This window comes from Macrotis lagotis, chromosome 4 (genome assembly GCF_037893015.1).
Source record: "Macrotis lagotis isolate mMagLag1 chromosome 4, bilby.v1.9.chrom.fasta, whole genome shotgun sequence".
Lineage (NCBI taxonomy): Eukaryota > Metazoa > Chordata > Mammalia > Peramelemorphia > Peramelidae > Macrotis > Macrotis lagotis.
The window spans coordinates 64,316,661-64,460,839 of NC_133661.1; the positions used below are offsets into that span (position 1 = coordinate 64,316,661).

Below are 144,179 nucleotides of genomic sequence, written 5' to 3' on the forward strand. Positions count from 1 at the left end.
GTGATGGATTGGTTGTTTGTTGCCCAGCTGTGACTGGAGGTTTGAGATCATTACCTGCAGGTGGAGAGATGATGGATTTGTTGGCCATACTGACCCACAAAGCAATCAATACAATGGGAAGCTGGTTTTGAGGTGAAATCCTTATCCTAGGTTATATATACACAGGACCCTGACTCTAATGCAGAAAATGGATTGAGACACTATAGGGATTAGGTGAAGCTAGGAATTTGTAGGGTCATTGGTTTGCTTCGTCCTGAAACATTGCTGCAAGTCACCTTATGCAAGGTGTTGGTGCCAGATATTCAGAGGTGTATATACTAAAACAAGTAAGAATCTACATCCTCAAAAGAAGGTGACAATGCCCTGAATATGTATCTCTGGTTCTTTTCCTTATTCTACTTCTCTAGAAAATTTTTACAGTGTTACATTTGGAGTCAGTAAGTTGAGTTGTTTTGGTCAGGTCCTATTATTCTTCATGACCCCACTTGGAATTTATTTTGTCAAAGATTCTGGAGTGATTTTCCATTTCCTTCTCTACCATATTGGTAGATGAGGAAACTGAGGCAAATAGGGTCACACAGCTAGAAAGTGTTTCAGTTCAGATTTGAATGTCCTTTATTCCACAGCACTGAAATTGGAATAGATTTTAGAGTTGTTTAGTCCAATTCTGCATTAGACAGATGGGTAAATTTGAAACAAATTGTACAAACTGTGATTTCTCCAATAAACCATAAGTTCCTTGAATTTAGGGGAGTTTTATTTTATTTTGTATTGTTTTATTTATTACTGTCATTGACTCCCCAACCTTAAGGAATGCCTTATACCTATGAGGTGATTGACAAATGTTTGTTGAATTAAAGTGAGGTCAAACTTTCCTACAGCTATAGGAGATAGAGTTAATATTCAAATCCAGGACTCTGTAGATAGAACCTGAAGTTAAAACAAACAAACAAAAACAAAAGCAAACCCTAAAAAAAACAAAGTTAGGGGAGGCTAGGTGGCACAGCAGATAGAGCTCCAGCCCTGGAGTCAGGAGTACCTGATTTCAAATCCGGTCTCAGACACTTAATAATTACCTAGCTGTGTGGCCTTGGGCAAGCCACTTAACCCTATAGCCTTGCAAAAAAAAATCTAAAAAAAAAGCCCCCCCCAAAAAAACCAAAGTTAAAACTTGTCTCAGATACTAGCTCTATGATCCTGGGCAAGTGACATAGCTCTTCTGTGCCTCAGTTTCCTTATCTGTAAATCTGGAGATTAGACTCTTTTGGCAAGCTCTAAATCAATGATCCAGTGACTCCTAACTAAGCTACCACACCTCAGCTACCTCTGTATTTTGCATTAGAAATGGGATTCTAGATTACAGTTCCAAGTTTGGTCCAGAGAGGTGTACTTTTACCTATTTATATTGCATCATCTGCTACTGACTTCCTAATAGTAATCATTTGCTATTAAGTAGTTGCTAAGAGTGAATCAATAAATTATATAGGTTGCATTCTCATGAAGCTGTGTTTCAGTTTCATTCATGAAACCATCTGTTGTTATCTGGAAAGAGCAAGCATCCTTTTCCTACCTCTTCCTCTTTCTTCTTTTATTAAAATAATTTATATAAAAATTATATAAAGTGCAGAGATATTACCTTATTTTTCAAAAGGGGATTTAAAATGTTATGTTCCTACTTCAGATCACTGCTCACTCTATTTGTCACTGAGTTTTCCATTCTCTACACTGTTGTTCTCTGCTTTCTTTTCCAACAGCCCTGTCCAAAGGCAATTATAAGAATTAGTAAGACCACAGTGAATAGATAGAGTACTGGGCCTGGAAACAGGAAGCCTCATGTTTCTGAATTCAAACATGGCCCCAGATACTAAGCAGTTGTATGATTTTGGACAAGTCTTTTAACCTCTCCTATAAAATGAGCTGGAGAAGGAAATGGCCATCCACTCCAATAAGACAAGATTATCCATAACTCATAAAAATCATAGAATGTTTTAACTGTAATGAATTTTTAGAGATCATCTATTTCCATGCCTTCATTTTATAAATGAAAGAATTGAGACTCATCCATGGAAAGTGAGATTTCCACAGTCTTAGTTAGTGGTGAATTGCTATGGAAGAAAGTGAAATTGGACCTGAATTCAGATCTATTAACTATCCAGTATTCTTATATAGATACACACACACACACACACACACACACACACACATACACACACACAACCCTATTGAATTCAATGGAAATGGACTCCATGGGAGGTTGTGGGAGGATTGGGACATTGCTACATTGCTGGTGGAGTTGTGACTGGACCATTCTGGAGAGCAATATGGGACTATGCTCAAAGAGTAATAAAAATGTTCATTCCCTTTGACTCAGTAATTCCTATTCTTGGTCTATATCCAGAAGAAATCATAAAAATGGGGAAAGTCCCACATGTTCCAAAATATCCATAGTAGCTCTTTTTGTAGTGGCAAAGAATTGGAAATTGAGGGGATGGATGCCCATCAACTGGGGAATGGTTAAAAAAGTTATAGTACATGAATACTACAGAATATTATGGTTCTATAAGAAAACATAAATGGTCTGACTCTAGAGAAGCATGGAATGAATTACAGGATCTGATGCTGAGTGAAGGGAGTGCAACCAAGCGAACAATGTACACATCAATGACATTATGAGATGATCAACCTTGATGGAAGAAGCTCCTCTCAGAAGTTCAGAGAGCTAGGGCAATTTTATTGGACTGACCATAGACAATGTTGTTCCCATCCAGAGGATGTAAAACAGAGCAAAACAAAAAAAACAACCCTTTAGAATCTGATAAACACTTTATAAAAAATCATCTCTTATGTATCTTTTCCCTTAATATTAATTCCGCATACAGAAAATGACTAATCTGTAAATACGTTTATCAAAACTATGTATGTACTTGGGACAGCTAGGTGGCACAGTGGATAAAGCACCACCCTGGAGCCAGGAGTACCTGGGTTCAAATCCAGTCTCTGACATTTAATAATTACCTAGCTGTGTGGCCTTGGGCAAGCCACTTAGCCCCATCTGCCTTGCAAAAACTAAAAACTAAAAAAAATTTGTATGTACAATGCCACTGAAAGGAGGGGGGTGGGAAAGGAGGGTGGAAGTAAATTTTGCATATACATGTGCATATGGAGGAAAAATAAATTTTAAAAAAAGGAAATGGACTCCATCGCTTAAACTATCAAAATCACATTGATTTTTATTTATTCAACCCAAACTTCAAAACCTCTATTTGGTTTTCTGGTTTGCAACAATGATAGGAGTAATGGTGGAAAGCCAGAAAAATAAATGCTCTTAAAATAATTTTCCATCTTCCCTCTTAGTGGTCTTTCAAGTCATCTTGAATCTCTGGCTTCCAACCTCTAACTCCTTACCTCAGGTGCATCACCTGGGCAACCCATGGAATGTTCCTCTTAGTGTCAACTAATTCTCTCTAAAGCAACAGTTCTTAATCTCCTTTGTGTCATAGAACATTTGGGGGCCTGGTGAAGCCTGTGTACTCTTTCTCAGAATGATACCTTAAAATGCATTAAATTAAATATGTAGGCTTACAAAGGAAACCAGCTATACTGAAATATTTTTTTAAAAGTATGGACCTCAGGATAAGAATCTCTGTTCTAAAATCTTAAAGGATAACAAAGTCCTGTGTCACTTAGAAAGCTAAAAAGAGGTCAAATCCTTATCTAAAAATATATTTTAGACACTTGTCATTCCCTCAAAGCAATATTTCCACTTTAAAAAGGGGTTTAAAATGAAAACCAGGAAAAAAACTTCAAAAACTCTGGAAATTGTGGAAAAGAAAATTGCAGATATCTTTTGGAGCAGGTAACCAGGTTCTTCTATGTAGGAAGCCACTTACTTTTGCCTAAATATATGATTTTCCCAGAGATTAGAGCTTCCCTTTCATGAATTTCATTTTCTTCCATAGCAATTTCTATCTGAAGACTTTAATTCTCCCCAATAATCATGCACACACATACATAGACCCTTCCATAACAAAGAAATAAAAAAAAAACCTAACAAACAAAGCTAACATCAAATAATTTAGAACTGAGGTAGGTAAACAGATAGCCAGGACTTCTACTGAGAATTTGGCTAAGAGCTATTGGTTACTGGTTGGGAGCAGGTTCCTCCAGAACTTTGCACAGTCAGAGAATATAAAGACACTCCAGTATCAACACTCTTAACTGCCTAGGGCCCCATCATGTGTACTAGGCCTTGAAATTAAGGTTTGTAATAAAAGTGATGCCTGGCTTCATTGGGCTCACCTGGTGTGTAGGTGAGAGTCAGGAGAACAGAGTGTGGGAGGGTGGCCGCTACAACTCCACAGTAGAAACCATAAACAGCATATACGTAAAGGAAAGCTAATGAAATCTTCTCTCAGTTTGTAGGATAGAAAATGTTGCTGTTGATATTTATAATATCAGCCAAGGCTTCCAAAGAGAAAAACCAGAGAACACTATCTTATTCTTCTAAAAATAAACAAAACAAAACTATGGTATATTAGTCCCTCAAATATTTTGGGTGGTTCTGGTCTTTTGAATGATAACAATAACTGGCTTTTATACAGTGTTTTAAAGTTTGTGAGATGTAATACATAGATGATCCCCTTCAAATACCACAAAAACCCTTTGAGGTGAATCTTGCAGGTAGTCTTGTTGACACGAAAGCTTAGAGAGCTCAAATGATTTGCCTGGAGTCATATTGCTGGTTAATAGGATCGGAACCCATATTTCCCTGATTCGGAGTCTTACACTCAATCATCATTTTGCCTTGCAAAAAAAAAAAAAAACTAAAAAAAATTCAGAAACAAGTCCTTCCAGCTTGTGTGAAATAGGGAGATCTAGTCTCAAACTTTTTCAAATGCTTAAAAATTATTAAGGATTTCTCTCTATCCCCAAAGAGGTTTTGCTTATATGGTTCATATTCATTAATATTTGCTGTTATTAGAAAATAAAAACTTAGTATTATTGTGAATTAGTATTACTATTACTATGAAAACAATTTTAACCTCACAGATTTCACAGGTGCCTCAAGGTTCCTGGATCATCTCTTAAGAGCTTCTACATTATACCATGCTACCTGTAGGTAGGATATAATGAAATGAAAGAAAGACTAATTTATGGGAAGAATGATTGACAATACTGAGTATACTTAGCACCGAGCAGGCATTTTTAACTTCTTTGATGTGAACTGGACCCTTTGCTTGAGTGGTGAAGCCCATGCCCCCCCCCCCCCCCCCCCCCCCGGCCCCGCGTCAGAATAACGTTTTTAAAACCATTAAGTAAAACACATCCGGTTACAAAGGAAACCAGTCTGTTTGAAATAGTTTTCAAAACATTTTTTTTAAAGCTCATGAATCTTAAGAAAGAACTTTTGGTTTAGATTCTAGAAGGAAGGAGTTAATGGGGAAATTTAAGTATGTCTTTTTTAAATTATAAAGTAGAAAAAATAGGTATATTCTGCTTTGCTCTAAGGGGCAGAGCTAGTGCCAAAGGGTAAAAGTTACACGTAAGAAAATTTGGATTTAATATGACTATAAAGTTAGAACCATCTGGGAATGAATCCTAGTCAGAAGAGAACTTTTTGGCTCTAAAAGTTTTAGGAGTAGCTAGATGACCAATAATTTGCCTTGGGTGGAGGTTAGACTAGATCATCTCCAAGTAACTGGTAAGGTTGTATTAGAATCCTGCACTTGGTACAGAGTTTCACATGCCTCATACTGGGGAGACTGTGGCTTCCATGTCACTTGATTTTCAGAGTTCTGTGGGACAAAACCTGATTAAGATGTCTGTATTGAGTCCTGCACAAATATGACGATCCCTGCTTCAACAAGGGACTACCAGCCTTTGCAAAGGATGATGAAGTAATCTAGATCGTAAATAGAGATTCTATGATGATCAGCAATGAAATCAGATAAAAGAGAGGAAGCTAGGTGGTACAGTGGATAGAGTACTGTCCTTGGAGACAGAAGTACCTGAGTTCAAATCTCACCTCAGCACTTAATAATTATCTAGCCATGTGGCCTTGGGCAAGTCACTTAACCCCCATTGCCTTGCAAAAAAAAAAACTAAAAAAAAAATTAAGATACAAATCCTTCCAGCTTGTGTGAAATAGGGAGACCTAGTCTCAAAAAAAGTATTTTTAAATAATCCTGACTACTAAAATAACCATTCATTTTATTCAATCTTTATTCACATTTTATTCATTATTATAAATAATATTTAATTATGCCATTAATCACATTTAAAGCATAGCACTAAAGGCCTGGAGGAATAAAAAGAAAATTAAGAATGCTCTCTGTTTTCATAGAACTTATAGTCTAATATTTGAGACACAAACATGAAAAAGTGCAATATTATTTGAAAAAATGAATTAAATCTAGAGCAGAATAGATTACAATAAAATAAGAGAAATACAGTATTCACAGAGAAAGGGAAAATAATTTATGACAGGAGGAGATTTCTTGGAGAAGGGAGGTCTTAAGAATGGCAAAGACAAGATAAACTTTAATGATGATGATGATGATGATGATGATGATAACGATAATTATTTGGAAGTAAGGAAGACCTAGATATAGAGATTGTGGGAGCACAAATAAAGGTCTGAACATAAGAAAGCACATATTTAATCTCTCTCTCTCTCTCTCTCTCTCTCTCTATATATATATATATATATATATATATATATATATATATATGGAATGTAAGATTTTTGAAAGAAAGGATTGTTTCATTCTTTGTATACATCCCTAGTTCTGCATAGGGACAGTTACATAGTAAGTCTTAATAATACCTTGTTGATTAATTAAAGTACTGGACATAGATTGATAGGATTTTGAGCTTGAGGGATCTTAGGCACATATAATTGGAAAAAGACCTTCATTTTATAGCTGAGGGAACTGAATCTTAGAGAAGTTAAGAAAATTTTCTTGAGGGGAAGCTGGATAGTACACTGGCCCTCTAGTCAATAGGATCTGAGTTCAAGTCCAACCTCAGACACTTAATATTTACTTAACTGTGTGACCTTGAGCAAGTCACTTAACCCTATTGCCTTGCAAAAATTAAAAAAAAAATGAAAATTGCTTGAGGTTATACAACTAATAGAAGAAATAAGGATTTGAATTGTTTTTCTCACCCCAAATATAGTACTTTTTCTATTTGCCTATGCTGCTATTCCTAATGTATAAAGGATTGTAATCATTCAGTTTTACGGGAGTGGAATAAAAAGATTTAAGGGAAGCTTCCTTAGGATTAACCTCTTCGGGTAATATCATTAGGGGACATATCTGAGATCTGTAAAAATTTTGAATTACATGAATTGAGTGAACAAGGATATTTATTTACTAATGAAATACTAGCAAGAGCAAGATAATTCTAGGGGAAATACAAAAAAGATATATTCATGGACCCAATGGACTTTAGAATTCATCTCAAATGAGGAATATTTGTAGTAAATTTAAATATATTTTAAAAAAAGGTTTTTGATACATCAATGGTTAATAAGAGAAGCTCAGAGACAAACAGTCTTCCCATTGGCATCTTGCTTATAGGCATAAGGATCCCTCATTTATTTTGCCTCCATTTCCTCCATTCTCCCATTATTTCTCTCCCAAGGCTGCTGTTGGCAAAAGAATCCTGAGCTAGCTGAGCCATGGTTGGACCTAGTGTGGGACTCCTGATAGAAATTTTATTTCTATAGCAAACAACTACCTTCTTTATTGCTAGATATAGGGATGGTCTCTCAACTATTAAAACTGAACAGCTTGATATTTTCCCAGTGGCTGTAGTGCAAGGAGGAACAATGGGAGTTCTGTCATTTTGACATTCTCTTGCCATATTATTAAATAAAGCTGACAGATCGAGAATATTTCAAAGAAATAAACCCAGCTAGGACTGGGTATAGGAACTTCTTGGTTCTTCCTCTGTGGAAATCACTTAGCTTCTCTGAGACGCTGCGTCCTTGTTTGTCAGGGAAAATGACCCTAACCCCAATCTCAAAAAAATATTTCTTTCATGGGCTTGGTGATAGTTTGAATTCAACTAGAAACTCACCAGTATTACATGTAGGTGATCACCTAGGGAACAGAATTTGAGAGGCATCACAGTGTAATGGAAAGGGTGTGGTGTAGGAGATCAAGAATTGGATTTGATTCTTGGTCCTGTCATTAACTTATTCTTAGAATGTGGACAAATCACTCCACTTCTCCGGGGCTCAGTTTCCTTTCCTATAAAATGAAGAGACAGACCATGCCGTGGAAAGAATACTGGATTCTTGGTTCAAATCTTTGCCAAGTTGTCTCAGTTTCCTTCTCTGTTTACAGAGATGATTGGAATAGATGACTTTTAAGGGCTCTAGTAGATCTAAATCTATGTTCCTGTGTTTCTTAAGGTGCTCCATTCAACAATATTAATACAAACCTCTCAACACCTTCTGTTCCCTCTTCCACAAATCCAAATACCATAGGAAAAAAATCCATGGACACTAGAAATGCTCCTATTAGGAAATTTTTGCTTTCAGTTGTTATCTCTCTAAAATCCTCCTGAATGAAAATGCTTCTGAGGAGAGTGATATGTGATTCTCTAAATTTAAACTGGAAGAATTTATCAGATGCTTCCCTCTTCTTGATAGGAAAGATAGGGTAACAGGAGAACCCTGGATACCTAGAGAAAAAGATTAAGAATAGGGATAAGAGGGAGAATGAATATTCAGTGGCTGAATGGAAAAAGAAAATAATCCAGTTAGAGTGGCCCCTGAGAAGGAATGTGCCCTCTCATCTTCAAGTCATCCCTAGGTTTCTTTAAGACTCTGTTCAACACCACCTCCTACATGGGACTTTTCCTGGCTCTTTCCACTCTTTGTGACCCCTCTCTAAATTATTTTGCAATAATTTTATATTGATTATATATATATATATGTATATATATATATATATATATACATATATATATATATACATACACATAATTCTATAGTTGCAATTCTTCTGCACTGGAATGTAAGATTCTTATGAGTAGAAATCTCTTTATATGTGTCTTTGTATCTAATGCTTAAAGCAGTGCCCTAGCTCATAGTAGACATTTAAATTGTACTGATTGATTGAAGCTTATATCTGTTGGGCTATTTTGTGACTCTCTGACTTTGGATGACCATTCATATAGGAATTTCTTGTTTGGAAAGGCCACTAAATCTTTAAAGTAAGGAAAGAAAATGACAATAAGATTTTCCCCTACCCTCTTTCCTCTAGCCTTGCTCGTTTTTACCCAATCATTTCTTTAATGAATCAGGTTGAAGATTTTAGGGGTTAAACATCTAATCTCTCAGCAATTTAGCTCTGGGGGAATTGTGCTGACATTTTTCTTCCTCATGGTTAGTGGCTCAGGAGAAAAATGATTCAATTTCTCAAATAAACTGGCTCTTGAAGACCTTGAGGGGGAGCATCTGATTGAGGGAGCCATTGATTTTGCCCCCCTGCAGCTTCCCTGAGAGGGTTGTTGGCTATCCTTGGATCTACAACCTGTCTTTCCCAGTATGGCCTTCACTTGTTTTCTGACAGAAAGGGGAGAATCTCCACATCTAGAGGCTTCAGAAGTGAGCAAAATGGTCTATAATCTATGTGCAAAAATCCTAGGTTGAAGATTATTTATGACCTATTAAGAATTCAGAATACCTGGCAGAGCAGATAGAATGTCAGTTCTGGGGATCAGGAAAACCTAGACCCAGGTCCTGCCCTCTGAAACAGTATTTCAGAGGGGCAAACTGGAGGCAGTAAATTGAAGAGCTGTTGTCCAATCCATGTTAGGAGAGGGAGCTTCCTCTTGAAAAGGTGATGTAAACCAGTGAAAGCATGGGACTGAATTTCCCCCTTCAATGACATATTCATGCCCCAGTCCTTAGCGTAACTCCAATGTAATAAAAAAAATTTTGTCAAAAAGTAAATGCAAGGTGAAAGATCGTGTGGAATGATGAATAGGGAGAACATTTCTTTGAGTCATTAAGAACTAGGTTCAAATCTTTCTAGCTATGTGGTAATGGGTGGCTCAGTTAATTTTCTGGTGCCCCAGGTGAGTTTTTAACTCTCTGAGATAGAGTGACTCTTGTAGGGAGCTCTAGTTACCAAGACCAATTGAGTGACATTTCCAGATCAAAGCAATATATAAAAGTACTATGCTAAATTTTGCTGTGAATGCAAAGTTAGGAAGCAGTGGTGAAGTAGGTGGTGGACAGGGGCTTAGAAATCCACAATCTGGGCTGCTGGGCAAGGGACATGTGCTCTGTTCCTTCCTAAAGGATAAGAGCAATCAAAATGGCTTGATTGATCTCACATTCCTTGTAACTCTTCATTCTCTTTAGCACTTTTTCCCCATCACAGAGATAAATTAAGGTCCAATTAAGATTTTCCAATCATGTACATTCATTAGCAAAGGGCTGAATCACATATTCCTGCATATGGACTGAAAGCACACATGTCCAAAACCATGAAAAGCACTTCAATTCATCCTCGCTAACTTTTCTTCCCACGACCATTGCAGTTGAAAAATGGATGCCTATCTCCTCAAAGAACTTTCAACTTGGCAATATATTATTATATTATAAATTATACAAGTAATAATAATTCAAGATCTCTAATAATTACTCACATAAGAAAGGTTGAAATATTTGAGTTGGGAGAAATCCTTTCTTACTGGAAACACCAGAGAAGATTTGTCCCTGAACTAGGCCTTGAATTTCTTTTTTTTATTTTTCATCCATAAGCATGTTTATTTTTACATTACAAAATTTCCTTCCACACTCCCTTCCCATCCTCCTCCTCAGAGACAGTCAGATTAACATTGTACATACATATTTTGATAAACGTGTTTGCATATTAGTAATTTTCAATATGAGGAATTAGGATTAAAGGAAGCAATACATAAGATAACATTTTTATAAAGTATTCAACAGATTTGAAAGGGTTGTTGTTGTTGGTGGTGGTGGTGGTGGTGTGTGTGTGTGTGTGTGTGTGTGTGTGTGTGTGTGTGTGTGGTTGTGTGTGTGTGTATGTTATTTTTCTTCCTCTAGATGGGGATAACATTGTCTGTAACCAGTCTAATACATCTTTCCTAGTTCTCTGGACTGCTGAGAGGAGCTGCTTCCATCAAGGTTGTTCAACTTGCAATATTGTTGTTTAGGCCTTGTATTTCAACAAACAGAAACATAAGGGAAACAGGGGATAGGGTACAATATAATCAAATTCATTCAGGTGAAAAGTGGCAGGATGAGAATGAACAGTGAGAAGTATGATTGGACAGGAATAAGCCTAGTAAAGTGAAATAAGGCAGTACAGATAGATTAGAATCTGTTTATGAAGGACCTTGAATGATAAGCTAATTTGCCTTATGGTATTTCTTTCACCAAGTTGCTGACTTAATTTTCATGATTTGTGTGCATCACTCTCATTTCTCCTCCCATTTTTCTCCACCTCCCTTAATTGCTTTTCAAAGTCTTTTTTGAGCTCATCCATGGCCTGAGTCCATTTTCCTCTTTCTCTGGGAGGCTTTGGATAGAGAAGCTTCAATTCTGTCATGATTTCAGTGTGCATTTTGATCCTCAAGTAACCAAAGTAATTTTCTGTGGTCTGATTCTTCTTTTGCTGTTGTTTGTTCATTTCCTCAGTCTATGACTGATTTACCACAATTCCAAGGGTTTATGGGAGGGGTTTGGGGGACATCCCACAGGGACCTTCATTCCTCCAAGGTCCTTTGAGAGACTCTAATAGTTCTCTTGACTGTGTTAAGGCCCTCCCCCTGCCCTGGAGCTGTGAGGATGGTCCCTGCTCAGCTATGGTGGTGTGGGAACCCAAACTGCAACCTGGATCTGAGTGTGGGCTAACAGCTGAGTCCTGCCCCAGGTAGAGAGGAGAGACCTTTTCAGTCTCCCCATGATCTTTACTATTTTATGGGCTGAGAGCTCTGGATGTGCTGGGTGGCTCTGCTGACTACCACTGCAGTTTCTCATTGCAGGGCTACTCTGAGGCCAGAGCTCTGCTCCACACTCATTCTGGAGTGGCGGAGTTCTCTCACCACCCCTTCCAGCTGTTCCCCCTAATTAAACTGTCCCTTCTGCCATGGATTCGGGCACCTGGCCCAGATGAGTTGTGGCTTATTCCAACCCCTGGTCCTGATAGAACAGACCTGTCCCAGAGATCTTTTACGTCGTCTTGGACTGGAAAATTGTATCACTCAGTCTTTCTGTGGGTTCTGCCCCTCTAGATTTTTCCTAGAGTAATAATTGAACAGCTTTTGGACTTTTTGGGGGAATGAGTTTCCAGGAATTCCTGCCTTTGCTCCCCCATCTTGGCTCTGCCCCTCCATGCTTAGATTTGTGCATTATGAAGACTATTTTGGCAGCTATGAAGCTGTAGACAATTTGTCCCACCTATGGCTTCTGTGTACATAGTTTGAGGTACTGTCTTCCCCATTAGATTTTGAGGTCCTTAAGAGCTGGAATTGCTTTAGACCTTTCTTTATATTCCCAGAGCTTAGCACAATGTCTGAAACATTATAGGTGCTTAATAAATTTTCTTTGACTACATTACTGTGGATAAAGAAGAGAAATTGAACATAGAAAAATCATATCTTCCTTTCCCTTCTCTTCCCTTTCTTTCCTTTCCTCCATCTCTCCCTCCCTCCTTCACTTCCTTCCTTCCTTTCTTCCTTCCTTTCTTCTTTCTCATCTTTAACTGAAACTAAACTAGTGTTTTGATACAGGTATTCCCAAACAGTGACTTTCTCCTATATGATTAACCTATTTCTGTACTACTATTTTTTCTCTTTTGAGTCTAGCCATATGATTTCATTTGTATATATATATATATATATATATATATATATATATATACATAATCTCAATAATCTAAACTAATATAGATTTTATCTGTCACTTAGGGTTCATGCAAGTTGCTTGGGTCTACCAAGAAACTATGTGATTTGTCTAAGATCAGGGAGCCAGGGCCTGAATCCAGGTTGCCTTTCATCTTTATGAAAAAGAGAGTTATAAATTATGATTTTTATCAACATAATTATAGTGAGTAACTCATTTGTCCAAAACTGTATTTGAAAATTACATACCTAGTTAACTGGCATTAATTGCAAAAGGAGCTGGATTAATATGGGGCCCACTAAAGATTCAGTTTTATCTTCAATAGTCTCTTTTTTCAGTCAATGAAGGAAAAGACCTGAAAAAATGCAGCAAAAGATCCTTAAACTTTTGGCTTCTAGCATCTTCTCTACTTTCATTCTTTTCAATGCATTTTTTTCTGGTAAATTTCAGTTTTTGAAACTTTGCATAGGACAACCTCACAAGCATTGGCAGCATAATAACTTTTCTTGTGACACCAGCTCCCAGTTTGCTCTTTCTATTCTTTGTTCCTCTCCCAAATAAACTGATCTTTCTTTTGACCATATCTAACCTCATTTGAAATTTAAATTCCTTCTAGGATTCAAGGATCATAAAACATATCATGGTATAGTGGGGAAAAGGGTCCCTCTTCTATTCTGGTTAGAGCTTCACTGGTAAATAGAACTCTCAGATTGTTAGAATTTAGTTCAGGTAGACTCAATGGGTGTTTGCATTCATCTTTGATTATATGAAGGGGTAGAAGGTGGATCAAATTTAAGTATCATTCAAATAGATATTCTTTGGTTTCTTTTTGTAATGGCAAAGAATTGGAAATTGGGAAATGGCTAAACAAGTTATAGTACATGAATACTATGGAATCTATAAGAAACCATATATGGTCAGACTCTAGAGAAGCATGGAATGACCTATAGGATCTGATGCTGAGTGAAGGGAGCAGAACCAAGAGAACAATGTACACATTAACACCAACATTGTGAGATGATCAACCTTGATTGAAGCAGTTCCTCTCAGCAGTTCAGAGAGCTAGGACAATCCTATTAGAATTGCTATGGACAATGTTATCCCCATCCGGAGGAAGAAAATCAAAAACCAAAAAAATAGCCTTTCAGAATCAGATGAACTCTTTATAAAAATTATCTCTCATGTATCTCTTTCCCTTAATTTTAATTCCTCAAACTAAACATGACTAATCTATAAATATGTTTATCAAATATAAATATGTACAATGTTAACCTGACTGTTGCTGGGGGTGGGGGGTGGGAAGGGAAGGTGGAAGGAAATTTTATAACTTAAAAATAGACATATGCATATGGAGGAATGTTCAAAAAACTTTCATTACATATATTTGGAAAAATAAAAAAGTCAATTAATAAAGATATTCTTTATTTCATTCAGACAAAGATGCTTTCCTTCCTGAGCTTAGTGTCCAACATTTAACTTGCTGATTGATTGGTTTTTAATTCTCTCTCTCTCTCGCTCTCTCTCTCTGTATATATATATATATATATATATATATATATATATATATATATATATATATATATGAAGCTTATAAAAATAAAAACAGTGGATGAGAAATTTTCTTCATATTTCATTTCTTGGAAGGGGAAAAGGTCATTTAATTTGTGGTTATATTTGCATTTGTATAGAAAATCCTTTAATGAATACATACATATTGAAAATTTCATCTATAAATTACAGCTTTAGAAAGTTATCTAAGACCTTGGAAAGTTTGATCTTTATATATATTTCTTAGGTAGGACTTAATGAACCCAGTTCTTTTTTTCTTCAGAACTAGCCAGTTCTCTATTTATTTCCTCTTGTACTAATCATAGTATCGTAGATCCAGGGGGCACCTTTGAAGTCATTTAGTTCAACCCCTTAGATGAGGAAATTGAGAAGTTAAACACTCAGTTAAAACCCAAAGAGATTAAGTCCCTTGCCTGACACCAAGCAGATAGATAATTTGTTTCAAGGAGGGAATTTGAACAAAGATTCTCATGAATATCACAATTATGAATGTCTTTTTTCCCCCAGTGTTCCATTAGAATTTTAAAATGCCTTCAAATTCCGTGCAATGGTCATTCATTAGGTTTCCATTATGTGTTAGACATTGTGCTTGGAAAAGACAAAAACCAAAGAAAAGAAATAGTACCTGTCCTCAAGGAGCTTATAAACTTTTGAGAGTGTAAGGTAAAATGTGGCTATAGAAAAGTAAATATAAAATAAGCATGAAATAATTTATAGGAAAAGGACTCTAGTAATTGGAAGAGGAAGGCGAATGATCATGGGTTTTCTGGGACACAATAACACTTGAGCTGAATTTAGATATTTGATAGGACCTAGATGAAGTCCTGGATGAGGAGAAAATATATTCCAGGCATGATGGATCACCTCTGCCATAGGAGATGGAGCATGGTAATGTCTGGTAATCTTGGAAACTTAGGCTGGATGAGGGTTATGAAGAATTTTTAAGAGTCAAACAAGTTTATATGTAAACCTAAGAGCATGAAAGACCTAGAATTTGATGATTAGAAGAGATACAGGTGACATGGTTAGACCTGTTTTTATGGGGATGATAATGATCTATTTCATCTTTCCCTTCCTTTACATGCCCAGTACTCCACCTTAGTTTATTGTTAATATTTCTGTGCCAGAATTCCCAAAGCCTCTTAACCCTGGTCTCCTTGGCTCTAGTTTTTCTGTCTCTGTCTCTCTCTGACTCTGTCTCTCTCTCTTTCTCTCCTCTGTCTGTCTGTCTGTCTGTCTGTGTCTCTTTCTTCAATTTCATTCTAAATCCCACTAAATATGATTTGGGAATTTTTCCTTAGAGGATTATTCTACTCTTTCTCAAAATCTTTACTTTCCATATAAAGTCTATACCATAGTTTGGCATTCAATATCCTTCAAGATCTGGCCTCAATTTACCATTCCAGCTTTATCTCCTGCTATTCTTACTATAAATTATGATTCAACCAATTTAAACCACTCTTGAATTTTCTCACCTAACTTCCTTTGTTTCTGCAATTCATTCTTCCTAGGACAATCTTCTTCCTGGCCTCCAACCCCTCTTCCTTCATGTTTGCCTGCCCTTTAGGTCCAGTTTTAAATGCCTTCCTAGGTCATCCTAGAGAGAAGGGAAAGCTTTCTGCTTTGTGATCTGAAACCACCTGGGTTGTGCCAAGTTTCCTCTTGTTTGCTTAGTCTGGGAAGGCAATACTTGAACTCTTGGTGGGCTATGACATAAAAGCATCCTATGAGGAAATACAGAGGAGCTCTCATTGGGCCAATTGTCTTTCAGGCCCACCAGTTTGACTGTATTTCCTAAGCAGCTGTATTTCTAAATGAGAATCTTGGCAACCTCTATGGAAGTACAGACCCTTTGGCCCTGGGATCTGTTTATGTTGCAAAAACATCTCACACGGAGCTGATCGGCCTGTTTGCCTTGGCATCGTCTTCCCACCACTCAATCATTCCCAGCTCAAATTGCTGACACATCCTGCTGCCTCAGATTCAGTTGCACTTCACTGATCAAAATGGTATTTCATAGGAGCCATTTGATGCTCAAGAAGCCTTTGAATAAGCCATTTGAAGCCTTTATTCCTCTCCCCAAAGTGTTTTGCCAGAAGTTAAGTGAACCTGAATACTAAAAAAGTTGGAGTTTGGCTTAGAGTTCTCTGGCTGAATATAACCTCCCTTTTCTTCTTCCCCAAGAGAGTTGATTTCCTTGCGTGACATTTTTTCCTCTAGTGAAGCAACTGCTCACCTTCTCATACTCACCTTCTGAACACTCTATGCTCTCACCAGAGTTGATGACCTTTGAACATATCTGTTTCTGCCTCCTTGATTTTTCTTGGATTATTCCTCCCTTTTAGAACTCCCTTTCTCTGTTGGTTAAAGATTTCCTCGTCCTCTAATATAAATTTGAAATACTAGGGCCTTCATGAAGGCTTTCCAGATTTCCCAAGTTGGGGATGACCTTTCTTGCTCAATATCACATAATTGTTAATAATTGTAACAATATAAAATTCAGTTCAGTCATTTCTATTGATCCTTTTTTAACCCAATTTAGTTCTCTTGTCAAAGATATAGAACATGTTCGTCATTTCTTTCTCCAGTGGAGAGGCAATCAGAAGTTAAATGACTTGCCCAGGGTCACACTGTCAGGACGTTTCTGAGGTTAGATTTGAATTCAGATCTTTCTGACTCTAGACCCAGTGCTCTCTGCACTGAACCACTGTCTATCTCTTATATTGTCTAAAGTACTCAAAATGTAATATTAGATATCGTCACCTGTGAGACTCTATTGTCTAGCTTTGAGACTAAAGGTATTGTGGAGGAGGAGACTAACTAAACTTTATCACTTTTTCCTCAAGTTTAGCAAATATTCTTCACAGCAATCCACTTAATAAATGTTTGCCCAATGAAAGAGTGAATCAATAAATAAACAAAGAAACATTGACTTTATTTAGTGCTCATGGTCATGATCTACCTGCTACCTTCATATAAGGGCAGGTAGATCCTCCTTTTGTTTCCTTCTCTCTCCCAATTGCTAATGCTTTCCCACAATTTGCTTTGTATTTATTCTATATATTTTTTGTATTTGTTCATATTGTTTACCCCAACACAATTTTATCGCCTTGAGTGCAGGGGATAATCTATTTTTTTTACATTCACAATGTTTCCTGTCACATGGTAGGGAACTGAGAAACATTCATTGATTCATTAATTGGTTAGTTGTATGGCTTGGAGAAAGTCACTTAGGAGAACTTGAGAGCTCTCATTCCTCCTTTATCAATGAAGAGAGTTCCTACATTTCTTCTAAATCCAAATATATGATTATATAATCCCAGATCTGGGAGTTCTTTCACATCATGTATTTATGGACTCACTAAAACTGAATTTAAGATAGAAAAATTGAGCTTTGTTTCATGGTTCACTGAGGATGGAGAGGGGGAATGGTATGCTTCCTGCTCACCACAGTCTTTTGTCTGTCTATTGTGATCCCAGATTCTATCTTGAATTAACTGCTACTTCACCAACAAGGGTTATTGAGAGCCAGGATACAATGATTTAGTATAGTTTGCTCACCATTGCATTGATCTCATACTGTTGTTTTTTTTGTTTGTGTGTGTGTGTGTGTGTGTGTGTGTGTTTGTGTGTGTGCATTGTTTGTATCTGAGGGCTATTGAGTTTATTTTTAGTAAATTAATTGATTCTCTGAACTGGAACAGACTCTCAGGATTCCATAGCACCGGTTATATAAACTTCTCCAGGATACTCTTGTCCTCAACTCAAAGCAGTTCCTTTTGGCATCAGATTTCCTTGCCTTGCCTCAGGATGCTTCCTTCAGGGTCCTATTCCTCTGATACTTCTTTTAGGTCACATATTCCCCAGTACCATCACAATTTAATACCCATCTCCCTCTCTATCCTTCTTATGCTCTCCTGGAGGGGTTAGGAAGTCATAGAAAATAGGAAGAGCTATGAGAAATGGGCTAAACTTTCTAGAGGATGGAATCCCTTTCTCCCTGTCAGGAACAATGTGTACTCAGAATAATTAGAATTATACTTCTATAACTTCTTTTGATGTCAGGCCTAGGGAACTATGTTATTTCTTTCATAGGAGATACTCTTGCCATCTTCCTTTTTTGCAGAGAGAATTCTGGGAACTGTCTCCTCCATTCTTATCCCACTCCTTCAAACATTTTCCTGGGCTCTCTTCACTCTCTAGGACTTTGTACCCTAAAGTTTTCTCCTCCCAACTTAATTCAACCCCAACGTTTCTGATTTGGTTATACTCCCTACTCTATATCTAGCTGACATTTGGGTTGAGGTTCCAGATACAAAGGTGTTCTGGTTAAAAAGATTCATTGGTTAAAATGGTTATCTCATTGAAAAGACTAATAATACCTAACCTTAGTTCTATGGTAAACATTGTGAAGGATACAGAGAGAGATAGGGCATACTTCTCCCTCCTGGAATCCTCAGCAATTTCTTCCTTTATGTTTTAAGACTTAGAGACTTTTGCCTCACTTCTAGCCTCACATATGCTCGCTGAATCCTTGTAAAAAAAGATTTTTCTAATTGGTCTATCAAGATTTCCTTTCCAGATCTTCAGAGTGTTAACCTTCTGCATTGGCCCTGGAAGATACAGTGGTTTTTCTACCCTTGTTGAATTGCCTGGAATAAATTCACCTGCATGGAATGACCATTTCTTTTCTTTATAGTGAAATGTTTCCTTCTCTATCTATTTTTGCAACCAGGTCAAACCCTGGATCTGTAGGTTCAGGTTATCTCTGTGATAAATGGGAAGGTTGTCCTAGATGATCCCTAAATTCTTTTCCAGATCTGAATTTTGGACCTTTTTCCAATAGGGTTCTGAGTCATATGACTTACTGTACAAGATCTAGAACTGTGTGGTTATTGATGTGATAGGCCTCTTTTCCTCTCCCTGCATGGATCCTCTCAAACTAACTTTTCTTTTTTTTCCAAACTTATGATTCTTTGTAGATAACCCTTGCCTCCTAGCTCATTGCAAAGCTGACATTACAAATGAGGTCAATGAATAATTGTCACCTTTTCTAGACCCAGCTGGTGCTTTCATCCATTTCCCTGCTGTCAAACTGATGAGGACATTCTCAGATCTCCTTATCAATTATCACCTCTATGTAGATGATTATCAAATCTTTATCTTTACTTGAACTTCCATTCAGAGATTCACTTCCATGTTTCCACTGGATATTTCCATCTGGATGCTTGTCTCTCAGAACTTCAAACTCAATAGGTCTAAAATGACACTAATCATCTGTTCCTCTAAACTGACCCATCCCCACTAAATTTTTTTTCATATTTAATCACAGTCCTACAACTCTCTAAGATTTGAAACCTTGGACCAAGTTTTTAGGCTCTTCTCTTTCTCTTCACTCATGTTAGCTCCTTCTCTCTATTCCTACTTCAAATACCTCTAGTTCAGGGTCTCATCTCATCTCACCTAGAATATCATATTAGTTTTCTAAATTACCTGCTTGATTCTCCTCATATCTACTCAAGTGATCACTAAGGGATTTGTCTGACTATGTCACTCCCCTATTCAATAAGTTCTAGTGAGTTCCTATTGACTATAAGATTAAATATTATTTGATCTTTATCTCATCTTTCAAAAAATTTATTTTTGCGTAAATTGTATAATGGACATAATTATTAGTATAGTTCTACATATATATTTAGCAGCTAGATGGTTCTGTGGGTAGAGCATCAGACCTGAAGTTAGGAAGATCTGAGTTTAAATTCAGCCTCAGACGTTAAGTAGCTTCATGAACCTCTACAAGCCACTGAACCCTTTTTCCCTTAGTTTCCACATTTGTACAATGAACTGGAGAAGGAAAAGGCAAACAACTCCAGCATCTCTGAGAAGAAAACTCCAGATAGGATCATGAAGAACAGGACACATTGGAAACAACCAAACAATTGCAACAAAAAATTTTATACTAATAAACACAATATAAAATATTATATATGACATTTAATAAAGTATATGATATTATTTTAACACAAGCAATATTAATTTGTGATATAATAATTATATATCTCAAGGTTATATACTGAAAATTATTTTTCTGATAGAATGAATGACCAAAAAAGGTGAAGATCACTTCCTAAGCAAGCTCATTAGGGCAAGGCCTATGCAAATTTATCTTTGGTTGGCATTGAACTCAGTCCTGAGAATTTAAATACTAGCAAAAAGACAATTTCCCTGTCCTCAAGAAGTTTCCATTCTAATAGCAGAATGTACATAAATGCTGCATTGCTATAACATACACACACACACACACCATATATATATATATATATATATATATATGAAGGTGGGGGTGGGATGGGATGGTTGTGGTGGAGAAATTCTAGAGAGGAATGAGATACCTTTGTCTTCCATAGTGTCTGCCTTAAATGTAGGTTCTGGGAGGAGCTATCTAATCAGAGGGAGAGATTTCCAAGGTGTGAAGTCTAGGGCTAGACTCAAGAGGTTTTTAAACTCAAGAGGTTTCTGGGGAATAATAGATAAAGTCCAGAGTGCAACCTGGAGACGAATGATTGTAAGGGCAGAAATTGTCCTTTGCCTATTTTTTGTAACCCCAGGGGTTGTTGGCACAATCATAATTGAACTAAATTGAAAATTGCCAGTATATATCCCAGTACCTCATAGTTTCTGCTTAATAAATGTCTGTTGAATTAGTTATTATTAATGATTGGCAAAAATGTTCTGCTAATACAGGATTAGGGATATGGACTCCAACTGTGATTTCTGTACCTTCTTTGCAAATGTAATCTAAAGAGACTTGTGTACAGCTACTGAGAAACTAAATGATTGATACATGGTCGACAGCAAGTATGTGTCTGAAGAGAAACTTGGACCCGAATGATCCTGGCTTTGAGTCAACTCTCTTTTTTGATATTGCCATCCTACCTTTCCTTATAAGATCACAACTGACAACTAAATGTCTTAGCCTTTGTAAAATGTGCCTTCATCATATCTTCTTGGTTCTAATTCACAAACAGAAGATGCCCCAACGTATGAAATATTGAACAAAGCCAGTAACTCCTTTGCTCGATTGAACCTGTTCTTCAGAAGCTGGTCAAATACTTAAGAGTTCTCTGCCCCCCCACCCCAGGGCAGAGCTACTTTGTAAATAACTATTTGAATATTCTATGCCTGAGATGATTTTTAGAAATACTTATATCAGAATAGTAAATGGATACACACAATTTAATTATCCTTTTTGTTCAATGCTTCACTTTACTTTTTACTATCTTGTATTCCCAAGCCCTAAAAACATTTTGTTCTTACTTTCAAAGAGTTAAAGCTATACAAATATGTAACTATATCTCATCTGAGTATAGCATTTTACTTGCTCTTAGCTTTGGACTTGCAAAAATAAGGGATCAATCCACAGCAAGTAGGAAGTCATTTAAAATATACATTCAATCTGCCTAGCTCTATGACCCTGGGTTTGCCTCAGTTTCTTCAAATACAAAATTGCACCTATCTTATAGGGTTGTTTTCAATCTCAGATATTATTTGGAAAGTGCTTCTCCTAGTGTCTGCCACATGCTGCTGTTTAGTCATTTAATTTATATTTTACACTTTGTGACCTTATATGAGATTTTCTTTTTTTAATTGATATTTTATTTTTCCAAATACATGTTATAAAAGGCTTTTTTCAACATTAATACATATACATATGTATATTTTTAAGTTACAAAATTTCCTTTCACCCTCCCTTACCACCTTCCTTCCCTCAGTGGCATTAACATTGTACATACTTATTTTTGATAAACATATTTACAGATTAGTCATTTTCACTATGAGGAATTAGGATTAAGGGAAAGAGATATACAAAAAATAATTTTTATAAAGTAATCATCAGATTCAGAAGGGTTGTTTTATTTTTGTTTTGTTTTTCTTCCTCTGGGGATAACCTTATCCATAGTCAATCTAATACAGTTGCCCTAACTGTCTGAACTGCTGAGAAGAGCTGCTTTCATTAAGGTTGATCATCTCATATTGTTGTTATTAATGTGTACATTGTTCTCTTGGTTTATATGAAGTTTTCTTGACAAAGATACTGGAGTGACTTGCCATTTCTATCTCCAGTGAATTAAGTTAGTTACATGCCCAGGGCATATCCACTTACCATTCTAATACAAGATTTTTTTTTCCTTAAAAAATCATCTCAGAAATAGGATATACTAATTCCTATATATAAAATAACTTTTTTTGGGGGCATTGCTTTAACTATTCAAGCAGTTTTAGGGAGTATCTGCAACTGAATTTGAACTCATATCCAAGCTCAGTGTTCTATACACTTGAATCATCAAATTCGTCTACTACATATAATAGAAACAAAATAAACATTTAATCCTTTCCCTTTCTACTAGGACTCTTTACAAATCCTATGGAATTTGGAAATCAGGTCCAAATTCTATTGGATTATGTATAAAAATATCTCTTAGGGGGGGAAAATGGAATTTGAGTAGCCAAAGGGTTTTTTCTTAATATTTCATGTATCTCCCCTCCTCGCCTTCTTCTCTCCAAATCCAGACTGATGTGTTAGGGTAGAAGTCAGTTATTATATCACAAATAATAATCTGTCATGTCTCATCACAATGAGTGACTTCTATTAAACTATCATTTTCAGGAAAGATTAAAAAATACAAAATTCCTTTTTATGTTGACTGATGATTTCCAAAAGTAACAGACAGTGAAATAATTCAACTCCATTTAATTCAATAAACATTTATTAAGCACCTACTATATGAGAAGCACTATGCTAAACTCTGGAATCAATGACCTTGCTCAACACTCATCATTGTTTCTTGGGTTCTTTTACAGTATGTAACTTAATATCAATAATCATTTAAAGTTCAGTGTAGATTGAATACTATTTCCTGTCTCATCAAACTTGTGACCTTGGAGATAAGGTATTTCTTCTGAGTTTCAAAACGATGTAGAAGTAGAAGGAAAAAAAAATCTGTGTTTTCTAAGAAAAATTACAGTCCTCGTTCCCCTGTAGAAGATGGAGTCAACAGCAACCATTGCCCCAACTTTGACCCGGGTAGACCCTTCTTTCATTGCATCACACCTTTAGTAAGATCCCTCTTTCAAGGTCTTTGATAATGCCCTCTCAGAATGAAAGAGATAATCCATCTTTTAAAAAGTCTCATCAGAAGCCCAGCTCCAGTGCTTCTGATATAGGGAAGGTATTTATATCTTTCTCTTTAGAGAAGAAATTGGTTTGGGTGCTATTTTCTAAGGCAGAGGAAATAGGATCCAGGGATTCAATGGAAATAGAGCACCAAGAACCAGAATCTTAAGTTGTTAATTTCTTAAGAGTTAGAGAGTGTATGACAGCATGAGATCATTCTACAGACTGTTTTGGAATGATGAGATTCCAGTTGCCAAATAGTATAAATTTGATCAACCAAAGGTTTGTCTTTTGAGACTGAATTGCTTTTGGTTTACTGTACCTTGGTAATTATGCCCCCATACCTTATTTTGGCTCAACCTGGACTTAGAATAGAAATAGTAAAATATTGGATTTGAGGGTGTGCTTGTGCATGTTTGCATGTTTATGTTTATGTGTAAGTTATAAGGATCTATGTTTTGTCTGGGCAAATTTGGAAATTTGCTAACCCTGAGTAACAAAAGATCCTATTTCTCTACAGACAGAAACAATTTTTGTTTCAACTAAACCTTCAACTTTCCTCCTAACAGAAAACAGAAAACCCCTTGGAGGATGAAGATCACAACCCCAAAATGAACTTTTTTTGAAATTCATAAACTTAGGTATACTATGAACTTTGTCATAATTTTTATTACTCTTATTTTCAGTTGAAGAGATTTAGGCCTAGAGAGTGAAGCAATGTGTCTAAGGCTAAACAGTTAGTGACAGAACAGGAACCTTCTTGGGAATACTTTTCTTCTTTTTTTAATTTATTGACATTTTATTTGTTTTCAGATTATATATAATAGTAACATGTACCCATCATTATTTGTAAGACTCTGAATTCTACAATTTCCCCCCCCCCTTCCCTCCTCCCACAGAAGGCTGTCTGATGGTCTCTACATTGTTTCCATGCCATACATTGATCTAAATTGAATGTTATAAGAGTAAATATAAACCCCCTCTCCCCCAAGAAGATGAGAAACCTCAAGAATAGAGAGGGAGAAAAACATTATACTTCAATCTGTGTTCAGATTTCAATGGCTCTGTCTCTGGGGTGAGTTGCTTTCTTTAGCATAAGTCCACCAGAGAAGTTGCTTCAATATTTTCCCCACAGTTGCTATTACTAGCTGTACCTCTACTCTATTCCTCCCCACTCATTTATTTTATTCTCTTTCTCCCTTCAGCCTGTCCAAAAGTATGTTGAATCTGAATACCCTCTCTCCCTCAATCTTACCTCTCTTCTATCACCTATTCCCCCCTTCCCTCCCCCCATTCATCTTCATCCCATCCCTTTCCTCCCATCCTTCTCCAGGGGAAAGACAGATTTCTTCACCCTAAGTGTGCATGTCATTTCCTCCCTGAGCCATTTCCAATGAGAATGAAGGCTCACTCATTCCACCGTGCCTTGCCCCCTCTCCTCCATTGAAAAAGCTTTTTTGTTGACTCTTAATGTGAAATCTCTTAGCTTCTTCTTCATCTCCTTTTCCTTCCTCCCAGTACTTTCCCCCATCACCCATTGACTTCATCCCTTTACCACACCATACCATTATATTCTGCTGTTTCCTATGTCCTGTCTATATTTGCTCTTTCTAACAGCTCTTATAAATGAGAAAGTTCATACGAGTTATCAATATCTTCTTCCTGTGCAGGAATGCAAACACTTCAACATCATCAAGTTCCTCATAGTTAGATCCTCTCTTCTACTACCTCTATGGTTCACCAGAGTCCTGTACTCAGTGATAAAACTTTCTGTTCAGCTCTGGTCATCTCAATAGGAAAGTTTGAAAGTCGCCTGTTTCATTGAAAATCCATCTTTTCCCCTGAAAGAGGATGTTTTGTTTTGCTGGGTAGTTAATTCCTGCTTGTAAACCAAGATCATTTGCCTTCCAGAATATCATATTCCAATCCCTATGAGCATTTAATGTAGATGCTGTCAAATCCTGTGTAATCCTGACAATGGAGCCTCGGTAGCTGAATTGTCTGTTTCTGGCAGCTTTTAGGATTTTCTCTTTGATTTGTGAGTTTTGGAATTTGGCTATAATATTCCTGGAAGTTTTTCTTTTGGGATCTCTTTCAGGGGGTGACTGGTGAATTCTCTCGATTTCTATTTTACCCTCAGCTTCTAGGATCTCAGGACAATTTTGCTGTATTATTTCTTTTAAAATGAAGTCTAGGCTTTTCTGGTTGTGGCTTTCAGATAGTCCAATAATTTTCAAATTATTTCTTCTGGATTTATTTTCAAGGTCAGTTTTCCAAATGAGATATTTCACATTTTCTTCTAATTTTTACTTTTTTTAGAAGAGTTTTATTTCTTCCGGCTTTCTTGCAAAGTCATCAGCTTCCTTTACTTCCATTTTGCATTTGAAGGAGTTATTTTCTTCAGAGAGCTTTTTTATCTCCTTTTCCAGCTGGCCAATTCTGATTTTAAAGGCATTCTTCTCCTCATTTGCCTTTTGTTTTGCTTTTTCCATTAGGCCTAAACTGTTTTTTTACATATTATTTTCTTCAGTATTTTTTTTTGCATATCTTTCACCAAGCTTTTGATTTGGTTTTCATAATTTTTTCTGCATTGCTCTCATTTCTCCTCCCAATTTTTCCTCCACCTCCCTTAATTGCTTTTCAAAGTCTTTTTTGAGCTCATCCATAGTCTGAGCCCATTTTCTATTTCTCTTGGAGGTTTTGGATAAAGAAGCTTCAATTTTGTCATCATCTGAGTATGTGTTTTGATCTTTCCTGGGACTGAAGTAATTCTCTATGATCAGATTCTTCTTCTGTTGTTTACTCATTTCCTCAGTCCAAGGCTAATTTACAGCACTCCCAAGGCTTTGGGGTTATTTTTTGGGGGGGTAACACCCCACTTGGACCTTTATTCCTCCAAGGTCTTATGCTCTCTAGAGTAATTTTCTAGGCATGAAAACTTAATGAAGGAGATGAAAATAAATTCATAGCATTACTTTTCTGAGACATTTACTAGATTTTGGTTGATGAGCATGGATTTTCTAATTATCCTTACCTGATTCATAAATTCCTTCTACTTATTCTTGCAAGTGGTCATTGAGTTTTGTTTGAAGCTTTTTAATGAACTCAGTTCATGAAACAACTCATTCTATTTTTCAGGAAGCTAATTGTTAGCTTAGAATTGAGCTGATCTACTTTTCCCTGCCAATGGACCCAGTTTTGTCCTCAGGATCATCACAGAAGAATTGTAATTCCCCTTCCACAAAAAAATCTCTTCAAACATTTTGAGGCATTTCTCATAGCCCTCATAAGTCTTCTCTTTTTCTAGTGAAACACCTGTAATTTTTTCAGCCATTTCTCATTTGGCATGGTTTTGAATGACCTTTCATCCTCTTCTGAATTTGCTGTTTTTTTCTTAAATAAATATGTGGCATCTGGAAATAAATTGGTGGAAGTTAAAGTCTTTTTTAAAATGAGCATTAATCCATGTCTACTAATGTCTTATTTATTCTTTTTTTAATTGACATACAGGTTCACAAAGAATTGTTTGACTTATGCCTAATCCATTTTGAACCATTAAATTTAATCCCTCTTTTTCAGTCTGTAAGTGTGGGGATACTGCTTTTGTTATTCAGAATATTAGTTATATTAGTTATTATTATTATATATTATATATTATTATATTAGTTATTCAGAATATTAGTTATATTTTCCATGTCATATACCATCTTTGACTTTGATAAATATGATATTTACATCTTGATCCAAATGTCCAAATTTCATTGATTTGGTGGCTAGGTGCATAGAGTGATAACTTGGAGTCAGGAAGACTAGAATTCAAATTAAATTTCAGATAATCGGTGACCATAGACTTTAGTGTTTTCATATTTAAAACTGGGGAGCATAATGATACCTACCTCTTAGGGTTACTGTTAGGATCATATGAAATATTTGTAAAAAACTCTGCAAAGCTTAAAGCATTTTATAAATTCTGGTTATTATTAGTATTATTACCAATCATCAATCAATTATCATCATCAGTTGGTTATCACCATTAACTAATCTTATGGGTGTAGGGCCCCTATTTCTTCATCTTTTAACAAAAAATACCATCAATGACTTTTTAAAATACCTTACTGAAACAGATACATTATATCTTCAGTATTTTGAACTAAAAACTCTAGTAATAATAATAAGAAGGAATAAGAGAAAAAGAGGAAGGACAATGAGGAGGAGATAGCGGGAGAAGAGGCAAAGAAATGAAATTAATCTTTTAGGGATCTAGGTTTCACTCTATAATAGTTCCCAATCTCTAATACACTGTTATAGAATTTTGAAAGTAGTGGTCTATGGTTCACAGAATGATCCTTCTTTTTCAAAATTTGCCCATCTCTAGTGTTTTGTTTTCCATTCTCTATGATTCTTATTTTTATTGAAAAAGCAGAATTATAAACATAAAAACTTTCAAATCAAATTAAATTTAAAAAAATGAGAAGTTTTTCATCCCCTTGTAATATCCTGGAACAGTGTATGGCTGCCTTCTACCACAAGTAGGATCTTGTACAAGTAACTTCACATGAGTTTCACTATTCTCTTTTTCTCTTTCTATTCTCATTTGTAAAATGAAGAAGGGATCAAATGGATGATCTCTAACATGACTTCTAGCTCTAAATTTATGACCTTATGTTCTTTATTTTAAACTTTCACTATTATAATCATGTCTGAACTGATGGACTTATTCATAGAACTGGAGGCATACAACTCAAGAACTTTTGACTTCCTGGTTAATTTTGAGGTTAGTCATTTGGGAAATTGTCATATTATACCATAATATTGGAAAGAAATGAGTAAGATTCAGCTTGACTAATTCATAAGCCTGGAAATTTAGCAGCTAGTTTATCTTCCCTCCCTCCCTCTCGCCCTTCCTTTCCTTCCTTCCTTCCTTCCTTCCTTCCTTCCTTCCTTCCTTCCTTCCTTCCTTCCTTCCTTCCTTCCTTCTTTCCTTCCCTTGTTTATTTCTGAAGATTGCTTTAGATATTGAGTCCTATTAAGGCTAGCTTTTTTAAAGGAAAAAAAAATTCCACATTGTGTTCTCTATGGAGGAGAGAAAGGGGCGAAAGATATAATGATTCCTTTCGAATGGTTATATATTGCTATTGTTATATCATACTAAGACCATGTAGAATATATCACAATCCTTGAAATTAATCAAGGGGGAAGTTAGGCTAGAGTAACTTAGTACAAGACCCATGTACAGCCTAAGTTAGAAGAATATTTGTGTTTGTGGTGTGTGTGTTTGTGTGTGTGTGTGTGTGTGTGTGTGTGTGTGTGTGTGTGTACATGTGTACCTTTTGGTAATCTGTTGACACCTATGGGAACCTTCATAAACTAAAATCTATAGGATTTTTGAATGAAACCAGTCCTAAAGGAAATAAAAATGTCAATTTTTTTTCTCATCTAGAGTCATGAATTCCCCTGAATCTATGTATGGATCTCAGGTTAAAAAATACTGATCTAAAATTTTAAAAGATTTATATTGCTATCATTAACAATATGCAGGAAGACCCACAATTCTTAGTACAGTTTTAAAACTTTAGTAGCGTAAAGCTACACTAAGATATTTGGAGACCCATATGTATTTAAGCATTTTTTAAAAAAAGGCACCACTTATTTAACTCCCTCTTAAACTCAAATCTTGGGAATATCATTCATGTCTCACTGACAAAAGATTAAGTACTACTGGACAAGTAGACCCCTGTTGTTCCTTCCAAACCTAAGCGTTCTTCTACTTTTCTTTTGGAAAATAGCATGATAATATTACTTTTTCTTCACCAATGCTTGTTAGAAACTCCTAGCATCAGAGTTGAAAGGAGTTTTGAATTGTTGGTCTAACCCTTTCATTTTGTGGAAAAGGAAAATAAGACGTAGAGAGATGAAATGCTATTTCAAGGTCACACAGGTAATAAAAAACAGAACTGAATTTCACCTACAAGTTCACTATCCAGGGGTTGCTGGAGTCAATTCCACCTGGCTCACAGCAGCTACTCATTAAATATTCAGTATGAGTGTTTATATCTTACAAATAGAAAACACTACCAATCAGACCTTGGCTTATTGTTTTCTTGTTTGTCTAGACTTAAGAAGGTGAAAGAAAAAAATGTCAATAATGCAGATTAAATTAAAAGTATGTTCAGAATAAATATTTCTTTTCAGAGAACTGGTTGTTGAATATTTATGAACAAAACCTCTATTTATGTTTTCAAATCTAACTCTTTATCCACTCTAGAACACAACCTCTCTATTAACATCTGGATTGATGAGCCATTACCCAGGAGAAGGAGCTTTGGGGAAGAAAGCTTCACAAATGCAAGGTGCTGTGATTTCCAGACTGCTTATATAGGTAGGTTGGGTAGATCGTCAAGCAGAGGAGGTCACCCCAGACCAATGCTTCCATCTCCAGAAATCAGGGTTTATGAACTGTTCTCTATTGAGCTAGTTAGTGCTTTGTTTAGTTACTTAGTATACCTTGGCAAGAAGGTACCCATGGCAGATTGCAGGGCAGTCAAGCAGTAGAATTTGTGTTTTGGATACAGAAAAACATCTTCGTTTTGGACACAGAAAAAAAATTCTCTTTCCATTGCACCAATGAATTAATGATGCATCAGGTAATTAGGCACAAGTATGTTAATTAGTGAACTAGAAAAATAGTCAATATTTTGGTGATTTAAATCAATGAAAAGCACAATTGCACATAAGGCCTTAATCCCAAATAACAAATTCAAGTGCCTTCAAAATATATAAATATCAGGTGTAGAATTAAGATGGTGGCTTAGAGGCAACCCAACTGAACTCTTTTAAATATCACTTCCAAACAACTTGAAAATAATACTTAAAATTAAATTTTGGAGTGATAAAGGCAATAAAAGGGCATATTTCTAGTCTGAGAAAATGTAAGATATAAGTTGGAGAAGTTTGTGACATCAAAGTAGAAACCTGGTAGAGGCCACACTTTGGGAGATCTCTGCTTAGAGATCTTGAAGAGCTTGGACAATGGGTCATCGCTGCTGCCATAATATTTTGCTAATGGTCAAATTCTTTTTGTTTTTGTTGTTTTACTCATTTTCCTGCCTGTATCTGGATCCTGAACTTTATATTAAAGTTGGGCTCTTCTCACCTCAGGTTCAGTGTGAGGACATTATCTCAAGCTTCAGGATTTTTCCTGATGTGGTTTTAAGAGGATTTGTGAGAGTGGGCAGGATTTCAAGGCTTCCAAGTTGGTATGATCTGGGGAAAGTGGGGTCACTGCTGTTCCTTCTACCCAGGATAAGTCACTGGTCTCCTGCAACCACAAGCTCTAGCAATCTCTTTGACTTGGAACTGTGACCAGGGGCCCTGCTTCCTTGTGACCAATTCCCAGTGCTTCTCTCCATCCTGGAACCATAATCCAGAATTGTGTATAGCCAATAGAGATGCTAATCAATGCCAGCTGTACCCATGCCAGCAAAAGATTTCCTGCAATTTCTTTCTGACCAAAAATCACCTACAAAGCAGAACAGAACAAAATCCTTCAGGGGATTTATCTGGATAGCATGTGACATTCTAACACAAGACTCAAGAAAAACATAAAAAGGTAAATATGGATAAGTGATCTTAAGTGTCTCAATAAAGTTAACCTGTTTACATTCTTATATGGGAAGATGATACATGTAACTTCTAAGTCCTTTGCCATTATTAGAGCAGTTAAAGTGATTTATATATATAGAGGGCATCGAAGTAAGATGATTATATTGGAATGATCTCCCAAAAAACCCTTGAAGGTAAGAAAGAGGATTGTATTAAGAGGAGGAAAGGAGAAGATTTCTCACATAAATGAGATACAAAAGGAAGAGATTTTACAGCATAAAGGAAAATGGAAGAGGTGATGGCAGTTGAATCTCACTCTCAGTAGAATTGGTAGAAAGATGGAAAGATGGAAGTAAACATATATATATATATATATATATATATATATATATATATATATACTTAATTGTGTACAGAAATGTAACTTACCCAATAAGGATTGGGTGGATGATAAGAGGAAGATAGATTAATGAAGGCAGTGGTTAGAAACAAAACAGACTTTTGAGGAGGTAGATGAGGAGTAGGTGAAGACAGAGAGACACAGGGAAAGACAGAGGGAGAGACAGGAACAACTAGAGAAAGAAACAGAGAGAGAGAGAGACAGAGAGTGACAGAGAAAATGGGAATGAGGGAAAAACACTGTAATCATTCTGGGGTGAGCTCTCCCATAAAATAGAAGTAGATAGCTTAAACCAGAATTCAGTGTGGTGTTTATAAGAGACACACTTGAAATAGAAAGACACAACATAATTAAAATAAAGGGCAAGTGGAGAATCTAATATGCTGTAGTTGAACTTAATAAAGGTAGGGATAGGGGAAGCTAGGTAGAGCAGTGGACAGAGCCTACAGTCAGGAAGACCTGAGTTCAAATCTGATCTCAAACACTTAATAATTACTTAGCTGTGTGGCCTTGGGCAAGTAACTTAACCCCATTGCCTTACCAAAAAAAAAGAAAGTGGGGGTAGCAGTCTTGATATCAGCAAAGAAAAAGCAAAAGCAAATTCTGACTTAATTTCAAAAGAAAATCAGGGAAACTACATTTTGTTAAAAAGGTAACAGATGAAGGATTATAAAAACATAAGGCAAGTTCCAAATTTATAAAAATTTATAAAATTAAGAGTTATTTTCCAATTGATAAATGGGTAAAGCACATAAACAGGAAGTTTTCAGAAGGAAAAATAAAAATTCTCCAGTCATATAAAAAAATTCTTTAAGTCATTATTGGTTTGAGAAACAAATTAAACAATTCTGACATACCACCTGACACCTATCAGAAATCACAAATATCAGAGGGAATGAGGGTAAAAAGAGATATACTAATGAATTATTAGTAAAATAATGAAATGGTCTAACCATTCTGGAGCACAGTTTGAACTATGTCCAAAGGGCTATAAAACTGTGCATACTGGGGATGGAGCCAAGATGGCAACTGAAGAAGAGCCTCTCCTAGGTGCTCTCTCCAAAGTACTTCAAGAATCTTAAAATTATGACTGTAACTCAAATTTTGAGAGATAGAACCCACAGAAAGATGAAGTGAGGCAATTCTCCAACCCAAGGTAACCTGGAAAATAGTGGAAAAACTCCATTCCATGGGGTTAGAGGGCTGGCCTGCCAGAGTAAAGAAACTTCAACCTCCCAGGAACAGCCCCAGAGCACCTGGGAGCCATGGCTCTTAGCAGCGGAAGCAGTTTCCTAACCTGCAACCCGGGAAGCACTGGTCACAACTTGGAAGATCATTGGGGAGACCTCTGTCAGAGGAAGCCACAAACCCAGGCCCTCAGGGTGATCACAGCAGTCAGTATGGTCGGTGTGGTCATAGCAGTCAGCCAGGAATCCAGATCCAGGAAACAGAAGGAGGAGCCAGCAAGCAGGAGCATCCAGGTAACTACACCCTGAGTGCTCAGCTCACCAAAGGTATGGGAGTAGAGAGAGACTTCTGAGGTCTGTCCTGTCTTCCTGGATCAGAACTCTGGGGCCCTGACCACATTCAGATCCAGGTTGCAGTCTAGGTGTCCCCATAGAACAGGGACCCCCCAAGCCCTGTGGGTGCACTTTTGGTCATTCACAGACAAGGAGAGCAGTCAAAGCCTCATACCCTGTGGTCCTTGTGGGGGGAGGTATCCCAATAATACTCAAAAGCTCAGGAAGCACCCCCAAACCAGGCACACACAAACAGGCTGGGGAAATGAGTAAACAGAGAAAAAAGAGGAACTGGACCATTGACAAATACTTTGTCTGTGATCCCAAGAAGGATCAAAAATACTCAATCTGAAGATGCGGAATTACAAGCTTCTACATCAAAAGACTCCAAGAAAAATGGAAATTGGGCTTAGGCTATGAAAGAGCTCAGAAAAGATTTTGAAAATCAGGTAAGGGAGATAGAAGAAAAATTGGGAAAAGAAATGAAAGAGATGCAGGAAAAACATGAAAACAAAGTAGTTTAGTCAAGGAGATTTAAAAAAAATGCCAAAGAAAATTACATGTTCAAAACAATCTTATGTCAAATAGATAAAACAGTTCAAAAAGTTATTGAGGAGAAGAATGCTTTAAAAAGCAGAATTGGCCAGATGGAAAAGGAGATAAGAAAACTCTCTGAGGAAAACAAATCCTTCAGATGTAGAATGGAGCTAAAGGAAGCTGATGACTTTGCAAAAAATCAAGACACAATACTTCAACACCAAAAGAATTAAAAATTAGAAGGAAATGTAAAACATCTCATTGGAAAAAAAAACAACTGATCTGGCAAACAGATTCCAGAAAGATAATTTAAAAATTATTGGGATACCTGAAGGTCATGGTCAGACCTCATTTTTACAGAATTCCTACAGGAAAATTGCCCTGATATCCTAGAAGCAGAGAGCAAAGTAGAATTTCAGAGAATCCACTGAACTCCCCCCAGAAAGAGTTCCAAAAAGTACCCAACCCCCAGGAATATTATAACCAAGTTTCAGAATTCCAAAATCAAAGAGAAAATATTACAAACAGCCAGAAGGACACAATTCAGATATCATGGAATTGCAGTCAGCATCACACAGGACTTAGCAGCAACTACATTAAGGGCTCATAGGGCTTGGAATATAATATTCTGGAAGGCAAAATGCTTGGAATGCACCCGAGAAACAACTACCCAGAAAAAGTGAACATCCTCTTCCAGGGGAAAAGGTGGACTTTCATAAAAACAGGGGGATTTTAAATGTTCCTGTTGAAATGACCAGAGCTGAACAGAAAATTTGACCTTCAAGAACTGAATTTGAAGGTATAAGATATTGTAATAATGGAGTCAATGGCTAAAAGGGAAATGTACTGGGAGTAAGAGAAAGGAGAGGTGGAATAGGCTAAGATACTTCCTATAAAAGACATTCTTTTGCAAAGAGCTTTTGCAATGATGTGGAAGGGGTGAAGGTGAGGGAGCATGAGGGAACTTCACTCTTATCATAATTTTCTCAGAGAGGAAACAGTGTACACACTCAATAGGGTATAGACATATGGAGTAAGGAGGAGATAAGGGGCATGGGGGAAGAGGGGGATGTGGGTGATGGAGGAGAGGGTAGGTCATGGGAGAGAACAGTTAGATTTAACACACTATCTTTGTTACTTTTTGCAAGGTCCTAGGATTGTGTGGCCTGTCCGGGACCATGAGGCTAGGTGCTTGCTGGGTCTCTGGGGTAGTATGTGGGTTTGGAGACCTCTTGGCCCCAAGGCCAGTGCGTTGTCTGCTGCACCATTTGGCTGCCCTACAGCATATTCTGGAAGAGGGACGGGGTGAAGGGAGGGAGAGAATATAGTATATGGGAGTGGAGAGGAATGGATGGAGGGAGTTACAGTCAGTGGCAGCAGCTGTGGAAAAGTATGGAGGTGGCTTCTGTGATGGACTTATGATGAAGAATGCGATCCATCCGAAACAGAGATGATGTTATCAGAACACAGACTGAAAAACATTTTTTTCTCTTTCTTTTACCTTATTTCTCATGAGGTTCTATATTTTTGTGGGGGAGGGAGTATTATATTATCTCTTAAACAAGAATATTTTAGCAAAGTATAAAGAAATGTGGAGTTTGAATAGAGACCAAAGACTATTACCTTTAGGATATGATTTCTCTCTCATCACATTCAACTTGGATCAATGTATAACATGGAAACAATGTAAAGACTAGGACTCCCTTCTGTGGGGGGGTGGAGGGGGGAAGCAAGATTGGGGAAAAGGCTGTGGAATTAAAAATAAATAAATAAATGAAGAATAAAGAAAAAAACTGTGCATAGCCTCTGACTCAACAACACCACTACTGGATCTGTAACTCAAAGAGATCAAATTAAAGGGTAAGGGACTTATATGCACAAAACCATTCATAGTAACAATTTCTATGGTAGCAAAAAAATTGAAAATCAAGCATAAATTTATTTTTCTTCCTTTTTACAAAATGTGGCTAATATGGAAATGTTTTCCATAATTTCACATGTATAATTGATATATGTTTTGACTTCTTAGTAAGTAGGGAAAGAATTGGAAAGGGGAGTAGAGAATTTAAAACTCAAAATTTAAAATGAAAATAAATACATAACAGAAAATAAAAATATATGTAAGATTTTTTAATTGGTCTAGCTACAAATTTTTATAGTGACTGAGAATATGAAATCCTACATTTTTTCAAAGAAAAATTCAAAAGAAAGGATAAAAGTAGCTTGAAACATAGAATGACATATTGCCTCTTCAGTCATAAGACCTGAGTTCAGATATTATCTTTTATTTTTACTATGTGCTTTGACCAAGTTGTGAAATATCTCTGGAATTCAGTATCTGCATCTGCGCAATGGAGTTGTGCCATTGATTCAATCTTCTTCACTGAATTTTCATTTTATATTATTTTGCCAACATTAGCTTCTTTTTTTATTTCTTTTAAATTTGTTTTCAGCCTTATGCACATGTATATTTTTAAGTAACAGAATTTCCTTCTTCCCTCCCTTCCCACCCCTCTCCCCTCAGTGGTGAACAGTCAGGTTAGCATTGTACATACATATTCTGATAAACATGTTTACAAATTAGCAATTTTTGTTTGACCAACCTTAGCTTCTAACACTCTGTTAGTAGAGTTTCAAATTTTCAATCTTCCTTCTAAACTTTATTGTCAGGAAATTCAAATTACCCTGACAAGTCATATTCTGTTTTTCTTTCTGAATAATAAGAGGGTTCTGAATGTCAACAAGAATATTCTTACTATTAAAGCAAAATAATGGCACAATGGAACAGTATTGGTTTTCAGCAGCTAAACAACTGGTATTTCTTGCTTTTGGAACAATCTGTAGGCTACTGTGTCCAAAATTATCAATTTATGAAGCTTATTAGGAGTTCAGAATCAGCCAATTTGAGTGGCCCTTATTTGTCTATGGGTCACTTCCTTCCATATGCAGGAGAAAGTGAGAACCTCTCCCTATGGGCAGATTTTCTTTTCATCTGTCAATCAAGGAACAACTTAATGACTAGCTACCCTTTTTCAATGTGCTTGGAGCAGCACCAACTATCACTCACTAGCCATATTCAAAATGGACACCTCCACTGGAGCAAGCCCTTCATCCCACTGATTAGCATATTATGAAAATTGTAGCAAATGTCTTAGTGAAATATTGGCAATTTTGGAATTTACATCTTCTCTTAGAGTAAATAATTAATTTTTTTAGGCCAGGCAAATCACAAAGAATTTACCTTTTAAGTATGTACTTGTGAATCTACTCAGTACAACCTGGGGTACTAGCATTTAGATCTGGAAGGTCAAAGGTCAACTTTGTCCAATATTATCATTTTGCATCTAAGTAAACTGAGACACAGAGAGACTAAGTAATTTGCCTGAGGTCACATAGGTAGCAAATGATAGAAATACAGTTCATAGAACAGATGTGTTAGAAACCTTGGCTCAAATCTCACTTCTTAAGACTATTACTTCTGTGACCTTTGGCAAATCACTGAAACATGGTTGGGAATCAGTCTCTCCATTTGTAAAATGAAGCTGAGGATAAAGTGCTATGATAATCAATAAATTCAGAAACATCCAGAATTCTATTCATATATTCTCCTTAGAGGGAACACTAAGATTCCCAGGAGAGCAACATTATGTTCTTCATGGTAGTTTTCTCTGGAGGTAAAACTGCTATGTTGGACTCTGAATTCTCTTCAAGTCCTATGTCTATGAACCCAAGTTCTAACATCAAATCTAGGATTTTTTCAGTGTATCCTTGGAGTCTTTAGCCAATTAAATCCTTTTCTTCCCTTGGGAACTGCCATGTCATTCCCCAAATTGAAGAGTCTGTTCTAGTCTTTTATCATTTAAGTTTTCTCACTGATTCTTGCAATTGGGGAGAAAAATGGTTCATTGGGAACCATTCTAAATCACAGTCAGAAAAGCAAGTAGAAGTACCCAGCCTAGTGTGAGGTCTGTCATGCCCCTCCCTGGAAAACTGGCTATGCCTCATGCTGCCATGTTTGGCTTTCTGCCTCATTGCCAAGCATAGCCTCATTAAGTGGCAACAACGGCAGGGGAACACACTTTGTGCCCTTGCTTGCTGGAAAGATTCCTCTGTGATAATAACTCATGCTGCATATTTCAGGGGAAGCCTTCCTCATTTTTCAACACAACAGTTTTGCCTCCAGATAAAGCCAGCATGAGGAATAAAATGTTTCTCTCCTGGGAATCTCAGTGTTCCCTCTGAGTGGAACATGTGCCAGGTTTCTGGATGCTTCTGAATTTATTAACTGCCTTAACTCTTTAGACTGCCATTTGCAAGGTAGCTATAGACTCATAGCTCATTCACTTATTCAAAGTTATTTATTGAATGTCTATTATGATCAAGGCACTATGGGAGGCATGGATCCCTCAATAGCATCAGGACCCTTCTTTCTCCCAACTCCCCCAACCTACACATTTGTACATCCACACACGGCTATGGAGAAGGAGAACATAGAGCTATCTAAGACTTAGTTCATAAATGAGAGTCTCAGAATAGAGTTCCACAAGTTGCATAGTGTGTGGTGCAGTCAAAAGGGTTTGGAATTGGAATGAGAACTATCCAAATTCAAAATTTTCCTCAGATAAAAGTAACTGTGGCCAAGATATAGGATCGTAGCTCTATAACTGATGGGGCCCTCAGACATCATCCATGCTCATCTTATCCCTTCATTTTATATCTAAGGAGAATGGAGTGCAAAGAGGTTGACTAAATTGCTCAGGGATACACAAGAAGCAAATAAATTTCTTTGAGATTTAGTTTCTTTATCTGTAGAATGAGGATAATAACAGCTGGAGGCATCTACCCCACTGAGTGTTTGCGGGACAAAAATGGGCTAATTAATGATGTGAGGTGCTTCCTAAACCTTAAAAACCTGGAAAAAATGTCAGGTATTATTTTCATTTTGTCTAATTAAAATTCCATGGCTATCTCTAGCATTCAGAAGGATGCTATAGAGAGAGTAGGTTTTCAACAAACAGAGCAGGTTTTTAATAAACAAGTATTCAACCTTCATATTGGCAACAATAATACTTAATATTAATAAACCTTTATTAAGTTCTTTAAGGTTTGCAAAGCACCGGATTCAGATAATCTCATTTGTTTCTCACAACAACTCTTTGTTAGGTGCTTTGATTGACAAAACCATGAATGAAAGAGACCCCAGAAACTGGGGTATGATAATTGCTTTATTTTGGAGGTAGTTTTTGAGCTGAAGTTTCAAAGAACTCTAGGAAATGCATCCTAGGTATGAGAGTCAACTGGTGCAAATTCAAGTACCATTGAAGATAAGGAACAGTAAGAAAAGATCAGAGAAGAAAATACTTCTAATAACTATGCAGTTAAGCAAAGCAAATTCTCTCCTTGGCCATGTTCAAAAATGCATGTCATTCTGCATCCTGACTCCCTCCTTTCTCTTTTAGGAAATATCTACTTGCTTCATTTTCATTTCTTTAGAATGATGATTTATCATTTTCATTGTTATCGATCAGGGTGCTGAAGTTTTGCAAAGTTGTCTTTCTTTTCTTTTAAATTCTTTTTTCCTTTTGTTTTTTTTTATAGTCACCTAGCAATTATTTCAGTATTCATTTTTTGTAAAATGTTCTTCCTTCTGGGGCGGCTAGGTGGCATAGTGGTTAAAGCATCGGACCTGGAGTCAGGAGTACCTGGGTTCAAATCCAATCTCAGACTCTTAATAATTACCTAGCCATGTGGCCTTGGGCAAGCCACTTAACTCCGTTTGCCTTGCAAAAAAAAGTTCTTTCTTCCTTCCATACCTCCTCCATTCCCAAGAGAGCAGAAAATCTAATATAGACTGTAAAAATGCAGTCACATTAAACATATTTCCATATTTGTGATGTGGTAAAAGAAGAAGCAGAATAAAGCATGAACCATGAGAAACTAAAAAAAAACACATAAAAAAGTGCAAATAGTACGCTTTGATTTGTATTCAGACTTCATAGTTATTTTTCTGGATATGGATAGCATTTTCCATAGCAAGTCATTTAGAATTGTCAGAATTATTATTTTTAAATAATATCATTAAAGTATGTTATTTTATTGGTTCATCTTCTTATGCTTTCATCAGTTCGTACATGTCTTCCCAATTTTCTCCAGTACTATTTCATCATTTCTTATTGGATTTCAGAATTCTTAAAAGTGAATAATGTATTATGAGAATGAAAAAGCAGGTTGGAGTCTGATTATGAAAAACTTAATATTCCAGAGATATTTGTAATTTGTACTTGAATCAAAATATACTCCTTGTAAGGCTCTGGTAACAGTCAGTCACACCTTCATATTAGTGAGGTTGAATCCTGGTGTCCTCCCACAAGGACATTTGCCTTTTTTTAGCAAGTTGTCAAAATGTGGGATAAAAGATTTTGTTCCCTGCTAAAAAAAATTTCACAAAGGCAGGTGGAGTATTTATCTCAAGGTCAACACAGTCATGACAAGACATGAGAACATTCTGATCTTTCCAATTCCCTCTCCTGCTCCTCCCCCCCACCCCAACACTTAAAAAATTCCTGCATTCTTTGCTGAAGGGAAATTCTTGATAAAACAGATAAATGGCCACTTTCAGTTTTAGAGGAAATTCACTCTAGCATCAAAGAACAGTTTGGAAAACAAATGTTTCTGCTACAAAAATCCTACACAATCATAAAACTCAGCATCTCTTCACAACTCCATCTAAGGAGTGACATATGTAACCTTACCTAATCCACCTTAATATCCTGGGTCACTAGGAGTTTATGAGCAGTTACAAGTGCATCGGAAATTTGTGGAGGCTGAAGACCAAAGATTGAGATGAGCAAACATAGTCACCTAATCGAACATATAGTGAAATCATATTTTTTTTTAACTGCTTGAAGACCAGTTGTTACCGACCCATCTTGCCAGGACACCACATTCCTTTCCACCAGAATTAACTGAACACTGACCAATTGAATTTCTTCTAATATGTTGACATACATTGTGTCTACTATATGTAAAGTTGTGTACCAAACCTGGGGTAAGTAAAAAATGGAAGGAAATTGATTTGAGAAGTAGAGCATACAAATAAGAAATAGTAAGCATATATCTATCCCAAAGGATAGGTTCAGACTAAGTACCCAAGAAATGAAGAAGAAGGAGAATTCACTCTATCCAAAGCTGTAAATTGTACAAGGCTAATGGGACATTGTCCCAGTGTAGGTGGTGGACTCCCCTTAATCCTCTTCAAATATCCTTAATTGTCACCTCTTGGGTTCCTGTCAAAATTCCTACTCACAGACAGACTATCCTCCGAGGCAACATTCCTCCTCAGTTGCAATGGCTTCAGTCATAATTTTGACTCATAGTGGCTTATAGTCTACAATAGATTATAGTCTAAGGTGATCAAGAATGGAGGAGAGGTAGATTTGAATTTGACCTTGAAGGATAAGAAGAAAAGTTATGGATTTGAAGTCAAAGGACCTATTCAAATTCAATTTACTATCTGGGTGACCTGGTCAATTCATATCATCATCACCATCATCACCAACACCACTACCACCACTGTCATCATCATTGTTGTCATTGTTATCATATTATACTAATAATAACCAGACTATATAAAGTGATTTAAGGTTTGCAGAGTATTTTAACAAATTACATCTGATTCTCTTTACAATCTTGCAAGGCAAGATTTATCAATTATTTATCAATATTTTATCAATTATTCTCATTTAATAGATAAGGAAATTGAATTTGAAAGCCATTTGCCAAGGGTCACCCAGTATTGAATGACAAAGACCAGATTTGATCTCAGTTCTTCTGGACTCCAAGTTGAATACTATTCATTGCACGGCTCAATTTTGTTGTTTGTGTCTCAATCTCCTCATCTATAAAATGAAAGGGTCAGCCTGAATGACTTATATTTCTTCCATTCATGTAGTCCCACATTCATGTAATCCCATAATTTCATGTCTATGTAGGGTTTATTCATTTTTTAACTCTTTCATTGATTTTTTTTATTTTTTGATTTGATATCATTTGGAATAAACACCCAACCCAAATAGAATCCTCTCTTATAACAAATAAAAGTATTAAAGCAGAAAAAAATAAACACATCCATGGCTTCTAATGGATGGGACATTTCTATAAGTACTTCTCTTCCAAAGGTAGACATGTATTTTTCCACCATTAGTCCTCTGGAATCAAGGTTGACCATTAAATGAATGTGAATCTAGATAGCATAAAGCTTCATGGGTAGGTGGTAAGAGAGCATTCCAGACAAGAGAACCATGAGTAAAGCTTTGGTCATTCAAGTGGATATGGAGAAGATAGACAATGTTACTTGTATTCTCAGTGCTTATATATAGTAGGGACTTTATAAACACTTATTTGCTATGTTAATTTTCCTGATTAGAGCATATTGAGTAATCAAGGAAAGAAGGTTATTCAGGGAAGATAAGGCTAGAATATGCAGGACCTCAAATGGCAGGCAGTCTGAGTCTTCTTGAACTTCAGATTCTTTTGTAACCTCTTTTGAGTAAAGACTTCTTGGAACCACAGCTATATTAAGAATTCTAGTAGTAACTCTGGCTTATATGAGGGTTTTTTAAACAAAGTTTTTAGTTTGGTTTTACATTTTGGAAGTCTTTCCTTTAGAAAACATTTATCATTAAGGGCATGGCTATAGCATAAAAAGGGCAGCTAGGAGCTCCAGGAGATAGAATACTTTACTTGGAAACAGGAAGACTCATGATCAGGATTTCAAATATGGTCTCAGACATTTCCTATCTGTGTGACCTTGGACAAATCACTTAATACTGTTTCCCTTAGTTCTCACATCTGCAAAATGAATGGAAGAAGGAAATGGAAAACTATTCAGTATTTATGCCAAGAAAATTCCTAATAGGTTCATGAAACAACTGAACAATAAAAATAAAATAATTTTAAAATATATCTATATCTATATCTATGTCTATATCTATATCGATATCGATATCTATATCCATATCCATATCTATATCTATATCTATCTATACCTATATCTATATCTATATCTACACCTATATCTATATCTATGTCTATATCTATATCTATATCTTTATCATCTCTATCTCTATCTCCATCTCTATCTCCATCTCTATCTCTATCTCTATCTCATCTATATCTATATAATCTATATCTGTATTTATCTCTATATCTTTACCTATATCTATATCTAGAGGAAAAAGAACTTGATTTGGAATCAAGAACTGGCTTCAAATCCCAGTTTTTCTATGTACTACCTGTGTGATTTATGACTAATTGATTAATTTCTCTGCTTCCTACTTCATCTATAAAATAAGTTTGAATTAGAGAATGATCATAACTTACATTTACATAGTACTTTGAGGCTTGCAAAGTATTTTATATATGTTAATATCATTTTATTCTCAAAGAAAACTAATGAAGTAGGAACTATTAATAGTCCTATTTTAAAGATGATCAAATTAAGGCTGAAAGGGGTTAAATGACTTGCTCATTATTGCCCAATTGCTAAGTGGCTGAAACAAGATTCAAACTCAGGAATTTCTAACTCCAAATCTAATTCCAGGTACTCTAATAACTGATTCACCTAGCTGAAGATGGTTTCTGTGGACCCTTTCAATTCTCCTATGATGATAGTCATAAAAAATATGAATAGTCTCTTAGAGAGGCAATGAGATGGTATAACTGTTTTTATTTTCCCCTTTTCTTGCACAGAAAAATCACATCTATAAATATTTTCTAGTAAGGACTATTTGAGGTAGAGGATTACTTCATGGAGTATTTATTTGCAAGGATTGTGGTGAATTTATTGCTCACAATAATGGCCCTGGGGACTTAACTACTCAGGGATATAGATATGACTGAAGAAAGGACTGGAAAATTGGTTATATGAAGTTGGGAATGAACTTCTCAAGACTCTACTGACTGGGACTCATATGACTTTGGACAATGGCTTTGCCTATGTTTTTGAAGCCTATTCTCAGTCAATCAATAAACATTTCTTAGTTTCCTACTGTGTACTGTGATTAAGCTCTCTGGCAAAACACAAATCCTATCAGACTCTTGGATAGTTCTAAAAGCTTTCCTTGAATTCTCCTGCCCTCTTTTCTACCAGAATGCCTGGGCACAGATTGAATACATATGTTCATCTTAATCTTTTGGCTTCTGCCTCTATAAATTTCCTCCACACTTTTAACTCAAATCATGATTTCTAAATAATAATAGCTGACATTTATAGAGCTGTAAAGTTTTTGATCTGCTTTACATATATTATCTTTTGAACCTTGTGCTTCTATGAAGCAGTTACTATTATGGCCATTTTGCCAATGAGGAAACTAAAGGTCAGAGAGGTCAAGTGCTATTCTTATAAGTGTATAAGGGACATTTGAACTCAGATTTTTCCTCACTCCAAGTTCAGTGCTCTATCCATATCATCTCTAATAATTCAATCCTTCATTGACCTTTTCCCAATGAACTAAGGCTAGAGGGACCCTATCTGGAAGTAAGCTCTTCTTTCTTTCATAGCACTACATCTGTAGCATTACATCCTCTTCACATGGAACTAACATTTTGTACTGAAAACGGTTGTTCCTGACCTTCTAATAGGTTCATTCATTCTGGATCTGTTTAGCTAAAAAATCAGATACGTGATATTTGTTTTTATCAATAACACCTCCCACACTTTTGCAGTATTGACCCATTAGTCAATCTTGAGTGGCTAAATAATTTTCTGAACTTTTGTTAAAAAGCTTCTCCAGCCATTCTTGGAAGGTTATTTGGTTTTTTGACGATGGCACATGTGCCTTCGGATAGTTAATGACAGATGAGAGGAATGCTAGTAATAAAATGTTCAAATCTATTTTTTATTTATCTCCCAGCTGAGTGGCCAAGATACTGCTTAGATACATTTATTATGGTGTGCCACAGATTAATGTTGGGATATTCCAGAATATTCTACTGCTACTTTCTCCTCTCATACAAATTCTACAAAGCAGTTACTATTATCACCATTTTACCAATGAGGAAACTAAAGATCATTCAAGCCCATACAATTGGTGGTAACAAGATGTAATTCCTGAAGGAGTCAGTGGAAATAGAGCAAAGCAAGCCATCATCCTTGGGGTCAAATTTTGCCTTGGTTACTCTTATAGTCATCTTTTTTTTTAGACTAGAAAAAGCTTCTTAAAAATTCTTTAAAGCTGGAGCCCATTCATTTCATGTTTATCTTGCATCTACAATGCCTATCTCATAGTTCTTAGTAAATTCTTCTTGAAGTAAATTCAGTCTTCTTGATTGATTGAAAATTGGGGCATCTGGGTAAACATTGATTTAAATTCCTAGGGAGAGATAAGAACTTGGGGAGGAGAGGGGATCCAGGCATCATCAAAGGATATGTGTAAAAAAAAGGGGAAATTCCTGAAATCCTCCCTTAAATAGATACATGTCTAGTGGAAACATTGCTGGTTTTAAATTCAGGACACCTGGTTTTGTGTCCTGGTTTTCCCACTTACTAGATATCTGACCTTGAGCATATCATGTAACCTCTTCTGAGATTTAGTTTCCTCATCAATTAAAATATGAATAATAATACTTGCTGCTGTGAGATGCATGCTATATAGAATGAGTGATAATCTTGTTTTTCTCATCTTTTTGATGAAGTTCTCATAAAACCATTCCAAGGACAAATTGTTGTTCTGTTATTATTTATTAACTTTTATAGTCCCAGGACTATTGTGTGGGTGTAATTCAATACAAATATTGGGATATATGGTCATTTCATATTTAGAGTATTATTAATAATAAACACACTGAATCCTCCATTCTCTTTCATAGTAGATATTTCAAAGGAAAGCCACAGTGGAGATTGGTCACAAAAGGCAGAATTAACTTTGGAAAGATGGGATCTTTGCACAGAAAAATCACCTCTATAAATACTTTCATTCACCACAATATGGATTCTTTTTCATTAGTTCCAATATTAAGAGAAAAATTTAGCTGTAGCTAACCATAGTAGGTGTTTAATAAATTTATTGGTTGATGAAGCAGAACTAGGAAAAGGGAGGGGGGAGAAATAGAGGCTTGATATATAGAGAGGAAATATTTTCAAATAAGACTTGGTTGGTCTGGAGAGGGATAAGAATGGCTCTTAAAGCCAGTTACTTAGAAGAAAAACAAACAATAAAAATAAATGAGAGAAAAAAGGAGATACATACAGGAGGTTTCTCTAGAAGAAACCAAAACAGAACATTGTTGCATATAATATGGCTTTTTCCTAGAGCCAAAGAACTCATTTCCAATCCTGTGAGAACACAAGCATTTGTAGACAGCCTACAGATGGACTGAATTCATTTTGGACTTTCTTCACCCTAGGGTTCTGATGTGAAGGTGGCCTGGTGTAGTCTGATAGAAATTCAATCAGAGGAAAAAGATCTGCTCTCTGAGTTAAAGCTATCTTTTCTTCAGCCAGCAGGTGGCACCATTAAGCTTATTAATATAAGATGAGTTAGTTATAGAATTTAAAAAAATCAGAATGATGCATTTTATTTCATAAACTGCAAGTCATTATTAGATGCCACCATGCCACTGAGGGCACCAATCGCATTTTAGGAGAAGTAACTTACTTCCCTTCCTCAAACTGACAATTCATTTCTTATCTTCACCAGGGAAAAATGAGCTCAGTTGCTCATCTCCTTTCAATCTTTTCCTTTTATTGCAAAGAAGCTTGGATTCTGAATATATAGAGTAATTGGTGTGTCATCATAAGGTCACATGCATAGATATTATATGAGAATATGTGGTAAATCACAATAATAGACATGTTTCCTATTTTCTTCAAATCTACAATCTTTTTTGCTGCCCATCCAATGAAAATAACACTCACTATAGAAGCAGAGATTCTAGTTTCAAATCCCATCTCTGATTTTTCTTTGTGTGACCTTGGATAAGTCATGTACCTTCTGGCCTTTGTTTCCCCATCTGTAAAATTAGGGGATTGGACTTGATGATCTTTGAAATCTCTTCCAGCTCTAAATATGTTAATGATAATCTCTCTAACACATCTTAGAGGGAAAAGAACTTGTAAAAATTCTAAACATTAATATATGCTAATCATCTATGCTTTAATAAATGTTTTAATAAACTAAAACTGAGACTTCCATGATACCATCTGAGAAGTCGGGAATAATGTAGCAAAATATTGTGTATTATTGATTAGGGATTTCTTTCAAGGAATATGTGTGGAGTATTGAGGAGAACTCAATTTCCTCTCATTTGTGCTCCACTGAAAAGGAAATTTTATCATCTCTTCAGTTTCTGTAATCTGTCCCAGAAATACCTGATGAGTTCCTTGATTCTTAGTCAAAATATTTAAGGTCATTTGCATAATGACCTAGACTCAGTTTCTCCTATCAAGTAGGGTGACTCCCATTTCATCATAATGTATAATGTAGATATTTTGCATAGATCTAAAATTGAAATAATTTAGGTTATCTGCAGTTTTATTTTTTTGTTTGACTGCTCCCCTTTCTTTTCAATTACTAACAGCATTGCCTAGAACACGAGAGAAAGGTTATCAGCAAAAGTACCATCTACTTTAGTTAGAGATTCTTCTTGCCAGAGGTGATATGTAGGAGGAGTATTTAATGGGACTGAGGGGGAGTAGGAAAGCATGGGAGAATGGGAGTAGATAGGTGGCTTAGTGGATGGGAGAAGGCTGGAGGCTGACTTGAAAGTAGGGAAGCATGAAGCATGAAAGGCAGCTGAGCAAACTTGTATATTGTCATGAGAAAAGGTGGTAATGCCCTAGAAAAGAGTGGGAAAGCTTGCTATAAATAAAAGCTCATTCAGGTCATTGGGGGTAGAAGACACTAAGTGAAGGCACCTCATGGAAGAATGTGTCCAAAATCAGATTAGCAAAAACCTGAGAGGAGGGAAGAAAGACTCTAGAAGTGGGCTGGAAGCTGGGTTTCTACTTAAAGTCTTTTAGCAAGTAAAAACTAAGGATAGAGTCTATTTGCTTAGGACTTTAGCAAGAATATACTAATTACAGAGGTAAAGCAGTTACAAGTTATTGTCATATCAGGACGGAAAGGGAGAAAAAAGTCCCAGAAAGTGCCAAAGATGCCTAAGAGATCTGGGAAAAATAATAGAAACTTCCACCCCACTCTGCACACTATTCCAGTTTGCCCTCATCTCCTGTTCCTCTTCCTTATCTACTTCCTCCCTCATAATTTGTATTCCAGGGAAACAGCCCTTGTGTAGATATGACGGCAACTCTGCTTAGGTTGTATTGCTGGCTCCTTAAACACAATTAACTACTGAAGTCCCCAAAATAAAGTTCTTAACATCACAGTTCTTAGAAACATCAGATTGTTTAATACCAAATACCCTTTGATATGGTTAATGAAAGTTACATTAAAGAAGCAGTATGATTTTTCTTGAGACTGTGACCTAAGGATCATGAGATCTTCCCATCTGACCTACAGTTGAAAACCTCCCCTATTTATGGAATCCCTTATTAGAAGATATGCTCCTTTATGACAAAGATTATCTTGACTTTTATTGCTATCCCTAGGGTTTTGGCTTAGTGCTTTCATCACCTTTAAGGTCCTGAGAATTTTTTTTTCATTCATGGAAAAAAAGACAATGCTTTGAAGTTAAAACAATCAAGCTTTCAGTATAAGGGAGAGAGTATAATAAGTAGGAAAATTATTAGAGCAACTGGCCGTGTGGAGTTTGTTTGCAAAAATTAGCATACAGCATGTAGTCAAAATAACTACTAATAAAAATGACATAATTGAAGATTCGGAGAGTAAGAAGACTAAGAAATTTTTGCCAGCAACTTCAATAGAATGAACAACTTGTGAGTCCAACAGTGCCAAGGATCAGCTGGATCTGCAAGGAGCTCTGCACTTCAGGATAAGATGGTGGGGCTTACAGAATGCTTCCTTATTCTCCAAATTGGCATGAATAATGAAGAGTTTCTTGAAAGAGAAGAGAAAAACAAGAGAAAACCAAGAACCTGAGGAAGCCTAACCAATGTCAGAAGATTGGAATGTAGAAGAATGTGATTTGGACAGGGAAAGCAAAGTATCACTAAACCCTTGAAGAGATATTCTAGTTGTGAGGGCTTCCTGTGAAGCATAGAGGAATACCATGCAGCTTCTTGAGTTTCAGGGAGTGATGTTGAGGGCCCCATCTACGTGCTGTGGTGGTCTAGTAGTGAGTGGCTAGATGAATAGCTTCTCCTTGCTGAGAGTTATCAATAGTCATTTGTAAATGTGTATGCACACTTATGTTTGAAGACACTTATACATACGTGTATAGACATATGCATATGCATAATTGACATGCCTGTAATATATGTGCACACACACACACATATATGTATACATTTGTTTGCCTGATGAACAGCAGAAAGGCATTTTTTTCTTCCTTGAACATCTGGAACATGATGTAGAACTCTGAGATCTATTATCCTACCCTTTTTTGGGTAATTCATTAGAAATCTCAAATGGTGGTTCTGAAGGAAACTTAGGAGAATTTGTTAAAAATGATGAAATTCTTGACAAGAAACTTAGGGATACAGGTGGAGCTTACTTATAAATACCAACCCAGTCAATTGATGATAGAGGTTCTAGTCAAGAGAGAAATTTGAGAGGTAAAGAGGTTAATGATCATATCTGAGAATGAGAATTGGATTTCTAGATCACTTAAGTCACAGGAACAATGAATTCTTTGCCAATGATGGGGAGCTTTTAGCAGAAGCTAGTAAATACATATTTGCCTGGAGTCTTGTGAATCTGATAAAGATTAAACAGAAAATGAAGAGAAACAGAAAAAAAATATCCACATATATCTGCCAGAGGAGAAACCACAGAGAGTAGCAGGTACAATGCAGCAAAAATAAGATCAGTAGAGAAAAACAGTAATTCACAGGAGAAAATATCCAAAAATAGTGCCTACAGTAACACTCAGAGCCAAAGTCGCATATAAAGAAATGTACAAAACATGTATAGTAAATAAAACTAACTATGGGTCTTAATATAAAGAGGTTAATTTTACCACATAAGCTTCACCGAGACTTGGAAATTTGGGTCTCATAAATGGAATGACCTACAAAATATCATATTTTATGCCAAAGGAATAGATTCAGTAAAAGAGACAGTAGAGAAGCTTTGTTATATAAAGAGGATATCCTTATGTCAGAAAATTCAAGAATCAGAATTCCAACTTTGTGGCATTTCAGAGTTGGAAGAAACTTGAATGGTCATTTGATAATAACATATACCTGTATACTATGACAACCAAGAAAATGGTCCCACTATTGAGGTAAAGTTCACAACCTCTCAATTAAATCCCATGCATTTAATTAATATTTCTTGGTGATAATTACAAATCTACCTATCCTGCCCTAACCTCCATTGTCACATCTCTAAGACCTTTTAGACATCAAGAATTGGATGTTCAGAAGAAATCTTAATCGCAACCTATCGAAAACAGAATTCATTATTTTTTCTTGTAAAACTCTCCTATTCCTAACTTTAATGTAGAAGTTAACATTTTTTCATTCCTTCAGTCTTGCAATTGAAGTAGCATCCTGGATTCCTAATTATTTCTCACCTTCCATATTTAATCTGTAGCCTAGACCTATTAATTTTTACTTTTTCCATATCTCTTAAATAAGTTCCTTTTCTTTCCTCTGATAACTGCTACCATCACCCTGGTGCAAGCCCCCACCAACTCATACTTGCACTCACACTCTCTCCCAACTCCAATCCACTATCCTTTCAGTAAATAGAGTGATTTCCCTAAAGGGTATCTGACCACATCACCCCTCCTAATGAATTTTATTGGGTTCCACTCATTTCCAAGGTCAAATACAAATACTCTGTTTGACATTCAAAACCCTTCATAACCTGCCTCATTCTTCTATCCTCTTCTAGTCTGTTGACACCTTCTCTTTTATGTACTTTTAGATGCTGTGATACTGGCCCTGTTGCTCCACAAACAGGACATTCCATTTCTTAGCTCTTAGCATTTTCGTTCCCTAATGCTTGGACACTGCTTCCTCATCTGGCTTTCTTGGTTTCCTTTAAGTTTCAGATAAAGTTAATTTTATTCAGCAGTAGTTTCAAACTTATATAGAAATAAATCTTTGCAGGAAGCATATTGACTTAGAAAACTTCAAACGAACATTAGCTATGTGTATTGTATTTTATTAATTTTTTATTTTATTTATTTAGTTAAACATTTCACAATTATTTTTTAATCTGGTTTTGTCATACTTCCAACTCCATTTAATTCTACTGCTTTGTCTTTTAATTATTTTCAGTGTTTTTCTTATATACAGCTTGTTTGTATATATTTATTTGCCTATTGTTGTTCTCATTAATTTGTGAGGTCCATGAGGGTATCTACTCTCATTTGATATAATTCTATTTGAAGGAGATTTTCCTGCCATCAAGACTAATTTTTTGCTGTCCAACTTTTACCCATTACTCTTCTTTCTGTCCTCTGGGGCCAACCATAAGCACTTGCAAACTTTAAAGTGATATATAAATGCTATGATTACGATCCAATTCTTCTTTCACATGACAGCTTTCAAATACTTAAAAACAATTGTATATCCTCACTGAGATTTCTCTAAAATAAATATATTTCAACTGATTCTTTTTTTTTTTACTGGTTCTTTTATAGAATGAACTCAATGGTATTCACTATCCTGGTTCCTCTTCTTTGGATTTTCTCCAGTTAATCAATGACTTGAACTGTAGTTCCTAGAATTAAACACAAAAAAACACAAATTTGATTTGATCAGGGCTGATTACAAAGAGAATGGTACCTTTTTATTCCTAGAAATCTTGATTCTCTTTATGTAGTCTATAATTGCATTGCGTTTGGTTTTTCTGGCTGCCATTAAAAACGCTGTTGACAAACTGTTTTAAATGCTGAAATTTTGATGGTGATTTTTTTAACTCAAGCATAAGATATTATTACATTATCACTATCACCATCTTTATAATCATCATCATCACCATCATTATTATCATCACTATCTCCATTACCATCATCCTCAACAATCAGCATCATCAATCACTTATTAAATTTTTACATGCAAAGAAAATCCATAACACCACCGTGCTCTCATTTATATTGACTTAATAAATTTCAATTGATAAGATTCAGCCCAATAATCTACAGTGTCAGCTACAAATTCGATAAAACATTCCATCTATTTCTTAATCTTAATGACCCAAGGCCATACCTTGGCACTTACATGGGAATGTTCCACTAGAGACTTCCTGCCAAGATTATTTCAAACCATTAACAAAAATTTGGAGTCAGACTTTTCAATTTTGAATCCAGGTAATTGTGTTAACATCTGAGTAGCACAGTGAATGAGCACTATAAATACTAGTTATTACTATCTATTCCATATCTCTATCTTTTCCACAAGAATAGTACAAATTATTTTATTATATCTACAACATTCCCATGATTTACTGGTTTCATAACACTTTCCAAAAAAAAAAGAAATAAAGTGTATATAGTCACTCTCTACCTTCTTAACAAGCAGCCTTCTCACCTTGGAGATACTTTTGCCCTGCGGCCTGCTCTCCTGATTGATGAGTTCCTAGCCTGGAGGATAATTTAATGAGTGACTCTAAACCAAACTCTCTTCACTTTGAGCAACTCACTCTAGCCTTTTCCTCTTTGGAATATAAGCTCCTGGAAAGTAGGAATCTCTTCTTTGCTTATACAAGATGTCCCTAAAATATTATGCAGTTTTAAATTTAATATACTGTAATTATATCCTAAGCATTTTTAGTACAGTGTTTAATAAATGCTCCCCCTTCTCTCTCTGTCTCTGTCTCTATCTCTCTGTCTCTGTGTATATCTCTGTCTCTGTCTCTCTCACAGCACACACATGGGCTTATGCAGACACACATATCCTCTTTCCTGAAGTCATGCAGGCTCTTTGTCATTACCTTTCTATTTCTTTTTTTTTTTTTTTAGGTTTTTGCAAGGCAAATGGAATTAAGTGGATTAAGTGTCTGAGGGTGGATTTGAACTCAGGTAATCCTGACTCCAGGTCCGTGCTCTATCCACTGCTGCACCTAGCTGCCCCCATTTCTATTTCTTGATGTTCACAAACCATATTTTAAATAATCCATTCTAAATGTATCTAAGAAATGAAAATAAAACTTATCGGTCCATATTTTTTTGACTCAGTTCTCTTCATTTAATTAAAAACCAATTTAGTAACTACCTTTATCCAGTACTGAAAAACCTCTTCTGTTCTCAATCCTCACTCAAAGATTATTGTCAAGGAGTCAACAATTGCATCTTATGGTTTTCCCAGTTAATGAGGATTTCATTTATCCAGGAAAGGTGTTTTGATCTCCTTAAAGTACCCTATAACCAACTCTTTACTTATCTTGTATAGTGATTCATAATTAGGCATTTTCATCCTTTCTTGTCTGTCTAGAACAAACGTCATTTACCTGGGCAGAGAGTACAAAAGAAAATTATAAATTGAGCAGATATACCTTCTTTCTGTTGTTATTTCTACCTGTTGTTATGTATCGTCATCCCATCCGCTTGAGGAAGCATTCTATCCCTTTTCTACCCTTCTCCTTCCCCACCCCCAGTAACTTCAAAAACTTTTCTTGGGAGTTTTAGCATTGTTATGTTTTTGCGCTTGACATTATTATTATTGCTATTGTTGTCTAACAGAATTGTATCATGGCTTGTATTTGTCCTCCATTATTTTTCATTGTTTCCATCCTCTGTGTATATCTTTAAATTTTAAATAAGTTAATGAATTCTCCTGTGTGTTTTAATTGGTCTCTTCAGATACCTCTTTTTCCTCCTCATTTAGTTTAATTCCTTCATTTTTTCAGAATTTCATTGTTGAGAGTTTCACACTCCTAACTAATCTGAATCCCACCTTAGTATTTTAATTCATAGGAGCCTACCTATCCTTTCTATGAACCTTTTGAATTTTATCTCCCCACCCAACCTAGAGTACATATCAGACCATACCCAGTGTTCCTGTCCCTGTCTATCATAAACTCTAAAAGAGTTGTCATTGCCCATCTCACCTCCATGTTCCCATCATTTTTCCCCTTAGCAACCACTTTCTTTCTTTTTTTTTTTTTTTTTGCAAGGCAATGGGGTTAAGTGGCTTGCCAAAGGCCACACAGCTAGATAATTATTAAGTGTCTGAGGTCAGATTTGAACTTAGGTACTATTGATTCCAGGGCCAGTGCTCTATCCACTGCGCCACCTAGCTGCCCCAGTAACCACTTTCTTAATGGCAACTAATTTTCTCTAGTTGGTGAGAATCAGTTTCAGAATAGAAATTTTTTGTTTATTTGTTCTATGTTTTGAAAGAAGAAATCACAATCATGCTAAGAAAGTATTTATTCATTGCTCTGTTTTTGACAGAATAGCTCTACATGATGTCTGGAAATTGAAGTTTCCCATGACCTTTGTTTTAGGCTTGGAATCAATTTCCTGAACTTCCCATCTAATTCCTCTCTTTGTTTAGGTGCTCTGTAGTTTGCTCTGATGAGGAAGTTTCTTCTGTTTCTACCTTTATTGATCTTTATCCAGAGTCTTTCCATCATGGCTTTTGAAGTTCTTCACATAATTATATCTTCTTAATGTATCATCATGATATGCCTCATATTCCATTCATTTTTTACTAGGAAGAAAATCCTATTTATGGATTTCATTCTACTGTTTCTCAGTGATAGAGATGAGGTCAAATCTCCCTCCCTGCCCTTGTATTTTTTAGCTGGCTCTAACATGTCCCTGAATATAGTTCTAAATCTAAACTCGGATTCTGTCTGCTTAGCCATCTATTTCCTTCTAAATTCCTTACTCTTGATGGGTAGCAGTGAGTAAAAAACACTTGTCCTCAGGTCAATGCTGAAAAATTTGTATTCTTTAGAAAGACATTCTAGATCTTCCTTCTGGTAGTACCTATGTGATTGACTAGAAGTGAATAGTAATCTTCTGTTTTGACAAGTTTAGGAGGTTCTCTGTTATATCTTTTCTATGAATGGACAAATGAATGAATGAAAAACATCTATTATGTGCTTTTTTATTTTATTTTATGATATTAAATACTTTATTGAGTATTTATTAAGCACTGGGTATAAAAAGAGATATATAGCTTTTTGATAGAGTTAGCAAATAGCTGTTTCAGCATTTCTGAGCAGGGGGTCACCAACCCACTGTTCTCTTCTTTTCATCCTCTAACTGGCTGATGTCTCAACTAAGGGCAGCTTTCAATGACTCCACTTTAGCATTTCTTGTAGGATGAGTGGCCACTTCCACCTCAGAGCATCCAGTCACTTAACATCGCCCCATTCTTTATGAAATCATTTTATGGTTCCAAGGTTATAGTTCTCTTTTCCCAAGAGCCTTAACAATGAAAACTGACTTCTTTTTTGGTTAAGTTCAGATTTAAATTTTTGTTTAATTTATCAAGGTCACAGTAAGCTTGAAAATAGGAATGGTTGTTTGATGGCATAGTGGATAAATTTCTGACTGTGGAGTCAAGGAAGACCTGAGTTCAAATATGGCCTCACACACTTACTAGCTGTATAGGTAGGTACCTTAATTTCTATTTGCCTCAGTTGCCTTGTCTGTAAAATGGGGATGATAATAAGACCTTGTTTGACCTCTAGAGTTCTGTGAAGATCAAATATAACAACATTGTAAAGCATTACAAACATAGTAAGCATTACAAAAATATTATTGTCATTATTATTTTATTTTTTATTAGTATTATAGCTCACTATGATTTTCAATGAAAAACTACTGATAGGAATAAAAAATAATTGCTAGGAAATACAAATTTTGGCATAGTTTGGTATTTTTTAAGAAACTAAGGGTAGTGATTGTGGGCATGCTCAGTTGGCTTTCCAGTTATCCAAATGGAAATTTGGGGTAGGGAGTTCCCTGGAGTGCCTAATTAAGATCTCCTTCCCCTATACTTCTCTCATTTTAGAGCATATGCAGGTATCCTCTGTCTACTTACCATCAATAATGAAAGTCTATTCATTGCTACTGAATTAATGATTGATATGGTGATGTTTGTCCTTCATCCACAGTGAAGACCATGACATCAGGGAGGTGATGAGTACTTGCTAGATGCAGTAAATAGGTGACCCCTTACCCCTTAATCTCCTCTTCCTAATATCTTGGAAGTACAAGGATGAATCTCTAAGCTGCCCAGAGTATAGGCTGGGAAGGAAACAAACTTCCCACCTCCATTTTTACTCTAGTCCACAAACAATGAGCTCATGTCCTCTTATACAAACCTGTGTCTAGGACAGGGACATCAAACCTTTGTATTTCTTTCCTTTTGTGCCTTGAGAGATCTTGAAAAGCAGTTTGTGACTTCCATTTCCTAGTCACTAGTAGCTGCTATTGGTATAGTTTTAGTAACGATAATAGCAATAGCAGAAGATTGGCCAAAAAGGGAATGAATGACCCGAGCAGAAGGAGATCTTGTGAAAGAAACACTATATTTGGTATTGTCTGAACTATGCGCAATGGAGTTGAAAATATAAAATGGTTAATTAGCTGAACTGCAAGAGAACCTTTGCTAATGTCCTAAAGAGGATGGTGAATTAACTTCTCAACCAATTTCATTAGTAGTTGCTAAGGTGATGAACTCTTTTTTAATATTATATCATTTTTATTCCTTAATATTAATGTATGTGTGTATATGTAAGAATAAAACTACCTGTTTCATACCTAATTTATATTGTATAGTAGATACATTTTATTTTCCCTATATTTGAGGAAGGGGGTGATAGGAAATTCTAGATTAGCCAATGATGCATTTATTCCTTGGGGAATCTGATGTAGGGATGTAATGAAGCAATGAGGAGCTTAATTTCCCCACAGACTACTAAACTACATCAAAGTACCCAGGGAGAAGCTAGAGGGCAGGGGTTGGATAGAGAGTATAAATCCTGTGTTTTTGTCCTCAAAGTGCCTCACCAGCCACTAATGGTGGTGTGCTAAACACCCACCCTTCTACCTATTAGATGCTTCCCCTTACTGTGGAAAAACCTGCTCTTTTCCAATCTGGGATTATCTATGTAGATTGGTACTTCCCTGCCTAGGACAACAGAACAAAAGTAATAAGCCACTCAGAACACTTTACTAGAAATATTGCTCCTTCCTACTAAATTTCCAGCTGTTGTTCATCTCCCTGAGCAATCCTTTTGTGTGGACCAAACTGGGAGGAGTGGTGAGAACCTATAAAGCTCTCCTCTCTCACTGGGTCATCTGCCCCCCTCCCCCCTTTTTCTCCTGTTCTAGGCTAAAGAGAACCTCATCCAAAGTTCAGACATCTGGATATATTCAAACCCTCCTGAAATCCACCTGTATCATATCTGAATACCTTGTTCCAGGTTCATCCTTATCCACCTCCTTATGTTCTTATGTCTCTAGTCAGATGTTTTATCTTCACATACAGGCTTTAAAATATATTGATTAACAAAACAAAACAACCCTTCTGAATCTGATGAGCACTATAGAAATTTTCTCTTATGTATCTCTTTCCCTTAATCCTAATTCCTATGGAAAAACTACTAATTTGTAAACATGTTATCAAAATATGCATGCAAAATGTTAACCTGTTTCCTGCAGAGGGAGTGGGGTAGGAAGGGAGGATGGAGGGAAATTTTGTAACATGGAAATATGCATGTACATATGGATGAAAATAAATAAATTTTAAAAGAAAAAATATAATGTATTGATTAAAGGTCCATTTTAAAGCATTTTTTTTACTATTTCATTTCTTTTTTTTTTTGATAATTTGTCAAGTCCCTTACTTACCCTCTCTTTCTATCTCCCTTCAAACATCTACAAGACCCTGGCACATTATTGCACAAAGGCAATACTTAGGCTATGCAGCTCTAATGATTTTATGCCATCAGTTGGGTCCCCATTGTATCATCTAAGTTGGCAGCAAATTATCAGTCAATGTTTGATTGTGACATTGGATGCTATTCTAATGCTTCTACTTCCAGGTCTCAGGAAAAGAGAATTTTAAAAAAGTGTATTCAGTGTAGAGAAAACCAACAACTCTATACACTTACCCTATAATGTTAAGACAGGAGGGAATGATGATAATTGTATCATGATTCTAATTCATATTCTTCTTCTTACTTTTACAATCAGCATTTAGTCTCTTGTAACTGAAATCGCCTGGTAGTTATTTCACTCTAGGATGTTAGAAATACTTTTTTAGAGAGGGTCTTATGTAATTTATTTGTATGATCATTTCTCTTTGTTTCCCCTCATTTCTATTTCCTGTGAGAGGTAGAATTAACAGTTTAGACCTGGAATGGACCAGTAAGATTAAACTAGTGTAGCCAACTCATTTGAAAAATGAAGAATTGGAAGTCATGATATGTTAAAAAAAAATGGCTTGTCTAAGAGGCCATTTGAACTATTTTGTGCCAGAATCAGGTTAAGATCTCCAGTATTCTGTATGATTTTTTTGGTATAGAAGCAGTAGAATCAGAGATGTGAAATATTTGTAGTGATTGACATTTAAAGTTTGCAGACATTGACTATTCACATTCACATTTGAACTTCAGGATAATGCTTATAAGTAAGTGCTATAGATATGATTATCTTCATTCTGTAGATCAGGAAACTGAGGCTCAGGAGAGCTAAATCACCTAGATAAAAAGAGTCAGAGATGGGATTCAAGTCTAGGTTTTATAAATCCAGCTTTCTGTTCACGGTACAATGCTACTGGGCAATGGAGACATAGTAGAATTATGATAGAAAGAACTGAAGTGGAAATCTATATAATCTGGGGCAGAAAATAATTATTTCCTTTCTCTGGAACTCAGTTTCCTCATCTATGAAATGAGGGGGTAAGACTTAATTATTTCTAAGATCATTTTGTACTCTACAGTAATGGCTGATGCTATGTTAGAATGTAAAAGCCCATAGGCCACTTATCCCTGTATTGTCCTTCTATAGCCTCATCTATTAGCTTAAAATGGAAAATAATAGATATATTCAAAATACATTGGCACCTTTGGGATGGAAATGGCAATCCAAGGATAGTTCTTTTTTTTTTTTTTTTTGCAAGGCAATAGGTTTAAGTGGCTTGCCAAGGCCACACAGCTAGGTAATTATTAAGTGTCTGAGGCCAGATTTGAATTTAGGTACTCCTAACTCCAAGGCCAGTGCTCTATCCACTGTGCAACCTAGCCGCCCCAGCCAAGCATAGTTCTTTTATGATTCCTATCACTAATAGAGGAGAAATCCCATGCAGTCTTTCTCTTATTTCTAAGTTCCCCCTTAAAATCAACAACAGAGAGCAAAGAAAGGAAGTAAACAGTAACACCAGGAGCCCCTCCTAGTGAGTTTAACTAAATAAATAAATGATTGAAACTGATTGAAACCAATGAAAATATCTCCTTTGTTGAGGCTGACTTCAAGTATCTCAAATGCAGGTCAACTGAGGACCATGAGAAAGGTACTAGAAGAAAAGACTTTGGTGAGGATAAAGCAAGGACAAGTACTTTAAATGACCATAGAAACTAAAGAATTTGAAAAAAAGTATTAGCAGTGAAGTAAAAGAAACTGTTTTCCTATATCCAAAGATCATGTTCATTTTCTTTTTTTTATTGTTTGAGACAGTAGACTCCAATATTGAAGGTAGAACTGGGAGTCAGGAAAGTCAGCTAGAGTCAAAATGCACACAGATTTTGAGAAAGACTAGAAAGGGAGTTAGTTGGGACACACATTAGAAGAACATGGAAACATTGGGCTAGAAAGGCAGATATGAGGTTATAGTTTTTGAAGTAATAGTTGTATTGCAGTTGTAGTTATGGAAGGTCAAAGAAGATTAGAGCAGAACGCTAAGAGGATGAGGAACACAGAAAGAAAGTCAAGAGAACAGATATGAGAGATATGATAGAGCCACTCTGTGTGATAGAGTCATCACTTGCAACAACATAAGTTAATATTTTTATGGGTAATAAAACTGTCCCCCATAACTGATTGGTCCAAATGTCTAAAACTTAAGCTATCTTTAAAGAAGCTTCCAGTAGTTTCTAACTTTTTGTCACTTAAGTGTATTAAAAGCCCACCTATGAGGAATTGGGATGCATAAGGGGTTTAAACTTGGAAATTATCCTAAAACATTTTGAGTTATAATGTCAATCTCTGTTAACCATATTAAGTTTCCAAAGAGCCGTGAAAGCAGTTGGGTAGATCTAAGTTTTCTGTCTGCTGACTAAGGAAAGCCAAGGACCATTTGAATATTTATTGCATCATTCCAGAGCCAAAATTATCAGCTTAAAAACTAGCTTGCTCTATTTGGTCAAACATTTAATTAATTCACCTCTAAGAAACTCCTAGATTTATTGAATTTTGAGTCTGGTCTATGGTTGTCTTGCAGATCAAATGATTTTGTAGACTTTATACTACCTGTAGGACATTCTCCCCTCTGAAGTAAAGGGAAACCTAAATTAGTAGTGTAACAGCCCAAGTCTGACCCTTCCATTAAAAGGGATCAGTAGAAAGGTATTTAGACAATAAAGAATAAGTTCTGTGCTTCTTGAAGAAGTTGAAGGGGTGGGAACCAATTTTGAAGGATAGGCAATCTAGAGACCACAGATGAGAGTGAACAAATACTTAAAGAAACAGGGAAAATAGTTAAGAGACAGATATTACCAGGCAGTGACCTATTAGTCATTCCAATGTGCCACCTCCGCACCAATTGACTTTTACAATTTCTCTCTATCATACAGATCTGGGAGATGAGTAGAAAATCTTTGGTACAACTTTATGAAGCAGTACAAAATAATGTCACTGAAATTATGACCTTCTTTTAGTTGTCTAGCTATACACAGAAACAATGGATTTGGAAAGAGTCTTTTCTAAGTTTTATATTCTAAAAAGGCTGATCTTCCTTGGCAGCTTTAGGTGACAGGTGAATCCTGAAACAGTGGCAAATCATGACTTCCCACATTTAAACCCTATTTATAGGACATGATGCCCTTTTTACAAAGCAGAGTAACAAAATAGATTGATTTTTCCCCCTTCACCAAAGGACCCCTTAGACCCTTCTCCCAAAAGTCATATTATAAGGTTAAAAATAAAAAAAAAAGATGAAATAGTATTATGTGGGGGGTGCCTCCTGGCCTTTGTCTCTTACCTTCCATTCCTCTCCCACCCACTATAGATTTGAACAAGTTTCTCTCCTCACAGCTGACTCCAATACACCCGTCTGTGGAAGCCAGGGTAACTATGATGTCAGTTCAGCAGTAAGCGCCAGTGATTTTTATTTTTAGAATAAACACTGTTTCCAAAGAGGAAAAAGAAATGAAAAGTAAATTCCAGATTGCTATAGATCATAAATCCTTTCTAGCCGTTGCTACAGCAGCAAAGTATGGTACACATCTTTCTCTTTTTCCCACTCTTTTCTTCCCTCCCCCACAAAAAAAGTTGTTACTGCCTTTAATTGCTATTGGGTCATTTTAGTTAAATCTGATTCTTTATGACCCATTTGGATTTTTTTTTTTCTGCAAAGATACTGGAGTGGTTTGCCAAGTACTTTTCCAGATCATTTTACAGATGAGGAAACTGAGGCAAACAGAATTATGTGATTTGTCCAAGGTCATACAGCTTGTGTCTGAGGCCAGATTGCAACTCATGAAGACAAATCTTTCTGACCACTGCACCACCTAGCTTCCCTTGCTTACTCTCTAGCAACCAAAATAACATGATCATGGTTCTTAAACTGAGTCATAGGAGGTTAGAACTTTTGACAACTGAATGAAGGCTGAAGGAAGAGTCAGGAAAAATTCTTCCCAGTAGCTGTAAATTGACAACCAGTCTTACACCTCATCCTCTAGTTCTCTGTGATCCTGGATGGAATGTTGAACCAGAGCCTTGTAATGGTTATGAACTGTTATGGGGGCGTGTTAAGAAGAAAAATACTTATTTAAAAAGTTTCTATGATGATTTTCCCTTTGCTCTCCACATCAATCCATGTGCTCCTTAGCAATGTAGTCTGAATTTCTTTTAAAATTTCTTCCCGGGACACTCTTTCATTATCCTTTACTATTTCTTCTTTATTGCTTTGTGATGGTTCCTCTTCCTCTTCCTCTTCCTCTTCCTCCCTTTTCTCTTCTCTTTTTCTCTTTCCCTCTTACCCTCAGTAAACAATATAGTGTATACTAGGAAATTCTAAAATTCCTGCTAGGGTCATTGAGTCACACTACCAGAATAAAGTAAGTAAGTGCCTGAACAAAGTCCCTTTGCCTGTAGGGGAGGAGTTTGAATACAAACAAAAGCTTCCTTTCCTGCTGGACCCAGAAAAGAATCTTATAAAAACCTACTAGACTTTACTGGTTGGGGGCACATTTTGCTTTTAAAGTTTCAGTGGACATGACCACTTTTCCATGATGGATATATATATATATATATATATATATATATATATATATATATATATATATATAAACACATATGTATACACACATATACATTTGTATATATATATATGTATGTATATGCATATATATGAGAATGCATCCATATTAATGGTGCAATGGATAGAACACTAGCCCTAGAATCAGGAAGATCTGAGTTTGAATCCAGCCTCAGATACCACTAGTTGTGTGGTTCCGGATCAATTGCCTCAGTTCTTTCTTTGTAAAATGAGCTGGAGAAGGAAATGGCAAACCACTCTCAAAGCTTTGCCAAGAAAACTCTAAATGAGATCCCAATGAGCAAAATATTCTTGAAAGCAACTAAATAACAACAAATATCTATGTGTACATGTGTGTATGATATATCTAGATATAGACATCTATATACCATATATTTAGATGGATTAGATATTTATTTCAATCATATATATATATATAGATAGATTAATATATTATAGATATATAGAGATAGAGATAGATCTGTGCTTCTAGGGGGCAGCTAGGTGGCACCCTGGAGTCAGAAGGATCTGAGTTCAAATCCAGTATCAGACAATTAATAATTACCTCACTGTGTGACCTTGGGTAAGTCACTTAACCCCTATTGCCTAGCAAAAACCAAACAAAATAAAAGATCTATGTTTCTATCTAATTTAATTTGTCTCCCCTTCCTTGATAAAACTAACTTTCTCTATTGTATAGTTGTGAGTTCCATGTACCTTTGTGCTGGACTTTAATCTTCTTTATTTTTTCAACTTTCTTGAGTCTGTGTTATGACATTTTCATTTTCTTCTTTCCTCATCAAATTGTTCCATTTCAATCCAATTTCTTTTGGACCTCCAATTTAAAATGTGCTTTCTAGAAAGGATCAGATAGATTCATTCTTATTGAGTTGGGAACAACTTATAAAAATGTTACTTCTGGTGGGAAAGAAGGGAGGGATTTATGTTTAAAGGAATGAATTTCCTATATGTGGAACATAAATTTCAGCTAGAAAGTGGAGCAGAGATTGGGATGGAGGAGAGTTGGTGCCCTATAATCGCAAAAGTAAGACATGTACTTATTTCTTAGGACGTGGACAAAAATAAATTTAGTCAATGGGGTTTAAATTAGAGGGGAAAGATTTGAGCACACACTTCAGTCATTTAAAAGGTCAGCTTAAATGAGCTCAGGACAGGAGAGTGATTGATTACCTAAGGGAATTACTTTGGATCCTCATTATGAGAATCCTGAGGGCCTTGGCTTTGGAATCCTGTTAAAAGTTAAGAATAGACAGAAAGTTCTGTTGGCTGTCCTGGTCTCCCTAGGGTCAACAATGGATCTACTTTAATATCAAATTCTGCTGTTTAGTTTATTCAGATCTAAAACCTGCTTTTTTTTTGAGAGAAAAGTAATTTTTTTTGTTTTCATTGGTATTTCTCTTTTATAAAATATCTGAATGACCCATATTGATTCCATTCCTTAAATAATTGCTCATCTCTACTTCTTTCTATCTCTGTGAAAAGGTGCCTTTGAGTAGACTTCAGGGAAAACTAATACTAACACCTCCATTTTGTGGAATCACCTAGTCTATTATATTCATTCCTATGTACCAAGTTTTAGGAGAGACACTGATGAGCTGTAAAGAGAATAGCAAGGGAGAGGTCACTAGAACATGACAGAAGTGGAAACCATAAGATATAAGATTCAGTTGAAGAAAGTAGAAATTTACAGGCTAGAGAAGAAAAGAATCAGAGACAACATGATCCTGCCTTTAAATATTTGATGAGTAATTATAAAAGAGACAACAAATATATTTTCCTCGATATCAGAGAATGCAACTATAAGCAAAACATATCAAGGAGAGACAAATTTTGTCTCAATATAAAATAAAACATAATTTAAACTATCCTAAAATGTAATAGATTAGTGAGTTCCATTTTATGGAAAATATTCAAGTAAACATTCTGTTTATTCCAAGAAGAACTTCTGATTGTTAGAGATGGTGTAGAAAGAGATGATGCTTGAGATTGTTTAGACAGTCTAGCAAACATGGTATGAGTGCTTGTCAATTCCTTTCCAGGGGTGTTCATTCACTTTTGGTGTCCCCTTTCACCCTACTCTCACTGTGGTTCCAAGAAGTTATAGTGTATAAAATGGTCACTCACTAGCATATGAGTTAAACCAGATTAAGAGCAACCAACTGGTCTCAAACCCATCATTGAGTTAGGAGAATGTCTACACCAAGTATGTAAAGATTTTTCCCTAGATTAATGGACAGATGAGAGTGATTTATTCCAACAACCCTGAAGACATATTTTTTGAATATTAGATATAATCTTTGAATCATGGGATACCCTCTATGACTTTTGCCTAAAAAAATTCCCTTCTTTGAGACATCTGGATAAAAGATTCCTGCGTGTCTTCAAAATTGAGTTACTTTTAGCATGATAGCCTGCTCTTACATTTTGTTAGGTTCAGTTGCAATTTCTTTTTTTCTTTTTTTTTTAGGTTTTTGCAAGGCAAATGGAGTTAAGTGGCTTGCCCAAGGCCACACAGCTAGGTAATTATTAAGTATCTGAGTCAGGATTGGAACTCAGGTACTCCTGACTCCAGGGCGGATGCTCTCTCCATGGATATATGTATGTATATACATGCAAAAGCAAGAATATATTGTTGTTGATTCACCAGACTCTTTGTGACCCAACAGCCATGGAATTTTCTTGGCATAGACTCTGGAGTGGTTTGCCATTTTCTTCTCCAGGGGATTAATACAAACAGAGGTTGAAACTTGACCAGAATCACATAGCTAGCTACTCAGTGTCTGAGACAGGATTTGAACTCAGGTTTTCCTAACTCCAGACCCAATATTCTATCCTTTGAATTATCTAACTGCATATATGTTTATGTATATGCTGTATCTGCAGATGTTTAAGTCTATGTATTTACATATGTATGCAGGGGAAAGAAGTTGGGAGATATAATTGTATAATTGGAAATGAGGATGATGCAAAACCCCAAACTGTCAATAACATTTTGTCTCAAAAAAAGAAATTAAGTCCTGGAGACATTAGTGGATTGGTCAAAGTTTTATAAGTAGTAAGAAGGAAAGTTTAGATTTAAAATGATGTCTACTTTCTGTGTTTCAGAAAACATTTTCCACTGTACTGTATTCTGTATTCTTGAAACCATAATAATACCGAGATTAGATAATAGCTCATATTTTTTTTCCTGTAGCTCATCATTTATTTTCAAGTAAGAGTGGGGAGGGGGAAAAACTGACTTCTCATCCATGAAAAGAAACTTGTATATGTAATGTAATCAAAGACAAAGGACGATTAACCTGCCCATGGAGTCATGTCTCTTCATGATAATCCAGCACCATTCTTTCTATGACTTCTGGTCTAGCATGCAAAGTTAAATGGTAACCACAATATTTTCCTTCAGGGATTGACAGCCAGTGAAGCCTCCTATACTATATTGGAATTTGGAACTCTGAGGCTGATGGCTTTCTCTGATACTCAGCCTATTCAAACAGTAAATTTACTATCTAATCACAAGGTGCCATGTCAGTCTAAACAGTGTAATGCAGGGCTTCAAGCAATGCATAAAATAACCAGAATGACAGTCAAGAAAAATGATTTCATGTTTGCTTTATCATTACAGAGGCAGCCCTTGATCCCAATGAATTATGGTCCTGATCTCTTATAGGGAATCCTGCGGAGGAGATGCATGGTTTTGCAATGAACAATCCAGAAGAGTTCTTTGGATTTCCTGGTGATTAGAGTTAAATCAGAACACTGCAAAATTAATTGCCCAAGTACTTTGCACAAGCTAGAAACTGTGTTGCTTATTTGATTTCAGTGATGAACATCTATTTTAGAGCCTGAAACTGAAATTCTAATCCATATATTCACAGGGAATCCTACTTCTACTTTTCACAAGAACTTCCAATATTAATATACTTCTAGAGCTAGAATGAATCGGAGCAGTCATCTTGTCTAAGTATCCCCCTACTTCAAAAATGAATAAATTGAGGTATGGAAAACTTAAATGATTTGTCCAAAATCAGACCGTTCATAAACATGTGAGAGGAAGTCTTGACATTTCTGTTCTTCTTCTAAGCAAAATCATCAACTATAGACTTTTGCTTTTGGAATCATGAATATGAGCTGATAGTTGTTGATGTGTTTTTTTGTGTAGCATACTTTATTGTCAAGAGGGTGGTAATAAGTCAAGTCAACAAACATTAAGTATTGAATATGTGTCAGATACTGCTATAAGCACTGGTGATGATAATCTACTACCTTTTAGAAATCTCTTACAGATATAGTTTATCTTGAAAATTGAGCTGCGAGCACTTATAAAATTGTCTCACCTGCAGCATGGTTTTTTTTTTCTATCTATATTTGTTCAGTTTCAGTCACTTTTCCTAGATTTGTCCTCTCGAGTGTCATTTCCACTTCCTCATATAGCATTGCCAATAATGTGGTGATAGAGTCCCAATGTGGCAGTTTCACTCTCATCCAAGATGAGGATAGATGTTAACAAATATGGTCTGTTTCACATAAATTTGCTGATGTTCTTCCACTGCCATCTCTGAATTCTCTAGGGATGATTTGGTTTAGTTGGGTCTAATGGTTTCCCACAGCTCTGATTTTCAGTGTTTTGAGAAAAATGTCACTTGAATTTCATCATTTTGTCCCATAATATTTCACAAATGAATTTGTATTTGAAATTTTTTTTCCTCTTTACTTGTCTTCTCTTTTGTAAGAAGTCATTAAGCATTTGTTAAGTGCTTATTATGTGTTAGATACTCTACTAAACAATGAAACTTGCATTTTGTAAGGGGAAGACATTGCCTAAAATAAAGCTGAAGGAAGGAAGGGAAATAATGCATCCAAGATGGATACTGGAACAAAGTTAGAACTGGAGTTAGGAGAGGAATGAAGACATCCTTGACCTGAGCAGTTGATCTGAAATGGAAGTTATCAGGAATCAGTCAATAAAAGGAAGGGGCTGAAAGGGAGAACATACTTCCAGTGTAAGAAATCCAGGGGTAGAGTGAGTTATCAGGGTGAGAAGGCTTCTGAATCATGGCAGATAAAGTTTCATAAGTCAGGAATAAAACCTAAAAAGAAATGAAGACAGAGCTGTCCTGAGAAATTCTGAGTGTTGAAAAATTACTTTAATTAGTTAGAAAAAGTTGTAAGTAAATTCATATGGAGAAATAAAAAATCAAGAATTTCCAGGAATTTAATGAAAAAAGTGCAAATGGAGTTGTCTTAGACCTACCTGATCTAAAATTATATTATAAATCATCAGTCATCAAAATAGTCTGGTATTGGTTAAGAAATAGAGTGGTGGACCAGTGGAATAGACTAGGTAGAATAGCAGGAAACAATTATAGTAATCTGCTGTTTGATCAACCCAAAGAGTCCAGCTTCTGAGATAAGAACTCTCTCTTCCATAAAAACTTGACCAACACCTAACACCCTTTACCAAGATAAGATCCAAATGGATACAGGACTTAGACATAAAAAACAATACTATAAGCAAATTAGAAGATCAAGGAGTAGTTTACTTGTCAGATCTATTGAAAGGGGAGCAGTTTGTGACTAGGGAAGAGATGGAGAATATAAATAAAAACAAACTAGATGATTTTGATTACATTAAATTAAAAAGCTTTTGCACAGACAAAACCACTGTAACCAAGATCAAAAGAAATGTAGTAAACTGGGAAACAATCTTTACAGCTAATGTTTCTGACAAAGGACTCATTTCGAAAATATACAGAGAACTGAGTCAAATTTTAAAAAAAAAGCCCCCCCCCCAATTGACAAATGGTCAAAGAATATGCAAAGGCAATTTAGAAATGAGGGGATCAAAGCAATCCATAGTCATATGAAAAATTGCTCTAAATCATTACTTAGAGAAATGCAAATTAAAGTTTCTCTGGGGTACCACTTCACACCTCTCAGACTGAACAATATGACCAGAAAGGATAATGATCATTGCTGGAAGGGTTATGGAAAATCTGGGACACTATTACATTACATGAGCTGTGAACTCACCAACTTTTCTGGAGAACAATTTGGAACTACACCCAAAGGGCAACAAAAATGTGCATACCTTTTGATCCAGCAATACCACTACTGGGTCTATACCCTAAAGGGATGATGAAAAAGTGTAAAAACATCACTTGTACAAAAATACTCATAGCAGCCTTGTTTGTGGTGGCAAGAATCAGAAATCAAGTAAATGTCCTTCAGTTGGAGAATGGCTTAGCAAACTGTGGTATATGTATGTCATGGAACACTATTCCTCTATTAGAAACCAGGAGGGATGGAAATTCAGGGAAGCCTGGAGGGATTTGCTTGAACTGATGCTGAGGGAGATGAGTAGAACTAGAAAAACACTGTACACCCTAACAGCAACATGAGGGTGATGATCAACCTTGATGGACTTGCTCATTCCATCAGTGCAACAATCAGGGACAATTTGGGGCTGTCTGCAATGGAGAATACCATCTCTTTCCTGAGAAAGAACTGTGGAGTTTGAACAAAGACCAAGGACTGTTAACTTTAATTTAGAAAACAAACTGATATCTTATTGTCTGATCTTGCTATCTCTTGTACTTTATTTTTCTTCCTTAAGGATATGATTTCTCTCTCATCACATTCAATTGGGATCAATGTATACCATGGAAACAATGTAAAGAATAACAAACTGACTTCTGTGGGGGGTGGGGAGAGGGAAGTAAGATTAGGGGAAAAATTGTAAAACTCAAAATAAATAAAATCTTTAAAAAACATAAATTCTGAGTGTTGGCTTGTGTAAGTGATTTCTGGACTCTTAGAAAGATGAGTAGATTATTTTTGCTCTTTGGTCAAACAATATTAATGTGGACCTTAGTCAAAAATAAAAAGTGAGTCTTTTTGTGATAGCAAAACCAAACCAAACCAAACCAGAAGTGGAAAGAATGTGGATACTAATCAATTGAGATAATGGCAGAACAAATTGTTGGTTATGACTATCCTATGGTTGTGGATTTTTTTTTGCAAGGCAATGGGGTTAAGTGACTTGTCCAAGGTCATACAGCTAGGTAATTATTAAGTCTGATGCCAGATTTGAACTCAGGTAACTCCTGACTGCAGGGCAGGTGCTCTGACCATTGTACCACCTAGCTGGCCCTTATGCTTGTGTTTTAAGAAATGATGACTTTTTAGAATTCAAAGCAACATAGAAAGTAATGAACTGAGGAGCAACTGTAGTAAAGAGAATTGGTAAAAATAAGGGAAAATATTTTCATGTAAATTGAAATTCTATAAACAAGTTGAATTCTGATTTAGTAAAGATTAGTTTCACAGAAATGATGATAAAATGAAACCCTCTCCTAGAAGCAGAAAGATAGAAGGTTATGTCTCTGAAACATGTCTCACAGATATCTTGATCTATTGTTGATGTGATTTAGTCATTTTCTGTTATGCCCAACTCTTTGTGACTGCATTTAGGATTTTCTTGGCAGAGATATTGGAGTGATTTGTCATTTCCTTCCTACAGATGAAGAATGGAGACAAACAGGGTTAAATGACTTGACTTGGGCCACTCAGCAAGTAAGGTTGTGAGACTGGATTTAAACTCAGGAAAAGGAGTCTTCCTTACTGTTTACCTGACAGCTAGGTCAGTGGATGGAATATTAGCTCTGGAGTCAGGAGAACCTGAGTTTATTGAGCTAAGGGAGGGATACAGTGTCACTTGGTCAAATCTATATCTTAGGAAAATCATGAAGGACAAAGTGAACTATGAGGATAGATTTGGGATGAAGAGGCTGAGATAGAATTAGGTGGAAACATCACAGAATGAACATATCACTAAAATTCTCATTTTGCTAACCTTGATTTTAATTTGACTTTCTGCTCCATTTGACTACTCTTGTTTTCCAACTTCTCTTGAGTTTCATGACTGTTTTCTTCTTCCTAATCTAGGGAAATCTATATTCTTTTTCTATGTATATTTTTCCCAAAAAAAATACAAAAACACAAAAACAAAACCCAAACCACCTAATGTAATCCAGCTTCCAGATGCAGGATACCGTGGAAGTATGAGGTTCCAGAAATTTTTTTTTGTTTTTCTGGGCAATGGGGTTAAGTGAATTGTCCAAGGTCACACAGGCAATTTTTAGTGTCTGAGGCTGGATTTGAACTCAGGTCCTCCTGAATCCAGGGCGGGTGCTCTATCCGCTGCGCCACCTAGCCATCCCCAGAAATTTTTTAATGAGCAAGATTTAATCTATATTGCAGCTGTGGTCAACCTAATATAGCCCCAGAGAGTTTGAGTTCAGATATTTATCTTCCATTATATGCCATTGAGAAGGGTTGTATGTGTTCTTTCATGATGATTTGTTGTAATTCAAGATTCCTCTTCATCTTCAGCAGCTACTCATTTTAGAATAGAAATATTAGATTGATACAACAATCCTCCACTCATTAAAATGCATGCTGTTTTCCCACTCTACTTCCATTAACAGTAGCTTTATTCCTCTATTGCCAGGGGAATCTATTATCAGTTTGTTACCCCTTTCCCTTAAGTAAAACATTATGTGTTTGTGTGTGTGTGTGTGTGAAATGCAATCTATCTCCATGAATAGTTTTTTCATAGAAGAGATGGTTTTATTAGGATAAAAGGTTATTAATATAATTTATACATTTGTTGGCTATTTCATATTGCTATCTGCAATATATGTTTTAAAATTCTGAAGGTATTTTTGGCATTTTTCCTATTTGGCCAGTATCTCAGGGAAGGAATCTTGATAATAGAGGAAATTTAACCAGTGTCACCCTTAAGTTCCTCCTCATAACTGCATTTAATCACTCAGTAGTTTAACACTGGGGAGAAAAAAACACCAACCCTCTAAGCTCTTTGGGGGAGTGCTGTTTTCTGAAAGAGAGAAGGCTGCCAGCCAAAAATCAGACATCTGCATGCCAAACAGGTATATTTTAAAATCATCTAGTACTACTGAAGTCATGAATTACCTAATAGTAATTTAATAAACATAAAAATATAATCTGTATCCTAATAAAAACCTCTGAAAGTTTATTCTCTTCTCTACACACTCCATTTAATTCTTCAATTCCCAGAAATTGTCTGGTAATCTGTTGTGATAACCATATTCTATAAATCCCACCCAGTCTGTACTATCAAATTGGAACAATAATATCAAGATAAAGTCTATTACAAAATTTTCTTTTCTTTTTCTTTTACTATTCTAATTTTTTCCTATTACTCGATGCAAAAAATTAGGAGCAGACTGAGTAAACATGACCCAGGAAGACACCAGTATGACAAATCTGTGTGTTAAAATGTGAGAAAACACAAAATTACTGCCATAAACATTATTTAAAAGATAGCAACTGTACAAGTAATTTCTTCTAGAATTGGGTAGAATGTTTAAAGAAGATGGGAATTTAAGAACAGCATATAACATCACTGTGGTTAAAGGCAAGTAAGTAATAGTGTACAAGTAGGTCAGAGTAAACCAATAGGATGAAAACTCCAGAAAATAGTATCAGAAAGATGAGCTTCAGCACGCCTCTGATAAAATCCTCAAGCCTTCAATCAAAGCTGATCCAACAATGAAGCCTGCATCTGTAGACCAAAGTACAAACCAATCAACATCATCTTGATGAACATGACCTGGTACTAAAGTTAAATCTAGAACTTCAGACCAGTTGGAAAATGCCACTTAGCTATTATCAGCAACTTCAAATTACTTAATAACCTATAAATATTCCCTCTATAGCTTATCTGCTGACTCAGTGCAGTCTCACAAAAGGGAAAGAAGATCACATTCTTGTATAGTTCTCCCCAAAAGAGGTTTTGATTTTTTTTCTTTGAGGGGGCAGGAGAAGTAGCCACATGCATAGTTATATTGCTGTTGTAGGGACATTTTTTGTTCAATTAAAATTTTGATTTTAGGTTCGAGCAACTTCCCTGGTGTCTATCCCCTAAAGAGGATGGCTGTAATTCTAATCTTTACTCACAGTCTTGACACATTCCCACCAAATTCTTGATACAGAAAATACTATTACAAATAGTGGCTAGCAAGTATGTCTTTTTTTTTTATCAAAGTATATAGTAAATAGGAAAGTTATCCAAATTTGAATATATCAGAAGATACACACCAAATATAAATTCTTCCATTGAGAGCAACATGTCACAACCTGGCAAAGACAAAGATTCTGATTTCATTCAAGAGGAACTTTTCTGACATTTCTAGAAAGACAAGCTAGATATTAGGCATAGGTTGAGATGCCAAAGTATCCCCCCCCCTTCATGGTTTACTCACTGAAGAGAGCCTAGAATCGCATATGTTCTCTCTTGATATAGGAAAGATTTTCTCTTTTAGTCGCCAAATGCTTTGCACTAATTCTTCTCATATAGGAATGATACGTTGAATCATCATTTTATATAGCATATTAGGAGTCAGAAACACAGATTACACTATTGTAATTATCTGCTTCCTTAAACACAGGCAGGCTTGTCTTAGAAACTACCAAATATAATCCTTAACCCCTATTTTGCCTGTTTGAAAGTAGGAACCATTTGGGTTTTTTTTGTAATAACCTCTATCTTACCTTTCCCCTCCCTTTTTCCTTTATATGTAAAAGGAAATCCATGCTACTCTTATATATTTCTTGATATAAACATTTAATTGGATGTTTATGTGTGTGTGTGTGTGTGTATGTGTGTGTGTGTGTGAGAGAGAGCCACAGAGCTATAGGTGACTTGGACCACTGAGCCATAAATACTATTTTAGGATAGAAGAAGGGTGGAGTGTTTAAAATTACCTATGGAATACAGTGAAAAGAACTTTGGATCTGAAGCTAGAGATCCTAAATTCTAATATTATTCTCTTCCACTTGCCATTTGTGTGACCTTCAAGAAAACATTTGACCTTTCTAGACCTTAGATTCCTTTCATGAAAACAAGAAGATTAGACTATTACCTTACTATATCTTAAACCTCAAAAGCTTGTGATCTTAATTGGGTCTTCAGCATTCCTTTGAATCAAAGTACTTTCATCCTGTGATGTACTTGTCATAGGAATTCTTTCCATTGCCACTGATATATTACATGCAGAGCTGTATCCGTGAGCTTTGTTTCTTTGGGAAAAGAAAATGTTTCATTCTGCTTTTTTTTCCCAGCAAATTTGAAAGGACTAAATACTAGTTTGCCACCAATCCAAGGACATTACCTCAAGCTGGGAATTGAAGATAAAGTAGAATCAGACTGCGCTAATTAAGAACTGATATAGATACACACATACACATACACACACACAAACACACACACATATATACATATAGACACATTTTGGGGCAGATAAAAAGAAGAGGAGGCATTCTTTGCTTTTGCAATTTGGAAGGTAGACTTTGTGAATAAGTGGCCTTTCTGTTAGTATAGTTGGATATTATTTCCATACTCTAAAAGTTCCATAGTGAAGGTATTCTGCAACAGGGTCTGCAGCAGACATCCCTTGCTTCTTTTACAATGTGAGCAAAAGAATGGAAAAGGGGAAGTCCATGCTAAAACTCATACAAATTTTAGATTACGTACTTACATTAATTTACCTAATCATGCTCTTAATGTGTGGTTACTCTTTACTGTCCTGAGTTGATCTTTAGTATAAAGGATAGGTTATTGATAGTCTTTCTACAAATGAAAGCACAGAATATAGAAATTTTCTGTTTTCTAGAAGAATAATTTGCAGATAGAGAAGAGGAAACAGTAGTTGTCAGAGTTTATCTCATTGGATGTCAAAAAGAAATATCTTTCTATAGATATTTGCACCCTTTTCATTCTAATATTTCATTCTAGTATTCATGATACACATAAGTAAAAAGACCAACATGGAGGTTATTGCTTCTAATTCATTTGCATATTGCTTCCTAACTACTCTTTACATATCTTGTTTTTATCTAATTATTTAAATATTATTTCCCCCTTTGTGAACTCCTTGAAGACAGATATTGTTTTAAACTTTCTTTGTTTCCAAACCTTTAGTGTCTAACACAAAGTAAAAAATTTAATAAGTGTTTTTAATTGATTATTAAGATATATTGCAGATGATGAAAAAATAGAGAATGTCTAAGATGATCTTGATGAGATCCTCTAAGATGATTTGTCATTTTTCCTCATTTTCATTGACTTCAATGCAAATATGGGCCCATAGGAGGTTGCAAAATGTTAGAAAATATAGTTCAGGATCTAGTAATGAAAAATTCCAAAGTCTAGTAAAATACTGAGAAGTAGGTACATACAAGAAATAAGGTAATATTGAATTGGTTAAACCTAGGATATTGTAAAAAGTCAAATTGACAGATGTTTGATTAGTTAAGGTCAAAATAAAAATCAATGATGTGTCAGAATAAATGGTAAAGAGAAAAATACAAAAATGCTCAAATAGATCTGTGATCTGAACAATTTGAAATTTCTTGTCTATCATACAGATCACATACCGTCTATGCTTGCTCATGCTGTGGAACTCTTATTCTTATTATCCCATAAATTCATCATAGGATACCCACCCAAATTGAGAAGTTCGTTATATTCAATTCTAGGTGAGGCAACTATTGATTCTCCCAAATGAGAAGTGGATAAAAGACTCTGATCTTTACTACCACCATCTTGTAGTGAAATTTAATTCATATAAAAGTTGTTGCTCAGTTAGGTAGTGCAGTAGATGGAATGCTAGACTTGTATTCAGAAGACCTGAATTCAAATTCAACTTAAGAAACTAGCTGTGTGAGCCTAAGGAAGTCACTTAATCTTGTTTGTCTCAGTTTACTCATTTATAAAATGGAGAAATGGCAAATCATTCCAGTATCTTTGCCCAAGAAAACTCTGAATGGTGTCATGAAGAGTTAAACGCAACCAAAATGACCAAACAACAACAAAAAATCCTTGTCATGGTGTAGGGTAAGAAGTAACTGAGAAACCTACTTTTCCAGAAAGCAATTGATTTCAATAATCAAGGAGGCTGGGTAGTTAAGCTTTTATTATTGTTGTTTCTGTTGTTGTTTGTAGAAGAACATGAAATGAGAAAAAGGTAAAGGATTAGTGCTGTATTCTATGGTAAGTATGTATACAAATATTTCTCATCTGATACTCACACTCACACAATCCTTTGATTGTAAAATCAATTTTACAGTTGAATAAACTGAACCAGTGATTTGCCCAACTAAGTAGTAACAAGTGTCTAAAACCAGATTTGAACTTGGGAATTCCTTATTCCAGGCTTAGCACTCTATCCATTGTACTACCAGTTGCTCAAGAAAATAGTTATTAGAAAAACTCAGAATGGAATGTGTATTTAGGAAAAATGAGTTTTCTATGCTATTTTCTAAAGTGCAGCGACATTTGAGGAGGATGAAAGTGCTACAAATGAATAGCTACAGAAGACCATTGCTAATTAAGGAGTAATTTGAATTGGGAAATGAGTTTGAAAAACAGATTGTAAAGTACTAAAAAAAAGGTGTAAGAGATGAAATTAAGACTAGCAGTATAGAAAGCTTTATCTAAGAATTTGACTGAGAAAGGGAGGAGAAATGTGGATAATAGCTCCAAAGGATGGTAAGCAATTCATTTCCTTTCTCTGGACCTCAATTGGAATAGACAAACAGAAAATATCTACTCAAATTTTTTTTTTAGATTTTTGCAAGGCAAATGGGGTTAAGTGGCTTGCCCAAGGCCACACAGCTAGGTAATTATTAAGTGTTTTGAGACTGGATTTGAACCCAGGTACTTCTGATTCCAGGCCCCATGCTTTATCCACTGCGCCGCCTAGCCACCCCATCTACTCAAGCTTTAAGTGAGAGAAGAATCACTCAGCAACATTTTTTCCCCACCTCATGCTTCCACTAACTCAGGGAAAATACCTGCAATACAAGGGAATGAACACCTAAAAATAATGATGATGCCATATCTCCTCATCAAAATCTCATCTATTTGTTAATTATCTAATATATTAAGGTATTTCTTCTTCTAGTTATGGAAAGAGAAACATAATCTATGGATAAAATAGGATAAGTAGTCTAGAGCATTTCCTTAAAATATTATTGACAGCTTTCATTTTAAATTTTCATCTTCATATCCAAATGTAATACCTTTCTCTGTACAACCCCTCCATATATCCTGTACTAAATCAATGAAGAAAAGGTATAAATGATAATCCAAAAATAATAATAGTTAATATTTATATAGCAGCTACTATGTTTCATATACTTTTCTAACCACTTTATAATTTTTTATCTCACATGATCCTTACAACATCTCTCATCTTACAAATCTTCATTACTTATTCTCATCTTAAAAATGAGAAAACTGAGACAGAGTTTAAGGGATTTGCCTAAGTTCACAGTTAGTGAGTCTCTGAGGACAAATTTGAACTCATATCCTTCTAACTCTGGGATCAGTTCTCTGTTCACTATGGCACCACAGTATCCACATCCACATCCCTCCATCTCTGCAAAGATGAGAAGAAAATTCTTTTATAAACCTTGATTGAAAAACCAGCCTTGGGATAAAACGGTTTGGAAAATTGGAAGATAGTAGGGCAGACACTTGAATTAGACCAACACCTGACACCTTATACCAAGATAAAATCAAAATGGATACAGAATTTAGACATACAAACAATATTACAAGCAAACTAGGAGATCAAGGAATAGTTTACCTGTCAGATCATGGAAAGGAAAGCAGTTTATGACCAAGGAAGACATGGAGAACATCATTAAAAATAGACAATTTTGACTACTTTAAATTCAAAAGCTTTTGCACAGACAAAACCACAGTAACCAAGATCAAAAGAAATGTAGTAAATTGGGAAACAATTTTTACAACTAGTATTTCTGAAAAAGGACTCATTTCTAAAATACACATAGAACTGAGTCAAATTTTTAAAAACAGAAGCCATCCCCATTTGACAAATGGTCAAAGGATATGCAAAGGCAATTTACAGCTGAGCAAATCAAAGCAATCTATAGTCATATGAAAAAATTGCTCTAAATTTCTAATTATTAGAGAAATGCAAATTAAAGAATCTCTGAGGTACCACTTCATACCTCTCAGACTGGCCAATATGACAGAAAGGGCAATGATCAATGTAATAAGGGATGTGGAAAATCTGGGACACTAATACATTGTTGGTGGAGCTGTGAACTCATCCAGCCTTTCTGGAGAGCAATTTGGAATTATGCTCAAAAGGCAATATAAATGTGCATACCCTTTGATCCAGCAATACCACTATTGGATCTATACCCTGAAGAAATGACAGGGTAAAAATATCACTTGTATAAAAATATTCATAGCAGCACTATTTGCAGTGTCAAAGAATTGGAAACTAAATGAATGTCCTTCAATTGAGAAATGGCTTAACAAACTGTAATATATGTGTGTAATGGAACACTATTGTTCTATTAGAAACCAGGAGGAATGGGAATTCAAGGAATCTTGGAAGGATTTGCATAAACTGATGCTGAGTGAGATGAGCAGAACCAGAAGAACACTGTACAATCTAACAGCAACATAGGGGTCATAGTCAATCTTAATGTCCTTGCTTATTCCATCAGTGCAAAACTCAGGCACAATATTGGGGAACCTGCAATGGAGAATACTATCTGTATCCAGAGAAAGAACTGTGGTGTTTGAACAAAGACCAAAGACTATTACTTTTTTTTTTAGGTATTTTGCAAGGCAAATGGGGTTAAGTGACTTGCCCAAGGCCACACAGCTAGGTAATTATTAGGTAATTATTAAGTGTCTGAGACCGGTTTTGAACCCAGGTACTCCTGACTCCAGGGCCGGTGCTTTATCCACTATGCCACCTAGCCGCCCCCAGACTATTACTTTTAATTTAAAAAAACTTTATCTTATTAAGTAATTTTGCCATCTTTTATATTTTATGTTTCTTCCTTAAGGATATAATTTCTCTCTTATCACATCCAACTTAGATCAATTGCATACCATGGAAACAATGTAAAGACTAACAGATTGCCTTCTGTGGGGGGGGGGGTGGAGGGAATCAAGATTATGGGAAAAATTATAAAATTCAAAATAAATAAAATTTTTCTTAAAAAAAAAAACCCAACCTATGAGGCAGCTAGGTGGTGCAGTGGATAAAGCACCGGCCCTGGAGTCAGGAGTACCTGGGTTCAAATCCGGTCTCAGACACTTAATAATTACCCACCTGTGTGGCCTTGGGCAAGCCACTTAACCCCGTTTGCCTTGCCAACCTGGATTATTATGAATATACATCATTCAGTTTGTTTTTAGTTATTGTTCTCATTTACTCTATACATCTTCCCAAGCTTCTCTGACTTCCTCCTTGTCCCATTATTTTTTTTATATTTTATTTATTTGTTTTTCCAACCTCATAAGATAGTAGTTTTTACCAATCATATTTTTGCAAGATTTTGAATTTAAAAATTTTTCTACCTCCCTCCCCTCCCCTTTGTCTCCCCAACAGAAAGCAATTCTATACATGCTAAACAATAGATCCATATTGATTATATTGTGAGAGAAGAATCAAATCAAAACAGAAAAACAAGAAAACATTAGAGAACAATACTTTGGAAGATAATAAGCCTTGGTCTTCATTGAAACGCCACTAATCCTTTTCAGGATAATGATGGTATATTCCATCACAAGTCTCTTAAATTATTGCTGATTATTGAACTGATGGAGTGTTGTTCAATACCCCTTGCTGTTGTTAAGGTGTATAATGTTCCTCTGGTTCTACTCATCTCTTTCAAAATCAATTCATGCATTTCTTTCCAAACTTTTTTGAAATCCTGTCCCTCATGATATTTATTTAATTTAATTTTTTATTTAAGGCAATGGGGTTAAGAGTAACTTGCCCAAGATCACATAGCTAGGCAATTATTAAGTGTCTTAGATGGATTTTGAACACAGGTCCTCCTGACTCTGCACTTTCCACTGTGCCACTTAATTGCCCCCCTTCCCCCCTTGTGAATTCTTATAGAACAGTAATGTTCTATCACATACATATGTGACAATTTGTTCATCCATTTCCAATTCTTTGCTACTTCATAAAGACTTACTATGAATATTTTTCACATGTAGGACTTTTACCCCTTTTCATACATAATCCCTTCAGGATACTTAATCATAGTGTTGTTGGATCAAAGGGAATGACTATTTTTATTGTCTTTTTGGTATGCCAAATTGCTCTCCAGAGAGACTGGTTCAATTCACAACTCCACCAACAAAGAATTAATGTTACAGATCTCCCACATCTCCTCCTTTATTGATTAGTATCCTTTCTAGTCATATTGACCAATCTGATAACTGTGAGGTGATACCCCAGAGATGCTTTAATTTACCTCTCTCTAAGCAATGATGAATTAGAGCCATTTTTCACAAGAGTATAGATAGCATTGATCCCTTCATTTGAGAATAACCTTTGCATATCCTTTAATCCTTTAGCAATTACAGAATGATTTTAAGTACATTTGATTCAATTATTCTCTATATATTTTAGAAATGAGACCTTTATCAAAAGCACTAGTTGTAAAAATCGTTTCCCACCTTACTACATTCCTTTTTCTCTTGGTTACAATGACTTCGTTTGTGTAAAAACTTTTAAATTCCTAGAATCAAAGTTATCCAGTTTGCTTTTTTTCTATGATGTTTTCTATCTTCTTTGGTCATAAATCTCTCCCCTTTCCACAGATCTGACAGGGTAACTATTCCTTGTTTTCTTAATTGACTTATAATAATTCTTTTTATGTCTAAATCCTGCACCTATTTTGACTTTATCTTGGTATGGGGTGTGAGATGTTGGTTTATGCCTAGTTACTGCTATATTATATTATCTTCTAGTCTTCCAAGGAGTTTTTATTGAAGAGTGAGGTGAGTTTTTTTATCCCAGAAACTGGGATATCCAACAGCTGATTACTATAGCCATTTACTATTGTCTCTTTTACACCTAGTCTCTTCCACTGATCCTACTACTCTATTTCTTAGCCAGTATCAGATAATTTTGATGACTGATACTTTATAATTCTACATCTGTTATGGGCCACCTTCCTTTGCATTTTTAAAAATTAATTCCCTTGATATTGTTGACCTTTTGTCCCTCCATATGAATTCAGTTACTAGCTTTTCTAGCTCTTTAAAACAGGGTAATTTTTTGGAAATTTGATTGGTATGACACTGATTAGTTGATTTAATTTAGGTAGAATTGTCATTCTTATTATATTAGCTTGGCCTACCCATGAGGAAGTGATACTTACCTCGAGATTTGGATGTGATTTTGTGCAATAACTATTTTATAGTTCTTTTCATATAGTTTCTAAATCTTCCTTGGCAGGCAGACTCCCAATTACTTTATGTTGTCTTCAGTTGCTTTAAATGGAATTTCTCCTTCTATCTCTTGCTGCTGTATCTTGTTAGTCATATATAGAAATACTGAGGATTTATATGGGTTTATTTCTATCCTGCAGCTTTGCTCAAGTTGCTAATTTTTCCAGCTATTTTTTAGATGATTTCCTAGAATTCTCTAGGTGTACCATTATATTATTTGCAAGAGGGAGAGGTTTGTTTTTTCAATACCTATTTAAACTCCAATTTCTTTTCTTTCTCTTATTGAAGCTGACATTTCTAATATAATATTGAATAATAGTGGTGATAATGGGCATCCTTGTTTCACCCCTGATCTCATTGAGAATGTTTCTAGCTTATCCCCATTACATATAATACTTGAAGATGGTTTTAGATAGATATTATTATCATTTTAAGGAACTTTCCATTTATTCCTATGCTCTCTAGTGTTTTTATAGGGATTGGATGAAGTATTTTGTAAAAAGCTTTTTCAGCATCTATTGAAATAATCATATGATAGATTAGATTTGTTATTGATATGGTCAATTATGCTGATAGTTTTCCTAATATTGAATCAACTCTGCATTCATGGCATAAATCCCACTTGATCATAGTGTATTGTCATAGTGATAACTTGCTGTAATTGCTTTGCTAATATTATATTTAAAATTATTGCATCCATATTCATTAGTGAAATTGGTGTATAATCTATTTTCTTTGTTTTGACTCTTTCTGATTTAGGTATAAGAACCATATTGCTGTCATAAAAGAAATTTGACAGAACTTCTTATTCACCTATTTTTTCAGATACTTTATAAAAAGTTGGAACTAATTGTTCCTTGAATGTTTGATATTATTCACTTGTGAATCCATCTGGCGCTGGAGATTCTTTCTTAGGGAATTCACTGATGACTTGTTTAATTTTTTTTCTGAGATGTGGTTATTCAGGTATTTAATTTCATCTTCTTTTAACCTGGGCAGTTTATATTTTTGTAAATATTCATTCATTTCACTTATATTGTCAAATTTATTGGCATACAGTTGGGCAAAAGAGTTCCAAATTGTTACTTAAATTTTCTCCCCATTGATAATGAATTCACCTTTTTCATTTTTAATTCTGATAATTTGGTTTTCTTCTTTTAAATCAAATTAGCCATTTTTTTCATAAAACCAAATCCTGGTTTTATTTATTAGTTCATTATTTTCTTGCCTTTGATTTTATTAATTTCACATTAATTTAAAGAATTTCTACTTTGATATTTATTTGGGGATTTTAAATTTGTTCTTTCTCTAAATTTTTTAGTTGTATGCTCAATTCGTTGATCTTCCCTTTATTTTATTCATGTAAGAATTTAGACATATATTTCCCCTAATAACTGCTTTGACTGTATCCCATAAATTTTGACATATTGTCTCATTGTCTTGGATGAAGTTATTTATTCTATGATTTGTTGTTTGATCCATTCATTCTTTACATAGATTATTCAGTTCCCAGGAAGTTTTAGCTTTATTTCTTCATGGTCCTTTATTGCATATAATGTTTATTGCATTATGATCTGAAAAGAATATATTCAATTCAATATTTCTGCATTTAATAATTTTTATTCCCTAATACATGTCCAATTTTTGTGCAGGTGCCATGTGCTGTACAAACAAGGTATATTTCCTCCTTTTCCCATTTAATTTTCTCCAAAGGTATAACATATCTTATTGTTCTAACATTCTATTCATCTCTTTAACTTCCTTCTTTATTTTATAATTAGATTTAGCTAATTCTGAAAGAGGGTAGATTTTTGTTGTTCATGTCTTCCTGTAACACCTTTAACTTCTCTTCTAAGAATTTGAATGCTATGCCATTTGTTTAGTATTAAAATTTCTCCATTGTCTATGGTACCTTTTAAGAGGATGTGGTTTCCTTCCTTATCCCTTTAAAGAGATATATTTTGACCATTGCTTTGATTGAGATAAGAATTGCTATGCCTATCAGGCCGCCTAGGTGGTGCAGTGGACAGGGTATTGGCCCTGGAGTCAGGAGTACCTGAGTTCAAATCCAGCCTCAGACACTCAATAATTGCCTAGCTGCATGACCATGGGCAAGTCACTTAATCCCAGTGACTTAAATTATTTTTTTTAGGGTTTTTTTTTGCTAGGCAAATGGGATTAAGTGGCTTGCCCAAGGCTACACAGCTAGGTAATTATTAAGTGTCTGAGACCAGATTTGAACCCAGGTACCCCTGACTCCAAGGCCAGTGCTTTATCCACTGTGCCACCTAGCCTCCCATGCGCCACCTAGCCGCCCTAAATTTTTTTTAAGAAGGATTGCTACCCCTGATTTTTTTTAACTTCTGCTGAAGCATAACATCTTCTGCTCTAACATTTTACCTTTACTCTTATGTGCATCTCTCTGCTTCAAATGTGTTTCTTGTAAGCAGTTTAATGTAAGTTTTTGTAAGGTTTTTGTAAGCCTATTATAAGATATTGTAAGGTTTTTAATCCACTCTGCTATCCACTTCTAATTTGTGGGAGAGTTCATACCATTCTCATTCATAGTTCTAATCACTAAATCTTTATTACCTCTCCATGTTAATTCCCCTCTGTTTTTATTTTCCCCCTCCTTTTGCCTTCTCCCTTCTCCCCATTGTTTTACTTCTGAATACTGCCTTCCTCAATGTATTCCCCCCCTCTTCTATCCACCACCCTCCCTTTTCTTTCCCCTTCCTTTTTCTCCTTCTTCCTTCCTTCCTTCCCTTCTAACCAACCATCCTTCCTTCCCTTTCCACCTTTCCCCTCCTAATTGAAAGGAAATATACATTTTCAAACTCAGTTGAGTGTGTGTTAATCCCACTTTGAGCCAAATCTAATGAGAATTAGATTCAGGCAGTTCACATCTCTTCCCTTCTTTCCTTTTATTATCATAGGTCCTTTGCACCTCTTCATTTGATGTAATTTATTCCATTCTATCTTCCCCTTCCTCCCACCCCCTTTTTTAATGCCCTAATTTTTTAAATCATTCCATCAAAGTCATAGACATATCCATTACTTTAGTCTAAGCATTCCCCTCTTATATAGTTAAAATTTTCAAAAGTTATAAGAATCTTTCTCCCAGGTAGGGATGGAGCTAATTTAATCTTATTGGATAGCAGTATTTTTCTTTTCCCCTGTTTACCTTTTCATGAATCTCTTGAATCTCCTGTTTGAAGATCAAATTTACTTTTCAGCTCTGGCTTTCCATCAGGAAACTTTGAAAACTGTCTATTTCATTAAATGTCCAACTTTTCCCCTGAAATAGAAGATTCAGTTTTGCTGGATAGTTAATTTTTTGTTGTCATTCAAGCTCCCTTGCTCTCTGGAAAATCATATTCCAGGCCCTTGGATCCTTTAATGTTGATAGGTCCTGATCAACCAACCTGTCTGAATGGGTGTCCTGGGAAGCTGTGCAGGAGCTCTCCTGGTTTGCACACTGGAGCTCTCTCAATCCTCCCACTACATACACTGCAAAGGTTTCTGCTCCCACCCTCAAGTTCAAGCTAGTCCCCTGACTCCCTGCCTTGGATCTCTGCTCTGTTCCCTGGACATTACCACATACCCCCAGTGAGAGACCTTGTTGGAAGATACTCTCTCTGTTCTTTTGTGGTTCTGTCACTCTAAAATCTTGCTGGTCTGAGGGAAAACCAGGAGAGCTTAAAACAGTGTATGAGAAAGTGAATGAAAATTTGGACAGTTTTCCCTTATAATTTCTTGAATGATTTTTTTTATCTAAACTTTCTAGTAGTCCAATGATTCATATATGTCTCTTCTGTTGTTAACTAAAGAAATAAAGAAATAATTTTTCCCTCTTGTTTATTTTGTGGTTAGATTTATCTAGTTCTGAGAGAGGGAGAATGAGTTCTCCCATTATTAAAATTTTGCTGCCTATGTCTCCTTGCAATTGATGCAGGTTTTCTTCTAGGAATTTGGAAGCTATACTACTAGGTATATACATATTTAGTAATGATATAGCTTCATTTCCAGTGATGACTTTTAAGAAGATAAAGTTTCCTTCCTTAACCCTTTTAATGAGATCGATTTTTGCTTTTACTTTATATGAGATCAGGATCTTTATCCCTGATTTTTTTTTTACTTCAGCTGAGGCATATTATATTATGCTTCAACCTTTTACTTTTACCCTGTGTGTATCTCTCTGCTTCAGATGTGTTTATTGTAAACAACATATTGTAGGATTCTGGTTTTTAATTTGTTCTGCTCTTTGCTTCCATTTTATGGGACACTATATGCCATTCACATTTATAGTTAAGTTTACTAATTCTGTATTTCCCTTCATGCTATCAGTCTCCATTTATATGTTTCTCTTTCCTTTTTTTTCTCATTCCTCCTCATTAAAATTTTAGTACCTTTCCCCTTTGACTTTTCTTTTAAAAATTTAACTTTCAGTTTATTTTCTCTTATACCTTTGCCTTCCCTTTTATCAGTCCCTTTTCCCCTTATCTTTCCTTTCTCAGTTCCCCCCACAGTATTTAACCCCTTGTTAAGTGATTAAGTTGAATACTGATCTAATAAACTATAAGAATGGGAGGCTCTGGAGGTCTCACCTGAGAACTTTGCACATTATTGTAAGTTACAGGACCACCCATCTTATGATACCCTCATGAGACAAGATGGTAAGCTTTGGTCAGCACAGTTGAATTAAAGTGGCCAAAGGCTCATGAGACACTTAAGTTTAAAGTTAGCACCCCTGCTTTTCATCAGGGCTTTTTGTCTCAAACATAGTGATATCATTTTGGATCTCTTAGTTTGACCTTTTAATTATCCTAAAAGAAATAAAATTCTAAAGAATTCAAAGTGTTATATCTTTCCTTTTAGTGTTGTATACAATTTGATGGTCTTGACCAACGTTGTTTTTTTGTTGTTTTTTCATTATCCTTTTCATTTACCGTTTTATGCAACTCTTGAGAAGTGTAGTTGACAATTGAATTCTCTGTTCAGTTCTGATCTTTGCGTAAGGAAATTCCAGAAGTCCTCTATTTTGTTGAAATTCTATCTTTTTCCCTGACAACATATGCTGAATTTTTCAGGGTATTACATTCTGGGTTGTAATCCCTGGTCCTTTGCTTTCTGATATATGGTATTCTAGGTCTTCTGATCCTTCATTATTGAGCCTGATTGTGTTTTCTTTGTATTTGAATTGTTTTCTTTCTGCTCCTTGGAATATTCTTCTCTCCTTTATTTGAGTGCTCTGGAAAGTGGCTATAACAACCCTTGGAGTTTTTATTCTGTGGTCTCTTCCTAGAGGAGTTCTGTGGATTTTTTCAGTGGTTATGTGTTTTTCTTGTTCTAGCACACTTAGACAGTTTTCCTTATAATTTCCTGAATGATGTTTTTTTTTAATCTAAACTTTCTAGTAGTCCAATGATTCATATATGTCTCTGCTGGATCTGTTTTCCAGGTCATTTGTTTTCCCTAAAAATGTTCTTTACATTTTCTTCAATTTTTTTTTAGTCTTTTTTCTTTTGTTTGATGAAATCTTGTAGTCTCACAGATTCATTTGTTTATATTTGTTCAATTCTAATTTTTAAGGTTTTACTTTCTTCACTTACCATTTGTGTTTCCTTTATAAAGGTGTTTAATTCTCTGGCCAATTTTTCATAATTTTCCTGAATGACTCTCATTTTTTCCATTTTTCTTCTTCCTCTCTTCTTTGGTTTTTAAATTATTTTTTATACTCTTTGAGGAGCTTTTGTATCTGAGTCCAATTTATAGACTGTTTTTTTTAGGTTTTTGCAAGGCAAATGGGGTTAAGTGGCTTACCCAAGGCCACACAGCTAGGTAATTATTAAGTGTCTGAGACCAGATTGGAAACCAGGTACTCCTGACTCCAAGGCTGGTGCTTTATCCACTACACCACCTAGCCGCTCCAAATTTATAGACTTTTGATACTTCACCTGTGAGTAATTTTTCACTAGTTTCTTCAGATATGGCATTGTCATCATATTTGTCTGTAAAGTAATTTTCTATAGTGAGTGCTCTTTTAGATTTTGTGGCCCATCTTTGTTGCTTTAGTTCTGCATCTGGGGTATAAAGAGTATAGATCAATCTTATTTCTTTTTTGTTTGTTTGTTTGTTTGTGCTGGAATCTGATCCTTTTCTTGTTGTTGGCCAAGATGTTGCCTTTACAGTCTAGGCCTTACCTTTGCAGAGGTCTTTTTCCCTCCTTTATATCCAAGCTCTGAGTTAACAATGGTTTATTCTCTACCCAGTACTGTCTTTTGTCCTGGTGTTCCCATGATTTAGACTTTGGTTGGGATTGGGATCTTCCCTCTGGCTTGTTATCTAGCTGCTGGGACCTCTGCCATTGTCAAGTTGTTGGGACCTATATTGTTCTGTGGCTAACAGACTCCTGCTGACTTTCCCTGCTCTCCTGCCTCCTGGGCTTTACTTCCCCTTTCCCCTGAAGAGACAGACCTTTACTGAAGATCCACTATGATGTCTACCATTGAAAGCTCTTTTGGATCTTCTCTTTTTATTGACAGGATCTGTAATCTGAGTGTTGGAATAGAGGTTTCATTTATGTTTGGTAGAGAAAAGCTCCAGATGCAAATTAGCTTCATGCCACTATCTTGGCTCTGCCCCAGAAGTATAATTAATCCTCATGAAGCAATTTTTAAAAGATATATTAAGAAATAACAAAAAAATAAAAAATAAAAAAAGAAATAACAGAAATATATTAGACCAAGACCTATTACTTTTTTGATTAGCAATGATGGTACAGAAGTCATTTTAAAGATATAAATTAACATCCTTCTTGTGAAAATAAGACATATCATTTTATTCCTTAAATTGTCTCTAGGATTAAATATAAACTCTGCAGTTTGACATTTAAAACTCTTAACAAACTTTTGAGTATTGCTATACATTACTTCCATTCAAACATATCATGCAGTCATAAAACTTGTCTTCTTGCTTCCTTTTCATGTTTTTCCATCTACCTTCTCCCTGTCTTTGTCTGGAATTCATTTTTTTAAAAATTTTTGCCTCTTGTTTTTCTTTATTTCCTTAAAGATTCATCTCAAATACCACCATTTATATAAGATATTTCCTAAAATCCTAGTGCTAATCCTTCCTTAAGTTTGAATTTTATGTATATTTTGGCATATTGCCTCTTCTCTTAAAAATATAAGCCTTCTGAAGACAAAGAATGTTACGCATTTGTCTCTGTTTTACCCAGTACAACTTCAGTGGAAGTAGTTCTTAATCTGGCATAAAAAAGGTTTTGTTTAAAATATTTCATATGAGTCTTTGAGGTTTATCTGAAATTGTCTCTTTTTAAATTTCTTACAGTACAGCAGTACTCTGTTGTATTCATATTTCCTTATTTGTTCAACCATTCCCCAATTCATGAATATCTATTCAATTTCCAGTTGTCTATCCAAAAATAACTGCAATAGAAATTTTTGTAAATAGTGGGGATTTTCTTACTTGTGTAATTGGAGGGGAGTCATGAATTTGTGGTGATATTGCTGGATTAAAGAGCACATATAATTTGTTAACTTTTGGAGCATAGTTCCACATTGCTTTCTAGAAAGTCTCATCCAATTCATAGCTCCAGTCAGAGTGCTTTAATCTGTCTCTTTCCCAGCAGGTCCTCCTACATTTATTTTCCCCTTTTTGGGGGAATGGGTCATTCTTATATGATTAAGTTATTAAAGCTTTATCAGAATCATTTGATTCAAATACATTTCCCAAACTACATTTACTTTCTAATCCTATTTGCATTTATTTTGTGGATATATAAAAATTTTTCAATTGCACATACATGAAATGATCTGTTTTATATTTTTCTATTGCCTGCAATTCTTGGTTAATTAGTAGATTCTTTCAAGGACAATTTTGTCTTCTTATAGGATATTAGGGTAGTTTTCCATGATGAACATCATTTGTCTTCATTCAATGCCATCTTTTTATAATGTGAATTTGAATATTTTGGTAATGTATTCATTTGACAACATTTCTGTATATGGTATAAAATTCTATAAGATATCTTTCACAGTTTTTGAGACAATTTGTGTAAAATAGTCTTTTGTTAAGTAATTTATGAACTTGGATTTATTAGATGGTGATTGAATCAGTTGTTTCTTATTTTTCTTTGTGTACTCTTTTCTTTTGACCTGCTATTTTTTAAACCAGGGTATAACAATGAGTTTTAATGTTTCCTACTTTATAATTTATTAAATAATAGAATTAGTATTTCCTCTACATTCTAATTTTTTTCTTATTACTACCCTTGATATTCTAAACATGTAATTCCTCCAAATAAATATCTCTATGATTTTTTCTATTTCTTTTTAAATGCCTTATTGTTAGGTTACTTGGCAAAGCATTAAAATATATAACAACTAATGTATTATGAGTATTTTTATTATATTAGCAGATACCAATCATAAACAATTACTATCTCTTAAGTTATTTAACTTTTACTTTGTTTTTTAGAGTGTAATTATAATTTTACTTTTCTTTAGTATTCCTTGGTAGATTGATTCCCAGATATTTTATGCATTTTGTAGATATTTTAAATAAAATTTCCTTTTTTTCCCCTATTCTATTTATTTCCATTTGAATTTTTTTACTGCTATACATTACCTCTTAGACTCTAGTCATCATTATAGAAATACCAAAGTGAGATGTTCCTATTCAATATTTTGACCTATTAGAGAATTAAGCATAGCCTCAAGAAATCTGCCTAAATTACTTCATTTCAGACTTCCAGTGAGGAAACCATGATTATCTAGAGTAGGTTGTACAAAAACCCATAACTTTTGGAATTTTTTCATTCAACCATTGGATAAAAAATACTGTCATATATGTGTTGAAAAGTTCATTTTCAGGGACTTCTAGGGTAAAACTCGGAAGAAATGAGAGTCATATAGGAGAATTATGAAAAAAAATTGACTGAAGAAATAAGCTCCTTTAAAAGTAAAATTAGACAACTGGAAAAACATTGCAATTCATCAAAAAGTAAACTGGAAAAGTAATGAATTTAATCAAAAGTTAAAATTAACCTGCTGACAGAAGAAACAAGACAACTAACTGAAAAAAGAGCCCTAAAAATTAGAATTGGACAAATGGGAACTAATCTCTATGAGACATCAAAATCAAAAAGTTAAAAGAATGGAAGAAAATGTAAGGTACCTTTTAGGAAAAAATGACTGACCTGGAAAATAGATTCAGGAGAGATAAATTATGAATCATTGGTCAATTGAAACCATGATCAAAAAAAAGAACATGAACATAAACTTTCAGGAAATTATCATGGGAAACTCTCTTATTATCCAAGAAGATGACAAAATTGGCCTTGAAAGAATCCATTTCCAGAAAGAGATCCCAGAATAAAAAGTCAAAGGAATATTGTAACCATGTTTCAGAATTATCTGCTAAAGGAGTAAATACTGCAAATAGCCAAAAAAGAAGAAATTTAAATACTAAGGAAACATGTATAGAAAATGTAGAATTTATTCAATATTAAAGGATTGGCAGACATGAAAAATGATATTCTGGAGGGAAAAGATCTTGGATTATAACCAAGAATCAACTCCCCTGAAAAATTCAGTATGTTTTTTCAAGAGAAAAGATGAATTCCCAATAAAATACAGGGATCTCCAAAATTGTCTGATAAAAAGACCAGGACTGCACAGAAAATTTGATCTCCAAATACAAAACTCAAGAGATGCCTAAAAATGAAAATAGAAAGGAGAAAACTGCTAGTCAATTACATTAAACTGTATACATCTCTAAATAGCAAAATAATACATATAAATATTGAGTATAGTATTTCTCTTAGGATATTTAAAGAAGCATACTTTGAATAGAAAGATTAGGGAGGGAGTTATGATGATGCTTAAGCTGATATTTTAGCACATGAGAGTTGAATATATTTGGAAGAAGTATACTTAGAGGGTATGAGTATGAATGGAATGTGAAGTGATTTTGTATCAAAAGATTCTTTAGCTCACAAGGATTTTATTTCTATGGGGAATAGAGAGGGAATGTACTTAAAGTATCTGTACATAAATAGATCATGAAGTGATCTTATTTTACTTGAGACTTTTAGCATTTCTTTAGAGTGTGGTATAAATTGGAAAGAGGGTGTTGTATAAGTCGATTATTTAATTTGATACTATATATGATTCTTGAAAACTACATTTCTGATAGGATAGTTGTGGGAGGTGTACTTGGACAGAGGGTGTGGTTATGAAGTGAGTAAGAGGGAATGAAACTCAACAATCAATCAATCAAACCAATCCTTGAGAATTGTAACTGAGCAGAGATAAAGGGAATTCATCTTGACATAAGATGTGAGTACAAATCAGTTTTAAAATAATTAATTCATGAAAAGAAGGATTTTATGAGAAGGCAAAACTTTAGAGGAAAAATAATAATGCATGAAAGACAATTATTTATTATTGATATATATTCCCTCTATTATAGAAAAGGGAAAGAATGGAGTCTGTGAACACTGAGTGAAACTTACTCTCAATAGATTTGACCCAAAGAAGGAATAACATACATTTTCAATAAGGTTTAAAATTTTTTCCCTGTCACTATAGTGAAGGAGAAGAGGAAAGGGAAAGAAAGGGAAAGATGGGATTAAAAAATGAAAGTAAAAAGTAAGTGTAAATTAAAAGTTAAAAAGAAAAGTAAAAGAAGAAAGGAAGAAGGAAAGGAAAAGGATTGATAGGAAAAAAGATCTATTCAAGAGATAGCAGTCAGAATCAAAACACTGGTATGAAAGGGTAAGGGAAAAGAAATAAGAGAAAAATACAAATGGGGAAAGATAGAATGAAAGAAAATAGAGAACTGATAATCAAAACTTTAAATGTGAATGGAATGAATGCATCCACAAGATGGAAGAGGAGAGCAAAGTGGATCAAAAACCAGAATTCTACAATATATTGGTTATAAGGAGTATATTTGAATCTGAGAGATGCACATAAAATAAGATAAAAGTCTGGGGTAGAATATAATGTGCTTCACTTGAAGTTAAAAAAGCAGGAATAATAATCCTCAGAAATAAGAACAAAAATAGATCTCATTAAAAGGGATAAAGAAGGAAACTATATATATATTCCTAAAAGGCAATGTAGACATATCAGTGTTAAACATAGTAGAGCATCCAAATTCTTAGAGGAGATAAATGTGATACATATCGGGAGACATAGACAGAAAAACTATGATAAGGGGGGACTTCAACCTCCCTCTCTCTCAGAATTAGATAAATCTAATGACAAAATGAATAAGACGAAAGTTAAGAATGTGAATACAATCTTAGAAATTTTAGATATTATAGATGTCTGGAGAAATTTTAATGGGAAAAGAAATTAATATGCATTTTTCTTTGGAGTACATGACACACACAAAAAACTGACCATGTGTTAGGGAATAATAACCCCACAATCAAATGCTGAAAAAGCAGAAATATAAAATGTATCCTTTTCAGATCAGGATGCAGTAAAAATTACATGTAATAAAGGGCCTTGTAATGATAAATTGGAAACTAATTTTAAAGAATGAGTGGATCAAATAATAAATCATAGACATAACCAACAGTTTCATCCATGACAATGACAATGATGAGGCATCATACCAAAACATGTAGGATGAAGCCAAAGTAGTTTTTAGCAGAAATTTTGTATCTCTAAATGCTATAGGAATAAAATAGAGGAAAAAAGGTGATCAGATAGTTTTCAAATGAAGAAATTAAATCCATATATATATAATCATAAGAAAAAATGCTCCAAATTATTTTTGATTAGAGAAATGCAAATCAAAACAATGAAGTATTATGTCATACCTATCAGATTGGATAAGATGAGAAAAAGGGAAAATGATTAATGTTGGAGAGGTTGTGAGAGGATTGGCACATTGATGCATTGCTGGTGGAATTGTGAATGGATCCAACCATTCTAGAGAGCAATATGGAACTATGCCCAAAGAACAAGAAAAATGTTCATGAACTATTACCCTTAATTTAGGAAAAAATTGTGATATCTTTATTATGCAATCTTGCTATCTCTTATACTTTATTTTTCTTCCTTAAGCATATGATTTCTTTCTCATCACATTCAATTGTGATCAATGTATACAATGGAAACAATATAAAGACTGGCAAATTGCCTTCTGTTGGGGGTGGAGGGAGGGAAGCAAGATTAGGTGAAAAATTGTAAAACTTAAAATAATTAAAAACTTCAAAATAAAAAAGAAGACATACATTTTTAATAAAGCCCAGGAAGCACCCCCAAACCAGGCACAGTCTGGGGAAATGAGCAACCAGGAAAAAAAGGAACCTGACCATAAACAATTACTTTCGTCCCATGGAGGACCAAAATACTCAATATGAGGATGACAAAGTTCAAGCTTTTGAATCTAAAGACTCCAAGAAATATTGAAGTAGAGTTCAAGAAAAGAGCTCAAAAAAGATTTTGAAAATCAAGTAAGGGAGATAGAAGAAAAATTGAGAAAAAATGAGAGATGTAGGAAAAAGATGAAAACAAAGTCAGCAGCTTAGTCAAGGAGATCTAAAAAAAATGCTGAAGAAAATAACATGTTAAAAACCAGCTTATGTCAAACAGATAAAACAGTTAAATTATTTTTAGGAGAATACTTTTTTAAAAAAAAGTAGAATAGGCCAGATGGAAAAGGAGATAAGAAAGCTCTCTGAGGGAAACAAATCCTTCATATGTAGAATGGAGCTAAAGGAAGCTGTTGACTTCACGAGAAGTCAAGAGACAATATTTCAAAACCAAAAGAATGAAAAATTAGAAGAAAATGTGAAACATCTCATTGAACAAACAACTGATCAGGAAAACAGATCCAGAGAAGATAATTTAAAAATTATTGGGATACCTGACAGTCATGATGAGGAAAAGAGCCTTGATCTCATTTTTTAAAGAATTTTTACAGGAAATTGCCCTGATAGCCTAGAAGTAGAGGGTAAAATCGAAATAGAGAGAATCCACCAGTCTCCCCCGGAAAGAGATCAAAGAAAAAACAACAACACCCCCCCCCCCAGAATAATATAGCCATGTACCAGAAATCCTAAGTCAAAGAGAAAATATTACAGCCAGAAGGACACAATTCAAATATCATGGAACTGCATTCAGGATCACACAGGACTTAGCAGCAAGGACATTAAAGGCTCATAGGGCTTGGAATATAATATTCTGGAAGGCAAAAGAGTTTGGAATGAAACCAAGAATCAACTACCCAGCAAAAACTGAATATCCTCTTCCAGGGGAAAAGAAGGATTTCCAATGAAACAGGGGACTTTGAAATGATCTTGTTGAAATGACCAGAGATGAACAGAAACTTTGATCTTCAAGTACAGGACTCAGGTGAAGCATGGAGAGTCGATGAGTAGGGTAAATTATGAGGGACTTGATGTTGAACTGTGTATATTCCTGCATGGAAAGATGATACTGATAATATTCACATGAACCTTCTCATTTCATAGAACAGAAGGAGCTTTTATAGATGAGGCGCAGGAGAGAACTGAATTTGAAGATAATAATAATATGTTGTAAAAATGGATTCAATGAGTGAAAGGAAAAAGTCTGGGAGAAAGAGAAAGGAAAGGTAGAATAGGTTAAGATATTTCACATAAAAGATATTTCATATAGATTTTACATTGGTATGCAAGGGGGAAAGAGGGGAAGGTGAGGGGGGAATGAGGGAATTCTCATTGGAAATGGTTCAGAGAGGAAACAATAGGGTATAGACATCTAGAGGACAAGGGAGAAAAGGAGAAGAGGGTGTGGGTGAGAGAGAAGAGGGTAGATCATAGGAGAGGATAGTCAGATATAACACACTTTCTTTTTTACTTTTTGCAAGATGGTTGGATTGGGTGGCTTGTCTGGGACACAGGGCCAGGTGGTTCCTGGGTCTCTGGGGTGGGATGTGGGTTTGGGGGCCTCTTGGCCTCAGGGCCAGTGCTCTGTCTGTTGTGCTGCTTGGCTGTTCCACAGCACATTTTTGAAGAGGGACAGAATGAAAGGAGAGAGAAAATATAATAAAGTGGAGAGGAAGGGATAGGGGAATTAATAATCAGCAACAGCAACTGTGCAAAAATATGGAAATAACTTCTATGATGTTCTTATTATAAAGGAAGTGATCCACCCAAGAGAGAGCTGATGGTATCAGAGTACAGACTGAAAATCATTTTTTCTCTTTCTTTTACTTTTTTCCTCATGAGGTTTTATGTTTTTTGTGGGGGAAGGGTATTATGTTTGATCTTAAAATATTTTAGTAATGTGTAAATAAATAAAGAAAAATAAAAAAATAAATTAATAAAATAAAATAAAATCATGAAAAAACCAAGTTATAGAACATGAATACTATGGAATATTATAAAAGAAACCATAAATAGTCAGACTCTAGAGAAGCATGGAATGACTTACAGCATCTGATACTGAGCAAAGGGAGTAGAGCCAAGAGCACAATATCCACATTAACAACAACATTGTGAGATGACCAATCTTAATAGAAGCAACTTCTCTTGGCAGTTCAGAGAGCTAGGAAAACTGTTTTAGACTCACTATGGACAATGTTATCCCAATCCAGAGGAAGGAAAACAAAGCAAAACAGAAAAATAAACAACAACCTTCTGAAATCGGTGAACACTTCATAAAAATTATCTCTTATGTATCTCTTTCCTTTAATCCTAATTACTCATACCACAAATGACTAATCTGTAAATATGTTTATCAAAAATATGTATGTAAAATGCTAACCTGACTGCTCACCACTGAGGGGAGGGAGGTGGGAAGGGAGGGTGAAAAGAAATTTTGTAATTTAAATATATACATGTACATATGTATTAAAAAATTTTTTAAACTAAAAAGAGAAAGAAGAGATCAATGAATTAGACATGCAACTTAAAAAATAAAGAAAAAACTAGTAAAAGAGCAAATTTTAAAACTCCCAATTAAATATCAAAATTGAAACACTGATAATCACAGGAGAAATTTTAAAAAATGAAATTATGAAAGCCATTGATCTAATAAATAAAGCTGTTTGTTTTATTAATAGACCAAAAAATTGATAAAATTGATAAAAATTGAGAAACCTTTGTTTAATCTGATTTAAAAAATAAAGAAGAAAGCCAAATTATCAATATCAAAATTGAAAAGGGTGAACTTACCACAAATGAGGAGCAAATTAAAGTCATAATTTTCATCTATTTTGTCCAATTGTATACCACCAAATTTGGCAACCTGAGTTAAATGGATGAATATTTACAAAAAGAAAAACTATCCAGGTTATCAAAAGAGGTAAATACTTAATCCCATTTCAGAAATAAAATTGAAGAAACTTTATATATACTCTCTAACAACACTCTAGACCCAGATGTATTTAAAAGTGAATTCTACCAAACACTGGAAGAAAAACTAGTTCAAATTCTAAACTATCTTAAAAAATAGATCTGCCAAATTCCTTTTATAATGCTGATACCCAACATGATGCTGATGTGTAAACACAAGAGCTAAAATAGACATGGAAAATTATAGCCCAATCTCCCTAATGAAGATTGATGCAAAAAAATAGATTATAACAAGTTATTACTATGATACTACATCATGATCAGATATAATATATGCCAAGTAGGTAGGAATAATTCAATATTAGTAAAACAATCAACACTTACCATATCAATAACAAAATTAACTAAAAGTATATAATTTATAGCACTTGTTACTAATAAAAACACAAGAGACATAGGAATAGATGAAATTTTCATTAAAATGATAAACTTATCTATCTAAAACCATCAGTAAAGATTATATGTTACGAGGACAAAGTAGCAGCATTTTCAATAAGATAAGGTTTGAAACAAGGATGCCCATTATGATCACTTCTGTTCAATATTTTATTAGAATCATTATATTCAACAATAAGAGAAGAAAAAGAAACTGAAGGAATTAGAATAGGCAATTGGATAAAAAACCCTTTCACTCTTTTCAGACATGCAAATATGCAGATATGATGGTATACTTAGGTAACCCTAGAAAATCAACTTAAAAACCCTTTGAAGCAATTAACTTTTTAGTAAAGTATCAGGATAAAACAATATAAAACATCAGTAGTCCTATATATTTACATTTATGTCCAAGAGTTAGAGATAGAAAGAAAAATTCCATTTAATGAAATTGTAGATCACATAAAATACTTGAAAATGTACCTTCCAAGACAAACCCAGAAAATATATGAAAAAAATTGCAATATATTTTTTATAAAAATAGAGTCAGGGGCACTAGGTGGCATAGTGGATAAAGCACCGGCCCTGGAGTCAGGAATACCTGGTTTCAAATCTGGTCTCAGACACTAAATAATTACCTAGCTGTGTGGTCTTGGGCAAGCCACTTAACCCCATTTGCCTCGAAAAAAACCTAAAAAATAATAAAAAAATAAAAATAGAGTCAGATCTAAATAATTGGAAAGAATCAATTACTGATGTTTATGTGAAGCTAATATAATAAAAAGGATAATTAAATTGCTTATTCAATATCATACCAAAGACCATCTTAAGAGATCTACTATGGAAAATGTCATCCACATCCAGAGAAAAAACTGTGAATCTGAATGGAAAGCAATACATATTATGGTCACCTTTTAAAATTTCTTTTATATTCTTTCTTACTCAGGTTTTTTCCCCCTTAGTCCTAATTCCTCTTTCACAACTGGACTAATGGAAGGTAGATATACAACATTTACCATATTATATTGTTCACTGTCATGGAGAGAGTGTGGAAGGGAGGTGGTAAAAAAATGTGGAAGTCATAAACTTGCAGATGAATGAATGTTGAAAACTATCTTTTCATGTAATTGGATAAATAAAATTAAATATTAAAAAGAAAGAAAATAATAATTTACTTGTCAATCAAAAGTATTCATTTTTCTTGGAGTTTCTTGGCTATCACAAATTAATGATGAATTCTCATCTTTCCTAAAGCTTATTTTCATAATTCAACTGGAACTTCATTTGGAAGTGGGTAGGGGAGGGGGAAATTCAAAAGAAAATCAATGAAATAAAATACACCATACTATTTATTAGTCAACTGTTTTTCAGTCCTGTCTGACTCTTCATGAGGTCATTTATTGTTTTCTTGGCAAGGATACTGGAGTGAGGTGTGTCTGTGTTTGCTTTTGTGTGTGTGTGTGTGTGTGTGTGTGTGTGTGAATTAATGGATGAGGAAATGAAACAACTAGGTTAAGTGATTTCCTAGGATCAAACAGCTAGTGAACATCTGAGGCCCATTTTGACCTCATGATGAGATTCTTCTTGATTCCAAACCCAGTGTTCTATCTGCTGTGCCATCTCTCCTTTTAAGATATTGGATTTCTTTCTATATTATAACTCTTGTAGGTCCTGGATTTCTTTTATAGAATTTTCTTTGCCTTTTGTCTTATTCCCATTTGGTTGGGGCTATCTTCTATCAGGTGGACCAATGATTAACGAGGTACTATTTTCTTTGCTTCTACTCATTTTATGCATAACTAGTTTTCCTAGCTTGGTCCAGTGTCAGCATTCATTGCAAGATGTTTGGAAAAGGCAGAACAATGCAGAGAACGTCTTGGCACAAGCTATAATTCATCTGTCAATTTCATTTGAACTTTTCACTTTTCTGGATGGTAAATTTGTTTTATTTTTAAAAACATAAAACAAAGACAAAACCTAGCTTTGCTGAGTTTGTCAAGGGGACAACAATATTTCAACAACTACAGAATTATTGGCTTTTTTCAACAGTTAAATATTTGAGATCATTCACAATGCTTTTGAAGATTCTATTGTTACAGATAGTTGTTTATTATGGGCTTTTGGGGGGAAAAACACAATACCAACCAAACTAACTCAGTCATTATTTACTCAATTGTCCATGATGGTTTCTGGAGAGCTTATAAGGTTCAGTGGGCAGAATCTTTCTGCACATAGAAAATCTACCATTGGATAATTGACCCAGCTGGTCCCATGAAGCTTCCTGTTCTGTTCATCATTAGGTTTATGGATGAATAATAACATAAGATTATATGTTTTTTTCTCCCTTTGTCTCTTTTCCCCTTTGTTTCTTTCTAAAAAAATCTGAAATAAAATAACACTCATTCATACAGTGTTTTAAATTTATCAACTATATTCCTTTTGCAATAAATAAATTTCGTACTTTTTTACATTTTAACTCCCTCATTAGAATGTACATAAATGTATCTATATCAATCTATCTTTGTTTCTTTTATTCCTTATAATTACTACAGTGCTTAAAATATGTTTATTAATTTGTTTTTTTCAGTAATGTCCAATTCTTTGTGACCCATTTGGCAAAGAATACTAAAATGGTTTGCCATTTCCTTCTCTACTCATTTTATAGATGAGGAAACTGAAAAAGGGTTAAATGACTTGTCCAGGGTAACACAGTTAATAACTATCTTAGGCTAGATTTGAACTTAGTTCTTCCTAACTCCACGTCTGACATTCTATCCACTGACTGCAATGCCTAGCTACCTTAAGATATACTAAACTTTTATTGCATTTTTAATTGATTGTGTAAACTAAGACCATGATATAAAAAAAATTAAATTAAAGCATGCAAAATTTTAATGTACAAATGAGTGTTCTGGATTTCAGAAAAGGTCCCTGAATAAAATATATATTTCTTACCTGTAAAAGGGACATGATATTAATTGTGGTGCTTGTGCTAAAGGGGTGTTGTGGGGTTTAAATGTAATAATATACATAAAACTTTGCGTAAGTGCCTCATTTTATTTTGTTGTTGCTTAAAACATTTTAGATTTCCTCTTTTGGAACCTAGGTGACTGTGAGGAATGTGGGGTGTTGCTGGTCTTCATAGGGTGGAGGTTGCCTAGGAAATATATTAGAAAAGGGGAATAACCTCCCCAGTCAATAATTAAAATAGGAGAGATATAACTTCATCCAAAGATGATGGGACCAAGATTAGGAGGAACCCCAACTAGTCAAGGGTGACCTAGAGATTCTGACCTAATGCAACTGAGTTTGTACAATTAGGTTCATGAATATTACCCCACATACCCCCTGTGATGATTGGGGTTCATCAACATAATACATCATATGATCAAGGTGGGGGTTATATTAGTGACATGTCATGGGATGGGCAGACCTCTTAGACTGTTACTCAAATGAGGAGAGCCTATGAAAATTCAAATGGGCTTTCTTGGGGTATTTGAGAGAGGGCACCCATGTCTTCTAAAGATCCATGAATAAAAATTCTTCTCTCACTTCAATAAATTTATTCCTGTTATAGAAATAATTTGGAGACTGCATCCAGGATATACAGAACCCTTGGGGAAAACCCAGGAAAGACAGAAGAAGGAGAGTTCATAGTTTGATTTCAAGCAAATCTCCATTTTCTTTACCATGGTTCCCTCCAGTAGATCTCTGAATGAACCTAGAACCAGTTGTGGAATGATCCAGAAAGATAGGAAAGGTGTAGTACTGCCTTTTAAGTCTTAGAAGTCCCCATTCTAGATAACCCCAAGAGAGGAAGACCCTAGATGGGAGGCTGGGGATTGAAAGAGGTGCCTGTGGGTGGGAAGAGAAGACCCTCTTTTGAATACCCCAAGAAAGTCCATTGAGAAGAAAGTTGTTAGCTAGCTGGGATAGCAAGGATAATATCTAGGGTAAAGAAAAGAGTAAATTCATTAAATACTGCTGTTTAGAATAGCCTAAAACCCTCATGCAGGGAGAGTTGGAGTTGTGGCTAAGATTTGGATCCTATGAGGTTTGGGTATGCCAAATTTTAAATGTTTTTGTGAAATACAAGATACCTCTAAGCAAAGAGGAGATAAAATATACAGCATAGCATGCTGGATAATTGGGAATTCCAAATTATTTTTTAATAAATCAGAAATGGACAAGAAACCTAGGTGGGATCCCCTGGCAGTATTACCCCTACCTTATATGCCATACCCTGACCCTCAGTTCACTTGAAGTCCTCCAATTGCACCTGGAAAGGAGGAAGCTGACAATAAAACATAAGAAAAAGTGGAAAGTTAGGAGAAAATAAAGAAATATTTTCTAGATTAAGGAAGGAGCTGGAGCAATGAAAAAGGGTCATAGAGAAACTTCCCTTCTTAACTGATCCAGTGTCTTTATTTCCATTATGGGAGAATTCAATGGGATGACAAGGGGGGTGGGGGGATAGGGTATATGAATGTCTTTTTAAGTACATTGGAAGTCAAACCATTCAAAAAGATTAAATCACTAGTAGAGGATCCAGGTGGGTTATCAACCAAATGGAACAATTCTTAGGGCCTACTGTCTTCACTTGGGGGAAATTAATGTCAATCTTCAATGACATCTTCACAAGGGAAGAGAGGGGAATGATTAGGAAAGTAGTTATGGATTGGTGGGAGAGGTAACATAGCCCAGCTCCAGGGGTTCTGCCTACATAAGTTAAATAGCCTAATGTAAATTTGGGTTGCAATTGCAATGACCCAGATCATAGGAGTCACATGCAGGATTTGAGGGACTTTATCATCTCAGGGATCAAGGAAGTTGTCTCCAAGTCCTAAAATCTGAACAGAACTTTTGAAGTAATCCAGAAAGATGAGACACCTTCTGAATTCTTGAGAGTATGAGGGAGAATATGAGAAAATATTCGAATTTGGATCTCCAGGACCCTCTGACAGAAGGTATGTTGAAGGTAAATCATGTCACAAATTCCTGACCTGATATTAATAAGAAATTGCAGAAATTAGAAAGATGGAACATACAACCACTTGAGGAACTTTTTTTAAAATTTATTTTCTATTCTCATTTTGTACAAATGTTTTTCTTTACATTAATAAAATATACTTGTTTACAAGTAAACAAAATACCCCTTCCCCCATGAATATAGATAGACTTGCTTGGGCAAAAAAGTAAAGGGGGGAGAAAAAATTAAAATTAAAAAAAATAATAGTAAAAATTGTAGCTATGGCCAGGTGGCGCAATGGATGAAGCACCAGCCCTGGAGCCACTAGCACCCGAGTCCATATCCAGCCTCGTAAACCCAATAATCACCCAGCCATGTGACATGCAAGCCACCCGATCCCCACTGCCCTGCAAAAACCAAAAAGAAGAAAAAAAAAGACCCAAAATAAAATAAAATAGTAATAATAGTAGGGGTGGCTGGGTGGCAGACAGAGAATTGGCCCTTGAGCCAGGAGCACCTGGGTCCGAATCTGGCCCCAGACACCCAATGATCACCCTACTATGTGGCCCCAGGCAGGCCACCCAGCCCCACTTGCCCTGCACCCTCCCCCAAATAATAATAACAAAAAATGTGTTTCAGTCTTTGTTCCAACACCATCAACTCTGTAGTGAGTGGATCACATTCTTTATGATAAGACCATCACAAAAGTTACTTCCATATTTTTCCAACATTGCCATTGCTGATTGCAACTCCCTCCTTTCTTATTTCTCCACTGCCATGTACTATATTTTCTCTCTCCTTTCACTCTGACTCTGCTGTAGGGTTGCTGAGTGGCGCAGCAGACAGATCCCTGATCCTGGGGCCAAGAGGCCCCAAGCCCCCATACCACCCCTTAGGCCCAGAATCTACCTGGCCCTATGGTCCTGGGCAGGCCATCCAATCCCAGCCCCTTGCAAGAAGTAAAAAAAGAAAATGTGTTATATCTGACCACTGTCCCCCCATGGTCCATCTTCTCCTCCTTTATTCACATCCCTTCCCCCTGCTCCCCCCTCCTTCTTACTCCAGTTGTCTATACTCCATTGAGTATATATGCTGTTTCCTCTCCTAGCCATCTCTGATGAGAGCAAAGGTTGCCTCATTCCCCCTTGCCTCCCCCCTTCCATATCATTGCAATAGCTCATTGTAATAAAAAAAAAATCTTATTATATGAAATAGCTTGGACTATTCCCCCTCTCCTTTTTCTTTCTCCCATTCCATTTCCCTTTTTTTCTTATTGACTCCATTTTTACACCATATTTTATCTTCAAATTCAGCTTTCTCCTGTGATTCAACTATAAAAGCTCCCTCTACCTGCTCTATTAACTAAGATGGTTCATATGAATATTATCAGTATCATTTTTCTATACATGCAGTTCATCCTCATTAAGTCCCTCATATTTCCCCCCTCTCCTTCAATCTCCATGCTTCACCTGAGTCCTGTATCTGAAGATCAAACCTTCTGTTCAGCTCTCGCCATTCCAAAAGGAACCTTTGAAATTCCCCTGGTTCATTGAAAGTCCATCTTTTTTCCCTGGAAGAGGACATTCAGACTTGCTGGGTAGTTCATTCTTGGCTGCATTCTAAGCTCTTTTGCCTTCCGGCATATTGTATTCCAAGCCCTATGAGCTTATAATGTAGCTGCTGCTAAGTCCTGTGTGATCCTGACTGCCGCTCCACGATATTTGAACTGTGTCCTTCTGGCTGCTTGTAATATTTTCTCTTTGACTTGGGAGTTCTGGAACTTGGCTATAATATTCCTGGGGGTTGGTTTTTTGGATCTCTTTCTCGGGAGGATTGGTGGATTCTCTCCATTTCTATTTTGCCCTCTGCTTCTAGAATATCAGGGCAATTTTCCTGTAGTAATTCTTTGAAAATAATGTCAAGGCTCTTTTCCTGATCATGACTTTCAGGTATTCCAATAATTTTCAAATTATCTTTCCTAAGTCTGTTTTCCATATCAGTTGTTTTTTCAATGAGATATTTCACATTTTCTTCTATTTTTTCATTTTTTGGTTTTGAGGTATTGATTTCTGATTTCTGGTAAATTCATCAATCTCCCTAAATTCTATTCTTTGTCTGAAGGATTTATTCTCCTCAGAGAGTTTTCTTATCTCTTTTTCCATCTGGCCAATTTTGCTTTTTAAAGCATTCTTCTCCTCAGTAACTTTTGAACTGTTTTATCCATTTAACCTGAGCTGGTTTTTAGCATGCTATTTTCTTCAGCATTTTTTTGGATTTCCTTGACTAAGCTGCTGACTTCATTTTCATGTTTTTCCTGCATCTCTCTCCTTTCTTTTCCCAGTTTTTCTTCTAACTTCCTCATTTGATTTTCAAAGTCTTTTTTGAGTTCTATCATAGCCTGAGCCCAATTTCTGTTTTTTCTTGGAGACTTTAGATGTAAGAGCTTGTGCTTCCTCATCTTCAGACTGAGTATTTTGATCCTTCTTGGGCTCATTTCAAAATATTTCTCAATGGTCTTCCTCTTGTTTCTTTGTTTGTTCATTTTCCCAGCCTAAGCCTTTTTTTGGGGGGTGCTTCCTGAGCTTTTGGGACACTCCCACAAGGGTCTCAGTGTGTGAGGTTCTGTCCTCCCTCCTGTTCTGTGAATGACCATATGTGCCCCCCTCTGCCACGGGGCCGAGGTGGGGGGGCCCCTGTTGTTCTATGGGGGGCCTAGACTGCAATCAGGATCTGAATGTGGTCAGAGCTCCAGAGTCCTGTTCCAGGGGCAGAGGACAGAGCTCTGCAGTCTCTCTTCACTCCCCTCCCTAAGCTCAATGGGCTCATGCCCTGGTGGCTCTTGCTTACTGGCTCCACCTGCTTCTGTTCCGGGTCTAGGCTGCAGACTGCTGGCTGTGTGCCCTGAGGGCTGGGCTTCACGTGCAGGCCCCAGCAGAGGTCCCCTGATGCTCCCCCACTTTGCGCAGGTGCTCCCCGGGGTGCAGCCCAGGAGACTCCCCCACTGCTGCGAGCTGCGGCCCCCAGCACCCCGGGGCTGCCTCCAGGAGGCTGAAGTTCCTTGGCTCTGGCGGGCCATCCCTCCGGTGGGCTGCCCCTCTGGCCCCGGGGAGCAGAGCCTCTCTGCTCTTTTCCAGGTTACCTTGAGTAGGAGAACTGCCTCACTGGGTCCCTTTGTAGGTTCTGTCTCTCAAAAGTTTAGTTAGAGTCCTTAGTTTATGAGTTTTTATCAGAGAGCTCCTAAGACTGGATCCCTTCATGTCCCCATCTTGGCTCTGCCCCCCTTGAGGAACTTTTAAGGGACACACAGAGAGTTTACGTTAGGAAAGAGGATGAGAAGCAGAAAAAGAAAACCAGGATGATGGTCCAGGCTATTAGAGAGGGAGTTAAGGGAGAATCTACCTGTATTGGGACATGGGGAAGGAGATCAGGGCAAAAGAAGGGTGAGGGGATTGAAGGAAAGGCAAAGAAAGGGAAGTGGAAGGACTGAATGCTTTAATTGAGGAAGATTAGGGCATTTTAAGAGAGAATGCCCTGAGTTAGAAAAAGAGTCATGGATCATGCCCCTTGTGACTTGAGGAAAAGGACTAAGAAACTCAGGGATTCTTGCTCCTTCTATTCTCACCAAGAGCTCCTGGTAAATGAGAAGGTTAGAGACTCCAGAGAAGAAATTGTCTTTCTTCTGAGGAAAGGAGCTGAGAGATCATCATTGTCCTCTTTGCTGAAAGGGATGAGTCCAGGAGAAGACACTGAGGGTTTCTGGAGGTTTTGAGGAAATAGAAGCAGAATATGGAGAAAGAAAGGTGAAGGCAAAGTTTCTGTTCATTCCCAAAGTAGAAACAAACCTACTAGGAAGAGATTTAATAATTAAACTAAATCTGGGAATTAGAGTCCTGAATAAGCAATTAAAGGTCATAATGTGTCCCCCAATGTCAGAGGAAGAAAGACAAGTAAATCCTGAAGTTTGGTTAAGGGAGGGGAATGGGAGGGGGAGTCTAAATTTGAACCTCTTAAAATCACCTGAGAGGACTCCCTAGTCAGTGGAATGTATTAGGCAATACCCTCTCCCAGTCAGTTAATGAGCAGCTGTTTCAGGTCAGGCTCCTGCAGCCATGCATGTCAAGGTTCAATACCCCTATTCTGCCTGGTAGAAAGGCCAATGACAGTTATTGATTTCAGGGAAGTTAATCAACTCATATTACCATGCCATGCAGTGGTGCCCAAACCCCTATACCTTAATGAGTCAGTCTCCCAGATCATAGGTGGTTCAGTTTGATTGATTTAAATGATGCCTTCTGGGCTTGACTCTTCGATCCAGAGAACAGGGACCTCTATACATCTATCTATGCGAATCCAAAAATGGGGGGAAAGCAGCAGCTTAGGCGGACAGTCTTACTCCATGGATATGCAGAATCCCCCAATTTATTTGGGCAAGCACTAGAGGGTATTCTAAAGATATTTCTCTCTCCTCCTGAAGTAAAGCTCCTTCACTATGTGGATGACTTGTTGCTCTCAGGGCACAAATGAACTGAGGTTTTAGGTGCTACAATTAAGTTGTTAAACTACTTAGGGTAACATGATTTCAGAGTCTCTCTGAAGAAATTGCAATTTGCTGAGAAGGAGGTCAGATATTTGAGTCATCTGATCAGTGAAGGGAGTAGGAAATTTAGCCCTGCATGCATCCTCCCTCTTACTAAGAGAACCTAGGAGCTTTCTGGGATTGACTGGCTTTTATATAGATTCTTGATTGAGTCTTATGCATTAGAATCTGAAAGATTGCATTAGAAACTCTTAGTTGAGGCACCTGAGATTTTAGAGTGGGAAGGTGAAGAAAAGGAAGATGTTCAGCAATTGAAACAAGCCTTAGTGCAAGCTCTGGTGTTAGCCTTGCCCACCCTGGACCCACCATTTTATTTGTTGGTCTTGGTATACCAGGGCACAGCCCTGGGGGTGTTAAACCAATCCCAGGCGAGGCAATGCCAACCAATGACTTTTTCTATCCAAGCTACTTGACCCAGTATCTCAGGGGTGGCCTGATTACATCCAGGCGGTGGCAGTCAATGCAGTATTAGTGGAGGAGAGCAGGAAGTTTGGCTTTGGAGGTGCCTCAGTGGTTAGTGTCCCACACCAGGTTCAGAATATCATAAACTATACAGTTAGGAGATGGCTGAGAGATTCTAGCATTCTGAAGTATGAGGCCATACTAATAGCAAGGGATAATCTTATTCTAACTACAGATTGTCATTTAAACCTGGTATCTCTCCTGCAGAAAGGAGAGGTTAATAGCCTTGAGGGCTTGGAATATGACTATCTTGTTGAATAAACTATCAGACAAAAATGCCACTGGATTTAAGGGAGACCCCCTTTGAAATAGGGAGAAGGGTGTTCATTGATGAGTCCTCCAGGATGGTAGAGAGCAAATGCTAAAATGGGTATGCTATTATAGAAGGGAAAGACTGGCATGTGAAAGAATCTGGATGGACCCCTCCTTAGGCCGTGGCCTGCACAGACCTTGTAAATTGTATTCCTTGAACCAGACTTTCAGGATTTTAAACAGGAACCCTGGGATCATCTACTCTGACTCCAAGTATACATTTGGAGTAGTGCACACCTTTGGAAAAATCAGGGGAGAGAGGGCTTATGGACTTCCCTAAAGGAAGCTGGGACCATGATGTTGGTTCATGTCCCAGAAGTTCCACCCCCAGAATCAATCCCAATAATTAGTGAAGAAGGAGAAAAGCTAGCAAAAGCTGGGGCTACCAAGACAGAAACAGAGTGGTGAATATTTCTTGATGAAAGAAAAGTGTTGAATAAAGAAATAGCAAGCGAAATATTAGGAGTCTTGCACCAAGGAAGCTATTGGGGTACACAAAATGCATTCTTAGAGTTCTATGGGTGTGTAAATAAATTCCAGCTAAATAAATTGTGGAACATGCCTAATATGTCAAAGGGTTAACAAGAAGGTGTTGAGAAAATTGGTGTATGGTGGGAGTGAGATTAGTTTAAGACCCTTCCAGAACATTCAGGTAGATTATACTGAGATGCTGTCAATGAGGAGAATAATATATTTATTGGTCATAGTAGATCACCTTACTGACATGGTAGAGGCTTACCCCTCAAGCACAGCCACTTCCTCTTGAGTCAGCTGATACATCTTAGAGCAAATTGTTCTTCGTTTTGGATTGGTGGAAAGGATTGATTCTGAAAATGGGACACGCTTTATATCAAAGGTTTTACAGAATATTATGAATTGCATGGGCATACAATGGGGACTTCTTGTCCCCTGGCATCCTTGTTCTTCCAGGAAGGTAGAAAAACTGAACCAGACATTAAAGAGTCAGTTACTGAAGTCAGGGCTTAGACCAAGTGCCTCCCAATTGCTCTGTTGAGAATTAGAAGAGTCCCCAGGAAAGACATTGACTGTCCTCATATGAAATTTTGTTTGGGTTATTTTACATGGAAAGGGGAACCAAATTCCCTACTCTGGAAGCCAAAGATATATTTTTAAGGAATTATATCCTGGCAGATTCATCCTCCCTAATAGATCTTCAGCTTAAGGAGATTTTTGGCTCAGACTCCACCATTAGAGCTTCCGGTACTGGTGTTTCAAGCCTGTTGATTGGGTGCTTATAAAGATGTGGAGAGAGTTGAAACTTCATCCAAGTTTGGAGGGACCATTCCTGATCCTTTTAACTAGAGACTACATGGACAGCAAAGCAGGGTTGGACTCATTATACTAAGGTGAAAGGACAAGTGGAGGAACCCCAAGACTGAAGGTTCATGAGAATTCAGAGCCCCTGAAGCTTGTTCTTCATTGGAAGAAGCACTAAGGACTGACAAAGCTGGAATGGCTTACTGTTGCATAATGTTCTTATTTCTGAATTGTTCCTCTGAATCCATTTGTTTGAATAGAGAGGAGAAGAGTGGGAATGAAGTGAGAGACACACTCCAATGAGAGAAAGAGAGGTTAGGATCATTGTGTGGCATAGTTATATTGTGATTGAGTCTGTGTATTCTATCTAGGGAGGGTAAAGAATGGGTACTAGAAGTGGTGGAAGGTTTTTGCTAAAGGACAGGATGAAGTTTACTCCCGTTATACTAGCCCTTACTGGCTTGGTAACTGCTGCATATACCCCAACTCCTTTCCCCTGGGGGGAAGAAAATAAATACACCTGGGTGATGGAAATCATTGCCCAGTCCTTCAGTGTTGCATTTATGGTGGTCTGCAATACCTTGAGAACTGGCCCTGGGTTCCAGTCTCCCTGAGACTGACCTGGATTCAGTTCCTGGTCAAAGGTGCACAATGATACCATGCTTCAGAGAAGAGAAGCATCAGTGTAAGCTGATAGAATCAGTTCAGGGAGACTATTGTTTATACCAGCTTGGACAGGGCAAGCTGTACTGACTTGTGTCCAGAAGCAGGACACATATAGCAGGATACTTTAGACTACAATTTACAGAGATAGGTGAATTAAAACTCATGTGCGATATAACGATGGTACCTCTGTCCCTTCTAAGTATCTGCCAACTGGGGGAATTGTTCAGGGAAATTGTGATTATGAATTAGTGGGGACTTGGAAGAAAAGTGCTGAAATGGTCTTTTGCCAGAAAAATAATTTCAAGAACATCACTAGATGTTAACTCTTCCTGGGGTTGGTCCAATGACACAAAATCAGGGATTTGTATTGATCAATTCTGGAACCAGAAAGACCTATCTAAAGACATTGGTAGGGCAAGCTAAGTGGTTCTGTGGATAGAGCACTGGCCCTGGAGTCAAGAGGACCTGAGTTCAAATTTTTCCTCAGATAATAATAATAATAATTGCCTAGCTGTTGACCTTGGGCTATTCATTCTGAACCCCATTGTCATAAATAAAAAAAATTAAAAAGAAAATTAAATAAACACATTGTATAAAATCTTGCCAGTGGGAAGAGGTACAGCAACTTTGGAAATGTACCTATTATCATGATAATTTTATGGTCTATTTAGGAGGGAGCCTCAGAAGTAAGGATCAACAATATTATCCATTTGTTAGATACCTGGAGAACCAGCCAGCAATAAGGGAACATTACAGGATTTGTGGGACAACTGCATACACCCAGTTAGTTGTTCATGGCTGGTTAGGCAGTTACTATAAAGTATTGATAAGGTCAATTTTTTTTCTGAATGGGCAGAGAAGGGACCAGTGAAGTGCTGAACTTTGTATAACCCCTGTGCAAACATGGCAGAAGTGAGTCCTTGAAACTTCTGCCTTCCTAGAAATTTCTCATTGTGAAAATATAACTTCCTGATGGTCTTGTGCCATCGTCCCCTAAGTCAGGGGAACATCCTGCCAGAAAGGCACATCTTACTCAAAAGAACTGACCCAGCAGTCCCGAGATGTAGCATAGATTTTTTGTGTCACCTAACTTTTTGCTGTTTTCCCTGCTTCTGTAACTTCCTTTATGCTATAGAGCCCCCTCCCCTCTGTGGTTTTAGCCTTTATAAACTCCACTCTCCCTTTGTTCACTGCTGCTCTATTTGGGTTACTCTGAACCCCATGCAATCAACAGCAATAAACTCCACCCTAAAATTCTGTTGGTCTCCTTCTATTTCATCACAACATTTTGGCGGCCCCAGTGAGATTGCGGCATCCTGTGTTGCCACTGAGAGACCAACCTTGAAGGACAAGTCCAAAATTACTGGCTCTCCCTACCTTCTAGGGGAGCTAGCCCCTGAGAAGTTCCAGGACCCTAGGGATTAGGGAGACCTAGTCTTAGTATTGACTCACCCTGATTGATCCCATTCAGCTTTGGTGGAGAACAGGTCTGAAACCTCCAGAGGTAAGGAATCTTTTGGTTCCTCTGTTCCTGTCTCTGTTCTCTGTTTGGGAGGAAAGGATTACTGGATGCAGTAATAAGTTCTTCCTCAAGGCACCCCTTGGACACCAGTGAATTGCCTCTGTATTTGTACTTCTGACTTACTTTGTATAATCCTACTGGAGACCAGTGTCTTAGGAGAACTCCTTTTTGAGAGATTCTGTCAAAAGCTTATTATCCTCTTAGTACTAGAAAAACCTATATTTCACCACCCCAGAGAAGTTCCTGAGTGGATCTGTTGGAAGTGTTGGTCCTGGGTGTTCTATGAGTTTTCTCCTGAACCTGTTTTTCAGTATAGCTTTCTGATCTACATCTGTCCTTAAGCTCTCTTTTGTTATGGCAAACGACCTCAAATGCCACTCCTCTGGAATGACTTACTTCTCATTTCAGTTAGGCACTCCTAGAAGGTACTGATTATGGAATCCAATTAAAGAAATCTAGATTGATCCTCTTTTGTTCTAAGGAATGGCCCACTTTTAGGCTAGGATGGTTGGAGGAGGGGAATTTTTTACAATAAATTGTTATTTTTTTTCAGTTATGTTGAGTGTTTAGAAAGATTTTGAGTTTTACAATTTTTATCCCATTCTTACTTCCCTCCCCCCACCCCCCACAGAAGGCATTCTGTTAGTCCTTACAGTGGTTCCATGTTTTACACTGATCTCAGTTGAATGTGATGACAGAGAAATCATATCCTTAAGGAAGAAAAATAAAGTACGAGATAGTAAAATTACATAATAATATGGCATTTTTTTCTAATTTGAAGGCAAAGTCCATAATTCTTTCTCTGGGTACAGGTGGTATTTTCCATTGCAGACAGCCCAAAATTGTCCCTGGTTGTTGCACTGAAGGAATGAGCAAGTCCATCAAGGTTGATCATCACCTCCATGTTACTGTTAGGGTGTACAATGTTCTGGTTCTGCTCATCTTGCTCAGCATTAGTTCTTGCAAATTCTTCCATGCTTCCCTGAATTCCCATCCCTGCTGATTTCTAATAGAACAATAGTGTTTAATGACATACATATACCACAGTTTGTTAAGCCACTCAATTGAAGGACATTCACTTAATTTCCACTTTTTTGCCACCACAAATAGGGCTCCTATAAATATTTTTGTACAAGTGAAGTTTTTGCCCTTTTTCATAATCTCTTCAGGGTATAGACCCAGTAGTTGTATTGCTGGATCAAAGGGTATGCACAGCTTTGTTACCCTTTGGGCATAATCCCAAATTGTTCTCCAGAAAGGTTGGATGAGTTCACAGCTCCACCAACAATGTATTAGTCTTCCAGATTTCCTGCATCCCTTCCAATAGTGATCATTTGACAAGAAATTGTTAATGTGGTATGGAGGGTCATGAATAGAGATCCAGGTCATCCAGACCAATTCCCTTACATAAATATTTGGTTGGACCTAATCATGCACCCCCTACCGTGGTTGACAGCTTGCTCATTGCAAAAAGGGAATTCATGTTCTGGTTGTTCAACCCAAACTAATCCAGTCCTTCAGGCTTCCCCTGAGGGGAATAATTGCCCACCTCCCTACCTTTCAGGACCAGCTGTAGCACCCCAACACCTGGCATCTGTACCCAGAACTTCCCCCTGCACCTGTGTCCCCTGAAACCTCTGGTCTCCCACCATCCCGTACTCCTTTATCCTCCTCATGGATTTGGGGAAGTGTGGAATATTAAGCAGGTCACTTGACCTTGTTGGTGGTCCCTCCCTCACCTGAACCCTCTTCCATCCTGCCCCTAAGAGTAATACCCAAATTGGAGGGTACCCTGTTTCTAGTCTATGCCCCCTTCTCTACCAGTGACATATATAACTGGAAAACCCAGAATTCACCCTTTTCCAAAAAACCTCAGGAACTTATTAGCCTTCTTGAATCTGTTTTCCATACCCACCATCCAATGTGGGATGACTGCCAGCAACTCCTCATTACTCTTTTCACAAGTGAAGAGTGGGACAGGGTTTGTCAGGAAGCATGATAGGTAGTCCTTGGTCCAGGGGGCGGCTCAGTGGAAGAAGATAGAAATCAGGTTGAGGGTTCATTCTCTTGTGGCTGCCCTCAAAGATTCCCCTTCCTTTGTCCCTCTGCAAGGACCACACAGGACACATCCCCCTTTAGATAAAAAGCAGTGTGTTTATTGCAAGGAAACAGGGTATTGGAAGAACGAGTGCCTGAACAAGAAGGACTGAGTTGTCCAGCTTCTTGCTACTGCTTCTCTCAATACTGCTACTCTAATCCCTGACTCTAACCCGATGAATTCTCCTGATTATAATTGCCTACAACTCTTGGATGAAATTCAGGCTACCTCTCTGACCTCTCTGACTCCCACTCCATGATCCAGATATCCCCCTTTTCACTGATGGCAGTAGTTTTGTTGAGAGCAGAGTCTGCAGGGCAGGGGTGGCAGTCGTGTAATCCCCTTCCCTCTCATTTCTTTGATACTCTCCTCTTCCTTCTGGGTCCTCTGCTCAGAAGACTGAGCTGGTGGCCCTGACTCAGGTTCATTGCCTTTCAAAAGACCATGTTACTAACATTTTTACTGATAGTCGCTATGCTTTTACTACTGTTCATGTCCACACTGCACTTTATTGAGAATGTGACTTGTTCACCTCTGCTGGAAAAGATGATAAGAATAAGGAGGTAATCCTGGCTCCTCTCGATTCTATCTGGCTCCCCTCCTGGTTAGCTATCATTCATTGTCTTAGGCATCAGTCTGGAAATTCCCCTGAGACTCTTGGCAATCATGCTGCAAATGCTGGGGCCAGGGCAGGAGCCACCCCTGACTGCTTAACCCCTGCATTCCCAAACCCCATCACACTGCTCCTGACACCAAACCCTGTCTATTCCCCCTCAGAAAATTCTTTCACTAGATCAGTGGGGGGACACAGGAAGAGGAGGGTGGTGGACATTTCCAAATGGAAGAATCCTCGTACCAGAAGCATTAGGAAGAGAAATAGTAAACCACCTACATCTAACCATCCATCTAGGAATCAAAAAGATGGCCCTGCTTTTTGAAGGATAGATACCTTATTCCACAATTAGATAACATCCTATAAAGCATGGTTCTAGGTGTCTAACATGTGCCCAAGTAAATGCTAAACAGGGAAAGTCAGCTCCACTGGGAATAAGACTCTGGGGAGAACAACTGGGGGAGAGATGGGAGGCAGACTTCACTGAAATGAAGCCATTCAGATACCTCTTGGTTTTTATTGATACTTTCTCAGGATTGGTTCAGGTTTTACCCACAAAATAAGAAACAGCCATGGTAGTGGTTAAAAAGATTTTGAATGGGGAGTGTCTGGGTGGCACAGTGGATATAGCACAGGTTCTAGATTTGGGAGTACCTGAGTTCTAATCCGTCCTCAGACACTTGATAATTACCTAGCTGTGTGGCCTTGTGTAAACCACTTATCCCCATTGCCTTGCAAAAACCTAAAAAAAATTTTTGAATGAACTTCTTCCCTGATTTGGCCTCCCAGTAGGAATTGAATCAGACAATAGACTGGTTTTACAGCCAGAATTTCTCAAGGAGTAGCTAGGGACCTGGGATGTGAATGGAAGCTATATTGTTCATATAGACCCCAGAGCTCTGGTCAGATAAATGAACTAATAGAACGTTGAAGGAATATTTGACCTAATTAGTGATGGAAATCAAGGAGAATTGGGTCACACTCCTTCTGCTAGTCTCCTTAAGAATCAGATATACTCCAAATCATATCAGACTCTCCCCATTTGAAATCATGTATGGGAGACCACTTCCTTTCCTCCTGGTCTTCCAGGAGGAATTGAGGAGTGAGGCTAGTAATTCCACCTTAATGTTCTTGCAGGGGCTTCAGGAGACACAGACCAAGCTCCAGAGACCTGTTCAAGATGCTTTACCTATCTATTTGTCTGAGCCCATACATCCCTTCCAGTCAGGGTATTCAGTCATGGTAAAGAAATTCATGGTACCTGAACCTGAACCTACTTGGAAGGGATCCTACACTGTCATCCTGACTACCCCAACCGTGGTAAAGGTAGACTTTATTCTGATGTGGTTGCATCACACTAAGGTGAAACTGAAAACATCTGACCAATGGGAGGTGGAACCTGGTGCCAATCCATTCAAACTTAAACCTACTCGACCATCCTCCTGATATTCTGTTGTACCACTATCTTTTCAAACCCCCACACACCCAAAGAAAAGAACACATGGACTATTAAGAAGTGTGACCAAGTGTTATGAACCTTTTGGGAGGACTCTTGGACAAAGGCTCATGACCTCAATGATGGATGTTTTTTTAAGACTAGATTTGTGTTCCTTATTCCCCCTCTCCATAGGATGGGCATCCCCCTATTCTATCCCTGATTTAGGTATACTGGCTTGCCTGAATGGGGGTATGCTCCCTTATCTGCCCCAAGTGTGAGTATGTGATGGCATTCTGCATGTCCTCCCATCCTGGGGCATGTATATGCATAGGCAGTTGGACCTCCGGGCACCCGGGGTGGGAATGACACTTATATCAGAATCTAGAAGTCTCCTGAAAACCCAACCACTTTGTTTTATCTGACATACAACCCTCTAGCCCCTTTTGGCACACCTCTCACAGTGGGGATTAAATTTAGACACAGGAGGCTCAATAACTGCTGCAGTTATTTTGACTATCACAAAGAAAATCCTGAAACCTACTTATCACCCCATGGGGCCCTTGGGAGGTTTAGCCATTCCATCACCAGTGTGCTCCCTTAGTATATCTAAGCCTCCTCTTCCCTTTCCATGTCACCAACACCACTGAGTTCCTCATTCCCTCCCATACTCCAAAATAGAACAACTAGCACCCCTGCATCTCCAGGGCTATTGCTCCTGTTTGCTGTCAGTAGTCCATCAAGCTATTAATGTATCTTGACCTGAATTAGGAAAGGTTTCTGGTTATTCATGGAGGCCTAGCTGCCCTACCATATAGGCCTTGGTGTATCTGACCAGGTTACCGCTACTTCAGATGCTGCCACTTGCTCTTGGTAACAACCCTAGCTGATGTTAGGGGATATTCAAGGCTCAGGTACCTGTCTGTTACCCATCTAGCTGTAGCTCCCTTATAGCAGTCAAAAATCCTGAACAAAGTCCCTATTACTATGTTGCTCCTAGAGGAACCTGGTTCATCTGTCTAGATGGCCTTACTAAATGCATACAGGCCAAAGTCTTCTTATCTCAGGATAAGCTCCTATGAATCCTGGTGTCTGTCCTCCCTCAGGTCTCACTGCTACCTGAAGTTGAGGGGGGGGGAAGTACTTTTCTCCCTCCCCCTGGCCAGGTAACTGCAAATGAACTGTACCAGTCCTAATCCTATTGGCCGGGCTGGACCTGGTGAGCTCCACAGCAATTGAGACTGCTGCCCTTATAGCGAATTGAGCCACCAGGAGTTGAGTACACTAGTAGACTTGGATATCAGCCACCTAAAAACTCCATATCCCACTTGAAGAGACAGGTTAACTCTCTAGCAGAAATTGTCCTCCAGAATCAAAGAGGTCTGGATCACCTCTTCCTCAAGCTTGTGTGCAGCTCTCAGGGAAGCCCGCTACTTTTATACTAACAACTCTGAGGTGGTCCAGAAGAGCCTTTCCCTAATCAGAAAGAACCTAGAATCTAGGCAGACGGAAGGGGAAAATTCTGAAAACTGGTACTGAGCCTGTTCTGAATATCTCACTGATGACTACTCTAGTCTCTGCCCTTGCTGGCCCTTTCTTACCCCTAACACTTGCTGCTCTGATTGTAGGCCTCTATCTATCCTCCCATTTAATATGCCTTGTGCAATCCCCCTTCAATTCTGTGAAACTCCTCCTCATTAGAGACCCCTGCTATGGCCCCCTGAAGACCACATCATCCTGTGAAAATTTAGAATCAAAGGTTTGATTAGTCCGAAAAGAAGTAGGGAATAAAGTGCTGAACTTTGTATGACCCCTGTGCAAACATGGCAGAAGAGACTCCTTGAAGTTTCTGGGTCCATAGAATTTCTCATTATGAAAATTTAACTTCCTGGTGGTCTTTCACCTTCAGCCCCTAAGTCTGGGGAACATCCTGACAGGAAGACACATCTTACTAAAAAAAAACTGACCCTGTGGGTGCAAGATGTACCATAGATCTTTTGTGTCACCAGATGTTGAGTAACCTAACTTTTGCTGTATTTACTGCTTCTGTAACTCCCCTTATGCTATAGAGCCCCCCTCCCGCTCTATGGCTTCAGCCTTTATAAACTCCACTCTCCCTTTGTTTGTTGCTGCATGATTTGGGTTGCTCTAGCTCTGCGCAGTCACCAGCAATAAATTACACCCTAAAACTCTGTTGGTCTCAGTCTCATGTTTATTTTGGCAGAACATCATTTGGGGGTCAGGTTATATGATGACTTAAACCAAAAGAAAAGAAGCATAGGTACCTCATTGATTGAGACTGGGGATGCTAATGGTTGGAGAGATGCATGAGCCCCAGAATGAATTATCCAGACTTATATGCCTGCTATCTGGGCACAGGATGGGATTTGGGGCTTTATAACCCCAATTTATATCCTGAATAGACTAGACACCAAGCCATAATTGAAATAAATACCAATCAGACTGCTAGGACCTTGGACTTGCTGGATGTCCAAGCCTCTCAAACAAGAGAGGCAATTATTCAACATAGATTCATATTAGACTATCTGTTGGCTGAGGAAGGTGGAGTATATGGTCAATTGAACTTTTCAAATTGCTGCCTAAGGATAGATGACAATGGGCAGATAGAAAATGAAATAACCAGGTACATCAGAATATTGGCACATGTTCCAGTCCAAAACTGGACAAGCCCATTTGGTACCTCTTGGATGAATTGGTTTACTGGTTCATGGTGGAAGCAGTTGTTGGGTATCATACTGATGACCCTGAGTGGGATAATCTTATTACCTGTGAGTCTCCCATGCATCCACTTAATAACTTTGAATGATACAAAATTCTATCAGTAAAATAAGACCAGTATATGGCTCTGATAATGAGGAAGTAAAAATCTTGATAGAAAATGTCAATAGTTCTGTCAAGGATGATGACTATGAGTTGCTATTAAAACAATTTAAAGAAGACATTGCTGGGGGAGTGTGAAGACCAAGGTCTTATTAAAAAGAAAGAGGGGGTGTTGTGCCTAAGAAATATATTACAAAGGGGAATAACCCCAATCACAAAACTAGGAGAGATCTAATCTTATCCAAAGATCACAAGTCCAAGAGTATGAGGAACCAGTCCCCAACCAGTCAAGAGTGACCTAGAGATTCTGACTTAACCAAATTTACACAATTAGGTTCATGAATATTACCCCACATACCCCCTGAGACTATTGTGGTTCATCAACATAATATGCATCTTATGATCAAGGTGGGGTTCATATTAGAGACATTGCATAGAATGGGCGGATCTCTTAGACTATTACTCAAATGATGAGAGCCTATGAAAATTCAGGGGGGTGGGGAAGAGTTTCCAAACTGTATAATGGCAGACATGTCTTACATTAGAGGGGCACTCATGTCTTGCAAAATCCATGATTAAAAAGTTCGATTCCCTCACTTCAGCAGATTTATTTCTCTTAGAGATAATAGTAACATTCCTTGGAATATCTCAGGATGCCATGAGTAGCATGTTAGGTTAATTAGTCATCAATTTACCCTAACACTTATTAAGTGCCTATAATGAGATATGTACTGGGTTAAGTTTTGGGGATACAAAGTTTAAAAAAAAATAACACTAGACCTCAAGGAACATGCATTCTTATAGGGAGACAATACATAACTGTCTATCTATCTATCTATCTATCTATCTATCTGTCTGTCTGTCTGTCTGTCTGTCTGTCTGTCTATCTCTCTATCTATCCATCTAGCTAGCTATCTACCTACCTGTCTACAAATATAAATATACACACAGACATACAAACCTTCTCTGATGAGGGTACAACATACTGGGCCATCCTTTGCCAGTGTCTCCCATATTTCACAATCAATTTCAAAGTTTTAAAGAAGACCTTGAGAGTGTTCTAGTATTTCTTTTCCTGACCATCATGTAGTACTTGTCCTTTGTAAGTTTTCCAAAAAATAGTCTTTTTGTCAAGTATACAATTGGGATTCGAGCAATACTGTCAGTCCATTGGAGTTGAGATCTCTGAATTAGTTTAAATGCTTGGTTGGCTATTTAGTTCTAGAAAAGATGAAAGTATCTGGTATCCCATCCTGACATGTGGTCTTTAGAATAATCCTAAAACAAATAAAATGTAAGGGATTCAATTTCCTGGCATGGTGCTGGTATGCTGCCCAGGTTTCACAGGCATATAATGAGGCCAACACAATGATTCTGTAGCCATTTGGTAATCAATTTTGCAATTAATTTAATACCCCTTCTCTTCCACATCTTCTGTCCAAACCTCCTAAACACTGACCTAACTCTGTCAGTGTATATGTCAACCTCATTGCCTATGTGTACCTATCTGGAAAGAATACTGCCATGGTAAGTGAACTCATTCACAGCATTCAAAACTTCTCCATTTCTGTAACTGATGGTTCCCCATATGAATGATGTGGAGCAGGTTAATGGAGCACTTTTTGTTTTATTAGTGTTAATTGTTAAGAGTTAGCACAAATAGCAGAAAATCCATCCCCAAACCTTTGTTTCATCATACAGCTTAAGTGGCTGCATTGAGTTAGCTTTATGTTAGCATCTGAAAAGTGTTGGGAGAAGTGGAAAATCTTTATAAAGGGGAATTTGAATTGATCCTTGAAGGAATACAGGAAAACTAAGATGGAGGTGAAGGGGCAAAATATTTTAGGAATAAGAGACATGAGGGCCATTGGGGGAAAAGCCACAGAGGTGCAATTTTAATGTTCAAGGACTTTGCATTTCTAATGCAAGCTGATGAGTGTCGCTGAATTGTAGAGGGAATGGAGAGCTAGGAAAGAGGCCGGGTTATGAAGAACTTCAAATAGAAAACTTCTGTTTCCATTTCATCATGGTATTGATGGGGAACCTCCGGAAGTCTGAGCAGAGAGGTCACATAGTCAGGCTACCCTTTAGAAAAAAAATCACTTTTTCAGTTCAGTAGAGGATAGGTTGGAGAGGAGAGAAATAAGAGATAGGGAGAAAGTGTTAATACATCCACTGTAATAATTCTGAGAGGATGGGATGAGAGATTAAGGTGGAGAGATACTGTGTAAGCAGAAGCAATATAATTTGGGAATAGCTTGGAGGTATCAGGGAATCAGAGAAATGTTTGACTAGTGAAGGACACTTCAATTCTACCTTGTCATAGTACCCATGTTACCTTGGATATGTCATTCAGATTCTGTAAAGTGCAAGTGTTAGATTGAATCCTGCTACAATCCCTTTAATTCTAAAGCTACAATCTTATATTCTTTGTGACAAATATTAGTCTTTGGAGAGTGAATTTGATATTTTTACAAGTAACCAAACATAGTTCTTAATTAATTCGAATGTAGGAGGAGAGTGATTAAGCTGGGTAATGCTGTTTTTGGTCACAAATAAGGACTGATTAAAAAGTAATTTGATTGATGTGGTGGTATGGCTATTAGGCTAGGCTGGAATCCATCTCATTACATTATGGTCCCACATCAGGCTTAGGAACCTTCCTTTGTTAACCTTTTCATGAGGGGCAAGACATGTCATTGCTGATCCATTAGAGGGCTTCCCATGATGAATATTCGCACCTAAGAAACAATTAAGGAATTAGTATCTGGGGAGAATATAACAAAAAGCTTTAAAACATTCAGATATGTTCAGGAGGATTAAGTCTCTGCTTTGAGTAATGAAAATTAAGTCTATTTAGAAGAATTCTATTTCCTCCTTAACCTAATGCACAGGTATTGTATGTGGCCCACTGAGTGGTTAAGTAATAAATTATCAAGAAGAACTTGGCAAGTATAATCTGCATTATGCAAAGAATACATAATGATAATAGTGCTAGGAATAATCAGGAATAATAACAATTTTACATTTATAGGAAATGACAAGGAACAATAGTCTGTTTCAGTGGCTTGAATTCTATGTGCTGTGACATAATACAAGACTTTAAAATGTTCTCTGAAATGCTTAATTGCTCCCAAATTCTTAAAACAGTAGGAATGGCCTTCTGTTTCAGAATTCTTTATTACCTTAATGATTACAGATAAATCCAATTATAAATATTTTTATCAAGACTTTTTTCAACCCTATTATCATTTCCCAGATGCTTAAATGAGGTGGGGCAGGGAAGTATTAGAAGGATCTTAGGGAAAAAAAAAACCCTTTTTTTAACTTTTTAACCTCAGTATTAAAAAACAAATAAAAACTATTCATGAGAAATACAGTTTGAAGTGCAGTGATATCTTTTATATGCATGGAATTTTAGAGTTAGAAAGGACCTCAGACATTATCTAGTTCAATCGTCTCATTTGAGGGATGAGAGAAAGTATTCCACAAGAAGTTTTTTGATTTTCCCATGGAACTAAACCTACAGATAGTATCAGAAAAGGTAAAAGAAACCTAATTGATTCCCTTCCAGCATAATCTCCTGAAGTGTCCTTCACTACTCAAATATTCAGAGCAAATACTAAACTGAGGCAGTATAGTATTGAAGAATAATTTTCTTTTTTTGATCCTTCATTTTTGAAGTTCATAACATCAGGGTGATGATATCATGATAATCACCTGAACTGGATTTCAGAGAGGGGTGTTATGCTAAATCATCAGCCTTACTTTCTCCTCCAGAAAAATCTGGGTTTAGTGACCAAATATGAATCAGGTCAACCAACTGGAGATTGCCCTGGATGTGAAGTAGAGTTAAGTGACTTTCCCAAGGTCACATAACTAGTAAGTGTCTAAGGTCAGATCTCCCTGACTTCAGGGTCAGTTCTTTACCCACTGCACCCTGTTGAAGAATATGAAGTAGAAAAATCATAAGATCTGAGTTCATATCTTACCAAGTTCATATCTTTTCCACCTCTATGACTTTTGGCAAGGCATTTAATCTCTCTGGGACTCCATTTCATTATCTTTAATTCATTTAACTTTGATGAATTTGGATGCTATGTCATTTGGTGTGTGTATATATTTAGTGTTGATATCACTTCAATGTCTATGCTGCCATTTAGCAAAACATAATTTGCTTGTTTATCTCTTTTATTTAGAGCTATTTTTTTTACTTTTATTGTGTTTGAGATCATATTTACTCTCCTTCCCTTTTTTGCTTCAGTTGAAAGCATAAGAGATTCTGCTCTAGTCCCTTCTTTTGGCATTCTGTCTTTCTGTTTCAAGTATGTTTCTTATAAATAGAACACTGTTGGATTCTGGCTTTTAATACATTCTGCTATACAATTCCATTTTATAGGTTAACTCATCCCATTGATGTTCACAGTTATGATTGCTAATTATATATTTCCCTCCATCCTATTTTCTCTATTTATCATGCTCTTTTTATATTGCTTTTCTTAAAAGTTTGTTTTGCTTCTGACCACTACCTTCTTTAATCTGTCCTCCTCCGTTTAATCACTTCTTTCTCTTGTCTACTTTCCCTTCTATTTCCCTGTTGGGTAAAAATAGATTTCCATTATCAATTGAGTATATACATATGTATTCCCTTTTTTTGAATTAATTTAGATATGAGTGAAGTTTGTGGTGCCAACCAACCTACCATTTTCCTATGAACTAGAGAAATTCTTCTTTGTATACCTATTTTAGGTGAGGTAATTTTCCCTCTTCTAATTTTCTGTCTTCCTTCTCCCAGGACATTTGCCTTTCTCACCTATTCATTTTGTTTTTAACATCATCTCAAAACAGTGGACTCACTACTGCTCAGAATTTCCAGGTCAAATCCTTCTCTTTTGAAAAAAAAATTTTTTACATTTTTTGCAAGGCAAATGGGGTTAAGTCTCTTGCCCAAGACCACACAGCTAGGTAATCAATTATTAAGTGTCTGAGGCCGGATTTGAACTCAGGTACTCCTGACTCCAGGGCCAGTACTCTATCCACTGTGCCACCTAGTTACCCCTAGGTCAAATACTTCTAAGTATCCTAATAATGATAAAACTCTTAGATGATACATTTATCATCTTCCCACGTAGGAAAAAATATTCCATTTAACCTTGATTCATTTATCATTTCTCTTTCATGCTTACTTTTTATGCTTCTCTTGAGTCTTATATTTGCAAGTCAAATTTTTTATTAAGTTATGGTCTTTTTATTTGGAATGTTTGAAAACCTTTCACTAAAGCTCCATTTTTCCCCCCTTGAAAGATTGATTTTGCTCGGTTTTATATTTTTGTTTGTCATCCCAGCTCTTTTACCTTTCAGATGATCATATTTCAAGCACCCTACACATTTAATTTGCAAGTGCTAATTCTTGTGTGATTCTGACTGTGGCTCCATAGTATTTGAATTTCTAGAGACTTGAAATATTTTCTTTTTGACTTGGGACCTCTGGAATTTGCTTATTGCTAATAGTTCTCATTTCCAGTGGTGCTCAATGAATTCTTTTAATTTCTATTTTACCCTTGGATTCAAAGATTTTAGGCAGTTTTTTCTTGATAATTTTTTGAAATATGATATGTAAGCTCTTCTGTTTTTTTTTATCATGATTTTCAGGTAGTTCCTCAATTCTTAAATTATCATTCTTAGATCTTCTTTTCAGGTCAATTGTTTTTACAGTGAAGTATTTCACATTTTCTTTTATTTTTTCATTCTTTTGAATTTGTTTTATTGTTTATTGATGTCACTTGGCAACAGTAGCTTCTAATTATCCAATTCTGACTTTTAAGAAAATTTTCTTCAGTGAAATTGTATTTGATTAATTATGCTATATAAGGAGTTATTTTCATGGAGAAAATTTTCTACTTCTTTTTTCCTTTTAACCAATTCTATTTTTTTAAAGATTTTTTTTCAAGGCAATGGGGTTAAAATGGCTTGCCCAAGGCCACACAGCTAGGTAATTATTAAGTGTCTGAGGCCAGATTTGAACTCAGGTATGCCTGACTCCAGGGCCGGTGCTCTATCCACTATGTCACCTAGGTGGCCCTACCAATTCTATTTTTAAGATGTTATTTTCTTTAGTGTTATTTTCTACTTCTTTTATCAAGCTATTAATTCTTTTCACAATTTTCTTCTTTTGCTTTCATTTCCTTATGTACTTTACCTTCTGCCACCTTTTTTTTAGTTTGAAAAGTAATTTTTAGCTTTTCCAAGAATTCTTGTTGGGTTTGTGTCTAATTCACATTTTTCTCTGAGGCATTGCCTAGAGCTGTTAAGACTTCATATTTTCTGAGTTTGTGTCTTGATCTATCCTGACACCACAGCAAGGTTTATAGTCATGGTTTTTTTTAAAATTTTATTTGCTCATTTTTCCATTCTACTTCTTGATTGGAAATGTTATGTTAATGTTGGGCTTTTTTCCTGGTTTGGGGTGTGTATGGAGGGGAGGGATGGTTCTGACTCAAGCCCCAAGCTGTTTTGCCTTGCTATTGTCAGAACTATTCTGGTGGTTTGGAAGTTTTCTTTGTCTCTAAATGGGTGTGATCCAAGAGAGGTGCAGTAACTAGCTTCTTGGTAGTCATTCTGGTTTTTACCCAGGTTACCTATCTCTTGTGACTACAATCAATTCTGATCTTAGGGACCAGAAATTATGTCTCAGGGCCCTTGATCTTTTGGGGATAAATATGATACTGCCCCTCAGGATTTCTATTTTCTCTTAGCTGAACATGTTACTCTTTACTCTTGAACTCTGACCCACAAATTGATAAAGGCATTGGCGGTTGCCAAACAGTGTTTCGTACTGTGTCCAGTGCTAATAATCTCTTTTTGACATGATGCTCAGTCTTGTTTCTGTTCCAGACTTGGAAGCTTCTGTCTCTAACATTTTGTCCTATCAATGTGGACTTCAGAACATGGTTCAGGTTTGTTAAAATGATCAGTAGATTAAAATATCCATACCCAGAGAAGGAACTATGGAATTTAAATGTAGATCAAAGTACCCTATCTTCAATTTTTAAAGATATTATTTCTTTTTTATTTCTCTAATTTTTTTCTTCCATTTATTTTTGATTCTTCTTTCAGAACATGATTAATATAGATCTTTGTTTAGCATGGTCATAAATGTAGAACCTATATTAGATTGTTTTCTGTTAGGGGTAGGGGAGGGAAAGCAGGTAGTTAGAAAAATGTAAAACTCAAAACTTACAAAAATATGATTAGTGAAAAATACTGTTGCATGTGGTTGGGAAAATAAATAAATTAAATATTATTTAAATTAAAAAAATAATATAGGTTTTGCTAAAATGATCTGCAAACACTATGGATTACTTGTTTTTGTTTGTTTGTTTGTTTCTTTTTTGCAATCAACAGCACAAATTAACTCCAAAATAGAGAAATAGTTAAGTCATTCTTTGGAAGGTAGTCAAAGACCACTAGTGACCTTAAAAGGTTATAGATTATAGGATCATAGAATCATATGATTTTAAAGTGGAAAGGTCCATATAAATCACCTATTCTCACTCTCTCATTTTACAGATGAGGAAAATGAGTACTAGAAAGGTAAAGCAGTGAGGAAATATCCCTGTTATAGAAAGAACTAGGTGCTCAGTAGAAAAGAATTGTGACCAAAAAAGGGACTTTTGACCTTCCTAATAATATTCAGGGCTGTGGGGATCTGAAGTATCAAGAAAGGATACAAAGTAAGAGAAGAAAATAGTTGTGGACAACTTCCCATTGGGAGTTGCATCGATTGATTTGGGGGGGGGGAGGAGAGAGAGAGAGAGAGAGAGAGAGAGAGAGAGAGAGAGAGAGAGAAAGAGAGAGAGAGAGAGAGAGAGAGAGAGAAAAGGGCACCTATACTTGCTGATTTTTCTTTTTTTCAGATACATCTTTTCATTTCTTTTTTGTCTCCTCTCCCTTTTAAAAGCTACACTGACGCCATCCTAGTAGGGAATTTGGGTCATCTTATTGAGCATCCCCACTGGAGAGAGTTTACCAGGTTTATTTTCTAGAGAGAAGTTCATGTTAAAAGAAATCACATACTCTGAAATGCAACAGGCATCTTTGAGCTATGGGAATTTCTGAGTCAAGGGTTACAATTGTATACTTCTTGAATGAAGGAATTGTGTCTTCTTCATTTCTGTATCCTCTGCAGAATGTAGGAAATATAGTAGATTCTATTTAAACAGCAGGTATTCTATTTAAATATATAGCAGATGTTCTATTTAAAATTGTTGAAAGAAAAACACCTGCATGTTAAATGAGATTTTATTTATGTTATACATGTGTGTATCTGTTTGTATGTATGTATACATACATATGTGTTAGTATATGCTTAGTATTTTGCAATAATTAAAGTGCTCTATTAATATAATAAACTATAATCATCATTGATCAACCATGATAAACACGAAACTGAAGCTTTGCCATTCTAGATCAGGTAAGGGCAGACATAGTCATTCTATGGATGGCAAGGTAAGTGTTTTGGGCTTAATAGATATAAAACATATAACCAGAAATCAAGGACATGGAAAATAAGGTTGTTCAAGAGAGACAAACTCTTCCTTTCAGGAGGTTATTATTCCTCCTTCCCATTTTTATTAGTATCTCAGAGATAGCAACTCTTCTCATGAAACTTCCTAGGAGACCACTCACCCCCTCCTAATGTGACTGCATTCCCAATGATCCTGTCCTCTGCTCTGCAGAGCCCAGAATCCCTGGCCTTTCCTGTCTCCCCTCACCCACAATGCTTTAGCTATTTACTGAACTCATCTAAATTTTCTTGAAAACCACAACCACTAATATCTAAATGTTAGTTTACAGGGGGTAACTGCTGTTCTTTCAGTCTGAGCACCCAGAATTCTCTATCACTAATTACAAAGAGGAACTCTTTGGGTCATAATTCTCTCCTGAGGATGGCACATTTCCTGAAAAGATACCATCTACAATCTTGGTCAGACACAGGTGGGAAAAGTGGAATGACAGATCTCTCTTTTGATTTCTTATCCCTGCATCCAGTTTATGGCAAATCCATTCGAATGAAGCAGCAAAGAAATCATGCTTCCTCTCTCTACCCTTCTTCTATCACCTCCCCTCGACATTCAGTCAGGGACATTATTAAAAGACTGGCCTTTCTGCCAGGAGCTGGTTGCTTTTATGCCTTAGTTGGAGTCTTTTATATAGATTCTTTTGATGTGATTTCAGGCCTGGCCTCTAATTGTTGAAGGGTCATGAAACCCCTTTAACTAATCATAGGGAAATAAAATGTCTCCAAGGAATTCAAGAGACGCAGTGCTCTGTATTGTGCCTTGGAGCATCGATGCAAGTGGCCCAAACACCTAGGTCTTGTGGATGGATGCCTCCTTGACCAGCTTGATCACTCAGCTATGTCATAAAATTGTAGACAATGTGGAAGAAAATGTTTATTTGTTTAACTTTTATATCTCTCCCAGCATGCAAATGCCATTCCCTGGGCACACTGGGATGAAGACCCAGCTCTTAATTGTTTTGTGCTAATTATGTGGAAAATGAGATTATTTTGCTAATAACAGGGGAAAAAATCAAGAGACTACTTGAAAGGGAGGAAAAGAAAATGGGGACAGGATGAAATACATCCAACTTTTTCCTGCTTTTCTAGTATTTAGGGCAATGTTGCTTTCATAGTTTATATACATATTCATTATCATTACATTTTTTTAAAAATGTGTTTCATTTGTCCTTTCAGCATAACAATGTTGCCCCTAGGGGATATTTCAGAATGGAGAATTATGTCAGTAGTATGTTGGTAGCAAGCAATAACCCTGGCGATAGCAAATTAGGACAACTGCTTTGAGTTTTATGTTGGGGAGATGCCTCCCACCCACAGTGGGAAGAATGGAAACGGTTCTTAGTGTTGCAACAAGGGTAGGACAAACTGGGCTCTGTGACAAGGCAACACCATTGATGTCCTTCAGTAGTACAGAGTCAACATATCTTAATACCTAGTTAATGAGATTTAGTTACAATTGAAACTAGCATATTACTCTGCCTTCCATGATGGCTAACACATTGTTGATGCTCTAGAAATACTTGTTTATTTTATCGGGCATATTAATCTAATGAAGATAGGCAAAGTCTAATATGAACCCTTTAAATCTCATATAACCCAGAGCATAAGGCATTCTTGTTATATTCAGTTTCAAAAACAATTTTAAAGTGCTTCTTATGTTAATAATTTAAGATTAAATTAGGCAGTTGATACTTGTTACTCTGTTCTGGAGACATAAAGAATCATAAAACAAATGTCCTGATTTAAGAGAATTTATGAATGTAGGATCAAATGTGAGGGAAAAAGTATACAAAATTATTTTGTAATAACACAAATGCTAAGAGGAAATCTAGCAAGTGGTTATAAGAAATTTAAGGAGGGAGAGATGACTTGCAGCTATATGAAGAAGATACTTCAGTTGAATCCTGATGGGAATGTTGGAATCAGCTTAAACTGGCTCATAGTTCAATTTTTAATGTGAACGTTTATATTTTGGAAATTGGCACATGCTAATGATCAGGGTTTGATTTATTTTTGCTAATTGTCTAGACTTAAAAATGGAGAAAATATAAATGTAGTTTTAACTTGAAGGTTTATGTATATACTTTTTGAGAGTCAATTGTCAAACATTTGCCAGCATACCTCTAACCTTGAATGAAGGGGAAGGCAAGTCCATTTCAGGGATATAAAATAGAATGAACATATATAAAGAAATAGGAGGGGACAGGTTGAGGAAGGTGAATCAAGAGTAGTTCAGTTTGATTACTAGGAAGAAGGCCTGAAGGGTAGTACCATGAGACAAGGCTAGACAAGGGAGTCAAAGTCATATGTCAGAGTCTTTTGAATTTTAGGGTTTGCAGTTTGGATTTATTTAGTAGGCAAGGGTAAGTAATTGAAGGATTTTTTGAGTAGAGAAGTATCATGATCTAAGACCTATTAAGAAGGTGTATTAGTCTTTTATATCATTATTTGGACATAATTATGGAAGACTAAATGTAGAGGGAATAAGACAGAAGCAGAAAGATAAATTAGGAGATTGTGACAATAGCCTAGATGAGAATAGGTGCCATTAGGAACTACAACATTTTTCCTATTTACTTGCTCATAGATGAGAATTTAGAATTTAAAGGAAATCTCAGTGATCATTTTTGATTTCCTCATTTTATAAATGTGGAATCAGGTCCAGAAAAGTTGTGATCTATTTCCAGGTCACATAGGTGGCAATACATATTTTCCTATTTCAAATCATGTACTTTTCATCTTACCACACTGTCTTATTTTGCATTTCCAAAAGAATCTTCACATTAAAGAGAAGGAAGTTGGCAGCAATGAGTAGTTTGGGTTTATTGAAAGTGATGTAAGTAACATCACACCTGTGATTCAATCCATTCTTTTTCTCCTTTTCAAAAATTGGTCTAGTTTATTGTCTATCTGTAATGTCTGACCAAGACGAACACAGTGATGGAGTGATAGAGTGACTACTCCAATGGTATGTAATAATATGAGCAGTGTATATTCTTCATCGATTTGGTTTTGCTTGTGGGGATTGTCAGGACAATCAGTTCATTTAGAAGTTTGACTATATAATATATTCTGTTATTTGATGCAGACTATCCAGAATTACATCTGTAAATTGTGTAATTTACAGAACATATTTAAGAATCCTTCTTCTTTCAAATTAAACTTTATGATAGAAATCTTCTATGATACTGATGAACATCTTTGACAGTCACCTATGTTTTATCCTCTATTTTATTATTCCCTTTTGCTAATTTTCCATGGACTTGATTTCCATTGATTTCTTCTTTTTTTGAAGCATGATTTCCATTGGTTTCTTCTTGCCTGGTTTCCTCTGGAATCTGACTTCTTAAAGACCCTAGATCCCAATTGGACGCCCAGTCCTGGCTCCTATCTTACTGCCATTTATACTCTGAAACATCATGAGTCTATGAGGTGGTGACTATTTATCTCAATATTTTGCAAATAAAACTAGCTCACAGGGATTAAATCTAGGGGAAATCTTAGAGTTTAATTAGTCTCTTTGAATTTACAAGAAGCAGAGAAGTGGAATGACTTGCTTAAGGTGACACAAGAAGTAAAAAGGTGAGCTGAAATTTTAGCATATGTCCCTGAATCTCCATCCTTTGCATTTCTCAAAACAGTCCAAAGCAGAAGTCTATATAATGCTATCATCCTTATGTTCAGGGGTACAGGTTTCATATGCTTGAAGCCTTTCTTCAGTTAAAGCATTATAAGTGCCCCAAACTGACCCAAACAGAAGGGACAATGAGGAAAAAGATGAAACTGCCCATGCACAAGGGCAGAAAGGTCAGAATCTATTAGCTCAATAAGTGCCAGGGCATTCTGGGACAGAGAAAATTGATTGTGTAAAAAGCATAAACATATCTGTCTCCTTGCTGAGTCTGAGAGATTGTGGAACTGAATTATAAAGGAGGGCAAAAATCAAAGGATCTTTCTATTCACTGAATTTCCACATCCCCAATTTTTTCCTCTGACAGTTCATTCTACCAGCTAGATTCCTACCTTTCCTGTTATTTCTATAGATTCTTCATTAAAGAAGAAATTACCATTTTATACCATTGTGCCCCATGATATTAGGAGGGCACACACCTAGTTAGGCATTTTGCATTTTCCCAAAAGTTTCTTTAAATCTTGTGATCTTTTACAACTCTTGGAAATTGACCTCTTGGGGAGTAATCAGTGTTAGGGTGTAAGATATGGAAGATCCCTCAGAAATCATTGATATTAATCTTTCCATCTGACAGAGGATGAGACTTGATTGAGGCTGGGGTATTTGGCCAAGGTCATCCAGTTATGTGGTGAATGAGTTGTGACTTACCCTTAAGTACTGATGCTTCTTCTTACCAATGTTTCCCTTTTTGATTCATATGAATAGATAAAGACCTAAGTCATAGAGCATTGTTCTGGTGAGCTGTATGCTATATAGCTCTCAGGTTTTTTTTTCCCTTATGTGACAAAAATTCGAAGACAAAGGTAGCCCTGCTAGAGCATGTTCCCTTCCTAAGGCAGGGATGACTTCACAGCCATTTCTATACTCTGAGTACATCAGAGTTGCTCTGTATACCATATTTCAACTTATATAAGCCAGTCTCTTTTAGTGTTTTTTTTAAACCTTTTTCCAAACTGGGGTCAGCTTAAAGGAACACACCTTCTCAGTTGATACTGTGAGATTTAAATGATACTCCTTGACTTGAAGCCAGAAGATTGCCCCAGTCTTCTTTTCATTCCTGTTGATAGAATAAGTAAATACTTGGCAGCAGAAATCCCCCATACTCAAGAAGCAATAGCATCAATAACAGAAGAAAATAGGTTATTTACATGAAGTGTATGAGTAAAACCTGCAGCTTTTTTGCAAAAAGATGAGATAAGGGAACAGTTAAGTGGCACTTTGTATAAAGAAATGTCTCTGGAATTGGGAGGACCTGGGTTCAAATTTGGCCTCAGATGCTTGATACTTACTAGCTTTGTGATCTTGGGCAAGTCACTTAATCCTATTACCTTACCAAAATAATAAAAATAAACAACAAAACTTTGAGATAAACCAACTCTCTGGGTGAGTTTGTACTCCCTTGTAAAAGAGAACCAATTCTATTTTAGCTGATTATTTAACAACTTTTAATATCCTTCCCCAGTGTCTTTGATCCAACAGATTATTATCTTAGAGGCAATAGTGAGACCCTGAAGACCTGGGGACATCTCATTTAATTTGGACAACTCCAAAAACTCTATTGAACAGAAATTTTTATCTGCATTTTACAGAGTAAGAAATCATATTTCAGACAATTGAAGTGACTTGATTAAGTTCATTCATTTAATAAATGAATCCAATAACATGTTATAGTGAATCCAAAACTAGTCAGAAATATTTGGTTTCATTCTAGCCAAAACATTCATGGAAAAAGAAACTTGAAAGGGGCCTTTGAGATTATGCATTCCATGTCTCTACTTGATGTAGAAAATTTGCTTTCAAATCATCTACTAGCTTGGACGTGAATAGTTCTAGGAATGGAGAATTCATCACCCTTTGAGATAGTATACTCCACTTTGGATGACTCTAATAATCAACAAGTTCTCACATATATCAAGCTAGAATGTGCCTCCCATAAATTTTTTGAGTAAGCAGATACAAGATGGTGCTATGCAGGTAGGAATTCCCAGAAGCTCTTCTCCAGAAAACTACAAATTTAACCCAATTCTAGAATTACAAAACCCTCAAAAAGACTGAGTGAAGCAATTTTCTAGATCAAGACAAATTAGTAGATTTTTGGGAAAGGTCTATTCCCCTGGGACTGGGGTTGTAATAAGCCATGACACAGCTCTGGCTGTAGCCATACAGTGAAGTAGCAAACCAGCCCCAGTCTTCCAGGAGCAGCCCGTGGGGCACCTGAGTCTCTGAGGTTGCCTGGGTCTGTCAAATTGAGAGTGGTTTCCAGACCTCTTGATCCAGGATTGCCAGGGATGGCTTGGAGGGTTAGCAAAAGAGCCAATGGATTGAGCAAGGAGCCCAGGCCAGTGCAGGCCTCAGTGCAGCCCTGCCCCCTTCAGATCCTGTGGAGCTATCCAGCAACTGCTTCCAGAAGACTCACAGAAGTTTAAGGGAGTGGGGAGATACTGAAGAGGTTTCTCTGCTGGGGCAGGACTCTATTGCTGTGCCCCCTACTCAGATCAAGGCTGCAGTCTGGGACCCCTATTGCCACAACAGAGCAGGGACCCTCCTCACAGCTCCAGGTAAGAGAGGAGTGCTTGTTGTCATTCACAGACCAGAGCACAGAGCCTCTGATAAAACATTGGGGGCATTAAGGTCCTGAGTGGGGGATATTCCAAAAATGACCCAAAACCTTTGGAAAGACATTGAAATCAGTTCATAAGCTGGGGAAATGAGCAAGGAACACAAAAAAGAAGAATCTGACTATAGAAAATTACTTTGGTCCCATGGAGGATCAAAATATATACACAAGAAAATGAAAAAGTCAAAGCTTCTGTATCCAAAGCTTCTAAGAAAAACAGGAATTGGGCTCAGGCTATGGAAGAGCTCAAAAAAGACTTTGAAAGAAAGTCAGGGAGGTAGAGGAAAAGTTGGGAAGAGAAATGAGAGTGATGCAGGAAAATCATGAAAACCAAGTCAGCAGCTTAGTGAAGGAGATACAAAAAATACTGAAGAAAATAAGATGTTAAAAAGCAGTTTAGTTCAAATAGGAAAGAAAACCCAAAAGTTCAGTGAGGAGAAGAATACCTTCAAAAGTAGAACTGGCCAGATGGAAAAGGAGATAAAAAAGTTCTCTGAAGAAAATAAACTTCTTCAAATATAGAATGGAACTAAGGGAAACTAATGACTTCATGAGAAATCAAGAAACAATAAAATGAAAACCAAATCAAAAGAATGAAGAACTAGAAGAAAATGTGAATTATTTTATTGGAAAAACAATTGACATGGAAAACAAATCCAGGTTATATAATTTAAAAATTATTGGGCTACCTGGAAAAAGAGTCTAGGCTTCATTTTTCAAGAAATATTCCAGCAAAATTACCTCGATATCCTGGAAGAAAAGGATAAAACAGAAATCAAGGGAAGCTACTAATTACCCCCTGAAATCCCACCCCAAAACAACTCCCAGGAATATTATAGTCAAATCCCAGAATTTGAAAATCAAGGAGAAAATACTATAAGCAGCCAGAAAGAAACAATTCAATTACCATGGCTATACATTTAGGATTACACAGGATTTGCCAGTAAGGGCTCATAGTGACCAGAATATGATATTCCAGAAGACAAAGGAGCTTGGATTACAACTGATAATCAACTACCCAGCAAGACTGAATGTCCTCTTTCAGGGGAAAATATGAACATTCAATGAAATAGGGGAGTTTCAAACTCCTATTGAAATGACCAGAGCTGAACAGAAAGTTTGATCTTCAAGCAGAAGATTCAGGTGAAGCTTAGAGGATGTGGACAGGAAGGGCTAATTACGAGGGATTTTATGAGGTTGAACTGTATGTATTCTTGCATGGGAAGAAGACACTAATAACTCCTATGAACCATCTCATTTATAAGAGCAATTAGAAGGAGCATATATAGACAAGGCACAGGAGGGAGCTGAATATGAAGATATATACACACACACATATACACATATATATATATATATATATATATATATATATATATATATATATATAATATATTAAAGATGGAGTCAATGGTAAAAAAGGATTACAATAGGAGAAAGGTAAAGGAGAGGTACAATGGGCTAAGATATTTCATGTAAAAAATCAAGAAAAAGTTTTTGCAATGGAGTGAAAGGGGGGAAGGTGAGGGAGAATAAGTGAGACTTCATTCTCATCAGAAATGGCTCAGAGAGGAAATAACATATATATATATATATATATATATATATATATATATATATATATATTCAATAGGGTATAGAAATCTATCTTACATTAGAGGAACAAAGAGAGGGAAAAGGATGGAAGAATGTGGATGGGATGGGGGGTATTGGGTGATAGAAGAGGAAAAATGTTGGGAGAGTGTATTCAGATACTTCTGAGTAGGGATAGGGTGAGAGAATAGCATAAATGCTAAAGGGGAGGAATAGAATGGAGAGAAATACAGTTAAGAATAGCGACTGTGAGAAAAAAAAATATTGAAGCAACTTCTTTGATGGACTTATATGATAAAGAATGCAACCCACCACAGAGACAGAGTTGATGGTAACTGAACACAGATTGAAGAACACTTTTTTTCTTTTTCTCACTTTATTTCTCTTGAGGTTTCTTTATCTTTTTAGAGGGAGTAGATTTACATTTACTTTCACAGAAGATTATTACAGTAATGTGAATATAAATAAATTAATCATTAAAAATAAATACATTTGCTAAATGTTAGTTATGATCTCTGGGATTATAGGAAAAAAAATCTTTTTCCCTCTTCCATAGCTCTACAAAAATGTCATGTATAGTTCCAAACAATAAACCAAGTACAGTCTGACCAGGAAAGAATTCAACAAGGCCACACACAGTACCTTTTTCCTTCCAGAAACTTGTTTTCTATCAAGAAATATCTGACCTAGAAAATTTGCAAATTTGCCTGAAGATGGGAATTATTAATGGTGAAGGCATTATGTAAGGATGAGTATATTAATTCATTGTTGCTGGAAGTATGAATCAATACAACCATTTCAGAAAGAACAAGAAATTATGATAATAAATGACTAAACATCTATATCCTTTGACTCAAAAACCACACTTCTGGGCATATTCCCCAGAAAAGTCACTGGGAAAATAAGAAAGGCATATATATCTGTATATCTATAGATATAGTTATAAATTATTTATACATATATCAAATCATTTTGGAAAATTAATAATAATAATAATAATACACATTTATATAATACTTACCAAGAGGGGCAGCTAGGTGGCACAGTGGATAGAGCACTGGCCCTGAGGTCAGGAGTACCTGAGTTCAAATCCAGCCTCAGACACTTAATAATTACCTAGCTGTGTGGCCTTGGGCAAGCCACTTAACCCCCTTTGCCTTGCAAAAACTAAAAAAAAAAAAACTTACCAAGTGCCAGGCACTATACTCAATGCTGTACAAATATTTTCTCATTTCATCCTCACAACAACCTTGGAAGATAGGTGCTATTATTATTATTATTATTATTCCCATTTTAGGGAGAATAAAACTAAAGTAAATAGAGTGACTTGTCCAAGGCTATCAAACTAGTGTCTGAGGTCATATTGAACTACATCTTCTTGATTGCCAGCCCAGTGCTCTGTCTACTAAATGCCCATTCACTGAGGAATGGACAGAGAAATTGGTTTACATCAATATAATGGAATAGTGCTGAGTTGTAATAAATTATGTACTCTAAGAATCCAAATTCACATGAATTCAAAGAGAAGTAGGAAGAGGCAGTGAAACAATAAACATATTAACTACAACAATGCAAATGGTAAGTACAGTCATCACAAAAATATAAAAAAATGAATGTTAAGAATGCAAATAGTAAGATGGGCCCTAAAGAAGAGGTATAAGATGGCATTAATTTATTCTTCACCTCCTTTGCAGAAACAAGGGAGGGTCCATGATGTGGAACACTAGCTATAATGTCAGGGGTTTTTTACATTTTATTTATTTCAGGCAAGGGGCTAAGTGACTTGCCCAAGGTAACACAGCTAGGCAATTATTAAGTGAGATCAAATTTGAATTCAGATCCTCTTGACTCCAAGACTGGTGCACCACCAAGCTGCTCAAATGTCAGTTTTTAAAAATATATTTGTCAGCAGTGCAAATCCCTCCTTCCCTTTTCTTATTTTTTCCTCTTTCCCCTTTGCCATTATTATTATAAGAGACCTCTCTCAGAGGAGATGGGGGAGAGGGATATGGGATATCTAAATTCAGACAATGTAAAAACAAAAGATCAATAAAAATATTAAAATTAGATCTATAGTAGACATTAGCTTGGATTAGGCTGAGAATACATAAGCCAAAACCTTTCTCTTAAATTCAAGCATGGATCCAAGATGGCTATATGACTTCTCATCTCCCAGGGAGAACAAATCTGTGACTGAGTCCATTCTCTCTATGCTTTCTGCATAGCTCTGCATCAGCTCACTCCAAATAATATGTTTCTAGTGAACAATTCCCTTTGCCATCAATTGCTAGAACTTTATTCTTGCTTCCTGGTGTGTTGCTATCCCTTTCCAGTCCTTCAGTTCACTGTCATGAAGGCAATAATTGAGAGCTCACTCTAGATACATAGCAGATTTTTTTTCAGATATTTTTCATTTGTTTCTTTCATGGGATGGGTAAGCATTAATAGGACTTAAAAATCCACCTTTTTAAGTAAGCATTAGTTCATCTGAAAGTCAATTGCATAAGTATATATGAAAAAGTTGCCCAAATGAAACTTTTTTCCAGATAAGGTATTGAAAATTACAGCCTTTCCTACCATTACCTCAAGAGCCATGAACAATTCCTGTATTGTGGTGATTGCTCCAAATTACATTTGTGACTGACAAAGCAACGCAGGGAGTTGTATTGATGAGCTGTTGACATGCCCAGGAAATTCTGGGGACAATGTGCTCTCTGCTGAACTCACCATATACAATTGATTTTCTTCCACAGTAGCAATTTGACAGCTTGTTCCCAATTCATTTTTTTGGTCACAGGTTTCTTTTTTCCTTCTCTATATAATTTTACTGTTTAGATAGGATAACCACAATAATGATATACCTTATACTGCTCAGAATCCTTTACAGTTTCCAGTGTTCTAGAAACTTTCGTTCATATCAATTCACTAACATTTATTGACGTTTCACTACATGCCAAGTACTGAGCCAGGCTATCAAAACACACACTCACACACACACATACACACACACACACACACACACACACACACACACACACACACACAGACACTCACACAAACAGAGTCCCTTTCCACAATGAGGAAAACTGGTGGAGTTGTACTGGTACAATGATAAGCTTAATTTAAGGTAGGAATATAGTTATTAAGGGAACACTGAGTTGATAGGCATTGTGTTAAGTGATAGAGATTCATAGAAAGACAAAAAAGTCAAAAAACCGTGGACTTCACATTCATATTCTAATACTCAAGTAGAGTAATATTAGTCTGAGAAAAATTTGCTTTTAGATGTTGAGATATGGGAAGACCACTAGAGGACTTGGCATCTGAACTAAACCTTGAAAGAAGATAAATATTCTATGAGGTTGAGGTGACGAGGCATTCTAGACTTTTATTAAGAACCTGTTATCTGCCAGACACCATGCTCATGTGGAGATACAAGCCTACAGTATCTACCTGAAAAGAGTTTATATTCTTTTTTTTTTAGGTTTTTGAAAGGCAAATGGGGTTAAGTGGCTTGCCCAAGGCCGCACAGCTAGGTCATTATTAATGTATGATCCGGATTTGAACTCAGGTCCTCCTGACTCCAGGGTCGGTGCTCTATCCACTATGCCACCTAGCTGCCCCCAAAAGAGTTTATATTCTAATGAAGAAGAAAAGTGTGCTAGATGTATACAAATCACATATAAATGATACAAGGTAACCTGGGAGAGGAAGGTACTAGCAGCTGGGGTGGGGGGGTGGTAGTGGAAGAAGGGAGCAAGGAGAGAGATCAAGATAAACCTCATACAGAAGACTGTTTTGAGTTAAGTCTTTAATGAAGCTAAGATTCCAAAGGTCAGACATGAGGAAGGGAAGAATAAGAAAGACATGCAGAGATGGAGATGGAATGTTGTTTGTAAGGAGCAAGATGGCCAGTTTGGCTAGAACATACAATATGTGGGAGGAAGGAATGGATGAGAATTTTGAAAAGGTAGGATAGAACCAAGTTATGAAGAAGGTTTAAATGACAAATAGAAGAGATTATATTTGACACTAGAGGAATTAGTAGACTATGGAGTTTTCTGAATAGAAGGGACACAAGACTTGCCCTTTAAGAAAATCAAGGTAGGAGATGTATGTTGAGTTAAGATTTCATTTGTCTGGAAAATAGAACAAAGGAATGTACCTTAGCATTATACTGAAAGTATAGATCGGAAAAACATTGTTGAAGGCATTAAATGTCAGGATAAAGAAATTTTATTTTATCATAAAAGCAAGAGGGAGTCTCTTTGATATCTCTTATTTGATTTATGAAATTCCAAGGGTCAGTAAAAATAGGGATTTTTATATGCACTTTACATGTGAAGAAAATGGATCTCAGAAAAGAAATATGACTTGATCAAGTCAAGATGCTGAATGGAAGAACTAGAATCCATGCATCTCAAGTCCTGGTCTAGTGTTTTGTTTTCATACTGCATCACAGTATGGCTAGCCTGAATTCACAAAGACAAAGGTAATAGTTCTGAATAGAACTTTACAGATCTTAATCTAAATCATATATTATCTTTGGAAATGATGGTTTCATTCTTATAATTGTCACTGTGTTAGAGTTCCAATGTCTTTTTTAAAAATACTGCATTCTTGAGGGGGCTAGGTGGTGTAGTGGATAAAGCACCCGCCTTGGACTCAGGAGTACCTGGGTTGAAATCCGGTCTCAGACACTTAATAATTACCTAGCTGTGTGGCCTTGGGCAAGCCACTTAGACCCATTTGCCTTGCAAAATCCTAAAAAAAAATACTGCATTCTGGATTTAGAGGATGCTGCTAAGGCCTCATGGCCTAAAAGAAAGAACACTGGATTCGAGTTCAGGAACCCTGTATTCTAGTGTCAGTGATATTGCTGACTCACTGGGTAACCTTGGACAATACATTTCATATGCTTATTTCTCAATTTCCTCATCTAACAAAGGAGAGTGATGGGTTAGAAGGTGCCTTCCAGCTCAGTGATCCTTAGATAACAAGTGTACAAATTTATATTCTCTTCACTTTCATTTCTATTTAATGCATCACAGGATGGTATGCTAAATGGTTTTCCCTGACATTTCCGTTTGCAATCATCATTCCCCTTTTGTACTTGTCTTCCTTATTTTGTGAGGCAGAGGTGGAATGAAAGGCTCTTTAGTTATAGAACTTGTAAAAATATGCTCCTGCCCTCCCACCCTTTCTCTGCATGACTCCTTTCTCCTTCCTATCTTTTCCTACTCTCCCCAACCCTTAACCTCTCTTCAGGTAGTGCTCTGGAAACCCAGATTTTGGCATTTCTAACTGTTGCTAACTTTGGGGGTAATGACATATCTAGACCCTCATCTCTTGCCTTGGGAAACAGAAAGACCTCCCAAAAAGAAATAGCTGCATAATGTCAGTAGTATGCTACCAAGATTCCAACCAGACCTAGAAGCTATGATGAAAAAGAAAGTTGACTTAGCATATTAAAAATGAGATAACTGTCAGTCTTGGGAATCCTGTTACTCACTTATGCACTTATTACAGGTTATCATCCAGAATTGTAAGTTTATATTTTGCCTTTCTGGGCAACATATATTTTCCTCTGTATTTAGGCTTCTGCAAAATAAACAGATGGCTGTAGAGAGAAGAAAAAATATCTTTAAAACTCTGAAAATGAGTAAACGGAGTAACAGATGTTTTAATGCCAATTTCTAGTTTTCAAATTGACTTCCAGGTCTTTCTGATCAAATAAAGAATTGACATGGATTACCCAAAGCTGCAAATGATCCATGGGTGTCCATCTGGGCAAATCACTTCACTTTCATACTCAATTCTTCATCTATAAAGTTAGAATGAGTGATCCCCAAGAATCCTTTCAGTTTTAACATTTGATGATTTTTCTGACTAAATAAGAATTGACTTTCAATGTGAGGGCAGAGGAAGTTATATAACTATGTCTGTGTGAATAAATGTCTGGAAAGAATATCACCTACAGAGACCTTTAAACTATTTCAAAATCTAAATATATAAACAAAGAATCTAAGACAGAGGAGAAACCTCAGAGGACACCTATTCCAGCCTGTTCCTAAATAAGACACCTCAACAACATACTTGATTAGGAGTCATCCAGATTTTGTAAAAAAGCAAGTGGATATTACTATCTTGTAAGGCATACTATTCTACTGTCACATTCCCCTCATCAGAGGAAGTTTTTAACATTAAAAGTCCAAATGTGCCTTTTTGTACCTTCTATTTATCATTTCTAATTCTGCCTTCAGGGACCCAGTAGAAAAAGTTTAATTCCTTTATAAGTGGTGCCCCTTAAGAGACTTGAATACAGCTACCATATCCTTGGTTGGTCTTGTCTGTTTCATTATGAGCAGGGAAGTTTCACCTTCTCCACCTTCCACCCAAATCAATTAATCAATCAACAAGCAATTATTAAGTTCATATTAAGTGCCAGAAAATATGGAAAGTACTGCAAAAACCATCCCTGATGTTAATATGCTTATATTCTACTTGGGAGATAGCAAGTATATAAACAGGTATGTACAGAATAACAGAAATAATCTTAAGGAGGAAGGCTTCAGCATGAGGAGAACCTTTATTTTTGATGCTCTCCATTCAGTTTGTGTCAATGTCCTGTCTGTTTGTGAAAGAAATATGGAGAGTGGAATTTTCTAATCTACCCTGCATCTTCCCAGCATGCAAGCCTAAAATGCGAGTAAAATCTTCAAGGAATCCAGGGATTCTACTAATCATAGATACAAATGAATGTCATTTTAGCCATGCAAGGATGTTTAGTACAGAGATAGAAAATGGAGAGTCATGTACGAGGAACAGCGAATGGTCAGGTTGACTGAAACAAAGAGTATATGAAGAACAGTAGCATGTAAGAAGATTGGAAAGATAGGATAGGTTCAGATTGTAAAAAAACAAACAAATTAAAGGTTAGATAGATGAGTTTAAATTTGGCCATAGAGGTAATAGGGATCCACGGACATTTATTTGGTTTGGGGGTATTGTGGGCACACCTGTATTTTTGAAATATCATTTTGTCAGTCACATTGAGATAGGGATGGAGTGGGGAAAATTTGATGTTGAAAGACCAGTTAGAAGCTCTTGGCATGATGAAATGGGAGCCTGAATTAGGTTGATAACTTATGACCTGGAGAGAAATTGGAGATAACTGATGCTGTACAGAGAGAAATAAATACCTTCACAACTAATTGAATGTGTTTTGTTGTATGAAAATGAAGAATCCAAGATGATACCATAGTTGCAGAACCAGGTGGCGCTCTTCAGAATAGTAGGATAACTGGGAAGAAGGGTATGAGGAAAAATAAGTTAGATCCTATTTTGAACATTTTCTATTTGGAATGCCTCTAGGATACTAAAATCTGAATGTCAAAAGGCAGTTAATGATGCTTTTAGCTGGAGAGATAAGGGAATGCCACATGGAAGAATTGGCACTGGAATGGAATATATTGATCTAGGAGTCAGCAATTTGGAAAGGACAGTTGAAGTCATGGGAGCTGATGAGATTAGAATTTTTGATAGAATAGACAGAGAAGAGAAGATGCCCTAAAAAGAGTCTTGATGAATGCCTATAATCATTGGGAAGATGTGGATAAAGTTCCATCAAAGTAGATTGAGGAGTGGTCAAACACTTAAGAGAAGGATCAAGAGGTAATAGTTTTAGGTGCGGCTAGGTGGTACAATGGATGGAGCACTGACCCTGGAGCCAGGAGTACCTAAGTTCAAATCCAGCCTCAGATACCTAGTAATTACCTAGCTGCATGGCCTTGGGCAAGTCACTTAACCCCATTGCCTTGACAAACCCCCCGAAAAGAGGTAATAGTTTCATAAAATGCTAGAAAGACTAGAGTGTTCAGAAGAGGACAATTTATTTTCCAATGTTATATTGATATCAAGAAGGTTGAGGATTGAAAAGATAATTGTGTTTGAGAATTAAGAGAACACTGAAAACTTTGGAGGGTGTGTTCAGTTGAATAATGAGGTTAGGAGTCACCTTAAAGAATTAGAGAACATTTAGAAGAGAGGGCACAACATCGCAATTAAAAAAATGATAGACCTTGTTATACCACATTAATAAAATTCTTCCTCCAAAGTTCTAGAAAGAGCTAGTATTAATTATGGGGAATGCTACTGAGGCAGCAATTTAACCCAATGGATAGAATATTGAACTTGGAATCAAGAAGAGCTGAGTTTACAGTCATGACTGTGATATTTATTATCTCAAATATCTCAAGATTCCAAAACATCACTGAACTTCAATTTCATCCATAAAATGGGTAATGTAATATAATATATATATATATATAATAAATTTAGTACTAATATAATAAATTTGGTACTGATCTCTCAGAGTGGTTATTATTAGTGTGTGTACACACACACACACACACACACACACACACACACACACACACAGAGCTTTGAATCCATTAAAGCAAATATAAATGCCAGTTATTTTTGGAGAGGATTCCCATTTGAATTTATATCCGATAAATAGGGACAAAGCTCAAAAATAACTAAAGGCTATTTCTGGCTATTGGCTTAAAAGCTAGATAAATATTTCTTTTTTTTCTTCCAAAGGCTAAATGTATCAGACTTATATGTTACAAAAAACATCTGAGGCAAAATGGTAACATTTTCTTGAAAGGACTGCTATACTGTGGTGTTTTGTAGGATAAGAAGTTGCCAAATTCCAAACAGGCAATGATTTTCCTTATTCTATAATGCATTAATGCACATTTGGGGTTTGACCATTCTTGGACTTTGATCCTTAAATGCATTTAGAATTCAGTAAATAAGGTGGTTATGTTAGAGAAGGCATTAGAGGCGCCATACTTTATAATTTTAACGAACTGATGTTTTGTGATGCATGCACGGGGTAGATTTTGGCAAAGACTACCTTTGAGACACCCTTCTCCCAACCATAGTTAACATTGGACTTTCCACAGAGAAGTTGGGATCTTAAACATGAAGAGCTTCAAGAACATTAAAAATATCTTCCATGATGCACTGCAGAAAGTAAGTGAATTTGGAGATAAGAACCAAAAGTCTATTCAATCCTCTAACACTGGGGAGAAGGAGGAGAAATAAATATTCTGTGTTTGATCCAAAAGACACAGGAAGTGTAGTGGACATTTTATAACAGATGAAGATGAATGGTAGAATTGACAATTATTTGAACTGGTTTTGAAACTTAGAGATCAAACAGTCCATCAATCATATTCATTTTATAGATGATGAAATGGAGAGTCAGAAATGTTAAGTAACTTATCTAAGGTCACACAGATAATTGGAAAAGTTGAGACTATAACCCTAAATTCTTTATTTCCAGGTTTTTCTTCTGTAACAAATGGGATGTAGAGCATTATTAACTTATCCTTGTTCTTTCATTTGGTAAAAAAAAACCAGAATAATAGTCAATATAATTTTCTTCATAACTTATTCTGGCATTTACTTCTGTCAAGGTTTTTCCCTGATGACAATGAAATTTAGATCCTGTCTAAGTCTCTATAGAAAAATTTGATGGGGTCTCAGATTCTATGCAAATATGCAGGCTAACAGCATAAAACACAAGCAGACCCTAAAATAGTCATTTTCCATTAGTTCATTTCCTTCTCAGTGCTTGATTCTTTATGCTTTTATCTATAAAATGACATTTCTATTGCCTTCATATTCCACTGACACCCTGTACTCTCTTACTAGTCCTGCCAACTTGCCTATTAGTGATTTTTTTCAGCTATGTTTTTTCTAGTCTTAGACTTCCAACTTTATTTCTACACTAAATATATACTTAAGTTCTTCAAATTTTGTTTTCTTTTACTTCTGGCAACCAAAGGTGAAATTATTGCAATGACATTCAAAAGGGAAAGGTAATAATTAAAGAACTCAGGAATTAAACCTGGTCATCTATGTAGGTGTAAATTGTGACTCTGAACCAAAGCAGTCCATTCATACAGAGTGGTTTTACCTTTGAAAAATTTCACATAACTTCCTCTGTGTGACTTGTACACTCACTTACATTCCCCCCCATACATGGTAGTTTGGTTTGTGTCTATATCCACAGAAAAGTTAAGATGTCCCCCAGCAACTATGAAAGCATTCAGGCGAACAAATTGAATTTGGGAACACAAAATGGATTTTATTTCATTAACAGGAGATGTAAATGATAAAAGACTCAGCCCATTAACAATCAAGAAACTTCTTCCCCTGGAATTGTTTAATTCAGATAACTCACTCCTGAAGATTATAGTCAAGTCCAGATTTGTTTTGCCGCACTGTTGCTGCTCTAATCCACTTGATATGAACTGGTCTTGTTTTCCTTATGGAATATGGCCCTGTATAAAACTGATTCTTACTTGCTCATTCCATCAGTGCAACAATTGGGAACAATTTTGGGCAGTCTGCAAAAGAGAGTACCATCTGTATCCAGATAAGGATCTGTGGAGTTTGAACAAAGTGCAAGGACTATTCCCTTTAATTTAGAAAAAAAACAGATATCTTATTGTCTGACCTTGTTACCTCTTAAACTTC

General features: G+C 36.3%; 1 long non-coding RNA gene across 1 annotated transcript; it reads left to right on the plus strand.

Moving 5' to 3' along the window:
• Positions 1 to 15,042: 15,042 nt before the first annotated feature.
• On the plus strand, positions 15,043 to 66,057 carry LOC141519892 (uncharacterized). Its single transcript, XR_012477470.1, has 3 exons — positions 15,043 to 15,124; positions 29,902 to 30,015; positions 65,870 to 66,057. It is a non-coding gene; the product is annotated as an uncharacterized LOC141519892 (long non-coding RNA).
• The last annotated feature ends 78,122 nt before the right edge of the window (positions 66,058 to 144,179 follow it).